We start from the raw sequence: 126064 nt of genomic DNA on the forward strand, positions 1-126064 counted from the left end.
CTTGTCATTACTGAAAAATATATATTCACGTGGTGCTTTAAAGTTTGCAAAAAGATTTTTATTGATGTCAATTTATTTGATCTTTACAACTACCTCTACCCCGGAAGGCATCCTATGGCGATTTTTACTGGTGAGGTTACTGGAACTCAGAAAAGATTACATTTGCTTAAAACAACATGACTGGCAAAAGATAGAGCTAGTAAGTGAACTCAACTCTTCCAGGTCAAACTTCCAAGTTCAAATCTTTGGCTTTTTCAGCCATACCACAGCTACTCTAACAGTATATTTGATAAAACTTGGTAGTTTACAAAGTACTTCCACATAACCTATCTCATTTAATCCTCCGTGGTTGACAAGGCTGGTAAAATTCCTTCCCTGAAGAACTTATGTAGTGTCTTTAAGAAAATGATATACATGTGGGGTGCCTGGGTGGCTCAGTCGTTAAGCGTCTGCCTTCGGCTCAGGTCATGATCGCAGGACCCTGGGATCGAGCCCCGCATCGGGCTCCCTGCTCAGCGGGAAGCCTGCTTCTCCCTCTCGCACTCCCCCTGCTTGTGTTCCTTCTCTCACTGTGTCTCTCTCTCTGTGTCAAATAAATAAAATTAAAAAAAAAAAAAAGAAAATGATATACATGCAAAACTTAAGACATTGGTATAGGGTAATATAAAGACATGGAAATTAATTATGATGTCATGACAGATGCCAAGGAGATTGTGTATTGTATATAGATGAGTGCTGACAGGATTTGAGGGAGAGGAAGAAATCAGATTCACGGGGTCAGAAAACAAGAGGGATCCAAGCCTTCCATAGAGAGGCAATGAGCTATTGTATGCAAAGATATGCACGTAGACACAATGTTGTGTGGGCAACGTGGCAAGCAAATTATCTGGACAATAATAAGTGGTCCCATCCAGAAACCATGAAAGCTGAGGATGCTAAGGTGAGGAGGACTCCAAGTTGTTAGAAGACGTTAGATGTCAAGGAGAACTTGGATTTTATTTGACAGATATTGAGCAGCTGGCAAAAGCTCAGATGAAAACAAAGCTTGATGACTCTTCTGGAAGCTATGTGTAGCATGAATTGCAGCAGGGGAAACTGAGTGAAGGCCAGCACAGTAGTCCTGGCATGAGGCGACAAGAGTCAGAGACTGTAGAGGTGGCTGAGGAAATGGGAAGGAAAAGTGGACCTTGCGGAGAAAGGCTCATTGGGACTGAATGGTGGCTTAGAGAAGCAGGGAAAGAATGAGAAGCCACTAGGAGGTTTCTGCCTGCCACCTAGGCTGATGGTGGTGCGATTGATAGGTTATTTCTGAAGGGAAGCCTTTTGGCTGAGGCCAAGAGTAGGCAAGAGAGGATAAAGAAGGGATGAGCCAAGTTTGGAAATGCAAAGTTGAAGGCGGTGCAAGGAAGTGTAGCTGAAGGCCTATAGACAGTTGGAGCAACAAGCCTGGAAAGAAGACGAGAAGTCAGGATGTATGTTGTGTTATTTTTGCTAACCCCTGTCCGTTTCCCAAACTGTACCCTGGCTGCCTACTCCTACAGCCTCCAGGGCTCTTTTCTTGGCAACTTTGAGAAGAGTTCACATTTATAGACTGGAATATTCCTTTGTGAACTTTCCCTATGGGTGTCGTAAGAAAAGAAAAGGAAAAGGAAAGGACTTTAAAAATGCATTAAGACTTTTTACCCTGGAATGATTATTTAGAAGTTACTTTGGTTTTTAAAACTTAATGTTCATTACTTTCAAATTGAAAATTTGTGCTTAAGCTTTTACATTAAATATACCCATTTATTATTCAATTTATAAAGCTAGTAAATTGATGTCTGCTTCACTTGGTTAATCATTTTAAACTGTGTTTATTAATTTAATAATTCGAATATTTTTTCCCAAACACATCAATTTTCTGATTAACAAAGCCTCCCAAATTCTTAAGTAATTCTCATAAAACTAATAAACACATGCGGTAAGTGGTAAGTTTTCTTAAAAGTTCCAATATAGTGTATAAACTTTAAAAGGATTTTTAACTTAAAATCAAAAGTCTTAATAACTAGTCAGTTACACGCTTTAAATCTGCATTGCAAGGTTAATTTTCAGATACTTTATTAGACATCAAGAATGTTTCTATTAAATATTATTAAATATGAGGAGTATTTAAAACATCACACATTAGAGACATTTAAAATACCAAATATGTAGATTCTTTAATACAAAAATATAACACCATGAGGTTTGATTTCCTTCATTATATCTCTATTTAATTCTAAATCTTCCCAGGATTGAGAGATGCATATTCATTACGAAAACAGTTATGTCATCCCAAGCAAATCTAGGAACACCTTCCCAAGAAATGTCTGGGTTTACCTTCTTAGCTAGGAGGTTTCTGTGTGATCAATCAGAGTGTCTCTTGGCCTCTGGGTCTTCAATTCTTGCCTTCTCTCTCTAGTGGCACCCAAAAGGCAAGGTTCAGCTTTCTCTCTGGGAGGGTAACCAGCCAGATTCCAGTTCTATATACTTTCTTCTTGCCACCTGCTTCAAAGCTGGTGCTTTCCCTCTCTCAGGATTCCCGTGTACTCAGGGAGCCTCTGGAGGCCCTAATCTGCCTATAGGCCTGGCCCAGGCCAGGTATCCTTGATAAAACCCACTGTGGTCTGAACCTCTTTGATCCTTCATCGCCCTGCAGTGGGAAGAAAAAATACATAGTTAAGGTTAAAGGCAGTCAACAGAACTTCTTTTAGGAGAAAAAACTGCCTCTAGCTAAAGACCTGGACTTAGCACAGCACTTTCTCAGGCCATTTTGATTGTCAAAAGGTAGTCCTTAGGGCATGGCAAGAATGAGTTAGGAGTCAAATGGCTTGACGTGACTGACGAAGAATAAACTTTGAGTTCCAGAGGGCAGCCTGAGAGGGAAGGGGAGAAAAATCAAGGCAAACGGGGAGAGAGGGGAGCTGAGCTCAAGGGTAAGGACAAGGTGGGCTGGTGGACCCCGTGGAGAGGGGCCTGTGAAAACTCCCTGTTGTTGGGAGTGGTGCCTGGACCAGTGAAACAGGGCGACGTGATGTTCTCAGCAGTTCGTCCTGCGGTGTTCCCCTCTCTGTCAGGACTGTAGTGCTGTCCTAGGAAAATTAACCCGAGCTGTGGTTGGATCAGAGCTAGGGGAGACTGAGGTAGAGAAGAGTTGGGAGCCAATCCCAACTGCCCAGGAACTGAGATGTTAAACACGAGTGAGGTGTTGACTGGATGCAAGGTGCAACAGATGGAAGAGAGACTCAGGGGCATCAGTAAGAGTAGGAGTGGGAGCCAAAGTAAGAGAGACTGGTGAGACCCTTCACAGACAGAACGAGGTCAGACAATTGGGGGTGGGCTGGGCGGGAAGGAATGAAGGGGCTAGAGAGGGTAAGGTGGTCCTGCTGAGTATGGATGCCGGAGCCTTGGGGGGGAGGCTGCAGCCGGAGGGGATAGCACAGCGGTGGTGTGTGAAATGGTGTGAATGCTTCCGAGGGACTGAACCCAGAGAGGAAACAACAGCCTGCGGCACAGGCCTTTGAGAGCTCTGCACATCGTAGTTAGCGAAATGGGGAGGGGAGAAGGAACCTCTGCGGAAACCAGACAGAAACAGCGTGAAAGAGAGATCTGGGATAGTGCCTAATCGCAGAGACCTAAGAATAAATGAAATGATCCTAACATATCGGATCCAGTTTATGCAATTCAGTTCAGTTCATCAGCCATGTGTTACACGTCCTTGGTGTGCTAGAACCACAGAATACAGACAGCCGGAGGCTGCGCCAGCCTCTCGGTCCCCTTAGCCTGCCTCCCGTGCCAGGCCCTGGGCCACTGCCTCTCACGATGACAGATAAAGGTTCCCAGTTTCTATGTGGCTGCTACAGAGAGGCCTCCCTCAAGGGCCTGGAAATAAGGTCGAGTCCTTAAACTCTGAAATCCACACTTAAGGGATCAACGCAAAAGCTGAAAGGATGGCCTTTGCTAACAGGCCTCTTCAGTCACTCACTTCATTAAAAGAACAATGAGAGGGAGCACCCAGAGCAGGAGGCAGGGGAAGAGGGGATGTTGGTCAGCCAGGGAAGGCAAAAGGGGACGACAGAGGCTAGCTTGGGCAGTGACTACCCCAGCTTCGGCCCGGGGAGAGGGGACATTAATGAACAGATTTCCATTGGCAAGCCCATTCCCAACATGGGGGTAGAGGTATCACAGTTTTTTAGCCTGATTCCATGAATTGCTTGATTTATCTAGCTGCCGTCATTCTGATTCTTATTCACCTCCAGGGGTAGGTCTCTTTGCAGGGAAAGAACACACTGGCCTCTCATACTCTGGGGAAACCAGTCCTTAGGAAAGTTCTAGTTCTTATGTAGTTAATCTGTTGATATTTTGACTTTATTCGTTTTTCAAGGACGTTAATTTAATTCGAGTTAGCCACTAAGAGATGGCTCTGTTCTCAACATGCTGATGAAATCAGGTTTTGGGATCTGCCAGGTTGAGTACTCCTACCAGAGCTGGGACTGGTACCTTCACTAGGGGGACATCCCCAGAGACTGCTAGTCTTTCCCATTATTTCCCAGGACACATGGTAACAGGGTATGATGATAGGGAGCCACAGCCTACCCTGAGGGTCCAGGGGAGGGTACTCAGAGATGATAACCTCTGAGTTATATCTTAAAAGGCTGAGTAAGGTTTTGCAGATAAACAGAGATGTGCAGAGCATTCCCAGCATAATCCAGAACACAGAGAAGAGAATTAGCATGGTGAGTTGTGGGAATAACAAATTTAAGTTGTGGGATGGCTGGAGAAATAGATAAGGGTCACATCAAGGAGAGTCTTGAATCTCCTGGGTAAAAGGGAGTCATCTGAGTTTTTAAAGCAAGAGAATGACAGGGCAAATTTGGTTTTGCCACTCCAGCTCTAGGGTTCAATATGATTTCAAGAAGGAGCTAAGCCAGAGGCAGTTAGGAGGCTACAGTCCAAAAGAAAAGATAGTTGTGAATTACTGTAGTGCAAAAGAAACGTTTCAGAAGCAAATACCAGCAGGATTTAATGTTTGGACACACAATGTCAAAAGGAAGCTTCGATAAGGGAGATAGAAGGCTAGAGGGACACCCAGGTTCTGGTTTGGGTATCCAAGTAGATGGCAGTGCCATGAATTCACATATGAGACAGAGGGGAGGTGGATCCCAGGTTTTGTTTTCTAGAAACTAAGGGGTGTGGGATTACATAGAGTGAAAATAATGTTAGTTTTGAAAATGCTAATTTTAATGTGTGTGTGAGATTTCCAAGCAGAGATGTTCAGCATTCAGTTTTATATAGTTTCTGGGTTCTCAAGAAGAAAAGTCAGTGCTAGACTTAAAGATTTGTAAGTTCTCCCCATAGATGTGGTCGTTAAAGTCTGAGACTAGATGAGCTTGCCCGGGCAAGACAGAGGACAGTGGTCCAAGGAAAAATTTCTAGGCAGCAACTTTTAGTGGGGAGGCAGAGGAAGAATCCATGAAGAGGAATAAAAGTCCTGAAACCAGAAGAGGAGAAGCAGAATGGAAGAGCTTCAGGAGTCAAGGGAACAGTTTCAAGGAGAGGGGGCAACTCCTAAGAGAGCTCTAGGAAATGAGGACTTGAAAGTGTCCATCGGATTCTGCACAAAGGGAGTCTTCAGTAACCCTGGGCACGATGGTCCTCCGGGTGTGCAGGAGTGAAGAAATGAGGAGGAGGTGAAGACGGAGTGTGGATCATTCTGTCACATGGCTTGCTGACCTTCTCCAGCCTGAGATGCTGGTGTAGACCACAGTCATTTCAGGGGGGTGCCTTTTCTTCCTGCCTTCCCTCTTGCCTGGGAGCCAAGTGATTGAAAGCAAGAACCCTAAAGTAGACTGGAGAGCCCCTAAGACAGATACTGGTAGAGGATTCAGGGGTGTTCCTTTCCCCAATGTCACCCCACTTTCACTAGACACTTCTAACCCTCTGCATCTTTTTGCTTCCCTCCACTTGTGGATGATAGATTCTAGTCTCTCATTTCAACAGAGATCCCTTCCCATGGGGGAAGCAACAACCCAGGGGGCTCCACAGAAATGATTATAGCATTCACTGAGCCAATCTGGCTGGGGAACAAGAGCGAGACCATCTGTCAACCCTCCGAATCAGCATGCTTTCCTGAGCCCCATCCCCCTTTAGGTAGTGCCCCTGTTCTGATTTCCTCATACTTTGCCTAGCCCCCCAATTTCTGGGGTCTAGAGAGTCATAATGTTATTAAATATGAGATTCCCCATTATTCCCATGGGGCCCAGGCTTGTTCCTGCTGCACCCCCACTGGACAATGGGGGGGTTTTCTGGAAGAGAGACAGAGGATGTGACTTTGGACCCATCTAAAATGCAGTCCTCTAACTTCAGGGTGAAGGGGGGCCCAAGATGTCCTCCTCTCCTGGGTCAAATTTGAACTCAATTAAAATGGTGTGTAGAATTATTCTACAGGAAGGCTGGTCTTTCATCTCAAATCTCCCTGGGCTCTTAAAAGCAGGGAAAAATGAAGAAGTGGGTCCCTTCCCTTCATCACTGTTGGGTCCTCCCCACCTTGCTCCAGGCCTCAGCTGGGATCCACAGTCTTCCCCATTTACCACCAACATGGAAGGAAAAGGGAGGTCTACTTAGCCTATAGCTTTGAGCAGATTCTGGAAGTTCTGGTCCAGCCCACAGGGTGTGACCTCTTACCTAGGCTCTTTAAGTTTGTTAGAAGGCAAAAGAGCAGGAGGTGGTAGAGCACACAAGATTCACTGATGGACCTTTTGTTTTTGGTATGAAAGACTTGAACAAGCCTGGAAGCAAAGAGCCAATGGACTAGAGAGACTTCAGATACAGGGGAGAAAAAGTTAATGATGGAAGGGGGTCCTGGAGGAGCTAGGAGGGGTAGGTGATGGGATCACTCACAAAGGGGCTGGCTCCAAACAGGAAGAGAGACTCATTCTTGGAGAAACCAGCGATGCTGATGTCACAGAGCTGGGTGGGCCCAAGCTCATAAGACATTCTCGGGGGAGGTCATCTGAGTTTTATTTATTTTTTTATTTTTTATTTTTTTAAAAGATTTTATTTATTTATCAAAGAGAGAGAGAATGAGAGAGAGAGAACACAAGAGGAGAGAGGGTCAGAGGCAGAAGCAGACTCCCCACTGAGCAGGGAGCCCGATGTGGGACTTGATCCTGGGACTCCAGGATCATGACCTGAGCCGAATGCAGTCGCTTAACCAACTGAGCCACCCAGGCACCCCAGTCATCTGAGTTTTAAATGGATCCTCAGTTCTTTAACAAACTAGGGAATGTTTACTCAGTGAGAGCCATTCACACATATTATTACATTTAACCCTTACAACAACCCTATGAGGTAGATATTGTTTTGACTTCATACTGGAGGAAGAAGCCTCAGAGAAGTTAAGCAACATGTCCAAGGGCACACAGTTTCACATAGACCTGGGCTTTAAATCCAGGCCTGTTTAGCACATGCTCTTTATATGGCCCTATGATACCCCACAGCACCTTAGAGCAAAGTAGAGGGAGTCATGCCTGTTGTAGAAAGCCCATGTGGGTCGTATTAGGCTACAGTGAATCTTTTAATCTCTGAAATCATTAGAGCGGGGTTATCTGCCTAGGTGTAGAGCTTATTCTGGAACCTAGTTCTAGATTCTGTTCTGGATTCTGGTTTATCTAGAAATTTGTCCAACTGCAGCAAACAGCACAGGCCCATGAAGGGCTTCAAAGAGTCAGGCAAGTGCCTGGTTAGAATTTGAATTAAACATTGGCAAACGGGGCGCCTGGGTGACTCCATTGGTTAAGTGTCTGACTTTGGCTCAGGTTGTGATGCCAGGGTTCTGGGATCGAGTCCCGCATCAGGCTCCTTGCTCAGCGGGAGTCTGCTTCTCTCTGTCCCTTTGCCCATCCCGAGCTTGTACTCTCTCTCTCTCTCTCAAATAAATAAATAAAATCTTTAAAAAATATCAGGAAACGATCTCTAGATTTTGTATCTTATATTCATTACAGAGAGTCTTTGTGATGGTCAAAAATGTGGGAAGGGTAGAGAAAATATTTGCAGTCCTGGAGATTCTTAAACAGTAACCATAACTAAATCCCATGAATTAAATGATCATCTCTCAAAATGGTAATAGTGGCTGTGTCTAGGAAAAAGGACCTAGGGGATCATCCAGGGTTTAATGGTCTATGTACATATATTATTGCATCGAATACATTTAAAATTGCATGTCTACCTGATGGCACAGACTTAGTTATTAAATGCAAAGTCCTCAGGGAACACCACCAAAAGGCAGGACTTTCACCTGCCATGGTTCTCCTTACACACAGGCTCTAGAAAAACAGACACCAACAACCCGAAGTGTAACAATCTTTGCACTGCTGCTCAGGGATGCCCACCATTGCCTCCGTGGAGCAGTGGGGAAAGGTGGTGCAGGGAAGGCTCCGTTTTCTTTTGGAACCATGAGTGTTCCAGGACTGAGTGCTGGGAAGGGAAGGGGGTTTATGGGCTTCCACGGCTGTTATATAGTCTGCTCCTGAAGTTTGACCAGAGATCAAGAGATTAAAGGGTTGATGATGCGAATGCAGGAATTCAGTGATAAGAGAGTAAGGATACTCGGGGAAAGGTTTTAAAGAAAGTGTCTGGAAATATTGGACAAGATGGCTAAAAGGGTAGGTTGGAGCCAGTTTGTGGGAATTGTGTACCTACCTTTTCCACGAAGTCACTCAGAAACGTCAAGAAAGAATTTTGCTTTCCTTTGCCTTGATGAGCCCAGACTTGGAATTCCATTAGCCACCCCTTCCCACCTCTGATTTATTCTAAAATATTGGCTTTTATTCTAAAAGCCCTGTGTGTTGGGCTCTGTTCTAGGTTCTTAGGAATATAGGGGTGAATAAGAAGGAGGAGGCCATTCCTCTTTGCTTTCTGATGTAAGCAGCTAGAAAATAGAAAATATCAGCTATTACAAAAAAATGAAATCAAAACCAGAGTGACGAGTTAGAACGTGCAGGCTACTTTAGATTAAAGATGGTCAGCAAAGGCCTCCGTGAGGAGGTATTGTTTCAGCGAAGACCTGACTGAGGAGAAGGAAGTGGCATTTGGAGGTCTGTGGGATGAGCACTCGAAGGCAGAGGGAATAGCAAATGCAAGCTCTTCCTAAGCTGGGAAAACAAGTGGGACAATGGCTGGAGAGAAGTGAGCAAGGGGAAGGAGGGCTGGGGGAGGAGGCTGGAGAGATGGGCTCCGACTGGCGTGAGGAGTCTGGATTTTACTGTAAGGGCAATTGTGAGGCACTGAAGGTTCTAGACAGAAGACAGACATGACCCTTTAATGGGTCAATAGCTCTCTTTGGCTATGATGTGGAGAAGAGATTGTAGAGGGCAGAGAACGGAATCAAAGACATCAGGAGGTTATTGCAGTAAAATTCAGGTGCTGGGCTTGCGCCAGGCGGAGCTAGAGGTGGAAGGGGAGAGATGGTGAGATTCTGGGTCTGTTTGGGGGACAGAGCTAAGCAGCTTGATGATAAGTTAGGTGCAGGGGGTAAAAGAGAAAGGAATCAGGGATCATTTTGAGGTTTAGAACTGGGCAACATGAACTTTCCTTATTTGCAGCTGCTGTTATATACTTCAAGAAAACTTAAAATTTTAGGGGCTCAGTTGGTTAAGCATCTGCCTTCAGCTCAGGTCATGAGCTCAGGGTCCTGGGATAGAGCCCCGCATCGTCATTGGCCGGCTCCCTGCTCAGCAGGGAGTCTGCTTCTTGCTCTCCCTCTGCCCTTCCACCTGCTTGCACACACACTCTCTCAAATAAAATCTTTTTTTTAAAGAAAACTTAAAATTTTAAATTATAAAAGCAATATGTATTCATATAGAACATCTAGAACATACAAAAAGTAAAATAAAGAAATATAAAATATTCGTGACCCCATAATTCACACTTACTACTAATCTTTTGGTACATTCATTTATTTCTAACCTTTTTATTTTTGAGGAAAACATTTTCCCATGTAATAAAATAATACATATTAATTAGGAAAAAATACAGAAAAAATAAACATGAAACTTAAAATCACTCAAGTATAACCAGAATTAATATTTTTGTGAACGATATATACATATGTAGTCAACTTATTGTGAACATTCTTAATATCTGGCTTTGTATTTGGTTTCTTAAAATTTTTCTTTGCCATGAACTTTATCTCATTATCACCAAAATTATTTTTTAAGTATTATTTTATTGGTTTGTAGGCACTTATTCTTGATCTCTATGAAACTGTCACACAAGCCACACCTTACTAAAGGTCCCCAGGTTGATGAATTTTAGGAAGTTTGCCTTCACATTAACCTTCTTCCTCTCCCATCCCTACTTAGAAATAACTGACTCGAATCTTGCACTTGCTCAGAGAAACTGAAGCATTACACGGGGTCTTCTCATCTCGGCCCCCTTGAGCCACCCCTCTGCTGTCACTACCACCCCCCCACCACCACCAAGGAGTAGGGCAAGGCTGGCAGAGCCCTCGGGGGTGGCTTGCCTGCCATCATCATTTGCAATACAAAAGGAAAACATACCTGAATGTGTTTCAGGTGAATCGCTGCATGAGCTCTCAAATAGAGCCTTTTTTCTGAATGAGTTCCATCCAAGTGACTAGCTTTAAGGCACAGGCCCTCCCAACATTCCTGGAACCATCTGCTGATGGCACAGGCGGGGTCATGCCCACTCACCGTGTAAAGGCACTCGGAACACTCCACCTCATGCCCCAGGCCCCTCCTCAAGAGGGACACGGGTGCCTTCCTCCTGGTCTCCAGCCTCGTTCCTCCGCTCTCACATCGACCCTACTTCTGACCTCACCTGCCTCCAGCCAGCTCCCCACCTTCCAGCGGGCATGAGCTAAGGCTGATTGCTATTACTCGCTCAGTTCAGGGAGGTCGATGAGAAAGCCCAGCACCACCTGCTGAGAGGTGCTTGGTGCCTGCTTCATGATTAATCGACTGATGGATGGATGAAAGATACACTCTTCATTTGCATCATTATAATTACGTTTCCCATAGGCAGAGAGTGCCACAGTTGGTAGCCCAAAGAGAATTTGGTTTATTTATAAACTACAGATGAGTCTGAGTTTGTATAATCATCAGAGCCCGAGCCACTGCCACAGCAAACATGCTTCAGCTGTATGAGTCTGAGCAGCGGCAGAGTAGAAAGCTGATGGATAATAATACTTTATATTTGTGCCGCAGGATACGTTTCCGTGCTCGCTCTCCCAAATTATCACATTTTCTCCTGACAACAACTTGTTGAGACGGGCAGAGTTGATATTTTTATTTCCAGTTGATGGGCTTAGTTCATCATTTCTTGATCCCTTTTTATATACCTGGCCCGATGCAGGGCACGGAGGATCTCGTGGGGAGGGTTGTACAGTTTCTACCCTCAAATTGCTCACAGCCTAGTGGGAGACACGGATACAGCAGCTCACTAAAGGATGATGTGGTGAGCAGTGTGCAAGTGGCAGGAGCAAAATGTTACAGACACCCAGAGGGAGGAGTAGAGCGGGCAGGGAGAAGGAAATGTCACTGAGGGTCTCGAAGTGCCAGGTCCTGGGCTAGGGCCTTGCTACTCCACGTGTGGTCTGAAGACCCCCAGCTCTTATGGTACCGGGGAGCTTGGTAGAAATGCAGAATCTCAGGCCCCGTCCCAGACCCACTGATTCAGAATCTGCGTTTTCACAAGACATTTGGGATACCACTGTGTCCATTAAAGGTTGAGGAGCACGAGGCTAGGTGATTCACAGATTTTATTTCCTTCACAACCCAGTGAAGTAGATATTATTCACCCCATATTATAGGTAGGAGATGGACTTACGTAATTCTGCCCATGTCGCACAGCTCTGTCATGGAGCTGGGATTTGAACTCAGGCCCCAAGGACTCCAGGCTGCATTCACTACTCTGTACCGTTTGTGACTCTCCGGGAGTCTCAGAGAGGCTCCACAGAGGAGGTGATGTCTGCGCTCAACTTGGGAGGACCTTCTTCAGAGGAGGGAGGGCATTCCAGTCAAAATACCACTCGAATGAATGCTCAGTGGGACGCTGGAACAGAGCCTGTCATGGGGTGTGGTGCCAAGTAAGGTGAGCAAAGATGATTGGAATCAAATTATAAAGGGCTTTGAATGCCACCCTAAGGAACCCGAATGCACCTGTGAGCAGATTTGGCAGCCTGCTGTGGAACTGGGCGGGTTGCTTGTGTCCAAAGCGTAACTCTACCACTTGCTGGCTACACAGCTTCGGGCAGGTTGCAGGCTGAGTTCTCTGGAAGCAGACCCCTAGACAGAATCTGGAATGCAAGATGGAATCAATGCCTAGGAGGGGAAGAAGGAGGAAGCAGGGTTGGCCAGAGGAAGGTGTCCAAGAGCCACCCCACAGAGTCTCAGGGAAGCTCTGGAGTGAGGATGGCCTGTCCCAGCTGTTCTGTTTCAAGCTGAAATGGCCAGGCCTGCATCTCCACCATGCCCAGTCACCAGACGCCCAGGCAGGACATGACCCTGGGTGATGTGGGTCTCTGCAGCCGGGCAGACCCTGAGAGAGGACGCTGCCTGGTGATAGGGGCATGGCAGGTCCTTACCTCTGTGTCTTCCCTTACATCTGCAGTTCTGTCCCTTTGCTGGCAAAATGGAAATATTAGTCACAGATCCCTCATGGGGTAACTGGGGGATTATATGCCTGGCATATAGCTCAGGATACTAGCTATTACTACCTGCCCTGATGAGATATTCACTGTATACTTTCTCCTTTGGGAGGACTCAGATTTTGAAAATCTGAGGAATATAAGAGGATGTCATGCCCAATTCCCAGCTTGCCACTGAGAATTCTCACCCTTTTCCCCCAGTGTTCCGGGTCCCATCATTTCTCAGGGCATCCTGGTTGAGTGAAGTTGTGCTAGGCAAAAGGAAAGATTTGGGGAATTTAAAGCAGGGGAATACCATGTCAGACTTGTGGCTTGAAAAGATCTTGTGAGTTGAATCATGAAGGATGGACTAGAGGGTGTATTATCTGGGTGTACACTATGTTTCTGTGACACAGACACTCAAAATAAGACACAAACAAGAGAGTTTTGTTCTTTCTGAAAGTGTGTGGTCCAAAAGTGTCAAAAAGTGAGTGGTCAAGGGCCACAGAGTTGGCACTACTCTCTGAGGCCACTCAGGGACCCAGGTTCCTTTTAATGTTATTGATCTACTATTCCCTAGGACAGTGGTTCTCAGCAGCATCAGTATCACCAGGGAATTCATTAGAAATGAACATGGATGGGATCCAGCAACCTGTTTTAATAAGCACTTCAGGTGATTCTGATGAGCACTCCAGCGTGAGAAACACTCACCTAGGACCATGTCCCCATCAATCAGGTCAAAACTGTGCGACCAGCCTATGGGAAGGGGGAAAGAAAGTCAGAAGAGGGCAAACCATTTCCTTTTCAAAAAAATGCCTATGAGTTGAATGCATCACTTCTGCTGACCTTCAGTTGGCCTGAAGATAGTCATGTGGCCACATGGCTTACCCAGCTGTAGGGAAACTTGGGAAATGTAGTCTCTAACTGGGCAGCTTATATCCAGCTAAAACTAGAGGTTCTCTACTAAAGAAAAATCAAGGAATGAATTCCGGCAGAGAATTAATAGCCTTTGTCATTGTTGTGTTGGGACAGGCAAAAAAGTGAGGGGCAGAGCTAAAGCAATGGGTTATATTTTGGAGAGAAAGGAATGTAGGATTTGAGAAATAGATTCTCTTTTGGTGACTGTTTTGATCTTATGGTGAGAGAGGAAGTAGAAGTGGACAGCTCCTAGGTTTCTCGGTAAGTAGACGCTGATCACATTAATGGGGCAGAGATTCTAGGGGAAGCAAAACGAGAGGAGGAGAATACAGCCTTGATACTCAACATGATGAATTTGAGATGACTGAAGAATATCCAGGTAGACATCCAATCCTGTAGGCAGTTGGAAATACTTGTCCAAGCACCCTGGGGAGGGTTGGTGCTAGAGACAGAGACTTGGCCAATTCCATGGCAGTCAGAGCTTGGGTAGGAATAGGACTGCCCCGTGTGACATGAAAAGAGGGATCAGAGGCGAGCACTGGAAGAGAAACAAATAAAGATTGGTCAGAGTGATAGGAGGGGCAGAGACCAGGAGATTAGAGAGGTCAAGGAAGAAGGAAGGAGCCTTTAGGTCAGGGCAGATGCTGGTGCCAAATGCTGTAGCAGTAACACATAGGACCAGTGCTCAGAAGCGATCATTGGTGACAAATGAGAAAAACTGAGACTCAGCTTAAAGGATATGCCCAGGGTTCCACAGCTGGTGGCAGAGCCAGGACTAGCCGTGCCATTCTGGGTCTCATCTTCCCATTAGAAGGGGCCCCGGAGGCCACTGTTGCTCTCTTCCCAAGACTACGCCTACACAGAAAGCCTCAGCATTCTCCCTGACACCAGGCTGGGCTATAAAAATTGTCCTCTGGATTGTGGCCCTCTGTCCATCTGTAGGACTAGTTTCCAAAATTATCAAGGTTCTCTCTGCCTCCTGTTTGCTTGAGCTGAGCCATCCGGAGTCTAATTGTGACACACCAGCTTGGTTTATGGGCTTTTTTTTTCTTCCCAAGCATTCCAAAGTCCTGTCGCCTTTGTCCTTGTGGCGTACCTTACCCTGCATCCCAGCTTCAGAGCCATGCAAAATGGTTGTCACACCCTTCTACCCACATGTCTGTCAGCCCGCTGCTGGGAAGAGGAGCCTGACTAAGATGACTAGAAAGACTAACTCAAGTGCAAATCCATGGCACAGCTGATCTTACCTGCCACAAATTTTTAAAGTGTAGGCAGCTTGATTTGCTAAAGGTGGTGGACACCTGGGTCCAGGACAAAGCCCACCAAAGTGATCTTATGCTCTAGGCTGCCTGTTGGTTTTGAGGTTGATCTTGGAGTTGGCACCATACAAAGTCGCTTATTGCCAAAACGCTCAATTTGATTTTTATTATTTTATATTCCTAAACCTTTGACAACAGTGCCTCAGGGGGCTTTAAAGTTAGCAGAATTCTATGGCAGCTTCCAGCATCCTGCTCCTGGTGAATATTTTTGCCTGTTGGAAGGACTCTGCACCTACAGGCAGAGTCTACCATCTACCATCTACCATCTACCAATGGGTTCATTGTCAATCCTGAGTCATGTGCTGATGGTAAAGTGGCCCCAGGTTTTTGTATATCTTGTGAGCTCCCCATGGGAACACAGTCATTACAATACAGCAGTTTCTGTCTTGAGTACTGTCGATAGTTTTAGTTTTTATGATTTTATTTCCTATTAATATGAAATACTCTTGATAACCCAAAACAAACATATTCACCCATTCCACGTTCCTTGTTTCATATAAGAGCATAACTTCAAAATCTAGATCAAATAGACTGAGATATGTTATGCAGCTGTGCACACTTGTAACAGGTGAAGTAGACAGGACTCTGTCAATTTCAACAAGTTGGATGACCTTGAGAATTTAGTGATTTCCTACGACATAGAACAAAGGTCAGTAGTTGTCAGCAGAAACCAGGCAGAAATACCACTAGTAAATACTACTACTGATTCTAAAATATATACTGAATCAGCTCACACTTCACTTTCTGCTGCTACCACCAAAGTCCAAGCCATCATGACACTCTCACTGACATGGACTATTTGACCCCCTCCACCCATTTTCTACATTGAAGCTGGAGTTGTCTTATAAGTAAATTGGATCATGTCTTTCATCTGCTTAAAACTTATTTGTGTTCCTTCTTATCTCAGAAGAAAATCCAAGCTCATCCCCATGGTCTGTGAGGACGTATGCGATCCGGCCCCTGTCTGACTGTCTGACTGTCCCATCTCACGTTAGACAGCTCTCCTCTCCCTTGTAATAATCTGCCTGCCCTAGCTCTCTTCCACCTTGTAATGATCTAACCATACTGACTTTTCTGTTTCTTAAACACAGGGCCACCATGTGCAGATGTGCGGGTTGTGCACTGTGGAACTCCAAGAGGGGCATTCAGTAGGTTGCAGGGTAAATGATGCCCCCCAGAAATGTGCAGTATGGCACCCCAGCTTATACACACTGAGCTCTTTCCCACTGCAAGGTCTTGGTACTTGCTGGTCCTTCTGCCTGGCATATCCATCTGCACGGCTGGCTCCTTCTTGTCATCCACAGAACAAATATTCCACAAAGCACTACTCCATGCCAAGCAGAACTGGCTACATAATTTGCAGAGCCCAATGCAAAATGAAAATAAGCTCAATCTCAGCTTCAATGTCACTTTTCCAGAGGGGTCCTTCCTAACCACCCAAGCCAAAGGAACCTTCTGATCAGTGTGTGAAGGCAAGCTAAGGACCCCCTTTTCTTTCCAGGTAAAAACATAGGATTTTAAATTACAGTTGAAACAAGGATCCTTGGTTCCATTAGCACTGTGATTTTAAGCTGAACATCCAATCAACATAAAAGGTTTTGTGTTTCTCTTTAATGAGATTTTGGGCAGGTTCTCATTTTTCTATAAATTGGTCTTGAAGGCAATGACAGGCCTCATAAGCTGAGGAGAACTTTGATATGCAAAATCAAAAAGGCCCCATTACAATATTATAAATTGAAAAATGATACTATGGTTGGATTTTTTTCTAATAAAAAACAACAATGCACATTTTATGGAGATAAAGATTTCATATATAATAACGAACTCAATTATATTTTAAAGTTTAGTAGGAATTGCACAGTTACTAATTAGCTAGCACGTATTTCCCTCTGCCTTTGGAAGTTCAAGTTTTTGCTTTGATGAATTAAATCAAAATTATTTAAGTATAATTTTATCCTTGAAAAGTCATAATTTGGTTGCTTGTAACACTGTGAACTTTCTTATTTAAAATACAGTTAGTTCAATATAGATTTATTGCTTTCATTCATAAGACATTTATTAATGTTGGATGATAAAGTTCCAAGTATGATACTTGACTCAGAAAAAAGGATGCAGAGAACAGCTTCTTTAAATATAAGATCTTCTCACCTTGTTATGAGTTTCTCTTCTACTCCCAGGAATCTAATACACTCTGCCTGAATAACAGGAGAAGTAAAAAGTTTAAGGATCTGTGACAGAGAGATAAGGCAAGAACATGTAATTTTCAGGGAGCCTGCCATTCCCACCATCATCCTCTGACGAAGCAACACCATATGGGGCCTCAGATACGGTTTTCTGAAGTGAATTACCCTTGGGTTACTGCCAGAAGCAAAATAGTAAAAATGCAACTTCCTAAAAGCACTCGTAACCAAGGGAGAAACAAGTTACTGCCCCAATTTTTGCTAATTTTGTAAAAGCAGCCATTTTAAGAAAAAAGAAAAGAAAAAGAAACAGGCTTAAGAATGATAGGAGTTTATACTTGTGTGATGTAAAGAACGAAAGCAAAAGCTAAACCTGCATATGGTGCCTCACTCAAGACGTCTCATCCTAGGGCGCCTGGGTGGCTCAGTCGTTAAGCGTCTGCCTTCGGCTCAGGTCATGATCCCGGGGTCCTGGGATCGAGCCCCACATCGGGCTCCCTGCTCAGCGGGAAGCCTGCTTCTCCCTCTCCCACTCCCCCTGCTTGTGTTCCCTCTCTCGCTGTGTCTGTCTCTGTCAAATAAATGAATAAAATCTTTAAAAAAAAAAAAAAAAAGACGTCTCATCCTAGACGAAGTTGTGAAGGAAGGAAACCCTGACTTCCCACCTTCTTGTGCCACTTGCTTTCAGAATAGTATCTGATAAACTCATCTACACTAAAGTATAAAGGACTAATCATGATTCATGGATTACCTTCTATAGGAATATTTGCTTTAAAGTAGGGAAATAGATTCTTGGCCAAATAGCTGAAAGTTGAAAGTTTTCGCCGTAGAACTTCCACAGAGCCCCACAGTCATCCACAGACTAACTATTTGGTCTTGAGAGAGATGTCTGTGTTTGCTAGTCCTTGTCATTGCTCGCTCTCCATTTCCTCTCTCTCCTCCACCCCTGCCTCAGCCCTTTAGTTTGGAATAATTTTAGATTTACAGAAAAGTTGCAAAGATAAGACAGAGAGCTCCCCCAAATCTCTTACCCAGTTCCTCCTAATGTCAACATTTTACATTATTATAGTCCTTTGTCAAAACCAAGAAACTAAGGTTGGTCCATTACTATTTGCCACACTCCAGACTTTATACTAGGGTTTCACCAGTTTCTCTAGTAATGTTCCATTTCTGTTTGATCCGATGCATTTAGCCCACTCTCTTTTACACTCAGTCTCCTCAGGCTCTCATGCCCAGAACTCCACAAAAACAGCTCCCATCGAGGTCATCAGTGACCATCATTCAGCCAAAGAAGCCGCATGGCAGCCAGCAAGATGCCAAAGCCTTAATTATCATATGATCTCACGCATATATGGCATTTAAGAAACAAAAGAGAGGATCATAGAGGAAGAGAAGAAAAAAAAGTTAAAAAATAAATAAAACAAGACAAAATCAGAGAGGGAGACAAACGATAAGAGACTCTTAATCACAGGAAACGAACTGAGGCTTGCTGGAGGGGAGGGGGGTAACTGGGTGATGGACAGGAAAGAGGGTACTTGCTGTCATGAGCACTGGGTGTTACATAAGAATGATGGATCACAGACCTCTACTTCTGAAACCAATAATACATGGTATGTTAATTAATTTAATTTAAATTTTTAAAAAAGGGGGGAAAAAAAGAAACCTTAAAACCAATAGTGGGAAAAAAAAAAGATGCTGAAGTCTTTTCTCTGTACTCATTTCAGTGTCTTCATTGGACACGGCGGTTCTCTTCCTCTTTCTGAGAACCCTGTTTCTTGACCTTTCTCTTGGCCATCTTCCCACCCACCGCCCAGTTATTCTTTTTTTTTTTAATTTTTTTATTGTTATGTTAATCACCATATATTACATCATTAGTTTTTGATGCAGTGTTCCATGATTCATTGTTTGTTCATAACACCCAGTGCACCATGCAAAACGTGCCCTCCTCAATACCCATCACCAGGCTAACCCATCCCCCCACCCCCCTCCCCTCTAGAACCCTCAGTTTGTTTTTCAGAGTCCATCATCTCTCATGGTTCGTCTCCCCCTCTGACATACTCCCCTTTTCTTCCTCTCCTGTTATCTTCTTCTTTTCCTTTTTTCTTAAAATATGTTGCGTTATTTGTTTCAGAAGTACAGATCTGTGATTCAACAGTCTTGCACAATTCACAGCGCTCACCGTAGCACATACCCTCCCCAATGTCTATCACCCAGCCATCCCATCCCTCCCACCCCCAACCACTCCAGTAACACTCAGTTTGTTTCCTGAGATTAAGAATTCCTCATATCAGTGAGGTCATGTGATACATGTCTTTCTCTGATTGACTTATTTCACTCAGCATAACACCCTCCAGTTCCATCCACGTCGTTGCAAATGGCAAGATCTCATTCCTTTTGATGGCTGCATAATATTCCATTGTGTATATATACCACTTCTTCTTTATCCATTCATCTGTCGATGGGCATCTTGGCTCTTTCCACAGTTTGGCTATTGTGGACATTGCTGCTATAAACATTGGGGTACATGTACCCCTTCGGGTCCCTACATTTGTATCTTTGCGGTAAATACCCAGTAGTGCAATTGCTGGATCGAACGGTAGCTCTAATTTCAACTGTTTGAGGAACCTCCATACTGTTTTCCAGAGGGGTTGCACCAGCTTGCATTCCCACCAACAGTGTAGGAGGGTTCCCCTTTCTCCACATCCCCGCCAACATCTGTCGTTCCCTGACTTGTTAATTTTAGCCATTCTGACGGGTGTGAGGTGGTATCTCATTGAGGTTTTGATTTGGATTTCCCTGATGCCGAGCGATGTTGAGCACTTTTTCATGTGCCTGTTGGCCATTTGGATGTCTTCTTTGGAGAAATGTCTGTTCATGTCTTCTGCCCATTTCTTGATTGGATTATTTGTTCTTTGGGTGTTGAGTTTGATAAGTTCTTTATAGATTTTGGATACTAGCCCTTTATCTGATATGTCGTTTGCAAATATTTTCTCCCATTCTGTCGGTTGTCTTTTGGTTTTGTGGACCCGCCCAGTTATTCTTGTTTTCCCTTGCTTGTTCCTCCTGTTCTTCCCTCTTGCTAAGCAATGGAGGGACCCCAGGCTCAGCCCTTGGGCCTCCTCTCTTCTCCATCAACACATTCCCCAGGTGTTCTCATGCACTCACATGCTGGTGAAAGTCACCTCTTTGTGATGACTCCGGTTCTTTGTCTCTAACCCGGATCCCTCTGAGGAACCCTCTACTGACCTACCTACAGCTGCCACTCAACCTTCCATTTGCGTGCTAAAAGGAGTCTCAGACTCACACGTCCCACACTGAGCTATTGACTTGTGCCCTCGAACCTACTCCTCCCCCGGTCTTCTCCACACGGCAGCTCCATTCCACCAGGGCTTCAGGCCAAGAATCTTAGAATCACTTTTGACTCCACTTCTTCTTTTATACCCCACATCCAATCCATCGGCCAATCCAGCTCTGCCTTTGAAGCTATCCTGATCCTCACCACTTTTCACTGTGTCCACTTCCATCTTCCTGGTCCAAGTCACCATCTTTCACCCCGGATGACTCTAATAGCCTCCCAACTGTTCATCCTGCTTCTGCCTTATCCCGTTCCTGCGTCCTCACCACTCCAATTTATTATCAATATACGGATCCTTTTTAAATGCAAGTTTGATCATGTTCGTGCTTTACTCAAACCCTCCAGTGGTTTCTGTTCTTAGTCAAGGTAGAATCCAAAGCCATTACTGAGACTACAAGGTACTACGTGACCTGCCTCCTCCCCTCACTCTCTGTCTTAATTACCTACCATGCTCTCTTCCATTTACCCCTCATCAGCCACACTCACCTCCTTGCTCTTTCTTTAATTTACCAAGCATGTTTTGCCTCAAGGCCTTGTACTTGCTATTGCCTCTGCTTGGAATGTTCTGCCCCTAGATGTCTGCCTGACTTGCAGGGCAGGGAGATAAGGTAACAAGGTAGGGGGACCAGCTCCTCCAGGTTTTGCAGGAACTGTACTGATTTTAAAAGTGAAAAGCCTTGGGGCGCCTGGGTGGCTCAGTTGGTTAAGCGTCTGCCTTCGGCTCAGGGCATGATCCCAGGGTCCTGGGATCGAGTCCTACATTGGGCTCTCTTGCTCAGCAGGGAACCTCCTTCTCCCTCTGCCCCTCCCCCTGCTTGTGTGCTCTCTCCGTCTCTGACAAATAAATAAATAAAGTATTTTTAAAATTTTTTAAAAAAGTGAAAAGACTTGTATTCTAGGAACCTCTTCAGTTCCTGGCACACGGGGACAATTGGTCACCTAGCAGGGGTAGGTGTGTATAGGGGGTTGCAAGCATTTAATACGTTGGTCACAGAAGGTCTCGTGGACAAGGAGACATTTGGGCAAAGGCTTGACAGAGGCGAGAGACTGGGTTTACTATTCCTTAATGTTGTATGATTCCTGGGGGCCTGTCTACAAAATCTGTTGAGCACAGATAAAGGAAACCCAAATGGTTATCAAAAATAAATCTTAAAATGTTGTTTTTCCTGATTGAACTCTCAGATTTTATGAGATCTACAAAGAATAGTGGCCAATGAGGCTTTCGAGCCCAGTAAACTTAGAGTCTTGGCTCTACTGCATGACCTTGAGCAGGCTATTTAATTTTTCAAAGCCTGATTTTTCTCATTTGTAGGAGGAGGATTATAAAAACCCCGAGGATTATAAAAACCCCAAGGATTATTGTAAAGATTAAAAGAGTTATTACATATAAAGTATTTGGAGCCATTCTGGCACACTACAAACACTCATTTATAATCCATTATTATTTTTTTTCTCACCATGTTTTTAGTGGGGCATCGATATTACTCAATCTAAGTGCTACTGTGTGCAGGACACAGGGATAATCAAGACCTATGGAAAGGGAGTTATGGGGAAAGAAGGCTATCAAAGGGGGGCATGAAAAATAAGAGTTAATTTAGATACTTATTTTTATTTTATTTATTTATTTACTTTTAAGTAGGCTCCATGCTGGGTATGGAGCTTAATGCAGGGCTAGAATGCACGACCCTGAGATCAAGACCTGAGCTGAAATTAAGAGTTGGATGCTCAACTGACCAAGCCACCCAGGCGCCTCTAGGTACTTGTTTTTAAATGATTTTTGAGATAACTGTACATTTACATTCAGTTATAAACAATAGTAGAGATCCCATATACCTTTTACTCAGTTTCCCTCAATGGTAACTTCTTGCATTACTATAGCACAATGTCCCAACCAGGAAATTAATATTGATACAGTTTATAGTAGGTACTCATCATTTTGTTACTGAAACTAAGACTGTATTTTCATGGGATTGAATGACCAGTGCTTCCACCTTTGGAGTTGGGGAGGCGCGGGCCAAAGGCCAATAGATCAAAAGTCCCTTCCATGCTGGACTATTGCAGTGGGGGCCTCATCTGGCTCCCCCTGCCCAATCCATTGCCTCAGACTCTGCTTCTGATGTGATCATTTCTTAGCAATGTTTTCTTTTTTCTTGAGCATAATCAAAGCTACCACTTACCCATTGTTTACTATGACCACAGGCTCTGTGCTAAATACTTTTCATGCATTATCTCAATCTCTACAAAAGCCCTATGAGGTAGGTGATAATACTGTCTCCATTTTATAGATGATGAAACAGAGGTCTAGTAAGGTGAAGCGGTCATGTATCTAAAAGTAGGAGAGCTGGGATTCAAATGCAGGACTGCCTGATTCCAAGGCTGTTCTTACCCAGCCACAGACCCCGCTCACACTCATGGCAGGACATAGTGGAAAGAGACTGGATTAACTGTGGCCTGTGACAGGCATTGTCTTTCCTCCCTCCACGAATTCACAGTTGAGTTGGGGAGCCAGAATATGAAGACGTACATGACCGTAGGAGGCAGTACATGGAAAGCACCAATCCAGGTGCTCCAGGAACCCAGGGAGCGGAGCAGCTGGGAGAGGCTTTCTGTGGGGGGATGGGCTGGGCCTTGAAGGTGGGCCCGGACTTACACATGTGAAAAGCCCATGTGGGACAGAGCTCACACTCTGATGGCACTCATGTCTGGTTTCACCCTACCTTCCCACACCTCCCTCCTCCACCGTAACCACACAGATATTATGGGTAGACTTTCTTCAGAGTACGTAATAACCCTAATAGCCAACACATGCAGAGTGCTCATAGCGTTTTACATTTCACAACTCATTCGGTGCTCATAACAACCTGTAGCACAAGGACTGCTCTTAGCCCCATTTTGCAGATGAGGATGTTGAGGCACAGAGAGGTTAAGTTACTTACCCAAGGTCACCCAGCTGGTAAGTGAGAGCCAGGATCTGAGCCCATGCAGTTTGGGGCTGGACTCCCTGCTTCTGACCTTGGTGTCAGAAGTCCAGGGTAATTTTTGCTTTCTGGCCTGCAAGCCTTTGCAGAGCTCCTGTCCTCTACTTGGCAAGTCCTTTTTACACATCCCTATTTAGAAAACCTCAGCTGGTCAAAACTCAAGTTAAAGAGCACAACAGCAGTCACCGTGTGGGGAGCCAGCCCTGAACAACATGTTTCTGTGACTGGCCAGAGCCCAGTGAGCCATATTTCATTTTCACAATGACCCTGTGAGGTTTTTATAAATGAGGAAACTGAGCCTCAGAGATATTAAGTAACTTGCTCAAAGGTTGAGGTTCCCACCAAAACCCAAGTCTGCCTCTCTGTAGCTCATGTCTCAAATCCTTCCCTTCGCGGAAGCCCCCTCCCCAGCCCCCCGCAACAGTCAGCTTGTCCCTCCTCTGCACTGGCCACATGCATTCTGCACCTATTTAGAAATCCGCACACATGGCCTTGATGATCTTCTCAGTCACATGCTTCTCCAGCCAAGGTGGCTCCAAATGTCTGGGGCCACAGGGCACACTTCATAGGACTTATAAACTCTTAAGATTCTAGAGCTGGGAAGCACCCAGAGATAATCAGACCCACTACTCACCCCAGGCAGAGTCTCTTACAATGACCCCTGATCATTCATTCATTCAGCGATGAATGCCTGCTATGGGCCAAGCATGTCCTAAATCATGGGGATGTAGCAGCAATGAAGAGAATGGGCCAAATACCTCATCTCCAAAAGGTTCCATTCTAGTTTGAGAAGATTGACAGTAAACAAGGGGAAACAAAGAATGGCGTGTGTGCGCACGCGAGAGAGACAGAGACAGACCGACAGAGAGATCTTAGGTTGGCCAGTGGTAGCCTCTCTGAAAAGGATTTTCTCCCTTAAAGTCTGTCATCCACCATTTGCTTGTATATGTCTAGCTACAGAAAGGTCGTTCCCTTTTAAGGTATTCATTCCATTTTTAGCAAGCTCTGATTGTTCTGAAGTTTAGTGAATCTTCTCCCATGGCTTCTACCCTTTGCCCTGAGTTCTGCTTTCAGTACTCGGCAAGCCTAACCCACCTCCTAGGACAGACAGCCCCTCACCTGCTCTAGGACAGCTGTGCTTCCTTCCAGTACTTTCCCCAAAAACCTCACATCCTCAGTTCCTTCATCTGCTTCCTGAATGACATAGTTTCAATACCTACCCCCCAGGTGGCTGTCCTCCTTTCAATGCACGGCCCTTTATCTAAGAAAGGAATGTGGGTTGAATCAGTGCAGAATATTCCAGAGTATTACTCCCTGAATATGGACTCAGTACTACGTAAAAACAAAACAAAACATGTTTCTAAGCTCTATCCTAGTTAGAGCTCCGTCCTCACTGGGGAGAGCCAGTCTAGCATCTTCAGAACCTGGAAGCTAAGGGGAAGTCCTGGGGCCAGGGGAGGGGCAAGCCTTTCCTTCCTCAATGGGCTTACATTCAGTAGGGGTTCCTAGAAGGAGGCAAGAGAGGGAGTCCAGGGGCGCCTGGGTGGCTCAGTTCGTTAAGCGACTGCCTTCGGCTCAGGTCATGATCCTGGAGTCCCGGGATCGAGTCCTGCATCAGGCTCCCTGCTCAGCAGGGAGTCTGCTTCTCCCTCTGACTCTCCTCCCCCTCATGCTGTCTCTCCTTCTCTCTCTCTCAAATAAATAAATAAAATCTTTAAAAAAAAAAAAAAAAAGAGAGGGAGTCCAAGGTGAAGAGCAGCAGGGTGAGGAAGAACCTGAACCTACCCTTGTTAGTGGGCAGAGGTCCCAGCAAGTGGGTATAACACATTGTTGGAGGAAGGGAGCAGAAGCCAAATAGCTTGTTGGAGTTTTTATTTATCTACTTAATTTCTTTTCTTATGATTTTAAGCATCTTTTTATGTGTATAAGAGCAATTTATATTTCTTTTAAATATCCTTTGCAAAACTTCCAATTAGTCTAAGGGTGTTTTCCTTGTTGGTTTCTAGAAGATCTTTATATTTTAAGGAAATTAACCCTTTCTGTTATATGGTACAACTGCTTTTTTTCCAGGTGGTCATTCGGCTGTCTACTGGGTTTATGGTATATTTTTCTACATAGAACGTTTTGGTGTTTGAGTAGTCAAAGGTATCCATCTTCTCATTTTGGGCTTTTTTTCTTCTCTTTCTCCTCCTTCTTCACATATATCATATTTAGAAAAGCCTTCTCCATTCTCACATAAAAACAATCTCCCATATCATCTTCAGCTATTTTTATTATTTCATTTTTTACATTTAAATCTTTGATCCATCTGAAATTCATTCTGGTACACCATTTATTGTTCATTCACTGTATGTGTCAGGCATGGTGTTCAGCATTTTATATACATTATCATATTTAATAGTGATAATCATTATCATACCAATGGAGTACTATACCAACAGGAATGTTGAAGCTTAGCAAGGTGAGCTTGGCCAAGATCATACATCTAGTAAGTGTCAGAATAGAACCCAACTCAGCCTGAGTTCAATATATATGCTCTTCACTAGAATATTTATAAAAGAGGCATCCTGTTGTCTGGAAATCCCCAACTTCATCACCACACATTCTAGGAAAGATTGTTGTCGAGTATGTGATGACTACTGCCCGTTCCATGAGGTGTAAAGGACTGGGAAGACACATTGAGGTGGGCTACTGATTGTCAGTTAGCCAAAGTCACTCTCCAGCTGCCTAACTCATGCCCCTGCCTAGAAAGCCGAGGATTCACATTCTTCTCTTAGCAAAATTATGGGTTATTAGATTAAGTTACACCAGACAAGACAGAACTGTGACTATTAAATCCGTGAATGTAAGAGTCCCTTGAACTTCCCTTGTCATGGGACAGCACAGATCCCAAAGTTTGAATGGGGTCCAACCTGCAGGTAACGCATAATTACAGAAATATATTGATCCCTAGATACACATCTTTTCACATTTAACATCTCTGAAATTAAGATTCATCTTCTGAACAATGGTATCTTATAATTGCTGCTGGCCAGGCAACAGACAAGATGTAGCAGTGGCTGCCTGCCCATGTACCAACCTGCTTGAGGTTTCTAACTGCACAAACGGACAACAGCAACTCATCAACTTTTCATTCAATAGACAATTTAAGGACCATTTCAGGAAGTAGAAAAATCCTGGTTGTTTTCTGAAATCCTCTGTTGACACCTTCTAAAAAGACCAAGAAAGGACCTGTATTAAAACTTGGGGTAGAGAGTGGAGTCATTGGCTTGGAAGAAAATCCTTGGAAGTACTGTTTAAATAAACCCTGCATAAGGGCGCCTGCGTGGTTCAGCAAGTTAAGCATCTGACTTTGGCTCAGGTCATGATCTCAGGGTCCTGGGATTGAGCCCCTCATTGGGCTCCCTGCTCAGCAGGGAGTCTGCTTCTCCCTCTCCCACTCTCTCTCTGCCCCTCCCCCCATTCATGTGTGCACTCTCTCTCTCAAATAGATAAAATCATTAAAAAATTTTTTAAAATTTGCATAACTGACACTCCTGGTGGCACAGAGGACAATTGTGCTTGGAAAAACAAGACATACATACATACATACATACCCAACTTTGAAGTGAAATGCGTTTCAGAAGATTGGACTCCAAGTGAGACATCTGGGGGAATACTTTAACCTATTTGTTTCTCTTACATATTCCTTCTGTACTATGCACAATTGATGTGATAGGATCTGTCGAAGTTTTTTTTTAGTAACTCATAATCAATTAATTTAAAAAGCTAATTTAAGCATCAGCAATAGTGACTCCAACCTGCACTCCTGGCTCGATACTGATGGAAATAATCTGCTGAACAATCTTGGAAGAAATGGCCAAATCCATGATTGCCTGTGGATTCTCATCTGGAAATAATCCCAAGCCCTAGAACATGCCCCATGAAAGATTTTTCTTGTAGTGATTCTAAGAATCTTGGTGGAAGACTAAGTCCTTTCACTTTGAGGTTCTTTTCCTTTGTGCCTCCAATCAAGTCCACTGACATGGTCTGCAGGGCTTTTCCATTGTGGCTGGTTAGTGTGACTCTAGCGTGGTAAACCCCTCCTCTCTGGCTCCATGGGTTTCTTTCTGGTGTCCTTAAAAACCTCCTTAGAAGCCTGTTCCTGGGCAAGAGCCAACAGCTGCGAGTCAGGATCTGCAACAACCACCACATCTTCCTCAAAGAGCTATTAAAGTTCAAAAAGTTCTTTCAATTATTATAAAATAAAAATGCTAAGTGATATGAAAGTATTGTGTCCTAGTTTTTTTGATGGCATTCCCTCCCTCTTTCTCGGCGGTACTAAGCCCTGGTGCATCTTACAATCAATGGCATCTCAGATTGGATGAAATAGGGTAGCTTCAGCTTTGGAGAGGTATAGGTCAGGGAGCCAGGTGGAGACGTACAGGAGGTCATTTTGCTGTTGTTGCATAATTCTCGTTTTGATCTCAATCTATAGGAGACTGACTATATCAATGGATCCAATGAATCTCCTAGGTTTCTACATTTTGTCTTATGCTCTTAAGCAGGGTGTTCCTAATTGTACTTAATTGTGTAACCAGAGTAATAGGATTTTACCACGGTCCTTATTAAATTTCATCTTCTTGGCTCTGGCCTGTTATTCTCATCTGTCAAAACATTTTTTAAAATTATGTTCTCTTTTTTGGAATTTTAGCTCTCCCCCCCCCCCCCAGCTTTCTGCCATCTGTAAATTTGATAAGCCCAACTTCTATACTTTATCCAAGTTGCTAATGAAAATGTTGAGCAAGTCTGGTGCAATTTTGTAGGCTCATGGCAGGCATTAGTGATTCTCTCGGGTTGGCATGAATCTACAGAAGAGCTCTTTCTGTATAGGCATTTTACCCAGCTGTGAGTCCATCGTTCTGAAATATAGTGCAGTTTTTAGGCACCCAAGCTTTGATCTCAGAGTAGACCCCTCCAACCCTAGCTATATGACCCTGGGCAAATTACCTGATGAATCTCTGCTTAGTTTCCTCATCTGTAAAATGGGACACTTGATTTTACTTTATAGGGATGGGTTGAGGATTAAATGAATTAATACTCACAAAATGCTTAACATAGTTCCTGACATATAGTAAGCTCTCAATAAATAATAATAGTTCTATCAGTTTTTTCAGATTTCTCCATTTTGCCCAATGCATATCATGAGACACTTTGTCAAATGCCTAGGAAAAACTCAACATAAATTAACTTTATCATTCCACTGTTCTAGCAGAATTATCCAAAAAAAAAGAAAGAAAAAATGAGGCCAATTTAGTATGTATAGTTTTTTTTTTTTATAATTTATAACTTGACTATTTTCAACAAGGAGTTGATGCAGCTAAAAAGAAAAGACACATATAGATTTGTTTGTAGTAACTCCAGGCTGGCTCTTAATGATCAACACTGCATTTTTAAGTGCTTACAAACACTTCGTTAACTCTTTCCAAAGTTTTGATGGGAATCCATACAAACCCAACAATTTTACATTTTCTTAAATCCCCCTTTTTGCCATGTAATGGTAACAAATATTTGCCTGTCTCCAAGCTTCCGGTGATCATGCCATTTCCAGGACCGCTTAAAGATAGATGTTGGTGTTTGTATGATCACATCTGCAATTTATTTTATTGTCTTAGATGTATTTCAAAAGATTTGCAGAATTAAACTCATTTGAGGCAGCTGGTACTCTCTTATCATCTCCTCATTTATCTTGGACTTCATTTCCTTATAACTGTTGTTGTTTTGTCCTTAAGCGTAGTGGTTTAAATCTTTAGAGCACATCACAATCACTTGGAGGAAGCAGAGCCTGTTAGAAATACACATTCACAGCCTGCTCTCAGAGATTTAGGATTAGTACATCTGAGATACGAGCTGGGAATATACATTTTAACAAAAGCATTCTGATGTACCACCTTTTAGAGACACCTTACATAGTGGAAAATTATGGAAAGTTATTTGGTAATTATGATTTTTCTTATAATGTTCTTATGTTCCTATACATGTTAGCATTAAGTATCTCTCCCAAGAATTGATCAAAGTCTTACCTGGCTGGTTGTTTTAGTCTAAACATAGATTGTAAAATCCTTTTTGCTTAGCATTTTTCATAAACCTCATATTACTGTGGATTTTGATCTTCCTGGCACTACTCACAAAGCTGGTGTCTTTTAAAAATAATTCTCTTGTGAATGGATAAAGGAGGTGTGTGTGTGTGTGTGTGTGTGTGTGTGTGTGTGTGTGTGTGATGAAATATTACTCAACCATAAAAAGGAATGAGATGTTGCCATTTGCAACAACACGGAGGGACCCACAAGGTATTGTTATGTCAAGTGCCAGAGAAAGACAACTCCCATATGATTTTACCTATATGTGGAATCAAAAAGCAAAACAAAACAAACAAGTGAACAAAAGACCCTTAAATACAGAGAAGAGGGTGCCGGGTTGGCTCAGTCAGTTGAGTGTCTGGTTCTTGGTTTAGGCCCAGGTTGTGATCTCGGGGTCATGGGATCGAACGCTGTGTTGGGCTCCACGCTCAGTGCAGAGTCTGCTTGGGATTCTTTCTCCTCCCTCTCCCTCCCCCCTGCTCCTCCCCCTGCTCTCTTTCTCAAATAAATAAGTAAAATCTTAAAAAAAAAAATACAGAGAACAAACTGGGGTTGTCAGAGGGGAGGTGGGTAGAGGGATGGGCGAAAGAGGTAAAGGGGAGTAAGAGGTACAAACTTCCAGGTATAAAATAAAGAAGTCACAGAGGTGAAAAGTACAGCACAGGGAACATAGTCAATACTATTGTAATAACATTGTATGGTGACAGATGGTGATGACACATTGCAGTGAGCAATGTATAGAATCATTGAATCAATATGTTGTACACCTGAAACTAATATAACACTGTATGTTAATTATACTTCAATAAAAAATTAAAAATAATAAAGTTAATTGTTCTTGGCTATGGGTCACTCCTGTCATTGTTAGCATGTGTACTTTAACAGCCTGAGCCCATTGGGGTGCTCTCTGTGCAGTTCTACCTTGACTCGTCCAGATGCCCATAGGGCAGTAGTCTATACCCTTGTGGCCTTCAACCAGCATTCACTGATAAGGACATGAAGGCTGTGGATGACCGAGAGAAGAGCTATAGAGCTACTTAGCAGAATGCCTATAGGAAACCTGCCTAGAAAGGGGCGCTATACTGGTGTTCTGCCCTTTGGAAGTGGCTGAGGTGAGAAGGGATAGATCCAGACCAAAACTGAGGCCATCCAGGTTTCTGAAATTGCTGACATCTGACCTTCCTTTAGACCTCTCCCCTGATGCCCCCAACTCACTTCTTCCTCTCTCTCCTCTGGATCTCATGTACACTTTCATTATTGCATATTTCACACTGTATTTTGGTTGTTTGTTCATGTGTCTGCCATTCATTATAACTTTGTAAAGTCAGGAACAAGGTCTCCTTTATTGAAAACAAAAAATATCGATATTTGGTAAAGAAAGAAAGAACATGCACTTTACATTCAATGAGTATTTCTTAAATTAAGCGAAGGATAAAAAATTTTTGACAGGCATGCCACACTGCCTGTCCTGGTGTTGGGGCAGACATTGCTAATGGATCTTAGACCTCTTCCTTCTTGGACCTGGAAGCAATTTCAATGTTCTTCAAAACATGGCTTTGCATTAAATCGACCAGAATTGGCTTACAAAATGAAACCTATTTGCCAATGCTGAACAAAATGCAAGTTCCTTTCTCCTGCAGTTCAGTTGTTAACTCCCTTCGTGAAATAAAAAAAAAGAAAAAAAAGAAAAGAAAACTCAGAAATATAAATTAAGTACTTAAAAAGTCAAGGTGATATGACAAATACTAAGGGAAAACACAGAGAATGACATTGGAAGGATATGAGTAGCCAGCATCTCACAAAAAGCAGGTGTCTGGGTTTTCCAGCTTCTGAGACTCTAGAATGATACCCATGATACAATAATGAGAATGATACTAAACTCAGACTCTCATCTCATGGGATCAGCCAAGTTTGAAACCTTTTAAGTCATGATTCTAACATACCTCAGAAATAGGGATTTCAGTTGGATCCAAAATCAATGTGTAAGTGGAGAGCCCTGCCTTCAGCATTAGGAGGCAAGGGCAGCAATCTTTGTGCTAAAAGGGGGATAAACAAAAGCAAGACCATCTGGGAGCATTTTCTTCCTCTGACTCCCTTCACTTCCCCTTCCTTCTATAAGCACCTGTGAACCCCGATTATTATCTGTCACTTACCAATCTTGAAATTTCCATTTTGTTCTGATAAAGTCCTCTTTTGTGTATCTCCATAAGCTGCCCAAAGTGGAGCTGCTCTGAAGTAGAGCCAGACACTCCCTATCTCTTTCTCTCAAACATGACCACTACGCTTGTTTTCTCTGAAGTTCCTATTTTAGAACTCAATGATACGGAGAAAAATACCCCTTCTCTTAACTCCTAGATTGAAGGCTAAAGGACTGAAAGGTACCTTTAGGGTGTTAATCAGCTCTGAATTTTCTGGAGTCAGTCTCAGAGGGAAGTTAGATTTTAAGAGGCTATAATATGGAAATACATATTTATCAGACACTGTTAGTGTCTCCAAATCAGAAAAAAAAATTTTACCATAAAGGTAATTTTTAACTTTAATTCCTTATAAGTATAGAAAATGTATTAAAGAATCCTATCCCTCTCTGCTTTCAGAAACAGCTTCACTGGTTTGATGCTGCCACAGGATCAGCACCAAGGGCATCGATGTTGTTTCACAAAGCCGTGAAGAAGTGCAATGAGCATCCCATGAGCTGTTGTTGTATGTTGGGCTAAATGTCTCCACTGTGCCTCTTCTTGAGTTTTTGGACATATTTTTATTGTCCTGTCTATTCTCCACTCATGGAGCTGTCAGACGCCATTCCTGGCTCTTATAAAGAACCCACCTTTCAAAATGCATGTTTTCTTTCAAGTTATTGCTCTAAGGGTTTATGGGCTAGAAAACCAGAGGATGAGGTTTCTTTGAACTGTGTATGAAATAAAAGTTAGTCAACACTGAATGAAGCCTTGAGGACTTTCTGATGAATAAAGTACAGTAAATAAAGTAATGAACTTGTTGCCATCTAACTGGACTATGTAGTCATTTTATATTTAGTCATGGATTCTTGGGTGGTTGAGTTTGCTGGAAAAGTAATTTTGGGTAAAGTGTTGCAATTTTAAAATAATTTAATAGTCGTTAGAAAATTTAATTTTTTTGGAAAACATTTCTTAGAAAATTTTAAATATGTCCCTGAAGAGTTTTATGTAATTCAGTTTTTACAGTCTATTTAAGGGAATCTTGCAATGATTCTTTTCCTGAAGTATAGAAGAATTAAAAAACATATGGCTGCTTTTCCATATGTTAACTTAGAGCAGGTCATGTTGGTTTTTTAGTTTCTAAGTGTGCAGTTCAACCAAGCCTAGGAAGATCAGGGAAGGACTTCAGTTGCAGGAATAAGACAGGAAAGGGATCCAACCAATCTCCCACCAGAAACAACCAAAACTGCTGACTAAAAAAAAAAAAATTTTTTTTAACTTCTTAAAAACAAGTTAAGATCTGGCATGTAAGTAAGAAACTCAAGTCTAAAACCAAAGGGAAACATGATCTCTGAAAGTTAAGTGGCACCCTAAAGCTATTTTTGAAGTAAGGGCATTTGCCAATGGAGGCAAACTTGAACTTAGGTTCTAAGAGCTTCTCAAGGAGACAGAATTAAAGCTCAGGGCCTGCCCTTCCCCTCACTAATATGGGTCAAACCCTCAGGGTCAGGGTGAAACTAAGAGTAAATGTACCTCTCCCCTCAGGCCCAGGAGATTACAGGACAAGTTGTCCTTATGATGAGCAAAGCAGGACAGCTGATAATGGTAGGAACCTGCTCTGACAAGTTATAACTGCAAGTTTGTACTTTCACAGCTTCCAAGTCCATATCTCTTTGGTGATTAATAAATAAATAGAAACAAAAAAGAATCATAAAACCCTCTCAAGTTGTAAATTTAGTTTAAAATAATTTAGTTTAAAGTGCCCCTGTGTGCCTAGCAGAGGCAAATGAAAGTTTTTTCTGGAGAAAATTTGTGTCATCCTAGGCTTCAAAGAATCCCCCCCGGAAATAAATTTTCAAAGACATGAGCAGCATATACTCAAAGATAGCTGAGCCTACAAGAATAAATCATAAAGAATAAGAACTGGATAAAAAGAGACCTCCAAAGACTTCAGATTTTGAAATTACTAGACAGAATCAATAAAACCAGCTATGCTTACTAAATTAAAAAAAAAAAAAGGAAACTATATGTACAGAAAAGGAAACAACAAAAAGTGACCTAGCAGATTTGAAAAAGAAATAAGTAGAACTCAAAATATAAAATATAATAACCAAAGTTAAAAGCTCAGTAGACATGCTCAAAGAGTTTAGACACAACTGAAGATAGAATTAGAAAACTAAAATATGGATCAGAAGAAATTACTCAGAGGATAGTTCAGAGACACAACAAAGCAAATAAAAAAGAGAGGTTAGGAGACATGGAGAACAGAATGAAAAGATGTAGCACTCATTTAATCAGACCCCTAAAAGGAGAGGAGAGGAGGGCTTAGGAAAAGATAACATTAAAGAGATAATGGCTCAGGGCTTTTCAGAACTGATCAAAGATATCAATCCACAGATACAAGAATTATGAGCATAAAAAATAAAATGAAATCTACACCTAGATTCATCATGAAACTTAAAAAAAAACAAAGACAAACAAGATCCTAAAATCAACCAGAGAAAAAGATAATCTTCAAAGTAGTGGCAACTAGACAATAATTGAATTCTTAATTGTCACAAAGGAAGTAACAAAGGAAGCCAGAAGTGAGTGGAATGAAATCATCAATGTATGTAAATAACTGCCAATCTAGAATTCTATACCCAGTAAAATATCTTAGAAATAAGGTCAAAATAAAGTCATTTTTAGACAGATCAAAGCTGAGAGAGTTTGCCACAAGCACATTTGAATTCACAAACTTTCCTTTAGGTAGAATGAATAGAGTGAAGGTGATCTCACAAGGAAGACTTGAAATAGAAGAAGAAGGAAAGAGCAAAGAAAATGGTAAACCTACAGATAATAATGTCCGGAAGGACAAAACTTACAACAATAAAAACAAGAGAGAATTAAAATATCTGAGAACAATAACATGTCAGGGAGGGTAAATGGAATTAAAATGTTTTATGGTCTTTAAATTATGTGGGAGAAGGGTAAAGGTATTGATTATTTTCAGACTTTAAGTTAAGGATATATATTAATTTCTTGGATAATCACCAAAGGTATATAATTTTCAAACTAGTAGAAGGAAAAGAATGGAATAATTTTTAGGGTTTTGTTGTTGTTGTTGTTTTTGTTTTTTTACCAATCCAAGAACACAAGGAAGAAAAGACAACACATAATAAATGGGACAAATATAAATGAGATGGCAGTTTTAAATCCCAATATATAAATAATTACATTAAATATAAATGGATTACTGAACAAAAGAGTATATACCATATGAGTCCATACATATAAAGTTAAAAAAAGACATAACTGAAGGAAATTATATAAAAGGGCCGCTTGTGACAAGCGGAATAATGGCCCCCAAAGATATCCATATCCTAATCCCTGGAACCTAAAAACATGTTAACTTACATGGCAAGAGGAACTTCGCAAATGTGACTAAGTTAAGAATCTTCAGATTATTCTGGATTATCCAGTTGAGCCCAGTGCAATCACAGGGGTCCTTTTTACGAGGGAGATAGGAGAGTCAGAGTCGTAGAGAGAAGAGAAGCAGAGGGCAGAGAGGAGACAAGATGCCTTGCTGCTGACTTTGAGGATGGAGGAAGGGGCCACAAGTCAAGGAATGCAGGCAAACTCTAGAAGCAAGAAAAGGCAAGATAACAGATTCTCCTCTAGAGCCTCTAGAAGGAACACAGTCCTGCAGACCCCTAAACCTCTGACTCCTAGAACTGTAAGATGATTTTAAGCTACTAAATTTGTAGTAATTTGTTATGGCAGCAATAGGAAACTACTGAAAGATATACTACATATCTATATCTAATCTATATTTATCAATGTGACAAAGCAACAAATAAAAGCAAGGAAATGATTATCACAGAAGTCAGGATGGTGGCTCCTCCAGTGGTCAGGAAGAGAGACAAGAGGGGCCAGGCCAATTCTACTTCTGGACATGGGTGGAAGTTACACGTCATAATTATTCTGAAAGCATACATGTTTTCGCACTCTTTCTGTAATAGCAAATATTTCATCACAATAAAAAAATGTAAAAAGCAAAAAAATAAAGGGGCGCCTGGGTGGCTCAGATGGTTAAGCATCTGCCTTCAGCTCAAGTCATGATCCTGGGGTCCTGGGATCAAGCCCCGCATTGGGCTCCTGGCTCAGCAGGGAGCTTGCTTCTCCCTCTCCCTCTGCCTCTCCCCCTGCTCATGCTCTCTCTCTCTCTGTATCGCTGCGTCTCAAATGAATAAAAAAAAAAAAAAAAAAAAAAAGCAAAAAAATAAAAACCGGGAAGCCTGGGGTTAAATATTTACAGAACATTTAATTAGTAATGAGTTTCTAAGAATTGAGAAACAGATTACCCAGCCTGTAGAATATCCCTACTCCTTATAGTGCCTCTTAAGGCTTCTTGACATTTGACCTCTCCTCTGCTCATTAATACCCCCACATAGTTGAGAATGGAAAGATTCTGGAGGGACAAAAGCCATGTGTGGACTATATCACTTATTAACTATGTGGACTTGGCAAGTAACTTAAATTCTTGGTTTCTTAATCTATAAAACGGAGGTAATAGTAGTATCTTTCTCCACAGAGTTGTTACAGGAAAGAAATGAGATAAAGCACTTAGGACATTACCTATCTAAAAATGCCACTTCCTTTTTTATTTCATTTATCCATCCCCCACCCCCCAAAATAATGTTTATGGAGCACTTGCCTCATACTGGGCCTTTTGCTAGATTTTAGGGATGCAAAGCCAAATAAACCCAGGCCCCATCTTCAAAGGGTTCTTAGTTTAGCAGAGGAAGCAGATGAAAAGTAGCTAATTGTAATGCAAAGAGTTAGCAGTACAATTAAGGTATAAACAATGTGCTGAGGCCTCATAGGGGGAGGAGTCATTAACAGGACCTGTGGTGGAGTAAGGAGGGGGACTAGGCTGAGAAGCCTGCCCAGAGGTAACGCTTGAACAATGTCAAGAAGGATGGGTAGGCATTTGCCTAGGAGAAGATGAGGTTGGAATATTTCCATAAAGGGATGAGTATAGGCAAGCGAGGAAGAAGATACGGGTCTGGGGAAATGATGCACTGCTGGGTGTTAGAGATGTGAGGAAGGAGATGAAGTTGGAGTAGTCAGCTGTGGTCAGAAGTCAAAAGGCCACATTTGCCACGTGAGAGTTGGGATGGTCTTCTCCAAGCAGTGGACAGCTGTCATGGGCAGGGCCACATGAGGACAGGATGGTTGGAGCCATATGTGAGAACTACCACTCTGCCCCTGTGCAGATGGGTGGGAAAGACTCTGAGGACGACCACCCGCAGCAGTCTGGATGAGAGGGCTTGAACTAGACCATAGCCTTGGAACGGATCTAGGGGCCAGAGATTCCAGAGACATCGAGAAGACAGAATTGAGTGGACTGGTACCCTATTGCCTCAGGGTGGAGGTAATTACCAGATTTCTAGCTAATTGTGCTAACAACCACAGTGGATAACAATACCACTAACCAAGTTTGAGGATATCTACAGAGCAGGTGGTGGGGTGAATAGGAATTTATTTTGGATTTACTGAGTTTGAGGTGCCTGTGGAACATCTAGGTGGAGATTTCTAGCAGGGTGTTGGAAATTTAGTTCTGAAACTTAGGAGAAATGTGGACATGGAGATTTGGAAGCTATAAACATACAAATGGAGGGGGAAGCCAGAGGAGTGTGTGGGATGGACCATGTGATCAATATGTTTGTTGAATCTGCTTGGGAAGAATGAATCATAGGCTCACCTAAGTGCCTTTTTCCTTAGCATGTATTTTGGGCCTACATTAAGAATGTTTCCATTAGGGGCGCCTGGGTGGCTCAGTTGGTTAAGTGTCTGCCTTCAGCACAGGTCATGATCTCAGGGTCCTGGGATGGAACCCCACAAGGGTTTCCTGCTCAGTGGGAGTCTGCTTCTCCCTCTCCCTCTGCCCCTCCCCCTGCTCGTGTTCTCTCTCTCTCTCTCAAATAAATAAATAAAATCTTTAAAAAAAATGTTTCCATTATATATCTTTCTTCTAACAAGATCATATTGATCTCTCCTTGTAGTAACTACTAATGACTTGAGTCCATGTTTAAAGCTTCGATTTAGATTGTTGGGTTTTACCAAAATCACTTAAGAACATGAGACATGTGGAAAATTCTATTAAGAGTATTCTGACAGGCAAATCTTGTTCCTGAATACCAATTAAGTAAAAAGTTTGCACAAAATATTTAATGGAATGGCAAGAGTTCTGAGGATGTCAAGATTTGTATTCTTCTCAGATGGATATTTGATAAGCAACTTATTAAAAATTTTCAGCATAAATAAAAACTTCCTGATGTTTAAGAATGTTTCCATCTATGCTTGTGATTTCAGTAACATACTTCGGCAGTTTCAGACCTTCTGAAGCTAGAGTCATAAGATTTTGAGCCCTAGAAGGGACTTTAGAGGTCATTGAAATGAACCCTTTAAGGTTTGGCTTGCCTGGGTAACTGACCAGGTCTCTTGATCCCTAGATCACTCTTTCCTCTTCACACCGTCTTCCTTCTCAATGGATTCCAATCTTGCTGAAGTTTCATGATAAAAATGAACTAAACCTCAGCCGTCCAAATGAAAGGTTTTAATTTATTTATGAATTTAAGGCAGATCTGTGACACTTGGAGCTAGATAAGAACAAAAAGCCAAGTGTGATTAAGATCCTTCCTTTGCCTCATTCTGTCTCAGGCTTCTTGGCAGAATGAGAATTATCAGAGTCCCACAAGGACAGACCTAGAGGAGAGGACAATGACGAGAGTCTGGTCTCAAGTAGGGTTGCCAGATTTAGCAAATATAAGTAAGAGGATGCCTAGCTAAATTTGAATTTCAGATAAATAATTAATAATTTTTTAGCGTAAGTATGTCCCACGCAGTATCTGGGACATACTTACACTAAAAAAGGATTCATTGTTTATCTGCAATTGGAATTTTTAACTGGGAGTTGTGTATTTTACCTGGCAACTCTCATCTTGAAGTCAAGGCTTTCAGGAGACGACTGAGGCAGGTTGAGTGAGCCCAGCTAAAGGTAGTGTGTCTTTGAAAACAGCACGTTTCAAATAGTTCTGGAATCTGCTACTCTTTGTGCAAAAGTGAAAGAGGTGTCATGCTGTGCCACTGCCATCCCACTCCCCCAGACTGTAGTACAGTGTGGGACCGATCTTTCATGAGATTAACAGGGAGGGTGGAGGGGTGGAAGGCTCGAACGCAGAGTCCCATGTCTGCGTGTTCTAAAGCAGCTGTAGTGTCTCCTGTGTCTTTAACAGGGCAGACGGATTTTGCAGGCACAGAATCAGAATTCATTATATAATCAGTGATTACAAAACCAAAGCTAAAATGTGGAACAATACAATTTTCCACCACAGAAAACCATAAAACAACTATTCTGCAAGACAGTGCCTCACCCTGGCGTCCAAGGCCAGGACCCTGCACCGTAAGCCTCATTTCACAAAAAGGCTGAGCGTTAAAGTCTCACCTGGTCAGAAAACAGGGCTGAGTGATAAGAGCAATGGAATGCCAGCTGGGCGTCAGCGTATTAGCAGAGGCTGGCCACACGCTCCTCGGCAGGAAGATGTCAGGACACTAACTCTAGGCGTGATTTTCAAGTTCAGCTGTGATGGCCACATGAGCAATGCCAAATCTAGTGAGAGTCCAGGTATGAAACTATCTCCCAGGGTGGTTCAGGTGTCTGTGGTTGGAAGGGGTGACAGTGCTCGTGGCAGTGGAGGTGGGGAGAGGGTTAGAAGTGATTGGGCAAATCTGAGAAGGAACTCGATTTAAGCAAGCAATAGGCTTGCAGTATAGCTGCAAACATATTGGTAAAGTTGCACAAACGGCCGTGGCCACGTGTCCTCCTAGCAGCACTGTGAGGCCCATAGTCAATTTCCTTTTACTTTTTATTGTAGACAGAAATGTTCTTATAGGACATTCAAACTTACTATTTAAAAAAAAAAATTCCTCATGCAGTCTTAATGTTGCCTAGAGTAAAAAATAAATGTTGAAAACCAGGCCATCGTGGAGTGAAGAATGTGGTTAATTGTAAAAATCATATGTGGCCGCCATGGTAAAAAAATCACATTGAGAGGCGTGTGGGTGGTACAGTCAGTTGAGTGTCCAACTCTTGACTTGGGCTTAGCTGGTGATCTCAGGGTCATGGGCTCGAGCCCCACGTGGGGCTCCGCACTCAGTGGGGACTCTGCTTGAGATTCTCTCTCTCCCTCTGCCCTTCCCCCCACTCACGTGTGCTCACTCTCTCTCTCTTTCTCTAAAATAAATAAATCTATAAAGAAAAATCCATTGAACAACTATGTAATAGTTCTATTTTTTTAAAACTTCAGTGAGGGAGGAAGCAAACAGTATATGAGTGCCCGCCATGGGCCAGGGCTTTCTGGAAGCTTTTTATCATCTCAGCTAATTCTTTTAATTAAAAAAATTTTTTTGTAGGGATGCCTGGGTAGCTCAGTCAGTTAAGCATCTGCCTTCGGTTCAGGTCATGATCCCAGGATCCTGGGATCGAGTCCCGCATCGGCCTCCTTGCTCAGCAGGGAGCCTGCTTCTCCCTCTGCTGTTCTTCCTGCTTGTGCTCTCTCTTGCTATGTCAAATAAATAAATAAAATCTTTAAAAAAAATTTTTTTTGTATTGTGTAAGATAACACAAAAATCACCACTGTAACCATTTCTCAGTGTACAATTCAGTTGAAGTAAATACATTCATCATGTTGTAGGACCCTCACAGCTACTCATCTCCAGAACTTCACCATCCCAAGAGAAACTCTGTATCCACTAAGCAAGGAGTCCTCATTTCTCCCTTCCCCCAGGCCCTGTTAATAACCCCTATTCTTTTCTGCCACTATGAATTTGCCTCCTTTAGGTACCTCATACAAGTAGAATCATACAATACTTATCCTTTTGTGTCTGGTTTATTTCACTTCCTATAATGTTTTCAAGATCCACCTATGTTGTACCACAGACTATCTCATCTAATTATTACAGCCTGCAAAACAGGTTCTCTTATTACTCTAAGGAAATGACCCTGCCCCCAAGCATGCATGCTCTGTCTCTGGAATTCAGGTTGAACGGTCTATTCTGGTGGGATTGCCCTAGTGACACCATAAAGTATGGCCACACCCTGGGAGGTCAGGGGCCCAAGCCCTGAGAACCGCCCTGGAAGAGGGTGTGGTGATGCGGTAGCAGGTGTTTCTAGGTTCTTTTGGTCTCCAAGGCGGGAAAACATGGGTTTGGGTGAGGAACAGAACTGCCTGGTGACCTTCCAGGGACAAAGTCAATTTGCCCCAGAGCAGTACTTCCAGTCCCTGAGCCCAGAAATGGGCCTAGTGCCTCATCTTTCCTCCCCCACCCCCAATATAGAATTCACAGTAGAAATAATACCAAACCATTCAACAATGCCAGGAGGCCCTACAACAGTCCCATTACTTCATACTTAAAAAACACTTTTTTGACACAATTTTAGACTTAGAGAAAAGTTGCACAAATAATACAGAGTGTTCCCCTACTTGCTTCCCCCAGCTTCCCTGAACGCTCAGATCTAGCAATAATCACGGTCCAATGATCAAAATTCAGAAATTAAAACAAGCGCAATATTAATGCAACTACTGACTTTGTTCAGATCTCACCAGTTTTTCCACAAGTGCCCCTTTCCTGTTCCACTCCCCAGTCCAGATAATCCCATGCTGCATCTAGTCACCAGGGGTAGTGGGAGCCGATCTATGATAGCCCCTCTCTCTTTCTTTGCCTATTATGACCTTGACAGTTTGGAAGCACTGATCAGTTACTTTGCTGAACGTCGCTTAATTTGAAGTGGTTCAATGTTTTCTCATGGTTGAGCTGAAATTATGCATTTTTGGCAAGCCTACCTTTCTCGGTGCAAAATAATCAGGGGTACGTGCGTCGATGTGTCTTAATACTGATGATGGGAACCTTGATCACTTGGATAGGGTGGTGTCTGCTGGGTTTCCTCACTGTGAAGTTATTCTTTTTCTCTTCGTAATTAATAATTATGATGAGAAAACTACTTTGAGACAATGCAAATATCCTGTTTCTCCTCAAATGTTTGCCTGCTAATTTTAGCCTCCATCAGTGGATTCCCTGCAGCAATTATTACCGTGGTGATTTTTTTGTTTTCTTCATTCTTTCCACATGTATTAAGTGGAATTCTTTTATAAGGAAGACCTGTCCTTTCTCCTACATGTATTTATTTTTTCAGTCATTTATTTGTACCAGTATGGACTCATGGATATTTATTTTACACTTCGATGCTTTAAGAAGTTAATCAAATGTCAAATTATTTCTGGAAAATTCCCTTTTCTCTCTCTTGTGTTCATTTTCCATCCCTTCGTCTGTTGCCCCAGCCTTGTTGGTCATGCCATTGGTCTGCCTGTTGCACCATCTTGCTCTCACATGTTGGGAGTGATTTCAGGGAGAGGCGCCATTCAAAGGATGGTTTGGGAAGCCTCTTCATGCTGGGGTGGGGGACAGGCTCTGCGAAGGTGTGTTCTCAATAGTGCTGTGACTCACCTGGAATGAGGAACTGAGCCCCTGAGGTCCATAGGAGGGTGGGAAAGGGGAAGATCCCCCCCTCCAGTCAAAATGGGCAGAAAGTAGAAAGTAATTGTGCTTAGGAAAGTCACGAGGTTGAGAATGTCTCACACCTGACATTTCTCAAGTCCCATGGCTCAGGTCTGAAGAAAATGTGATTACGTAGGTCAAAGTCTCTAACTATAGAAAACCAGCCGTTGGCTATGGATAATCTCAAGGCCACCCTCTGTAATAAATATGTTTACTTTTCGTGTGCTGTTGCGGACATATGAGGACAAGGTGATAATTTGGGTGAATGGTCTCCTTCATGAAAAGATTCACTTTGACAGAAAAAAACCCCTTTTCCCCCAAGTACACTTTATAATTATTCCTTTTATAAGTCAAACTGGAACTTAGTAATCCAGCCAAAACCTGGATTCAGGGTGTGAATGAGCTTTATTGACTATCTGTGTGTCCACAAATCACCTTGTAATCCCCAACCTGAGGTGGTGCATTCCTGTCCTATTGAATCAGGGGTCTGCAAGAGAGGCCCCGTGACCATCTTGTCGGTAGTGAAGAACCCAGGCCCAGTGCCCTCCACCGTGGGCTTAGAACTCTTCAAGGACCTAGAGCCCCTCTGCTTGACCCTCTTTGCCCACTTTCACAGCTTGGATAAGGCTTTAACCTTTCCTCGGGGGCACCCTGGCCAATTTAGGGCAGACAAAACTGTATTTGGCCGCCACCTCGGTTTTCTTTGTCACTCAAGTATCCATGGTGGGTGCAGGTGTCTGTCTGCCTGTCATTTGCTGAGCATCTTCTCTGTACCAGGCTCCACACGGAGTGCTTTACCACCATGACGAAATCTCCAGGTATGTATTGTTTGCCCATTTTACACACAAAGAAACTGAGACCCAGTAATTCCCACCACCTTCTTTCATTCCCTACTCTTGTAATGCTCGGATGTTGTGCATTTGGAACTTTTTCCCTTGGCTTTAGGCTCTTGGTGTCAATGCCACAGCACCAACCAGAACATGGTGCATAAGCTTCCCACCAGAGAGGTACGTTCCTCACCAAATGTGGGTTCCTCATGACAGGGCCAATGAAGGGGAGTCAGAACATTAGTCTCATGTTTCCCCTGGGGGTGAATTCCAGAGAGCCAACAAGAGCAGAATCGCTCCTTCTTTGCGTGTTTTTTTAATAATACTGTCCAGTTTGTATTTCCTGAGCATTTACAAAGTGCCAGGCAATGTGACAAGCACCTCACACACATTATGTCCAGATTCTATCCAGGTCTCTGGTATGCTTCAGAATTCAGAATTGTTCAGATTTCTGACAGGCAAATCCACATATTCCACATTTTTCATAATACCCCCTAGTAAGGTCTGGAGGAGCATCCATCAACAAAAAATTAATATTTCTGCAGTGAAAATACAGATAATCATGTTTAATGGGATAACTAAAACCATATAAGGTGTCACGTCAGTTCAGATCAGGTTTTGCCGGCAAGTGAATTTCCTGTAAGCTTTTTAAAAAATCTGTTTTTCAGAGGTTTTGGGGTTTCAGAATTGCTGATACAGGATTATGGGTCTAGAATATTTCACTATTCCCACTGTACAGATGAGAAGACTGAGGCTTGAAATATTAAGCGCCTATCCAAAGTCATCCCATAAGCGGTTATAGGACCAGGATTTGGACCCCATTTGATTGTGCTCATGCCATCGCACATTTTCACCTCTGCTTTAACTTCAAAAGTCCACATGGCAGGAGATAAAAGTACTCAGACCCGACATACTTCACTTCCACATGAGAAACCACTTATTGCTGACATTCAAATACATTTTCGGTGGGAATGATGAATAGATTTTCTTACGAACGGATAGACCAGAGAGCATTTCCATATTGGGACACCTTCTCCAAGAGCTTAACAAAGCAAAGCACAAGTCACACCGGGGAGGGGAGGAAAAGGGTGTGTGGCTTTTCCATTCTAAAAAAATACTTTGTTCTTTTCTATTCTTTCCAACTCCGTGTGCTTTCTTCTTTGGTTCCACTCTGCTCTGACTCATGGGCTAATGGCCTGGGCCCTCTGTTCGCACAGGCTGCAGAGCGGCTGGCCTTTCCCACCAACCCTGGTTGCCACTGCCATTCTTGAAGGGTCTTCCTCTGTCCTTGGGTCGGGTCTCTCTTTCCCAGGTCCTCGGCCCCATGGCTCCAGGTTCTCACCAATCTGTCATCCCCTGTGAGCCCAGTCATAATAGCCACTTGCTAACTAACTAGCAGAGAGCTAGGATCATTTCACGTAAACATCCTCAGCGGCATTCTAGAACTTAAAGGCTTGTCATTCCAACCGAAGTAAACAAGTCTGTTTCAGGGAATTGGAGAGGACCAAAATGAGCGTGTGTGTGTGTGTGTGTGTGTGTGTATGTGTGTGTGTGTGTGTATGTTATTGCTGCGCTGCCAAATCTGCCTCCTCCAAGTCACCAAGAATGTGAATACCTGCCCAGCCACTCAGCAAGACATCAGACTCCAGGGAGCAGAAGAGAAAGCAGGGAGAGATTTACTTTTTGGCCCTTGAATCTCTGCATTTTAGTGAGGCTGGGTTTTGACTAACTCATTATCCTTGGGCACCCGCTCTGGATAATGAGGTCTGAGACGGTGATGAATTGACTCACACTTGGTTGATTCTGTCTTTATATATATTTTCAATTCAGTATATTGTCCTTCTTTGGATATGTGTGAGGCACATCCACAGTTTGGTGGGGCCAAGCAACTCCTGGCGTTTTTTGGCTTCTTTGGTGCGGTCTGAGCACAGGGAAAGAAAAACTGAACAGAAATGGATCTGTCCCTTTTTAAAATTTTGTTTTTCCACAGTGATTTCTCTTCTTGTGAAATTCTGTTTACCATTGATGATCTTATGAAAGATCCTCTTTTGTTCTTCGAGTCATGAGAAAACAAACCATGGAAAGTTAACAGGAACACCACTGATTTTCATTAAGGGCTGATGAATACTTGGGTCAAATCTCTTCATTAGAGAGATCAAAGGAGAATAATGTATTTTAATTCAAAGTTCTTTTTTTCTTCAAAAAAGAGAGAGAGAGAGACCTCAGTGAAAACAAGGATTTCCTAACCCAATTAAGAAATCTGCAACAGTCTGTTCTACCAGCTAATTTACTTAGAGTTGTGTGTTTGTTCAAATTACACATGGTGTGGTGGGTTTTGCCCTCTCTGTATTTTTACAGCTCAAGCCAGTTAAATACCAGCAAGGATTTTCATGGGCATGATTTCTTCCAACTACGAAGCAGCCCCTCTTTTCTTCCTTGTTTGTGTTCTGCCCTAACGATGTATTCCCAGAGCCACAGTCCCCTCAGAGCCTCATGAGCCTTTGCCTCCAGCTCATGTTTTCTGCCCTTGACATTGCAGTTGGGGACTCATGGTTTTATCCTGAGCTTCTTTACTTTCTTACTCTATGCCCTGTCCCTCTGTGATTATCCACTGCTTGAACTTGATGGCTCATGTAGGAGCTGGAGACTCTGATGTGTATCCAGCTCTGTTGACCTCCAGAGCTAAGAACTCAACTGCCTCTACTTGAACTTCTCTATTGGGATATTCCACAGGCACCTCAAACTCAACGTGTCCCCAAATATGTTTGTTATCCATAGCCGCCCTTTCCCCACCATCACTGCTACCCTTTCCTTCTCTTCCTCAAATTTATTCTTTCTCTTAGATTTCAAGATCAATTGATGGTCCCCCCATTTGCCCACATTCTAAGTTGGAGTCATCCTCAGGTTATCCTCCATGACTCCTTCATTCCTCAAATCCATCAGGCATGCTGTTCTGTCAACTCTGCTTCCCAACCAGCTTCAGAAGCCATTCCTCATCTCCATCCCACTGCCATTGTCTTAGTGTAGATCTTCCTCCTCCCTCACCTGCACTACAAGACCACCCAGCGCTAACTCCTACAGCCCTGGGTTAACCTCCCTCCCACCCATCCTAACCCTCACCCCAAACCAGCCTTCACACTGTGCTCTTTCTCAGACACAAATCTCATTCCTTTCACTTTCTTAAAACTCTCCAGTGATCCCCTTTATTTACAAATAAAGTCCTGCCTCCTTAGCACAATACTGAAGGCCCTCCATGTTCTGGTCCCATTATTTGCTTCTTCTCTTGTCACATCTTGCCTTGCATGTTTAAATAATCTGATCCTTCTCACTGATCTTGAACATAACATGTGGCTTCAAATCTTTGGGCCTCTGTACATGAAATTCCATCTATCTAGAATGTTCTTTTCCTTTTCTCTACCTAGAAAACACTTACATGGTCATTCACGTCAAATATTTATCAAGCAAGGGTCTACTGGGTGCCTTAAGATTGTGCTAGGCGGTGGAGACAAAAATACAAAGCCTGTTATTTTTTTCCTAAACATCCAGTTTAGGAAAATGGAAAATGATATTAGTGAAATATCACTTCTTGAAGTTTCTCTCAAATATTCCCACACCAATCTCACCACCTATGCATAGTAAACCATTTTTTTCTTCCTACTTTGTGTACAGGTCTTTCATTGCACTTACATGATATGATTTTTTTGGTTTGTCTTCCTAGGCCCAGAACCCATGCCCATAACTTTGAAGCAAGGAATTAAGTAGTTTAAAGAATATGTGGGCACTGACATCTGTGTAGGAGGCAGAATTCTAAGATGGTCTTCCAAGATTCCTGCCCCTTGGTGTACATGCCTTCCCCGTGAATGTGGGCAGGACTTGTGAATATGATGGGATTTTACTAGAATGAATAAGTCAGGTTATATAGCAAAGGTGAAGAAGTTCTGCAAATATAATTAAGATTGTCTTAGAGTTTCCTAGAAACATATAATCTACCTAAACTAATTAGGAAGAAACAGAAAATTTGAGCAGACCAATTGCCACAATGAAATTGAATCAGTAATCAAAAAACTCCTCCCCCTCAAAAAAAAAAAAAAGTCCAGGACCAGGTGGCTACACAGGTGAATTCCATCAAACACTTAAAGAAGAGTTAATACCCATTCCTCTCTAACTATTCCAAAAAATAGAACAGGAAAGAAAACTTCCAAATTTATTCTATGAGGCCAGTATCACCCTGATACCAAAACCAGATAAAGACACCACAAAAAAAAGAGTACAGGCCAATGTCTCTCATGAATATGATATAAAAATCCTCAGCAAAATATTAGCAAACTGAATGCAACAATACATTAAAAATCATACACCACGATCAAATGGGATCAAAACAAGTGACATATGTCACATCAACAAGAGAAAGGATAAAAACCATACGATCATTTCAATAGACACAGAAAAAGCATTTGACAAAGTACATCCATTCATGATAAAAATCCTCTGCAAAGTAGGTCTAGAGAAAACATACCACGACATAAAAAAGACCTTATATGAAAAACCCACAGCCATCATACTCACACTCAATGGGGAAAAACTCTTAGTTTTTCCCCTAAGGTCAAAAACAAGACAAGGAGGTCCACTCTCAGCACTTTTATTCAACATAGTACTGGAAGTCCTAGCCACAACAATTGGACAACAAAAAGAAATAAAAGGCATTCAAATAGGTAAGGAAGAAGTAAAATTCTCACTATTTGCGACAAGATGAACCCTAAAGACCCCTCCAAAAAATGACTAGAACTGATAAATGAACTCAATAAAGTCACAGGAGACAAAATCAAGGTACAGAAATCTGTTCCATTCCTATACACTAATAATGAAGGAGTAGGAAGTGAAATTAAGAAAACAACCCTATTTACAAATGCACCAAAACCAATGAAATATCTAGGAATAAACTTAACCAAAGAGGTGAAAGACCTGTACTCTGAAAACTATAAAACACTGATGAAAGAAATTCAGGATGACTCAAAGAAATGGAAAGACATTCCATGCTTATGGGTTGGAAGAACACATATTGTTAAAATGTCTATACTACCCAAAGCAACCTAAGGATTTAACGAAATCTCTAACAAAACATCAGCAGCATTTTTCACAGAACTAAAACAATCCTAAAGTTTGCATGGAACCACAAAAGACCCTGACTAGCCAAAGTAATCTTGAAAAAGAAAAACAAAACTGGAGGTATCACAATTCCGGACTTCAAGTTATATTACAAAGTGGTAGTAATTAAAACAGTATGGTACTGGCATAAAAATAGACACATAGGTCAGTGGAACAGAATAGAAAATCCAGAAATAAACCCAGAACTATATGGTCAATTGATCTTCAACAAAGAAGGAATGAATATGGTATTGGGAAAACTGGACAGCTACATGCAAAAGAATGAAACTGGACCACTTTCTTTCACCATACACAAAAATAAACTCAAAATGGACTAAAGACCTAAATGTGAGACCTGAAACCATAAAAATTCTTGAAGAGATCACAGGCAGTTATTTCTCTGACATTGGCCATAGCAGCTTCTTTCTAGATATGTCTCCTGAGGCGAGGGAAACAAAAGGATAAATAAACTATTGAGACTACATCAAAATAAAAACCTTCTGCACAGCAAAGGAAACAATCAACAAAACTAAAAGGCAACCCACTGAATGGGAGAAGATATTTGCAAATGATATACCTGGTAAAGGGCTACTATCCAAAATATATAAAGAACTGATACAACTCAATACCCAAAACCCAAATAATCTGGTTTAAAAAATGGGCAGAAGACAGGAACAGACATTTCTCCAAAGAAGATATACAGATGGCCAACAGACACATGAAAAGATGCTCTTCAGGGAAATGCAAATCTGAACTACAGGGAGATACCACCTCATACCTGTCAGAATGGCTAAAATCAACAACACAAGAAACAATAGGTGCTAGCAAGGATGTGGAGAAAAAGGAACACTCCTGCTCTGTTGGTGGGAGTGCAAAATGGTGCACCACTCTGGAAGACAGTATGGAGGTGCCTCAAAAAATCATAAACAGATCTACCCTATGATCTAGTAATTACACTACTGGGCATTTACCTCAAAAACACAAAAACACTAATTCAAAGGGAGGCATGCACCCCTGTGTATATAGTAGCATTGCCAACGATAGCTAAACTATGGAAGCAGCCCAAGCGTCCGCTGATAGATGAATGGACAAAGAAAATGTGTAGACATAGACATAGATATAGCTATAGATATAGCCATAGACATATAGACATAGATATAGATATAGGCATAGACATAGATATATAGACATAGATATAGATATAGACATAGGTATAGATATAGACATAGGTATAGATATAGACATAGATATAGATATAGATACAGATATATAGACATAGACATAGATATAGACATAGATATAGACATAGATATAGATATAGACATAGATATAGACATAGATATAGACAAAGACATAGACATAGACATAGACATAGATATAGACAAAGACATAGACATAGACATAGATATAGACATAGATATAGACATAGACATAGATATAGATGTAGACATAGACATAGATATAGACATAGACATAAATATAGATGTAGACATAGACATAGACATAGATATAGACAAAGACATAGACATAGACATAGATATAGACATAGATATAGATATAGACGTAGACATAGATATATAGATATAGATATAGACATAGATGTAGATATAGACATAGACATAGACATAGGTATAGATATAGACATAAACATAGATATAGACAAAGACATAGACATAGACACAGATATAGATATAGACATAGACATAGATCTAGATATAGACATAGACATAGTATAGACATAGATATATAGATATAGACATAGACATAGACACAGACACAGACATAGATATAGATATAGACATAGATAATGGAATACTACTCAGCCATTGAAAAGAATGAAATCCTGCCATTTGCAACAACATGGATGGAACTAGAGAGTACAATGCTAAGTGAAATAAGTCAGAGAAAGACAAATACCATATGATCTCAGGCATATGTGGAATTTAAGAAACAAAACCAATGAGCAAAGGAAAAAAAGAGACAGATAAACCAAGGAACAGACTCTTAACTAGTAAGACAAACTGATGGTTCCCAAAGGGGAGGTGGGTGGGGGATGGGTGAAATAGGTGATGGAGATTAAAGAGGACACTTATCATGATGAAAAAAATTAATAAAATAAAAAATTTAAAAAAGATTGACTTGGAGTTAACTGAGAAATATTATCCTGAGTGGGCCTGACTTAATCAGGTGAACACCTCAAAAGAAAATCCAGGCCTTCTCTGGAGGGAGAGATGTGAAGCAACACTGATGCTCCCCTGTTGGCCATGAAGAAGTAATGCGGTGTGGTGTGTCGTGAAGGGGATCACAAGGCAGAAAGTGGTCGACAGCCCCTAGGACCTGAGGGCCTCGGTTCTACACCCAGAATGCACTGAATGCTGCCAACCACGGAGCCTGGATGAGGGCTCCAGGCCTCCTCTGAGATTGCAGCCCTGGCTGCCATCTTGATTTCAGCCTCATAAGACCCTGAGCAGAGAACGGAGTGAAACCAGGCCCAAACTTCTGACCTATAGAAACTGCGAGGTAATAAATGGGTATTGTTTTAAGCCGCGAAGTTTGTGGTAATTCATTATGTAGCCAAGAAAAAACTAATACAATCTGCTAGGCACATGTTGAACTCCTGCTTTCTTGTTACTATCCATATGATCTTGGACTTAACCTCTCTGAGCCTCAGTTTTCCCATCTAGAAAATGGGGATGGTAATACCTACCTTATAGTATATCTCAGTTCCTTGAAAGCAGGGACCATGTCTTTCTCTAGCATCTTGGATGCCTAGCACTGTGTCTACACATAGAAGGTGCTCAATGCATTTTAGCTGAACGAATAAACAGTGCTCAGAGTGTCTTTAAAAACAAGTATAAACCCAAGCCTCTTCTTGAATTTTTTTTTCTAATTTAGTGCTGATACAAATCTAGTTCACTCATATGTGAAATTAGGAACCATCTAGATGACCTCTCAGGTGCCATCCAGTTGTAAATTCTGTGATGTTGATGAATCTTGAAATAAGGTCCTAGAATAACAATCTTAAAGTTGCAAAAATGTTAGTATTCTTAGAGAGTACTTCAAAGGAGTATTTGTTAGTAAGATGCTTTCTTCTCCCAAGCCTCTCTCCTGAGCCAGCTACTCTCCCCGACCACAATCCAGTATTAATATTCAGATGCCTGTGTTGAGTGTTTGTAGTATTAGTGCAGTGTTTTGCCAGCTATGAATGCAAAATATTTTTGATCAAATGATAAAGATAAATTTGGGTTTCTTACTTTGGATGTTAATATATAGTTGAATCATCTTCAAATTCCTAGTAATAGGAGAAACAGTATCACCTAAAAGTAGAAATAAAGAAGTACTTAGACTTAACAGGTGGTGTAATTTTGTTTTATTTGCGTTTTATTCTGCAATGGTATAGGAGAATCAGTCACTGACACCACAGGAAGGCAACAAAGAATCCCCCTATAACTGTTGTGGCTGGGGTTTGCACAAGTGGAAACACACACACATTTAATTATAAACATGATCATAAATATTGACTTACCATTGAGATATTTGGCAACTGTCTTTGGATTAAGATCCCAGAGGGATGCTTGATTACTACCTAATAGATCTAATAGAATCTAATGGGGATCTAATAGAATGTTTGTCCTCAGAGCTACTTTTCAACACCAAGGGATGTCCCTGGCTGATCCTACCTCTTAACAAGGGGAAATAGGAAAATGCTTTCTCAAAAGGGCAAGCCTTGTGGGGAGGGCCGTGAGAGATCCGTATTGTACACAGCACTATCTCTATCCTGAGCCATACGTCATGTGTTAAACTTCTCTGTTCAGAGCAGAAGGCTTTGTTGCCCAAGAAGCTCCTGATGACCAGACTATCTGAGCAACAGTTTGTGGAGAATAAGGTCCAGGGGGATGACTAGTAAATGTGTGTGTGTGTGTGTGTGTGTGTGTGTGTGTGTGTGTGTGTGTGGTGTTTCCATGCCTCTTGGGGGGGTCGGGGGGAGGAATGTAGTTTAAGGGGTTAGCCAATTCTTACTAATCCACCGCTGCTCCCAGGGGAGAGGAGGCACAACAGAGGGTCTTGTCATGATTAGTAGAGAAAAAGACCCTCTGTCACTCAAAATGGCACCACCTTGCCCTCTAAGGGTGGAGAGGGACCGGTAGGCCTGTACAGGAAGTGGAGAGAGAGGTATCCAGGGTCATCCAGGGACAGCAAGGACAGATTGAGTGTGCTTATGTCTCTAAAGATGTAGGGACTTAAAACAGCCTGCCAATCCCACACCTCTGCAGGGGTGACCCCAGCCAGAAGAGCCCAGAACGGTGTAGCTCTTCCATTGCTATGGTTTCAACCGCTGCAGTCAGAAATCAGACCTAGATGGAATCCCAGCTCCTGGAATATCCTTGATTTATGAAGGGCACTCCCTTCCCCTTCAGGGTGCAGCGTGGAGTAGCAAAGGCCCACATCCTGGGCTCTGGGACCTGAGTCACTTGCAGGGTGTGTTGCAGTTACAGAGCACCTTCTTCCTATACCTGTGCTCATGGAGTTAGCACAACAGCCCAAGACACACATATTGTTATTCTTACGGTGATTATTGTGCTGGAGGAGGAGGAAACGGAGTCTCAGTGAGATTAAGGGGTTTTCCCAGGATGACAGAGCCCGCAAGTGGGAAAGATGACTCCTACCTCAGGCCTCGGAGCTTGACCTTGTAACCCTGCGCTCTGTCTTTCCGACGTTCTGGGGTCGGAAAGAGAAGCAGGGATCTTGTCCATCCCCAGGCAGAGACTGCTTCACCTCCTCATCGCCACGCTCGCCTGGGCATGCTGCGAGTCAGTTTGGGAAGCAGCCCTTGAGCCTGTCCTCTGCCTGGTTGGATAATCTAGCTGGTTCTGTGGGGTCCTGGCTGGAGTCTGGGGGCAGCCTGCTTGGTGAGAGAAGGCATGTGGGGGCCTTAAGAGCCGGTGCATAGCAGTGGATGTGAGGCACTTAGTGGGAACAACATGGGGAGGCCAGCCAACCCCAGGCAGGCGTGGGAAGGACACCCCTCCCATCCTCTGGTCAGGAGGCCCGCGCAGGTCTGGAACATGAACCGTGCAGCCTGACAGACCTGGGCTGAGCCCTACCTTGACAAATACCCGTTCTGTGACCTTGAGCACCTTACTTACTTTTTCTAAGTCTCTGATTCCTCCACAGTAAGAGTGGGAAAAATAATTGCACCTCCCTGCCATTGTTAAGAGGATTACGTGAGATAAGGAATGCGAAGCACTTAGCATAGTGCCAGGCCCAGGGAAAGAATTCCTTAGTGATATATAATGCATGCCATGGAAGAATCCTTCACTCATTTATTTGGCAAGAATTTATTAAATGCCCAGTCCCTGTCTAACAGTATGCTAAAAACTCAATACCTGGGGCTTTACCAAGACAGATATCTTTAGCATAAAGGGTCCTTTATCCATAAATATTATAGTCTGAGCTGGTTTTATAAACATGGAAAATGGGTTTTGATGCATACATTATTTCTGCCCTTGACTCTTCCTTCATTTTCAGCATGAGGACATAGCTGGATGCACATGGGATGTGGAGTGAGCGAGAATGTGTGCTTAGTTATATGAACACTGGGCCACCTGCCTCCTTCCTCCAGATCTTGACTTCTCAGCTGCAAAATGGGGAGAACCAGGCCTTCCCTATAGGGTTGTTGAAAGGAATAAAGGGAAAATGGATTAGGGAGAGCATCTGACTTAGGGCAGGTGCTCAATATGTATTAGTTGCCTTTACATTTCAAAACATTTGGGTGGCACTTCTGGAGTCTGCTCTAGCATATAAGAAGCTGAGAAGTCACCACTCCATCCTAGCAACCAGGAAAACGCTGAACAGACTGAAAAATTAGCAATTCTTTTTAGATCCATAAGAGAAGTGAGGTCACAGCACAAACCGCTGCCCCCCAAATTGGACAGAGTGGCAAGTGAATACAGCGAGTCACAATTAACTGCAGCAGAAACCTCTCATGGGAACCATGGGGACCAGTGACAAGGGAGGCAAACCCAAACCATGACTGAGAAATTGCTGGAAGCTCAGTGTGCACAACTCTGAGAGTTAAAAACTCAAGGGGAACCAGTGACCAGGGACTCCCACACTCTTGTGATCTTACTTCCTGGAGCTCTCCCAGATTCTCACCGTGAAAATTAGAGAAAAAAATGCCTCATGCTCCGGCAGGAGAAGAGGAAAAGGAACCATTTTGAAATATCGCAGAGCATTCTGTTCTCCAAGACAAACTGTTTAACCAGAACCTCACCTGCTGGGGTGTCAGACCCTGACTGACATGGGGAAAGAAAGACCCACCTCTAGCGCCCTCCAGCCATCCTGTCCTACCTAAAGTAGAGGGAGCCCTGAGAAGCACTTGTGAAGTTCCCAGTTCCCAGGCACAGGCTCACTAGAAGACCAAGACCTAATCGCAGAACTATAGAGTGCTCCCCCTCCCGACACACCCACCACCCCACATTAGGGATAATGCCTATTTACAGCAGTTCCTTTCAGCCAGTACATCGTGTCTGGCTACCAAGAAAAATATACAGGGCATAGTAGAAGATAAAAACACAGTTTGAAGAGACAGATCAAGCATCAGAACCAGACTCAGTTATGGCAGAGATGTTGGAATTATCAGCCTGGGAATTTAAAGCAACTATCATGAATATGCTGAGACTTCTAATGGATATAGTAGTCAGTATTGCAAGAATAGATGGGCAATGTAAGCAGAGAGATGGAAATTCTAAGAAAGATTTTTTTAAGTGTTAGAGATCTAAAACACTAACAGGCAATGAAACAAAACAAAAACACTTAACAGAAATGAAGAACTTCTTTGATGAGTTTATTAGATTGGACATGCTAAGGAAAGAATATCTCAGCTGGGGGATATCCCAATAGAAACCTCCCAAACTCAAAGGCAAACAGAAAAAAAGACTAGAAAAAAAGACCCAGAACAGGATATTTGAGAACTCTGGGACAACTACAAGATATAACATATGCATAATGGAAAAACCAGAAGGAAAAGAAAAAGAGAAAGGAACAGAAGAAATATTGGAAACCATAATACTTGAGAATTTCCCCCAAATTAATGTTAAACACCAAACCACAGATCTATAAAGCTCAGAGAACACCAAGAAGAATAAATAGCAAAAACAAACAAACAAACAAACAAACAAACAAAAAACTACCTAGGCATATCATTTTCTAACCAGAGAAAAATCAAAGATTAAAAAAAAAAAAATCCTGAAAAAAGCCAGAGTGGGGTGGGAAATCTATAGAGGAGCAAAAATAAGAATTATATATGACATCTCTTCAGAAACAATGCAAAGAAGGGAATAAAGTAAAATATTTAAAGTGTTGAAAGAAAAAACAAACCAACCTACTATTCTGTACCCTGTGAAATTATTCCTCGAAAGTGAAGGAGAAATGCTTTCTCAGACATACAAAAATGGAGGGAATTTGTTGCCAGTAAACCTGCCTGGCAAGAAATGTTAAAAGAAGTTTTTCAGAGAAGGAAAACCACACTGGTCAGAAACTTGGATCTACATAAAGTAAGAATGTAGGAAAAGGAAAAAGTGAAGATAAAACAAGTCCCTGGTCACTGGTTCCCCTTGAGTTTTTAACTCTCAGAGTTGTGCACACTGAGCTTCCAGCAATTTCTCAGTCATGGTTTGGGTTTGCCTCCCTTGTCACTGGTCCCCATGGTTCCCATGAGAGGTTTCTGCTGCAGTTAATTGTGACTCGCTGTATTCGCTTGCCACTCTGTCCAATTTGGGGGGCAGCGGTTTGCGCTGTGACCTCACTTCTCTTATGGATCTAAAAAGAATTGCTAATTTCCTTTATCTGATTCTTGATATAACAGCTAACAAGCTCCGTATGACCTCACTCCGCTGTCTGGAAAGTTCTCTTGGGACTTACCAGGGATTTGGGGGTTCCTGCACATCCTCACACTGTAATTCCTGTCTGACACTGAGCTTCCAGGGCCCCCGCTATTCCAGGGAGGTATGGACAGACTTGGGCAACCCAGCCTTGGGCCTTCCAGGGCGTCAGAGCGCAGAATCATTTCCCACGAAGATAACGCAACATTCATTTCCCACAGGGTTCAAGGCTCTTGGCAAGGGAGGCAGCCATGCAGCGGGGCCCAGATGAAGGATGACCAGGAAGGAGAGGGATCGCCACTCTGCAGTCTCTCCCCACTGCCATGCTCCTACCTCAACATCCTTCACCAGGCTACTCCACAGTGTATTTCTGAAAATTAAAATGCTTGTCTTCATTCATTCACTGAACATCAGTTGAACAACTACTCTGTACCAGGTGCCTAAAATAATAAAATCAATCGCCTAGACCAACAAGAATAACAACGGAAGGGGTTTGAGAGCAGTGGGGAGAGAGGAGGAGGAAGAGAGCGAGTTCCAACAAGTCTCTTGTGCTTACGTCAATAATGAAATCTTTTCTTTAGAAGTGTCTTCCTGTCCCTTAATTCTGTGTTCCAGATGAAAGGAGAATAGAAATCTCACCCTCGCAGCTCAGTAAAGCTGAACATTTGGCTATCCCATACATCAGTAAGTCCCACATGTGTCCACCTAAGTGTCCTGTGAGAACCGACAATGGTCACACACCGCATTTTCGCATTTATCCCTGAACCAGGCCCCAGCCGGCTCTTACTGGTTGGCGGGAAAGCCTGCCCCTGTCAACATTTTGGCTCCCAAGCCTCCCCAATAGTAGTGTGATTCCCTGACCCATCCTGGCAGAATATGCCACAGTCCCCATGGCTTTTCGTCTGTGACAGCTAAAGGCTAAGGAACCCTTGTTCACCTTTCTGCTGGCCATCACCACTGGATTTAAAACACACAGACACATGCATCCTAGAACTGACTTAACGGGGGATGGCTTAGGCTATATTTTGACGCTTGCTTTTTGTATTTTTATTCTATTCATTTATTTTAAAGATTTTATTTTTAAGTAATCGCTATACCCAATATAGGGCTTGAACCCACAAGCCGGAGATCAAGAGTAGCATAAGCCCCTGACTGGGCCAGCCAGGCGCCCCTACGTTCTGTATTTTTATTTTTTTAATAGATTTTATTTATTTATTTGAGAGAGCAAGAATGAGAGACAGAGAGCTTGAGAGGGAGGAGGGGCAGAGGGAGAAGCAGACTCCCCGCTGAGCAGGGAGCCCGATGTGGGACTCGATCCCAGGACTCCAGGATCATGACCTGAGCCGAAGGCAGTCGCTTAACCAACTGAGCCACCCAGGCGCCCCTGCTTTCTGTATTTTTTTTAAAGGCATATTCTGAGTTGGCAAGAAAGTGCCCGCGTGTGCACACACACACATGTGCGCCCACACGCATGTGCATACACGTGTGGCCATGCCACTTCAGTATAAATTATATTTTGGGCCAGTCTCTGAGATGCCCCAGAACATGTCCTAATCTACAGCTGCCCCCGGCAGGTCACACTGAGGAGCAGGTTCCAGAATGAAGGACAGTCTTGGCCAGAGGCGCACGCAAAGGCTCTCTGGTCCTCAAGAAGGCTGAGTCTCAGCTCTCTTGAACACGTGTCCAGAGAATTCTGACAAGCTTTTCCCTGGACCATTCAAGGCCCCATTTATTGTTGTAAACAGGTAGATGACATTACAATCCTATTCCAGACCCTATTTATAGCAACCTCATACCTAATAGCTAAGGGATAATTATTCTCCCTTGCCCATTTGAAGAACCTTTCACCAAAGATTTCAGAGAATTTTACCAAACGATCTCACCCCTCCCTCTCCCATTGGACAGGTGGAGGAGCTGAGGCATAGTGAAGTCAGAAGAGCCCAGTCAAAACGTGAGTCAGAAGTGAAGCAGGGCTGTACCTAGTTATACCTGCTTCCTCACCTGTGGCTTTACCCCTGCCGTAGGCGACTTCCTGGAAAGGTGTAGCTTCTGTTTGGCTTATCTGTTGAGTAAACACTGCTATGAGCGTTCAGATGTTTCCCCAGGTCTGAGATGCTTATGTCTCTGAGAAGGAAGTAAGAGGGCCTCTTGGTCAACTCGGGTTTTCCTGTGTGGCCTTACTTGCTGTCCTCAGAATCCAGCCTCCTCCCCTCCTGATCCGATGCAACCCCTTTCGGTGGCTCATCAGTGAGGTTCCTGCCCAGGCAGCCCCACAATGTCACATCCCTTTCCCCACCCTTCTCCTACCCCGGTTTGTAGCGGCAACACTTTTTGGGGTGGTGGGACCATCTGTTTCACCTTTGGTTCCCATGAAGGTAAGTGTTAGTAAACCTCCAGCCCCCTGCCCCGCTGCCCACTCACCCCCAGCCCTAGGCTGGATTCTCTTTCCCAGGGAGGCTCCTTATTCTGCCCTCGTCCGAAGGGACAATTGGGAGTGCCAACACTTCTCCCCCTGTGGAGAATCAGACCGACTTGTCAAGATCTCACAGAATTCAGGGTCTTATAGAGTGAGGACCAAAGGAGAAAGGCTCCCAAGGATAAGAAAACAGAGGGACCTCTGATTCCATCCGAGCAACCATGACAGTAGACTCCAGGACAGCGACTTCTGTTGCCAGCTAGCCATCATGCCTGTCCTTTTTCATAGTAAGCAACTGTATGAATATACTTTTAAAAAAAGTAGGTGTGAGTGAGAGCAGGTTTGGTTTCCATTTTTCCTTTGGTAGATAATAAGCTATGAATGCTTTCTTTAAGAATATTTGTAAATGTGCCCAGAGGTTAGTGAAAAATTAGAACATTTGATACAGCACATAATACCAGCTTTGTGTATTCTCCTGGAAGTTTCCTAAGCTTGAATCCTAAGCTGGAATAATTTTCTCCAATATCCTACAAGGCTACATACAATGAAGGGCAAGGAACTCTGGTATAACCTAGGAAGTGGTGTTTACAAGCAAATAAAGTCACTCATCAATTATCTGTAGATAAATGGACTTTGGGGGAAAAAATCATATTAAAAAAAAAAAACAAAAAACCTCTGAGGAGCTCAAATAGTTGACAAAACCTAAGCATATAAGCAAGTCCTAAGAGAGAGGACCTTTGATCATTCTTCGTGACTTACTGATGTTCAGTTTGCACACATTTCTACCCGACAGAGCCATCTGACTTTTCAGACCTCAGCCAGTGGAAAATGGAACTTTTGAAAAAAGGTAGCCTGGAGCAAACAAGGACCAGGTAACAGAAGTGACAGCTAGGAGTGACAGCTAGAGAAGAAACAAAAATGACTTTGTCAAAGCATAATTTAAGAATTGTTAGCCATAACCCTAAGTATGATTCATTAAGAAAAAGTTAGGCCATGTTCATCATCCTTCATATGTAAATCCCTTTTAAGTCTTCTGTCAAAAGGTGGTTAGGAGGGTGAGCTGCAAGCACGTGAAACATTCCCTAAGGTGGAATGTGACATGTGACATGGGACACGTGACTCCGCCCTTCCACTGTCATGCTAATAGGTTGGGTGAGGCGCAGGCTTCCGGCCTGATTCACAATTTTATAGGCAGCCGCTGGCTTCTCAGGCCGCTTCCCCTCCAGTAAAAAGGGGGAAGAAGCTCAGAGTATTTGGTAGGGAGCCTGGGAGACCTTTGATGGCAGGTTCGGAAACAAGGCCCGCCTTTATAATAGGGCAATTATGCTTTAGGCTGATTGGCTCAGAGACGCGGTAAGGGCACGTTTTTGGAAAGAGGCAAAACAGCACGAGGGTGTTTATGTTTGGGGGTAATGCGACAACACCTAGAGGCACAGGAAGGCCGCAAGAACCCTGGGGATGGGCCTGCAAGACCGTGCCCACGCAGCACGCCGCACCAGTCCTAGCTAAGGTCAGCGCTCCCAGGAGGAGGCGCAGCATCTGGTTGAGCCCTTGCTAGCCGCTGTGTCCGTCTACACCCCCTCTGGAGGGCCGGCTCAGCCCGGCAGCCTGCCACACGCCCTGGTCACGCGGGGCCAAGCAGTCAGAGGACAGGGTCAGGGCCAAGTTCCCGGGTGCCCTACCCCTGCCGCTCAGCCGCCGCCCCCTCCTCCCCCGTCCACCTGCCTCCGGCCGCCATCCTGTCTTCCTGGCTGTGTGGGAGGGAGCTTCCGGAGATAGCACCGTGAGGGTGGAAGGCGACTTTTTAAAAATGCCAGTGGAGGATCCCCACCCCCACCCCCCCGCCAGTTTCCTTGATCCCATCCGTGCTGTCCAAGAGGAAGCCACCTGTCTGAGGTGGCTGCTGAACACGGCTGCAGCCAACCTAGGTGCTGGGACCACGCTTCTTTCTCCTGTCACCCCCTGAAGGACATAGTGGTTGCAAGTTTTGGCAATTGTGAATAAAACTGCTGTAAACGTCGTGTGCAGGTTTTTGTGTGAAAATAAGTTTTGAGCTCCTTTGGGTAAATCCCAAGGAACGTGATTGCTAGACCACAAGGTTAGGAGTATGTTCACTTTTATAAGAAACCATCAAACTGCCTTCTAAAGTGGCTTGTCCCACCTTCTATTCCCATCAGCAACGAAGGAGGGTGCCTGTGACTCCATCCTTGCCAGCCTTTGGTGGTGTCAGTGTTCTGGACTCCCGTCATTCTAATAGGGGTGTAGTGGCATCTCAATGTTTTAATTTGCATTTCCCTGATGATTCATGACACGGAGCATCTTTTCACGTGCTTCTGTGCTGTCCCCGTATTTTCTCTAGTGAGGGGTTGGTTAAGGTCTTTGGCCCCCTTTGGCATCAGGCTGTTTGTTTCCATGTTGTTGAGTTTTAAGCGTTCTTTGTATATTTTGGATCACAGTCCTTTGTGAGATATTCTTTTGCAAGTATTTTCTCCCAGTCCGTGGCTTGTCCCATTGTTCTCTTGACAGTGTCTCTCACTGAGCAGAAGTGTTAAATTCTAATGATACCCCGCTTATCAGTTCTTTCTTTCTAGAGTGTGCCTTTGGTGTTGGACCTAAAAAGTCGTCACCTAGCCCAGGCTCATCTAGGTTCTCTCCTATGTTCTCTTCTATGAATTTTGTAGTTTTGTGTTTTACATTTAGGTCTGTGATTCACTCTGAGTTAATTTTTGTGAAGGGTGTAATCTCTGTGTCTAGATTCATTTTTTTTTTTTACATGTGCATGTCCAGTTGTTCCAACGCCATTTGCTGAAGAGGACCATTTATTTTTTTAAAATTTGTTTCATTGATCTGTAAATTCATTTCATTTATTTCTATTTTTCAACTTGTGCCTCTGAGTGTAATTTCTCCTTGGAGATTTTTACTAACGCGCCAACCCAGGGAGTCTACCCTTTAAGCTTTAACCAACATTTAGGTTTTCTTGTTATAATTAAAGTTAAAAATGTGTTGTTTAATCTGCCTTGCAGAGAAGCAGGAACCCCACTGGAATTCTTAAAACGTTTTGTAATAATCTAGTGAGCTTGATATTAGAATTTTCCCTTGTGTTTATAATTTAGATTTTTCCCCTTAACTTTATTTCATTATGTCTGATTATATCTGTTATACAGCACTACTTAATTTCTCAGTCTTGCTTTGTATTTTGAATACGTGTTCAACTGCTGTATAATTATTCTGCATCTCTCCGACTGTATTAGACTGCCCCTGCTTTCCTAGATCTCCTACTTCAGAGACAGCAGGGGTGTCTGTGGGGCAAAGCTCTGGTCTCTCATATGACATAACAAGCCCTCGGCCTTCCCTAGTGGGAAGTGGAGCCTGTCCCCCACCAGCGTGCCTACTGTGGACATGTCCCCAAACACAGACGGGGGTTAAAATGGCTCCTGATCTCCACCTGCCAAAGTGTGACTGTCCCTTATGGTTAGGAAAGCCTTGAAGAGATACATAACACCTTTATGATAGGAAAATGAGGGGCAGATGCGTGATCTGTGGCCTTTCTTTTCTACCTCTACCTGCCACTTCTGGGAAAGGAAGAAATGTACCGTGAGCAGAGTGAACCTAATTGTTTTATGGAAAAGATCTGGAAGTGGTACTTTTAACTGCTGCTCATAGGCTCATGGGAGGAACCTAGTCACATGACCACTTAGTTGCAAGGAAAATGTCATCTCTGGATGGCCATGTACTCAGTTAAACCCTGTCACTGTGGAAAGAAGGGGCGAATGGACAGAAGGACAACCAGCAGTCAGCCGTAGGTATCAAGACCCATTCCCAAGGAGAACTCAAAACCCAAAGTCCAGGCAAAGGGAACCCAAGGAGTTAGACAAGTCCTCTGAACATCTGCTGCTTCCTCCACCTGGCCTAGTGTCATCTGAAAAACACTGGGTGGCCTCTGACACCGTGGCCACTGGAGGGTTATTTTTAGGAGTCCACAACGGCCAACAGACATGCTCCCCACCAAGATTTGTTGAGGATTTATTTCTTTGACACATCTTAGGCTTTCTGGCACACGTGATGAATTTTAGCTGGTCTTCCTCTGCCTATGGTGACCTTTTTTTTAGGAAAATAAAGCACATGCGCAGTGACACGTGGTTTGACAATGGAACAGAACAGGACTTTTCCAGACTTTGAACAGTCCTGGAAGAACTGGTACGTATAGTCACCCTGCCCGTGCTCATATATTATGTTACTCCTATAAACAGCCCGCTGAGGGGCCTTTGGGAATCATTTCTTTCCCAATGGCATTGTTAGCCCCGTAACTCCACACTCCTCCTTGGCAAGCCACGCTTATGCAAAAACACATGGCATGAAAGCATGAAAGAAATAATAGTTGCCTAAAATAGACTGCTATCCAATTAAAATGTTTAAAAGTCAATATAGAATATGCATCTTTTCTAATACGAAGAGAAAAGGAGAGATTTTGCAACCACAATCGTCACTAAATAGTGCTGTCTAGAATAAGGACAGAAACATTCAGTCAGGGAGGGCAGAGAAGAGACTCAGACAACTAACAGAAGATAAAGTCTTATCACCAGACTGGTCACAGTAAGATTTTCAAAGGTGGTAAAAATATTGATCAAACCTTCATCGTTCCTCAGCCTTCCTTGGCTAAAAATCCTTAGCCTGGCGTTCAAGGGCCTTCAAACTTAACGTCCTAATCTCATGATGCAAAATACTAAACTAAGTACTTAGTATTTTAGATGCAAAAATACTAAATTAAAAATTTTTTAAGAAAATGCATTATGGCAAAGTAAGTTCAATTTTAGGGATGCAAAATGGTTCAACAGCGGGAACCCTAGTCCTATAATTCCATCTGTTAAGAGATAAAGGAGGAAAGCCATTTGAGTATCTCAGTAGATACTGAAAAGCTTTTGATTAAAACCAATACCTACTGCTATTAGAAACTGGTAACTTAGCTACTAGGAACACACAGCAAACGTGATACTCAGTGGTGTGAAGGAATATTCCCACAAAGACAGGGAAAAGGTGGTACCATCTTCGGTAGATGCTACTCTTCACTGGTGTCTACTAGAAGTCTTACTAGATCAGTACAACTGTACAAGAAAAGTAGTATAATGATCGAAGAAAAGGATTCGACTGTCAGTGTTTGTAAACAATATCATTGTCTAGATACAAAATGCAAGATAATCAAGTGAGAAATTATTAGACAAATAAGAAAGATACAAAGTCCACACACCAAAGTTCCATTCGTTATTGCCAGACACAAAAAAATACTAATCTACTTCGGCATAATTATCAGAAATATGCAAGATATGAATAAAATTGTGAGAGTTTATCGAGGACGTAAAGACCCAAAGAAGTGGAAACACATTGTAGCTGCTGAATAAAATTTGTTACTGTATCAATGTCAATTTTCCCTCACATTGATCTATAAACTCAGTTCAGTTCTAATCAAAATGTTAATTGAATTTTTTGATAGCACTTGATAAACTTATTTTAAAGTTCATACAAATGGACTATTTCTAGAAAGGCAGATAAGAAACTGATAACATCAGCTGCCTCTTGAGGGAGAATGGAATGATAAAACATAGGGGAGGAAGATTTGTTTACTTACTGTTTACTCTCCTGTCTTTTGTATATAGTACCATGTGTTTTTATTCTCTAGACAACAAGTCAAATAAAATGAAAATGTAGGGGGAAATCTATTAAAAAAATACTAAGATATTTGGGGGGAAAAAAGTGAAATGACATCAAATAGGAAAAGATACAATAAACAAAGACCTTGGTATCGAGACATAAATAGCTGAACACATCAATGGAGCAGAATAAAGAGTTAAAAACAGAGCAGTTCACTTCGTGATAAAAGAAACATTTTAAATCAACAGGTTAAAGAATGGACTGTTACATAAATACTGAACTTTTTCAGTTCCTTCTCTGTGAATGCAGATAGTGCCTTAATGAGTTTCCTGGGAGGATTAATTGGGATGATATAGAAAGTACTAGGCAAAGTGCCCAACTTAACGAATGCCACTAGTAGTGGTAGTTAAGAGTAATACCGTGATTGGAACTAGTAACAAAAGACAGGATGCTGTAAAAGCCAAACCATGTGATATATATTATTTACATTTCTACTTGTAGACTTTTGGAAGGCTGCAACAAGCCCCAGAAGTTTAATGTGGCCTTGCATTTCTGCAGTGACTTTTGCTTTTTTTTGAGGCACTTTTCTTATGTCATCTCATTTAATCCTCTCAATACCTGATCGACAGTTTCTCGGGTTTTTGTTTTTTAATCCCTCCAAGTACCATAAACAGGGCATGGGTGGCAAATGCTCAGGCTTAGCAGAGCATAGATGTCAGGATGGGATCTAGTACAATATTGTGAACCCCTCCCTCATTTTTGCCTAGAGATTTCCCCAGGGAGTCTCTGAAGTTGCCTTTTTTAAAGGCGGAGATGGAATGGAGAAGGGGCTTCCGGGGTCATCATCTTGAGCAGCTTTTGAGCTGTGTCTGCAAAAGATGGATGTGGGTGTTGATGGCAAAAACACTGGTGGGGGTAGGTGGGTGGGCAGCAGGCCAGGCCAGCCCCCTTTCGGCAAGGTTGTGATGGGTCCATTATCATGTGGCACAGGGAAGGAGAACAGAGCAGGTGTTTCTCATGACCGCCCTTTCTGTGACACTCCTTTGTATCATCACCTTCCACCTTTACTTGGTTTTTCCTCTGGACACTGAATGTCTTTGTCAAGGTCTCTAGCAATGAATGAAGAGTCAAAAGCAGGCGTCTTCACAAAGGTCTTGACCTTTCCCCCAGTGTAGGATGGAGTCCATTTCGTACCTCTGACTTCCTTCTCCATGCTAAGTGCCTGCTTCCCCATAGCCTGCCTCCGGCCTGCTAAGCTTTCTCACCCATGGCCAACCCATAGACAAGGACCCCTCAGACCCTGACGTGCCCCCTGCCACTCATCAGAGCAGGGGATGAACTCAGGAGGCTCTCGGGCCATATGTGTCCCAGGGCCCAAGGAACTCTGTGGCCTGCAGGATTTCCATAGAGCTTCATGCTCTGAGTGTCTGAACGCCATCAGCTATACTCAATTTACAGAGGGGTGGGGGGGGTCACAAAATGACTTAAAAAATAATTGCTCTGGCATCTTTTCCTTCACTAAATGACATTCTCAGCTCTCAGCAGAGAGTTGAACTAAACCCAAAGTAGGAAACTGATATTTTAATTTGAATTGAAACTGAACTCAAATAACAATATTGTTCTCTCTTTGAAGTTTGAACTGGATCTGACCTGGACAAAATCCAGAAAATTTCTTACCCTATTCCTTCGCTCCAAAAACAACCCACAAGACAAGCCTAGATCATTCTGAATTCTAAAACTGCTTCATGTTTTGTTATATTTTTCCAACTCAGTAGAGTAATATGTTAACTAATTTTTAAAAAGCTGTTTTATTACCATGATGGAAACATGACTTTCTAAATACAGATTCTATCTTTGCTGCTGAAAGAATAATGTAAGGAGTCGGTAAGCTTCAAGAGTTTCCTTTGGTAACCAGAAAATTGTTAAACATTGATATGGAATTTGAAGTTCCATACTGTTTTCCCAATTTTTGTGTTTCTTTTTTCAAGCGATGAGTTCAAGCAGCTACACAGAAAATTTTTTTAACTTGGTGAACATTGTATCACCATATGTTTGTTGCTAGGTCTTTAAGGAATTTCAGTATGAGAAGGTAAGTTGATAGTAAAAGTAGATTTCTTGAGTCAGTGGTAATATCTTCTCAAGAGCTGGCACAGTATCTACAACACAACTGGAGCTCAGCACCTACTTGTTGAATGAATGAGTTGAGGGAGAGGCCCCTCAGCCTTCTATTCAACAGTGCCCATGAGATTCTGTTATGGTGTAGACCTTTGGTCTTGATTTCAGATGTTTTCTTTGGTTCAGCCTTTTAGTCTTCAAGGCTTGTCTGAGGGTCTCTCAGCACTGTAACCACCTCCTTCATTCCCTGTGAATATCTGTTATTCATTTCCTTCCTGACTTGTTAATTCATCACGAGTGTGTGTGTGTGTGTGTGTGTGTGTGTGTGTGGTTTTTCTAAATACTTGATCTCTAATTTGAGGTTATCGTTTTTGAATAACTCTTTATTAGAAGCTTCAATGTCACTTTCTTATATGGAGTTGTGGGGTTTTTTTCCTTAATCCACAAGAATAAAGGGACTATGTATGATTGAAGAATTTTTTTTAGACACCTGACATAGGCTAGCTCTTACACCGTGCTCAGTTTGACTTCACACTTTTAAAAATTTATTTCTTCCATATTTATCTTTTCTCTATGATTAGCACTATTGCCTTCCCCTGGGCATAGCTAACTGGGGCATTTTTCCCAAATTGTACATGGAAACTCTGAAGAGCAGTGAACAGGAAGAAAGAGAAGTAACTTTCCCCTCTCTCCTCCAAACATACCTTCTGCCTTTAAGTTGCTCTTCCTGTCATTGCCTCCCTCTTCTTTCCACTGACAGTACTTTCTCTCTTTCTAATATTTCCAATCTCAATTCTGATGGCCAGCGCTGCTATAAAATTCACTCTAATGAGAGCCAACAGGGAACGCCGGGGTGAGTAAGTAACACAAGTGTACATCTCTTGCACAGCATCTGTGCTATTTTCCACCGAGACACTGCCCCCATCCACTGCATGCAAGCTTGGTGGGGCGGTCACTCAAGGTGCCCCACACCCAACCAAATGTAAACACCTGATCTGAAGTAAGCAAATGAGAATCTTGCCCCATAGAAATTAGATCTTGAGCCATGTAACACAAGGATCCAAAATGGCAAAACAGGTTCATCTCAAAGGGGCAGGGCTGCCCATTCCTTCTTGTTCCCTGGATCTCTGGAGCTGCCCTATTTCCTGTCTCTGCTGAGGGCTTTTTCTGTGATTCTCTGGGCTGCTGATAGTCTTTCAATATGCTTCTTTTCGTCTTCAGTTATCCAGAGCTCATCTCTGTTGTTTGCAACCTAAGAGCTACAAGTGATACAAGTGTTTGCAATTCTTTAAGAGCTTCCTCTGTTTCTTCATTGTTGTGCTTCATCCAAGACTCTGCTGCTACCACACAGATCAGTGTGGATTCTTCATCCTTGGCTACCAGATTGTTGGTCTCTTAAGTCCATTTTCACCAGCTCCTCTCCAGACGCCTGAGCACCCACCTTTGCTTCTCTTGATCACCATGTTTTTTAGAAGATGTGGAACTATCTTGTTTATATTAAAATCAGCTGTCACTTGGGGATGACAGGGTACATTTCACTGCCATTTGGAGACCAGGTGGAACTCTAGCCCTGTTTATTTACTTAAAGAAAAACCAGCTAAACCAGAATGAAATCAGCCTACTAGACTCCCTCCCACTTCACTTTCCACCTGGGCTCTCTCTGACAACAGGTGACCTTTGGGTGAAGTTGACACAAAGCAGTGAGAGACAGGATTCCCAGTTGGATGACATTTTTAGCACAGAGCAAGGCTTTGTGAGGCAGCACTGCGGAGAGCTGTCACGGGGAATGTCAGGCATCCTGTCTAGGACCCACACGGCCTGCCTCCCCCTCCCTCTTGCCTCTTCCCCTCTCCCAGCCTCTATTTCTGCTTCCCTGTACCTCTGGCCAGCTGAGGTCCCCTCTGCAGGGCAATGCCTCTGGGAAGGACTCAAGGACTCCTCAAAGGCCTCAGATCAGAGTCAACACAGCCCTTCTGTGGGGCTGTTAGCTGGGCCTAGCTGACAGGCTGGGTGGCCCTCAGCAACTATGTGGTGGGTTTTGTTTTCAGCAGTCAGCATGCACCCCGGCAATCTTGAAGCTTTCAGAGCAAAATGCTTTAATATAGCTTCGTGTGAGCTTCTGGAGGGCAGGGTCTGGGGCTGGTTTCTCTCTCTCTCCTGGCTGATAGAATAAACAGGGCAGCAGAGTGCACACGCTGTTTAACTTTAACCCCTGATCAGCACGGAGACACAAAAGTCATCTAAGCAAAGTGGAGAGAAGGAACGTTCCAGGGCCTTCCAGAGGAGGAAGGGCTTCACAGTGAGGGGCTAAGAGCATGAACACTGCACTCCAACAGATCTGAGTATAAGGTCCAGCTCCGCTATTTAGCTGTTAATTTAGGTAAACTACTCATCTTTTCTGAACCTTGTCTCTAACGTGGAGATAATATTAGTACTGATCTCCTAGATTTTTTGTAATGATTAAATGAGATAAAACCTGTATGGAGACTGGTTCATAGCAAGAGCCAAAAATATTAGCGATTGTTATTATTGGTAGTAAAATCATCAGTAACTAGCTTCTAGGGGAGGAGCCATCTATGTGCGTTTGGCCAGCACTGGGGCCTTTCTGGAAGCAAAGGCCTCCCCAGAGAGTTGGGACTAGCGACCACAGTGGGGGGACCCCCATCCTCACCCCTACCCCGCACGTCGCACGTCGCAACAGAGACCAGCATAGGGCACACCCAACCAATAAGAGTTTGTCCTTCACCACCAACATCACGCTATTGCACAAGCCCTGAGGTTTAGAACTCATCCCAGGGAGAAGGAAGAGGCAAGGGTGAATCCTGTAGCTGCAGAAGTTTGTGGGTAGAAGACAGCCCTTGCTACACCTGCAAAGGCCTGTCCTGGCAGAACCGAAACAGCTGCCCAACTATTTGGCCCAGAGGAGGCAGTGGTCCACCCCTCACCTTCTCACGGCCATCTTTTGCCATCATTCTATCCTCAAAGGAAGAACGAAAGTCTCGTCAGAGGAACACAGGGATCCTGCTGCAGGGGTTCCCTGGCATCCCGATAGAAAAGTCTGGACTCGATCCCGTATGTAAAGGCCTCTGTTGCTGGTGGGGATGGACAGGAAGACATGGATTCTGCAGACATTCCTGAGGGAAAACTGTAGGGGATGCGTGGAGGGGAGGAGGTAGAGAGGATTGGGGTTTTGAGCCTGGATGGCTGAGAGACTGACGATGCCAGAAATTGAGACATCAGAAGGGACTGGTTTGAGGGTGAGCGGGACTGAGGAATATGCTCTCAGTCAAGCTGAGTTAAGGTGCTGACAGGATGCCCAAATACAAATATTGGGAACACCATTGAAAAAGTGAGTGTAAGTCCAGAGGAGTGGCTCTCCAACTTTCCGCCTCAGGACTGTTTCATACTCTTAAAAGTTACTGAGGACCTGGGCGCCTGGGTGGCTCAGTTCGTTGGGCGACTGCCTTCGGCTCAGGTCATGATCCTGGAGTCCCGGGATCGAGGCCCGCGTCGGGCTCCCTGCTCGGCGGGGAGTCTGCTCCTCCCTCTGACCCTTCGCCCTCTCATGATCTCTCTCTCTCTCTCAAATAAATAAATAAATAACATATTTAAAAAAATTACTGAGGACCTAAAGAACTTCTGAGTAAGTGGGTTTTACGTATCAATGTTTACTGTATTAGAAATTAGAACCGAGACATATAGGGGCGCCTGGGTGGCTCAGTCATTAAGCGTCTGCCTTCGGCTCAGGTCATGATCCCAGGGTCCCGGGATCGAGTCCCGCGGTGAGCTCCCTGCTCGGCGGGAAGCCTGCTTCTCCCTCTCCTGCTCCCCCTGCTTGTGTTCCCTCTCTCGCTGTGTCTCTCTCTGTCAAATAAATAAAATCTTTAAAAAAAAAAGAACTGAGACTATAAAATATGTAGTGATTTGTTTAAAAGTAACAATAACAAACCCATTACACATTAACATAAATAACAGTACCCTATTTTCCTAGCCAAAAATGGAATAATCTTAGCGACTGCTGTATATTTTTGCAAATCTCTTTAATGTCCAGCTTAATAGAAGACCGCTGGCTTTTCCGATCTGCTTCTACATTTAATTGTGACAAATTGTTTTAGCTGAAGTATCTGAAGAAAATCCAGATTCATGCAGACATTTAGTTGTCAAAAGGGAGGATCTCCTCTCTCCCCGGGGATCCTGGAATCGTACTTTGAGAACTGCTGCTCTAGAGAGCGGTCAGGGCTTTAGATGCTTGTTTTGAAGTTCTCTGCCCAGAGATGAGAGTTGCTGATGTGACGGCAGGAGAGCTCTTGTCGGGACAAGAAAGAGAAACGTGCGTAGAGCCAGGCTCTAAGCTGTGGGTACGTTTGTGCAGTTGGTCCTTAGTATTCACCAAATCCCGTTCTGCAAATTTGCCTACTTGCTGTTTGTGACTCCAAAATCAATACTGTGGCACTTTGGGGTCATTCCCAAACACGGTGCAGATAAGGGAAAATCGGAGTCACCTGATGCCCGTGTGCCCAGTTGAGGTCATACCAGGCCACCCCCTGCTTTCTTGTTTCCGTTCTCATGCTGTCAAGTGTCCTTTCTGCAGCATATTTAGTGCCACTTTCTCCCCACAATTTTGTGCTTTTTGTTGGTGATTTTGCTGCTTAAATGGCCCTCACGTATAGTGCTGAAATGCTGTCTAGCGGTCCTAAGGACAAGAAGATTGCAATGTGCCTTCTGGAGAAAATACTCGTGTTAGATAAGCTGCATTCAGGCATGAGGCATCGTGCTGTTGGCCCTGAGTTCAATGTCAATCAATAAATTGAATATCATACAAATCAGTATATAAAAATAATAGGTCATACAAAAATCAGTATCTTCAATAAGGTCTTTTTATTTTTTTTAAAGGTTTTATTTATTTGTCAGAGAGAGAGAGAGAGAGAGAGAGAGATCACAAGCAGGGGGGAGTGGCAGAGGGAGCCCACTGAGCAGGGAGCCCAACATGGAGCTCGATCCTACGACCCTGGGATCATGACCTGAACCGAAGGCAGACGCTTAACCGAGTGAGCCACCCAGGCATCCCCAATAAGGTCTTTTTAAACGGAAATACACCTAAAACCAGGTTATTTAACAACCAATTGATGAAAATGCTGTGACCAGGGGCTGGCAGAAACCTAAGCTCTCTTTCTGCAGGTGCAATGTTCTGCGTTCATGGCCATGTTAGGGAACATAACTACCAGGCATAATGAGAATCTCTCCTCATTGGAGGGGAAGGGCAATCAGTAAGGATGTGGAGAGCCCAAGTGCAGTTGTTCTAGTGAGAAAAGTGTCCAAAAGGAGGCACTGGTCAACTTGTCAGATAGAGCAGTGGAGGCAAAGTGGCGACGTTCGGCGTGTCCTGTCCCCAGCACCACCTGGAGGAGGCCCATCACCTCCTGCCTGGACAGGTTGCTCCAAGTCTTCCGCCTGCCTCTAGAAACAAGTAAAGCCTTCAGGCTTCCTGCAAGCAGAGGATGCATTCCTTCCTAGGAATGTAATGAGAGGGTAAGGGCTCCCCTTAAAAAACGGGAGGAGAGGAAAATATAAAGTGGCTGAAGACAAAGATGAGAGGACTGAAAAAGGAGGGTTCTGAGGCTTTGGCACTTTTTCCAAGTGCAGGAACCCTTCACTTTCTCAGAGGTGGACAGAAGGTGACATTTTTCAGCCAGAGTGCCCTGGATTACAACACAGACCTTTCTTAGCCAGGAATGGCTAGAAAGGCAAACATCTTTTGATGAACTCCAGGGTGGAAGGGGCTGAAAGGAAAGGGGGTCCTAGCTCTCCCTGGTTTTAGGATGATTTGCTGCAAGGTGAGCTCAGCGGCTCCTTCAGCCGCTCAGACTCCGCGGGCATGGCCCACTTCCACCACCTGGTGACCACATACTTAAATTGCAAGGCCTGCTTTCAGAAGCCGGGGAAAAATCCTCCGGCTGAATGGAGAAAAACCAATGAAATGAGCTTAGAGCAAACAGCTGCTAGTTCTTTTTTACCCAGAAATAATACTTGATAATTCTACACCACCTTACAGTGATCCCTCTCTTCTCTGGATTAGTGTACATTTTTTGGTGTGTTTTTTTCCACCAGTATCTGGTAGACACCGAACCGTTCTTGACTTGACAGTCGAGGTTGAATAAAAGTCAGCTGACGTTCAACAGCAGGGAAGACCTAACAGCATCTTCTCCTCCTGGGTCCCTGAAGACTTTTAAACCAAGACCCCCCAAAGAAGCTAGCACCTGGCTAGCTTCCTCCAAAGACAGGGTTTCGTTTCGTTCCCCTGCTGTGATCTGAAAAGCCAAGGTGCCAAGAGCCCTAAAATCCCTGTATTAGTAACTAATTCTATTTCCTTTCTGAGTGTTCTCTTTGAAAATGTAGACATCCATTGTTGAGGGGGGAGCTGTTAAGTCATTAACACTTTAGTGTGAATAACTGTCTTAGCCATGCTCTTAGTGGGTCCTGGGAGGGGGGAAAGGGCTCAAAATGGGGAGATGAGGCCTTCAAATAAGGTCTCCCTGATTATCCTGGGGCCAACAGGGTCAAGGAGGGCCCCTGGCGAGAACCTGCTTCACTCCGGCTTTCAGGAATGCTGACAAAACCCGAGTGGCTGACCACAGGAAGCAGTGTGTGGTCTGACCAGGGAGGACACTGGGGGAAATGCTAAGGAAGACTGACAGCCTTAGGATCCCAAAAAGGGAGTTGAATCTTCTAGCTGGGGCGTCACTTTTGTTTCTCTAAAGCAGAGTGTGCAAGGCTTGTGGGCCCAATCCTCTACCCTAATAGGATCTGCTTAATACTCAATATTTAAAATTGGGGGATTTCAAATAAAAGTCTTGATTTCCAGCTTTTCCTGAAACAAGGATGAGAATGAGGATGATGAGGAGGAGACTGGCATTTTGCTCTGACAGGAACTTGCTGGAAGCGCATGGGGGCTGCTCCACCGGGAAGGGTAGGCATACTCCATTTCGCCACAGTCCCCATGCAGCTCAATTGCCTCATTCAACTTTCTGGGCCAGCTCCTAAAAACCATGTGGGGTGGCAACTCTGCTTTCAAATGCTGATGATAATTAAAACAATGATAAGAATAATGAACACATCAGAGGCGCCTGGGTGCCTCAGTCCTTAAGCGTCTGCCTCCGGCTCAGGTCATGATCCTGGGGTCCTGGGATCGAGCCCCGCATCGGGCTCCCTGCTCAGCGGGAAGCCTGCTTCTCCCTCTCCCACTCCCCCCTGCTTGTGTTCCCTCTCTCGCTGTGCCTCTGTCAAATAAATAAATAAAATCTTTAAAAAAAAAAGAATAATGAACATATCAGTAATGACTAGTTTAATGCTACTAAAAGCCAGACGTTGCGCTAGTAATATCATCCACAAATCATCTCTAATTCTCACAGAAACAATGGTGTTTTTATTCCCGTATTAGAGAGAAGGAAACCAAGGGAGAAAGAAGAGTTTTATACTCACATTCTCCTTTTCATTTATGTATTAGATTATTGCCACTTTACAGTTTGCTGGCTCTCTATCACATATTTTGTATATTAGAGACTCAGGTAAAAATGAATAGTGCCACATTCCCTTTTAACACAAGCAACAATCCGGCTCTGTGTGCAGCACCTAAATTGCAACCCAACTGCCCGTCCTGCTCACCTCCCCTCTGCTACAGTTCAAGATTCTGAGCAAGATCCTTCCAGCCTTCCCATTCTGCCCAGGAGATAAAGGGATTTCTGTTTAGCTACCAAGACTTGTTTTCTAAACTACAAATACGCATGGCTTTCCATTGTTTTGCTAATTCATTAACACTATGCTGTATTTCAAATGATCAAGGGCATCTGTGCCAATGGAGAGGGAAAAAGAGGTGTTTCCATACGTGCCCACTTATTTTTTTTTTAAGATTTTATTTATTTATTTGACAGAGAGATAGAGAGCACAAGTAGGCAGAGCGGCAGGCAGAGGGAGAGGGAGAAGCAGACTCCCCGCTGAGCAGGGAGCCCGATGCGGGGCTCGATCCTGGGATCATGACCTGAGCCGAAGGCAGACGCTTAACGACTGAGCCACCCAGGCGCCCCCAGGTGTGCCCACTTATTACCAGTGGAAATCCATTTAAGTTGCTGGTTCTCTGACTGTGAAGGGTGATACCCAGGGAGGCCTCAGAGAGCGCCTCAGGGGGCAGCAAATAAGGCTTTCCTTTGAATATGAAAATAATCCTACTCCATTATTTGGAGCCCCCACCCCTTCCCATAATAGAGAGAGATCTTTGTGGACTCAGTGCACCATCCTGGTGCTCCAGGTAACTAAAGGCATGCATTTCCTCTAACTCTATGCTTTTCTTTCCAGGGAAAAAAGCAATGTAGGAGAAAATTAGCCTATTTTTCTCATCTCATTAAACAAGCTTGGCCAGGAGCACCGGGCTGGCTCAGTCAGAGGAGTGTGGGACTCTTGATCTCAGGGTTGTAGGTTCAAGCCCCATGTTGGATGTAGAGATTACTTTAAAAAAAAATCTTAAATAAATAAGTTTGGCCAGAAAGTTAGTTTGATCATGTATTGGGAGTTTAATTAAAATAATAAAAATCTTTGGTATTCTACAAACTTGGTAACTTCCTTTCCTTCCTTCCCTTTTTATTTGTTTCAACCCCAGTGATTTTCTTTTTATCAGTTTTAATTCCTATCAAAGTTATCTATGATCCTAAAGAGTCAGATACAAGGCTTGTTGTTACAAAAAACAGCAGATCCCTCTCACTCCATTTCCTGATCCCTTTTTCAAATCTCCAAATACCAGTCCTGTACTATATGCTATGATTTTTTTTTCAGTTTTAGATCTTATTTATCCACTTCCTACTATGGAAGACAAGGACTTAGCTCTTTTCTCTCTGTGTCTCCATCACTCTATGTCTCTGTCTCTGCCTCTCTCTCTCTCTCTCTCTCTCTCTCTCACACACACACACACACACACACTTTCTAACGCCCCCTCCTTCCAAAACAATTGCATCAATTTTGGTTAGATAAGCATTCAGTGCTGAATTCATCAAGTCCAGGAGACAGAAACCATACTGTAATCTGTAGAGGGAATGTATAATATAAAAATATAATAAAAGAAAGTATAATATAAGAATTATTAATACAACATAAGGTTATCTTACAGGCGAAAGAGAACTCTAAAGAAAACCCTAGAGATGAACAAGACTATTCAAGGAAGGAACACCCCTCCCTGAGGTTGGGCTGGCAGAGAAGGGTGCTGAGTTGCTCCAGGCCAGAGCCGGTCAACAGTCGCTGGACAAGCAAGAAGATACTGCTCCAGGGTGCAAGTAGGCAGAAAACCATGACCAGAACTGACAAGCAGAAAACACCTCTCTGGAGGGCTGGCAGGCCAAGGCGGAGAAGCAGGATTCTCTGGGAATCCACTCACAGGAGGGCTGTGCAAACTCGATGGGAGGCTATCCATGAGGGACTGCTGAAACTTACTGGAGGCCAAGGCCACTGGATGTCTCCCCCAACCCACCCACTGCTGGCAACCAAACAGCAGGAACAACAAGAAGGAAAACAGAAGACACAAGAACTGGGAAAAGAAGCCCCTTCCTCCTGCACCATCCCTCCAGCGACCTCCTACTGACAAAGCTCTAACATCATGCCAACTGCAAAGGAGAAATAGTTAAAGGACCCAGAACAATTTTCATAGGTCAGGCAACGAAGTTTGAATTTGGAGCCAAAAGGCAATAAATTGCCAACTGGCACAAGGGCTTATCTTTGATGATTGTAAAAATCTTACTGACAGCTGAGCCGTGGTGTATATGGTAATCACTTCTCCTTCCCTACTTGACTTTCTGGCTTCTCTTGAATGAATAATTGACTTGGTGGCTTTTGTCTCTTTAATTATCATTAATCCCCAAACTCTCCCCCTAGTCATTTAAATCTCCCCTCCCACTGGGAGCAATAATCTTAGTCCTAATTCTGGCAACCTTTTGGTGCCAGGACCACAGCTGGGGGAGGGAGACATGGCAGCAGAGACCAGTGTTATTATTTGAGGAAGTTAATGCATCTTCAGCAGGATTCCCCACAATGGCCTTGGGGCCAGTTCCAGAGGCCATTGACTCTTCTCTACCAGTTCCTTTCTTCTCCCCAAAGGTAGTCTCACAAATGCTGTCCGCTCTTCTTCATCAACCCACTGCTCTCCTGGTTTCTTGGCATTACATTTATTAATTAAACACAGCCATAAATATAGCTGATAAGCATGAACAGTGGGGCAACACACTGTCTTAGAGACAAGGAGAGGAACAAATGTGACAAATTCAGACCCATACATCAACCTCTGGCTTCTTGAAAAGGTCCCCAACCTTCCTGGAATTTCTACAACAGGCCTTTTCTTTATACTAAACTCTTAGCTCCCTTAAGAACTACGATTTGAGATAAATATGCCATGTCTTATTCAGCTGTACTGCTTTTCTCTTTTAACCACTAGTACGTATCTGAAAGGTATTTCTCACAACAAATGTGTACAATTTCAGATACCTCTCATAGAAAGAGAACACATGTAATTTTAACCAAACCAAAAAACCCCCACAGCTAGGCTGGCTCTGATCACTACTTAGAATCTTATTTTTATAGTGACATGATTCCTGAGTATTGAACAACTGATTTAAAAACCAATCTTTCAAATTCAACACATTTGTGGATCGGAAACTGCTCATTTTCAAGGTTTGATCATGAAATAGTAAAATTGCTTTTACAGTATTAATTAAAAGGTATCATGTAATATCACACCATATATACAACACATAAATTTATGTATTAACTCAACAAATTTGTACTATGTCTCAAGTTACTTGCATCACAAATATTCATTTTGTTGCCCTGCACACTTTTTAGTCTCCCTTAACACAGGACAAAGGTGCACAGTGGGGCATATGAAAGACTTGGGATTAAATGGAAATTTTAATCCAGTTGAATATTTAATCATTAAGATCATTTTACACTGTACTTGTTATTATATTATTACATACAGAGTTATTGTTTTATAATCATTATTAATGTGTAACATACTAGTATTGTGTGTAGCTATTAATCATTGAGTCTGTGTCACAACGTTTAGAATTCACCCTTATGTGGGCGGGAGCTTTGCCCCTGCTCTTCACTCCCAAGCGAAGACATTTCATGCCAGCCTTGTGCAGGACACTAAGTGACCCTAACCGATGAAACCCAAGTGTTTTAAAGTCCAAATATCTAAATAGGTTTCATCCACAGTTAGGTTTTTTCCCACTGGTTTCAAAGATCAAATAACTGGGATTCAAAGGAATGTGAAAGCCGTAAGTACACATTCAGATGAGCTGACCGTAAATCACTATACACGGAATGCTGGTCAAGCCTGAAATATTAAGGAAATGCATTGTTTCCTTTAAAAAAAGTTGGCTTTCATTGTTGGTCTTTTACTGAATGAATGGATTTTCCAGAGAGACAAAAAATAGTTTTCTACGACTAGCACAGAAAGGGGAGGAGGAACACGAGTTTCAACAGGCCAATATTTAGATGATGGCAAAACCAGAACCCCAGTCCCTGCTTAAAGGCTTATGTGCTTAGAGACGATTTTGAAGCTGTATTTAAAGGATAAAATGTTAACCAAAGTACTTTAAGTGGGCAAAAAACAGAGTCAGACCTTACCCCAAATTAGATTACAGAATGATCAAAGTTTGAATGTAAAATAAGGCAGATCTATAAAAGTTTAAGAAGAAAGTGTGTGTAACATGCTAATGAACCTCTGGTGAGAGAGGTCTTGCTGAGCTAAACACATCACTGAAGCCAAAAAGCATTGAGAATATGATGAATAGATGTGACCATAGGAAAATCCAAAATCCTCCTGCTACAGACTGAATGTTCGTATCCCCACAAAAGTCACGTATTGAAGCCCTAACTCTCACTGTGACTGTATTTGGAGGTGGGGCTTTGGGGAGGTAGTTAGGTTGGATGAGGTCATGATGGAAATAGTCCCTTATAAGAAGAAATGCCAGAGTGACCCCTGGGTGGCTCAGTCGGTGAGGCAGATGCATCTGGCTCAGGTCGTGATCCCAGGGTCCTGGGATCGAGTCCCTCATAAGGCTCCCTGCTTAACAGGCAGCCTGCTTCTCCCTCTGCCTGCCACTCTCCCTGCTTGTGCTCTCTCTCTCTTTCTCTGGCAAATAGGTAAATAAAATCTTTTTTAAAAAAAAAAAGAAGGAGGAGGAGGAGAAGGAGAAGAGGAAACAATACCAGAGAGCTTGTTCTCTCCCTGCTGTGTGAGGAAACAGCAACAAAGTAGTTGTCTGCAAGCCAGGAAGAAAGCTGTCACAGGATCTGACCATCCTGGCACCTGATCTTGGACTTCTGACCTCCAAAACTATAAGAAAATAGATTTCTCTTTTTTAAGGCACACAGTCTATGTCTCCCATTATGGCAGCCTGAGCAGACTCAGACACAGCCTAAGGAAAGTTTAAAAACCACAGAAATGTGGGGGGGGGGGAGGGGAATTGCAACATATGTAATAGGAAACATGTTTATACTCTAAAATGTATAATTTTTTTTACAAATCAGCTAGAAAAGTACAAATATCCTAATAGCAAAAGGAGCAAAGGACTCAGAGACAATTTATGAAAGAACTATATACATTGTCAACAAAAGAAAATGTGCTCTGTATCATCACTGTGACACACAGAACAGCCCTCAAGAAGATGTCACGTCCTAATCCCCAGCACCTGTGAGTATGTCACCTTAAATAGCAAAAGGGATTTTGCAGAAGTGATTACATTAAGGATTTTGAGATGGGGAGATTATCCTGGGTTATGTGGGTGGGCCCAAAGTCATTGCAAGGGTCCTTGTAAGTGAAAGAGGGATGGCTTCGGAGATGGAGGAAGGGGCCACAAGCCAAGGAATGCAAGTGGCTTCTAGAAGTTGGATAAGGCAAGGAAATAGATTCTCTGCTGGAGCTCCCAGAAAGGAAGGCAGCCCTGCAGCACGTTGATTTTAGCCCAGTGAGATCCGTGTGGAACTTCTGGGTTCCAGACTTGTAAGATAATAAATCTGTGTTCTTTTAAGCTAACAAGTTTGTGGAAATTGGTTACAGCAGCAATAAGAAAGGAATACAACTACTAATTAAAGAAACAGAAATTGAAAGAGTGATATTTTTGCCTTTAGATCAGTATAAATGAAAAGTGTCAGTGTGGGGGAATACAGGCACACATATGCTTTTCGCAGGAATGTGTCAGTGTGCCCTTTCAGGGGAGAAGTCATTTGGCAGGATGTATCAGATCTTTAAACATGCATACTCTTTGACCGAACAATTTTATGTTTCTCTGACTATATCCTGAAGCGCTGGGTTTCCAGCGGCATTTAGCAGTGGATCTCTTTGTTCACAGCAAATAGAGCAGGGATAAATGAACCTGTGATTGCTGAAGCAGGGTTAGAGGCGGCAGCCCCGACGCTTGGCCTTTACCTCACCCCTGCAGGAACCCCTCAGGCATTCCCCTGGGCTCTGTAGAACACATTTTGAGAACCACTGTGCTGGGGGAATAACTATACAAGCAAACCAAAGACCCCAACACACAACGATGTTTATCACAACATTGTTTATAATTGCAAAAAATTAGGAACCACCTACATGACCCTCAAAAAAGGTACTAACTTATTAGAGTTTATTAATAGTATATAATACTATGCACCTGTTTAAAATGATGAGCCATACCCATAATGAAATGTAAAGAGTTATGCAATGTATTGAGTGAGCTACAAAATATTTTTGCATGCTAAGATTCATCTCTTAAATACATATACAGACATGTATAGGAAAGATGTATAAAGGACATAAAAAGATGTTCAACATGACTAATCATTAGGGAAATGCAAATCAAAACCACAAAGAGATCACTTTACACCTGTCAGAATGGCTAAAATAAAAACCACAAGAAACAACAAGTGCTGGTGAGGATGTAGAGAAAAAGGAACCTTCCTGCACTGTTGGTGGGAATGCAAACTGGTGCAGCCACTGTGGAAAATAGTATGGAGGTTCTGCAAGAAATTAAAAATAGATCTCCCATATGATCCAGGAATACACTACTGGGTATTTACCCAAAGAATATAAAATCACTACTTCAAAAAGATATTTGTATCCTTGTGTTTTCTGCAGCATTATTTACAATAGCCAACTAATGGAAGCAACCCAAATGTCCATCGACTGATGAATGGATAAAGATGATAATGATGATGATGATGATGATGATGATGATGATGATGTGTGTGTGTGTGTGTGTGTGTAATGGAATATTACCCAGCCATAAAAAAGGATGAAATCTTGCCATTTGCAACAACGTGGATGTATGTAGAGAGTATTATGCTAAATGAAATCAGTCAGAGAAAGATAAATACCATATGATTTCACTTCTGTGAATTTAAGAAACAAATGGACAAAGAGCCTCTTAACTACAGAGATATTGTGATGAGCAGTGAGTAATATTGTTGAATCACTACGTTGTACACCTGAAACTAGTATAACACTACACATTAATTATACTGGAATTTTTAAAAAATTAAAAATAATTTTTTTAAAAAGTAGAAATGATAATAAAAACCAAGTGACCATAAAAAAAGAAAGAAAAGAAAAAATATAAAAGGATATAGATCAAAGCATTAACAGTGGCCATCTCTGTGTGGTGCAATTAAACAAGTTTTACTTTCTTCTTTATACCTTTATGTATTTTTAAAAAATGAGTATTTTATAATCAGAAAAAAATCTGATTATATATTGAATAACAGTGAGCAACAAATGAATGAATGGCTAGAATGTGTGTGTGTGAGAGAGAGAGAGAGAGAGAGAGAGAAAGAGGAGGGGAGAGGGAGATAGTGGGGGGAGATGGGGTAAGATACAGATATTTTATGTGACGAGGTTTGAATGAACCCACTAATGTTGGGTGCCTTCCATTTGCCCCACTAACTCCACTTTCTCCCTTTTCCTTTCCGCTCTGTGTCTGGGGAGGCTGACCCATGTGGACGCCATTGGTGATGACTTCCTTGCCTCTTGGCCTCGACTGGGGTTTTCCAAATGGAGGCTCACTGGCAAAGATTAGAGTGGGAGCATGAGATCGGGGTATATTCCCCAAGCTCCTTCCCTGTATCAATGCCAAGGGTATGCTGCAGGCTGCAGACTGCATCCTTCTAGCAAATTCCACAGCTCCTGTTTGGAGGCCCTGTCCGTGCAGCCACCATCCCCTCTGTGTCCCCGCCATGGACACCCCTATCGAGTGTAGTGGTGGTAAAGTTTCCCACTTTGGTTAGCCCCAGGGTACTGCATGATCCCTGATTCGTTTCTATGGAATTCTACCCATAACTTCGTAAATTACTCATTTTGAGTGGACCATCTGTTTCCAGCGGGGATCCTGACGTGTGTGTGTGTGTGTGTGTGTGTGTGTGTGTGTTTAAGCTACTATGAAGAGAAACAGTTTTCTTCCAAATATCCTACAGTCATATCTAAAAGTCCTCTTTTGTTCTATAAATATGCAGCCAGTATGTAACATACATCTCGGTCCACAAATACAGGTACAAAAATAATAATACTTTTGTCATTTTCTATAGCTCAATTTAATCTCTATTGTGCATCTCCATTCCACTGGGGTGGCAAAACACAGGGCTACCCAGCATGGGACTAACTCCTCCACCTACTCTCCCCAGTTTCGTATCTTAGTAATGGGGAGCTTTCCTGGTGTTGAGGCACTGGTGGGGGGATGTCATCTGGCCTCACGGGCAACTGCCGGGACACCCCATGCCCCGCTCTCTTCTTGGGCAGCAATTCATGGGGTATGGTGAACCCTTCTACTTCTGTGCTATCCACACACTTGCACGCTGTTTGTGATTCTGGGGGTGTAGGAGACTCTGGGGGGCTGCCTAAGCCCCATCCGTTGGGTCATGTGTACAGCCACTTTTTCTCTAGTCTTGCCATCTCCTCAGGGCTCCGCGGAGAAGCATGACACAAGTCCCATTGCTGCAGTCACCCCAACATTCCACAGTGTAGCTCAGAGTCTCCCCGGGTCTCCGCCTGCGGTCTCTCTGAGACCCACCAATGCCCACACTGAAATGGTTTCCCTTGCAGGGCTATTTCCCCTCCAGCCAGGGAAACTTATTTTCTAGTCTCTATTGTGGGGAAGCGTTCTCATTATGTATTCTCCTAAATACTTGGTTTAATGGTTGTTCCAGCTATGTATGTTCACCTGTGAAGCTAATTTGATAACAATGATGAAGCTGGTACAAAACCTAATCACTTCAAAAAAGCCCAGCATTGTGACAGGCGAACGTGTCGAGGATGTGAGAGTCATTCTATCCTAATTTTCTCTCTTACCCACTCTACACAATCATGTGCATTTAACACTTTGGGAAGAACAGGCTTCAAGTAGGCATATGGTACGTTTTATGGAAGACAGTCCTGTACTCTTGCAAGGGAAAATTCTGTACATTCCTTTTCTTTCAAAGTCGTTTCGTGCTAGGTCTTCCAATTTGGGTACATACAAAAGTCTCACAAATTAGGACTTAAGTTACTCACTTGGAGAGAATCGGCTAGGCCTGCAGATATAATTTTCCGCCACTAGATGTCTCTGGATCTTAAAGTAGCACAGCAATGAGGTTTGTATCTATTTATACACACACATCACCTACCTCCCAGTTACAGAGTTTCATAATCCTCTTATGTAATGCTGGGTCGTCAGCTATAGTTATCATCAGTTGGGAAATGGGGGTGGGGTGGTCCCAAGGGCTCTCTGACCCCAAGACAGGGCCGGAAATGTTGAGAGAAGGGTCTGCTCCCGTGTGACCACACACAACCCCCAATTCCAAAATTTGCCCACGCACCAGGCAGTGAACGCATGGGCAGGGAAAACAAAGAGCTGCTTGTGGCATGTGATCAGCTGGATGCAGAGACCAAATCATCCTCTTTCTTACAGTTTGGAACCAGCAGAGGAGCTAGTGGGCTGGGTAATGGCTCAGCCTACATTTCTCCCCTGGCTGCAGGCACCCCTCGAAACCCTCACGCCCGCCACACCTGCCCCCACCACCACCCCGCTCCCCACCAGGGAACGCGGCAGCCAGCAAATGCCATAGGATTCTCCCCCAGACTCCTACACACGTCGTCAGGGCATCTCATCCGTCTGTTTTCTATGGCGCTTTCCTGTACGCATCTGCCTGCAGCCTAGACAGGCAGTCCCGGAGGGCACAGAGCACCCTGTTCATCTTTGCAGCCCCTACGGCACTGTGCCCAGTGCTTTCTACGGTAGGCATACAGTGAATGTCTGCTGCAGCCAATGTGTGGTCATGGGAGGTGTGAGAAGGCTGATGAAATTATTCATCACTGATGAGATTTTGAATCTTAAAAAAAAAAAATAAAAATAGCTCAAATCCTCCAATAACACAAATCACCTTTAACCAATTCCCCCCCCCCCCCCCATGGTTATTTGGAGGTTGATTTAGGCAGCTCCTTAAAGCCTATCATTTCAGTGCAAGAGTTAGGTGTGTGCACTCTAAAGTAAGACTGTCGGGGGTAAACCTGAGCCCCAATCTTTATGAGTTTTGTGATTTTGTGGCAAAAGACGGGCGATCTCTAGCTCAGTTATGGACAATCACAGTATTCATTTCAGAGATTTGTTGTGAAAATTCAGTAAGTTAGTTCTCATCACTTGCTTAGCACACAGCTCCTGGCACACAGCAGTTGCTCAATAGTGGTTAAAAGCTGGGGACCAAAGTGAGAATGCCTCCAGTTCAAACCCTTCTCTGTCTCACTTAGACAAGTTACATAAACCCTCCAGGCCTCAGTTTCCTAGTCTGTAAAGTGGGGATAATGCTACTTAGTTCATAGGGGAATATGTGACACAGGAGGCTAGCAACCCACATTAGTTCGTATCATCATCACACTTCAGCTCTCCCAACATGAGGTAAACAGCCTGTGGACGGAGCTGCCAAGAGATCGGGCATCAGTCACTACACTACATTCACAATATTCACAACTCCTCGCTTTTCTTTTGTACCTTAGTCTTGGATAATTTTGTAAAGCCTGTTTATATTTATTATTTTACTTGGAGCCTAAAACCCTTCCAGCTCATTTTAATCCAGAGGATGCTGGTGATTCATGAAATACATGGTTCCAGGCTGGTCACACATCAGATGACAAGGGAAAGCCAAGAATGAAGATAGTTGGGCAGAGGGAAGGAGGCGAGGAAGGAGATGTGGGGAGTTGTGAGCTTTATCTTCGCCAGTGATTCCTACCCTGTTCTGGTTGGTGGGGTTGTTCGTGGCTCTTTCGAAAATGCAGAAGCTGTGAATACTCACCAGAAAATTGTATGCAAATGCAACATTTTCAGAGCATTTGCACGGGGTCAGACTGAGAGATCTGTTGCAAGTGATAATTTAGGATCCCTTCCAAATTAATTTTTTAATAAACACTTGTTTAATATTCATTACTAGTGGCAGGGGAAAACTAATTTTATATTCATAAAACTCATGTTCCTCTTTGTGTTTGCAATTAGAATTTATCACATACACGCCGTTTTCTCAACTTCTTGAACCCATTTAAAAGTTAAGTAAATGAATAATTTCTGGTAGTTAGCACAACCCCCTGAAATATTCCATTGACTGCGAGCATCGAGCGCTGTCCACTGGCCGGGCATGATGCAGAAATACTCAACAGAAAGGACCCCAGTGAGGGACATTCCCTTTGTTTGCTTGAGGCCGAGAGCAAGGGCAGTTCAAGTGTTTCCACTCAGGTGCCATCTTTCTGACTTATTCTCCTGCGGTTTGGGGGGCACTTGGTAGACGGAGACCTCAGCACCTGCTGACCTACCTATCCTTTAATCCATACTTGGGTCCAGGGCCCAGGGGAAGACCCCACGGGCTAGACAGTCAGGTTTAAACACCAAGGAGGTGATTAGGAGCTCTTCCTATATGCAAATGTCTCACTCCTCCCCTCAAGTTCATGGTGATGGGAAAAGGGGCTGGGGAGGGGAGCGGACAAAAGGAAAACTGTGACGCTCCCTGCAAGCCAAGGAGAGAAGATTCATTATGCCTCCACGGAGGCTTTGAGAAGGGGACTCGAGTCAAGCGGGGCTGCCCTCGTGCACCCACACATGGTCTGCAGTGCTCACACCCCTGACCGCAGGCACGTGCCTCCGGTTCAAGTACCAGGTCTGGGGCAAGCTGTGCAGGGCCGAGGGCGAACATGCTCGGGGTGCTGAGAGCGCACTTAGTCATGCGTCTGCTGCGCACGCGCAGCAGCCGGCGGACGTCCGGCCAGGCGGGGGAGGCCCGCTGAGGGGTCGGTTGGCTGAGAGGGCAGGGGGAGTTGTTCCCATCAGCTTTCAGAGCCAGGAATCCACGGGTCCAACGTTATGAAGATTTGGTTCATCCCCCAAACACAGGGTGGTGCTTGTCAGCAAGTTCACGCCACAGTGAACGCTTTGTGCAGCCAGCAGGATCCACAGGCAGAGGGCTGGGGCCCCCAGGGCTGCCGGGTGCGGGCGTCCAGGTGGTTTTGCTGATGCTGACCAACTCGGTGATGGGGCAGGCAGAAAAGACGGCCTCCGGGTTGCTCCCCGGCCGGGCAGGCAGCCGCGATTTGTCAGTATTGGGACGGTGACACGCCTCAGTGGAGAAGGCAATGCTCAGTAAAGCAGTGGCTCTCAAAGTGGGGCCCTCGTGGCAGCTAGCTGCATCGTCTGGGAACTCGTAAGGGAAGCACCTTCTCGGGCCCACCCAGGTGCAGTGAATCAGAAGCTCTGGGGGTTACGGGGTAGGGTACCGATCCTTCCAGAGGATTCTGATGCATGCCCAAGTTTGAGAATCACCGAGATGGGCCCCACAGTCATGTCCTAGCCTGCCTTCTCCATGTGCCATGAGGGCTCCTGGGGGCAGGCAAGGATCTAGTTGTGCAAGATTCCCCCAAAATCACATACCCACCCCAGGTTTCACTCTTGGGGATCAGTGCAGGCCAAAGGCTTGTCTGTTAACCCTGCACTGCCCACAGCAGCCGGCGGGTGGGACCCAGGAGTGCAGGTGGAAAGGCTGTGTGCCTGAGGAATGCGCTGCTTCTGGCTTCTGGAAGGAGCTGAGGAGGGTGGCCCCACACTCACCCCGGTCCTCGGGGAAGACATGGCTGAAGGGCTTCTGAGGAGGAGGGCGGGGTTACAGATCCTGGGGGATAAACCTACTTCCCTCATCCTCTCTGGTGACCCACTTACTCCAAGGCTAAAGCAACAGGGAAGGTGGCCTGACATTTCTGTGACATCCTAGTAGCTGAGGCAGGATAAATGTTCATTGCTAAAGACCCCAGGCTTTGCCTAGACATGGAGGCACCCTGTGCTTTCGCCTATGAGCCAGGGGACCAGTACTGGGGGCAAAGGAGGCTTTTTAAGCTCATGTTTGTAAGGTACAGGTGGAGGCACTCTCTCAGACTACACCCAGCCGAGGGGACTCAGCCCCTGGGAGTGCAGAGCCTGCAGAGACAGGAGGAGCACAGAGGTGGCACCCACACCTCCTCCGGAGGGCCCACCTCATCCCTCTCAGGGCACGACCTGCACTCAGAATGCTACAGCATAGGAATCAAATGAGTGCAGAATGCACATTCTCTGAGCTATTTGTCTTCATCTTTAGCCTCTATTTACTGGAACAGATTCCTTAGCAGCATTTCCGTTGGGAGAGTCCAAAATAAAAACACAACCAAATAAACAATTCCCAAAATAAAGTCCTACCGCTCACCAGTTTTCACTTTTAAACATCTATTTGGCTGGAGGGCCATACTGTCTTTGCATAATGGAATGGTGGGGCATATAAGCTCTGGAGTCAGCCCATTTGGGTTTAAAGCCCAATTCTGCCTTTTACCAGCTGTGTGGCTTTAGGCAGTTTACTTAACCTCTCTGTTCTCAGTTTCTCCCTCTGTCAAATAGGGTTATTAATATCAGCTACCTCCCAGGGGCATTATAAAAATGAAATGAGTAAATATTCATAAGATGCTTAGAAAAGTAGTTGGAGCATAGCTACATGTGTTGTATGAGTGTCATGTATACCACAGGAGTTTTAAATAAGGTTTCAAAGGATGTTGTGGTGGCCTTCTAATGCATCCACATGGCTAGGCTAAACTACATTTCCCAGAATTTCCTTCACTGTGTATTTTGGTTATAGTAGGCCACAAGAGAGATTCTTAAGCCAAGACCTGGAGGGTGGAAGCGAATCGGCAACCAATTTGCAGCTCGAATTATCTGCTGGTTCCTCTCCTGGTGTGAGCAGCCACCAGAGATGCACCTGCTCGGCCTTCCCCTGCATCCTCCTTCAGCTGCTTGGACTCCCAGGGTGGAGGGGGGCGGGGGGAGGGAGGGTGTGTGTGTGTGTGTGTGTGTGTGTGTGTGTGTGTGTGTCCGTCTGTCCCCACGACCACAGGCAGACCTACACACCACACCACTGAGGGCAGAGGCAGGAACCCGCACAGCTTCCACTCCGTCCCCGTGGGGCCCGGCTCGTGCTGTGGCTCCCCATGCCCTCGCTTTTCCTGACGGCCCGCCCTCTGGGCTTCAGGCTGATCAGTAAGAGGTCCAAAAACAGCACGGAAAATAGGGTAGAAAGTGATCAAATGAATAGAAAGTAATTTTCTCAAGCTGAAGAGCATAAATCCTCATGGTGAAATGTTTATACTATGCCAAGGACCCTTGCTAATGGATAAGGACAAAGGGGGGGAAGGGGGACAACTCAGAGAAGGGCAGTTCTCAAAGCGACAAACATCCAAGAGGGTACACAAACTCAGCCGAGAAGTGCAAATTAAACTAACTTTATACCTACCAGCCTGGAAAAGATGAAGACCCCCCGCCCCAACCTGTGGATGCCTGAAACCACGGCAAGTATGGAACCCCATCTCTACCATGTCTTTCCTATAGGTTCGTACCTAGGATACAGCTTGATTTGTGAGTTAGGCACAGTAAGAGATCCACAGCAATCAACAACGGTGACAACGTACGGGAATACAAGGTACGTGAATGTGGTCTCTCAAAATACCCCAACCTTCCGTACTCACCCTTCTTGGGACGTGAGATGGTAAAATGCCTACGTGACGAGATGAAGCGGCGTGAGTGACCTGGGTGCCGGGACGTAGCTTTAGGCCACTACTGACCTTCTGACCTCCCGTCCCAAGAAGTACCATCTGCCTTCAGGGGGCGGTGACCTCAGGGACCCGGGGAAGGGAAAGCGCGGACAGCAGAACGGCGGATAAGGGGGGGGGGGGGGGGGGGGGGGGGGGGGGGGGGGGCAGTGCGGCTGGAGCGTGTTTGTTGGCTGCGTTGCTGAGCAAAGGGAGCTCTCCTGCATCGTTGCCGGAACTGCGAATGGTTCCGGGCATTTGGGCATTTGGGCATTTGGGAAAGCGATGTGACAACAGCTATTACGATGACAGATTTGAAGTTTTGACTCAGCGATTCCACTCCTGGGATTCTGCCCCACAGAAGTGAAAGCACCCAAGGCTCACGTACAAGGATGTTTATAGTCTCCTTGCTGGCGATGGCAGTGGCCGGGGGCAGGGAGGGGGTAGGCAGGATCACTCAGGGTGAGGCAGGGCGACACTTCATCATCGGGCTGTGGGCGGAGGACACCCGCCACCTGGCTGGGCAGCCCATTCTGCGCCTCACAGCCTCCGCTTGGACACAGGCTTCTGTCTAGACGTCGGCAGTGGAAATGCGAGCTGCTTACCTTTACTGCGCTTCCCAGGCAGACGTTTGTTTTTAAATAGATTGTTCCTTTCAGAGCAAGGCTTGGATCTCACTGTTCGGTCATTTTATTCCAGAGTGGATACAACAGTTTACCTTAACTCACCCCGGGGACTGTGGGTGCTGAGCCCTCCTCCCGGAGAACTGTCAGCCGAGCCACAATGCCCACCGACTGCACAGACCCTCTGCTTTGTAGGAAGACTGAGAAGTAAATACAAATCCTGCTGGGAGCCAGCCTTTAGTCATCTGATCTCACCCAGACTCGTCACTCTATCACCCGAGTCAAAATAAAGCACTTCTAGTTCAACTCACTGCTCAGGAAGAGAGATGCTTATTTGATCCCAAAATGAAACCCGTGAATCCACCAAGAGCGGACTCTGCTTCAGGAGTGTTTCCAGAATCCCTGGGCTTCGTTCTACTTGGTATTAGGCAACCCGTTTCTCTCTCTCCTCCCTGGGAAGACACCCTAGGATCCAGGCCCAAGTGTTCAAGATGTGGTGGTGTGCAGTTTTAAGGCAGAGTGACAGGACGGCAGAGTCACCCGGAGGAAAGGGACGGGCTAGCCTGGAGCCTGCTGCGGCTTCTTTGGCCGAAAACACTCTCTGTGCACTGGCTGTGGCCTCCCCTCCCCGCCACCCCCCTAGGCCTCTGGTCCAAGCCGCCTAGGTATTGCCCACTGATAAAGCTCCTCTTCTAAGATCCCTCCATAGGAAGGGAAACTCGTGGAGGGAGGGGGCTCTTCATGGAGCACACACCAAACCGCAGGCCCTGCAGAGCCAACGTCTGCACAGACCCTTATAGGCTGATGGGAGAATCTGGACACCTGAGGGTCTGGTCTCTGGTTATGTGTTGTTCTCTGCAGCTGCACCTTCCTCTGATGAAGCGCATTCCTTTTCAATGCCATGTGAATTGTGCCATTCACCCCAATCCCTGGTGCAGGCACGGCGGGGCGGTGAGGAAGGATACACCTTGCTGGGCAGGGCACGGGGTCTGCCGTCCTGACGGCGGTCCTGCTAGCAGGCCACGGCTTCTTGGGCTCACACAGTGATGTCGGTGACACACAGGGGCACCTGGGCACGCGGCGGACAACCCTGCAGGTTTCTCCTTACACACCTGCTACCCACCGAATTCGGTCTGAAGGCAGCTCTCATGAACCCTGACTTATACAGGGGCAGCCTGACGTACAGGAAGGTAAGTGACTTATCCCAGGTCACTGGGCCGGAAAGTGATAAAGACTGGAATTTAAATCCAAAGTTATCTGACTGGACAGCCCGACGGCTTTGCTTTATTCCCCTGGGCTGCTTTCCTGAACAAATGGGACTGGAGAACGACCAAGGACAAGCAACAGCTTTTAAGGACTTAAGGGCTGTGAGGAAGGGGAAAAAAAAAAAAAAAAAGCAGCAGCAGCAGCAGCAAAAGGCATTTCTTCTGAGAAGGCTGGGAGGAATATGTGCTCTGGAACCAGAAGATGAATGTGTGAGTGGATGAATGAATGTATTCCCTAGATACAAACTGAGCCATCCTCTGCGGCTTCCTTGTCCATTTTTCTCTTCTCTCCTACCCCGTGATCCCCTCTGCCACCCCCGGGGGGCTGCCACTTCTCCCTTCCTGGAGCAGCACGGTGAGGGCGCCGCAGGAGGGACGAGAAGCCTGCACGTTGAATCCCAAGACAAGCGGCTCATACTCTCAGAGCTTTGGGTGCCTCCTCTAAGGGGGGTGAGAAGCACACCTCCAGAAGCTTTTGGAAATCCACAGGACCCCTTTCTCCCTCCAGCCCTAGTCCTTGCATTTTAAAGTCAAGGCTTTTAAGGTTATCGCTTCTCTACTGGGATTTAAGAATGCCTCCTTAAAAATCAGAGGACAAGAATCTGACATCCTGTTCTTTAAGTGTCTGCCCTCTCTCCCCTGAATTCTGCTACCTGAGTGGTGGCCTCAGGGTCCCTGGTATAAGGATGCATGCCAGGAGATAACAATTCCTGGTCCCTCAAAACTTATATAGCTGTGGTTCTCAAAGGGTGGTGTGCAGACCAGCAGCATCAGCATCCCCTGGAGTCTCGTGAGAAATGCAAATTATTTCATTCCCAACACACACCTACCGGTCAGAAACTGGGTGGGGCGGGCGATCGGTGTTTTTCCATTCCCTCCAGGAGATCCTGATGCACCGTAAGGTTTGAGAACCTCTGTATCCTACACCTTGTTGTTTTCTTGCCTTTATAAATTTGTTCATGCTATCTCCTCCTCCCAAATGCTTCTCATGGGTCTCTGCCACCCTCCTTCAAACCATTCTACCTCTAAAACTCATCAAGTATTGTGTAGTACCTGTGATCTGTCACAAAGTATCTTCCTTGTTATTTACTTCTTCTCCTTTAAACTTTTTGCATGTTAATGCTTTGCCTCTGTAATGGACCAAGAAGCATCTTGCGAATAAGAATCGTATTTTAAACATCTCTGCAGCTCCCACACCACCTAGGAAACTTTCTGTCTCTGGTCAGTCTCCTGGAAGGTATTTTGAGAAGGGATCTCAGAGCCTGTGATTTTTTTTTTTATTTTTATTTTTTTGAGGCAGTGCCCTAAGGGAAGGCACTGGGGGAGGGCAGGACAGAGAAGGAAAACGTGCTAAGCAAGGATGCAGCTCAGGTCAAGGCTAGCCATGATTTTGAGGAGCATAAACCACACCCCATTTGAGTCAACGGGTTGGCATCTTGTACTTCCAACAGTCAGTCATGGGCTGTGGGCCACCCTGAGCGTGCCACTTCATGGGTGATGAGGTACTTGTTGGCTGAGGACACTTCTCCAGAGAGGGTGGCCGCTGTGAGCCATCTGCAGCCACCGTGCAGAGCCGCTATGGGATGTGCGCCCTCGCCCCAGGCAAGGGGATGTGGGCAGGACTGTAATACTAGCTCTGTCTTATGCAAAACAAATGTTCAATAAATATTTGTGACGGATTGACTCCTTCTATTCCCATCTATGAAAGAGAATACTACTGTAAAAGATATCACTGTGGGAGTTCTCTCCCTAGTCCTCACAAAGCATTTTACAGACATTCATTGTTGAAGGAACACCAGACTCACTTTGTAAACTGGGACAAGAATGGCTTAGAGAGTCCTTGCCTTATGCCTCCCTACACACAGCAGTGAGTATGGACATGGGGGTGCAGAAAGAGAAAATGGACCATCTGGAACCACTGAGAAACAGGAGGAAAAGTTACAGCCCAAGTACCACAACCCTTCTTGAGTGCAATTTTTGCGTTTCATCTGGGGTATGAGTCATTTCCCACTTTCTTCCCCTCAGCCTCCCCAAAGTCCAAGTTAACCAAAAAGGATCTCCAGATGGCTCACCCACGATCAGGTCTCCTCTGATTGTTCCGGGAGGATTAATTAGTCACCACCATGAGTACCAAGACCAAATCAAGAGGCAATATGGCAGAGAGAGAGAGAGAGAGGGAGGGAGTACTCGCCTGCCGATGAGGGGACCGCAGAAGGGCATGTGGCGGACACAGATGGTGTGCCATTCAGGAACTCTTCTGAAAAATGCCAACGTAGGTTGGACCAGGTGTGCCACTCAGTCCAGCCTGATGATTCATGGTCCTGGCCGCACCAGAACCACCTGGGGAGCCTTAAACATACTGATGCCCAGGCCCTGCTGAGATACTGATGTGAGTGGTGCATCAGAGCCTGATTTCCACATTTCTTTTTTTAAAGCTCCCTGGATGATTTCAGTGTGCACTTAGTGTTGAAGAATGCTGTTGTAGTGTCTATTTATTCAAGCTGCAGTCAAGATTGATGGCTTCCCCCCCCCCCCAAGTATTTCTTATCTATCTGCCCAGTCCTGCATTAGACACAACAGAGAAACCAAAGAAATGTGAAACTGGAAGGAACTTCGGTCTGGGAAGTCAAATGGTTTGGGTCCAACTCTGCCACTTCCCAGCTGTGTGACTTTGGGGGAGTCATTTAAATTCCTTGGCTCTCAGTTTCCACACCCCGAAATAGCTCAGGAAAGGGCCCAGAGAAACGAAAATGAGAAAACCTGAGGTGTACCCCTTCCTCAGCTCTTAAGCCATCTGAGTCCTCATCAAGAGCAACGAACTATTTCTAGAATCTTCCTTCCTGTTGGAGCAGTGACATGCATTTCTAAAGCTTCTCCTAATACTTCAGTGATTTACTAGGATTTACTCCCAATAACTCCAGGTCTTCCTCTGCCTCTTTGCTCATGTTCTGATCCCCTCCTCATGGAACATCCCCCCTCCCAACCACCACCTATCCCTGAAATTCCAAGGCAAGTCCCTCCTCCCCTTGAAACGCTGTTGGAGATTAGTTCTGATCCCACATACTACTCCCTCATCTTAGCAGCTCATTGTCCCCTCACTGCAACATGTGTTATTTTCTCCTCTACTCTGATTCCTTAAGGGTCATAAAATAAGTGTTCTCACCCTTCTATTATGCTCTCTACTAATTATGGAGCATGTACAATGTGCTGGGCACTGGCTAGGTGCTTCACTTCTGTCGTTTCTAATCCTCAAAGCAACCTGTAACAGAAGCTGCCCACATTGCACAGAGGAAGAAATGGAGGCTCTGAAAGACAACATAAGCTTATCTGAGGTCCTGGTGTAGGAGTCAGAGCTCAGCCCTGGATCTGTCTGGCTCCCCAATCCATGCTCCTTCCATCACCTAACGCTGCCTCTGCAGCAGGACGTTTGTCAAATGACGGATTTAAATATCCATGAGGACATATAAGTAATATACATATAAATGACAACTTGAGGGAAAAGCAGGGAAATCTCTTTGGTATCTCCTCTGAACAGGAAATTGACACACTGACCCAGCCCCAGCCTGAACATCTGCTTGAGCTATTTGTCAATAAAGCTTGCAGATTATGTCCATGCTTACATAGCCACTAAACTGACATAGCGATTATAAATTCCTTAAGGGGGTGGCATTATGAAGCAGAAAGAGAACAGGACTAAAATTAAGGGTCCTGGGTTCTAATCCCATCTACCTTTGCTATGAAATTGTTGTGTGACCTTGAATAAGTCATACAACCTCTCTGGGCTTCCATTTTTCTGAGGACAAAAGGAAGGGGTGAACTATATTAGCACTTTCAGACCCGGTTTTGAGAGGCAGAACCTTTGTGGTGGAGGCGTTTTGGTTGAAGAACAGGATGACAAGGAGACCCATATCTGTAGGGACCCGCACTTATCCTTCCAGGAAATCCCAGAGGTAACCCCAGGGACCCGTTTGAAATCCACTGGGCTAGAAGATGTCCTAGAAAGGCCTGTGATCCTATCTCTCACTTGCTTGGGACAACCCCTCCAAGCAGTATTTTCTGCACTTAGGTGCTTACTGAATACTTTCAGTTGCTCAGTGGGAACTGTTCCTGGATAATGTCCACCAGGCACATTCTCCTAAGTGCACTGCTACTCCCTCCTCCCTGACTTCTCCTGGCATCCTGTCATTGATTAGTTCTACTTGGCAACTTCGCTTTAACTTCCAATCCTCTCTGCCAAGTGCTTCTTTCCTCATACGATGAGCTGGCCTTGAGGGTAATGATGCATATGTCCACTGGGGATTCTAAAAAGAAGGGACTTCCCAAAGTATGCATTTCTGTGATTTCCATGACCCTACTCTACCAGAAGCCCTTGGGCCACCTCACTCAGGCCTAAAATGGAAGAGTAATATTTACTCCATCAGTTAAGCCTGCTCCAGACCCCATTAAGGAGGAGGAGACAGGGTGTTTCCTCATTGATGAATCCTTTATTAAATTTTTATACCTCACAAGCTGTGACAGGACCTAAATCAAAACCAGGAGGTTATGGCTACAGGGAGAAATAAAGAGTTGTTTCCAACTCTTCTGTGTCAGTTTGAGTCTTCTCAGAGGCAGATACCAAAATGGGATTAGGGGCACCTGGGCAGCTCAGTCGATTTAGCGTCTGCCTTTGGCTCGGGTCATGATCCCGGGGTCCTGGGATCAAGTCCTGCATCAGGCTCCCTGCTCCACGGGGAGTCTGCTTCTCTCTCTGCCTCTCCCTGCTGCTCATGTTCTCTAATAAACAAAATCTTTAAAACAAACAAACAAAATGGGATTAGCTGCGCCAGCATGTTACAGGAAACACCTGTAAAGGATAAAGGGGAGAGATCAGGAGTAAGCAGGGAGGGGCTTCAGGCCACAGTGCAGGTCTGCCACCTGAGAAAGCACAGCAGGAGGGAGGAACACTAGACACAACCTCAGACTGCAGTGTAGTCTTGGCCAGGCGATGAGAAGCTCCCCAGCAAAGATGACCCACCGGGCAGCATGCCCAACTCCAGAATCTCTGTCATGCTGGTCGCTGGCTGGGAGCAGCCCTGTCAAAGTGTAGTCTTGGAGTGAATGCCATGGTGGAGACAGAAGGGGACAGCTGGAGGCTGTCAGTGACCTAAGCACCCCGCAGTTCTCTTGAAAGCCAAAGAGAGAGGAGCACCCTTGGTTGCCACATCCACACTCTTGATTCAACTGATTTCACCCAAATGACCCCCCCCCCATTACACAGCACCCTTGTCACACGTGATACAGACTCTATTGGAAAGTGGCCCATTTGCTGGCTCCGGGCATAGTCAGAGATGATTAGGTGGCAGCCTTTGAGGACCTGGAAGTGCCCAATTCTCTCAAAACATCCCCACCTTCACCCTTAACACACTCAACAAATGTTTACTGAGCACCTATTATGTTTCGAGCACTAAGAATACAGCTATGTCTCTGCCTTCAGGGAGCTTGCACTGTTGTTGGGAGAGAGAGGCGATATACATATAAACGGATTCCTTTCCGACAGGTACGGGATGAAGAAAACAGAGCAACAGGACTGAAGGGACTGAGAGAGGAGAGACGTGCCCCATCAAGGGGCACTGGGGGAGGCTTCTCAGAGAGAAGAGTGCTGTCGATGGGGAGGGCCAAGCCCTGTGGCAGGAACAGGCTGCCCTGGGGCTGGTAAAGGGAGAGTGTGGAGACCGCGGGAACAGAGGCAGGAGATAGGCCAGAGAATTACTGGGGCTTCATAGGTCCTGGTGAGTTTGGTTTTTATTCTAATTTCAATGGGAGCCAATCTATGAGAGATGCTAAAACAGAGGGTAAATCCTGCGAGCTGTCATATTTTCAATAAGTTTCTGCACTGGGGGTGAGGATCCATCATCTAGGGTGCCTCCAAGTACAAAGATGATCACTAACTTGTTAGGAGGTGAATCACTTCACCCAGGGGATCTGTTCCTGGGGAGAAGGGAAGAAAGGAAGAGCAATACCACTGTCCTTCCTCACTCTCTAACCTTGCCCTGCGTAGTGCTCAGGCTTTCTCTCAAAATCATGCTTCTTAACCTTGGCTCTCATGGGAATCATCTGGAGCATTTAAACACACACACACACACACACACACACACACACACACACACACACACACACACACACACCCAGTCCAACCTTATATGACAACAGAACTCTGACCCACACCATCTGCAGTAACCAGCCCAGGAAACCAAACCACAACCTTTGTAGCAATTGGCCCCAAACACTCAGAACTTAATATCTGCCAGCTCTCTTAATTTTAGCCCCTGCTTCTGACTTAGAAGCAACCAGGGAAAGTCAAATATGCATCCCTAACCAATCACACTGGATGCCCCACTTCTAGTTAGCCTACTTCCAGCTTCCGCATTTCAAGAACCCCAATGAGGGCAAATCTGAAAGCCTTCCTTTTTCTCCACTCCTCTGCCTGCCTTTGAGTCTCTACCAAATACAAGTGATGGTGGTGTTTGATTCTCTTGTAGTGCAAGCTCTGAATAAATAGCCTTTGACCTTATTTGATTGCTCTTCACTTATTTCCACAAGATGCAGCTCAGGAATTGGTGTTTTCATTTAAAAGTTCTCCGAGTGGTTCTAATGTACAGCCAAGGTTGTGAACCATGGCTCTAAATAAGTGATTCTTTAAAAAAAGAAAAAAAAAGATTTATTTATTTGAGAGAGAGAGAGAATGTGAGCAGGGGGGAGGGGTAGAGGAAGAGGGAGGGGAGAGAGAATCCTCAAGCAAACTCCCTGGTGAGCACAGAGCCCAGTGTAGGGCTTGATTCCAGGACCCTGAGATCATGACCTGAGCTGAAATCGAGAGTCAGACACTCATCCGACTGAACCACCCAGGTACCCCTCTAAAGAAAGTGGTTCTTAAAGTTTAGTCCTCAGACTAGCAAATCAGCATCACCTGATAACTTGTTACAAATGCAAATCCTATATGGCTTTTATTTTCAGGCAATTTTCTTCTATTCTCAGTTTGTTGGGACTTTTTATCATGAAAGGACATTGAATTCAAATACTTTTTCTGCATCTACTGAGATGATCATATGATTTTTATCCTTCATTCTGTTGATGTGAAGTATATTAATTGATTTTCATATATTAAACCATCCTTGCGTCCCAGGAATAAATCCCATTTAATCATGGTGCATGATCTTTTTCATGTGCTGTTAAATTCACTTTGCTGGTACTGTATTGAGCATTTTTGCATATATATTCATCAGAGCTAATATCACACTCAATAGTGAAAAACAGTTATTTCTCTAAAATCAGGAAACAAAGATGCTTGCTGATTCTTGCTACTTCTATTCAATATAGTACTAGAATTTTCAGACAGAGCAGTTTGGCAAGAAAAAGAAATAAAAGATATCCAAATAGGAAATAGGAAAGGAAAATGTCTGTTTGCAGATGACATGATATTATATATAGAAAGCCCTAAAGACTACACACATACACTCATACATGTTAGAATTAATAAATGAATTCAGTAAAGTTGCAGGACGTAAAATCAACATACAAAAATCAGTTGCACTTCTGTACACTAATAATGAACTATCTGAAAAGGATATTAGTAAAAACAATCCCATTTATGATAGCACTAAAAAGAATAAAATACTTAGGAATAAACTTCACTAAGGAGGTAAAAGATTTCTAGACTGAAAACTACAAAACATTGATGAAAGAAATTGAAGAAGACACAAATAAAAGAAAGACATCCTCTTTTCATGAACTGGAAGACTTAGTATTGTTAAAACTCCCATACCATCCAAAACAATCTACAGATTCAATGCAATTCCTATCAAAATCCCAATGGCATTTTTTACAGAAATGAAAAAAATACTAAAACTCATATGGAGCCACAAAAGACCAAGAACAGCCAAAACCATCTTGAGCAAGAAGAACAAAGCTGAAAGTATCACACTTCCTGGTTTCAAAATATGTCACAACGCTACAGTAATCAAAAAAGTATGGACTGGCATAAAGACAAACATATAGATCAATGGCACAGAATAGAGAAGCCAGAAATCACACATATATAGTACATATCCACACACATACAGTCAACTATCTTTGACAAGGGTGCCAAGAATAGCCAATGGGGAAATGATAATTTCTTCAACAAAAGCATCAGGGACATGCAAATAAACCCACAATGGGATATCAGCTTGCACCTGTTCGGATTCCTACTAGGAAAATAAATACATAAATACATAAATAAATAAAGGTGGCAACAAGTGTTGCCAACAAGAAATTGGAACTCCTTACACTGCTGGCGGAATGCAAAATGGTGCAGCCACTATGGAAGACAGCATGGGGAGTCCTCAAAAAATTAAAAATAGAACTACCATATGACCCAGCAAGCCCACTTGAAGCATTTATCCAAAAGAACTGAAATCAGAATCTCAAAAAGATATTAATTCGTACTCCAATGTTCATTGCAGCACTATCCACAATAGACAAGATGTAGAAATCATCTAAATGTCCACTGATGGAGGAATGGATAAAGAATATGCAGTATATATGTACAATGAGATATCATTCAGCCTTAAAAAAAAAAGGAAATCCTGCAATTTGTGACAACATGGATGAACCTTGAGGACCTTAGGCTAACTGAAATCAGCAGTCATAGGAAGACAAATATTGCATGACTGCACTTCTATGAGGCATGTAAAATAGTCACATTCATAGAGCCAGAGAGTAGAATTGTGGTCAGCAGGGGCAGGGAAGAAGGAGAAATGGGGAGTTGCTAATCAATGGGCATAAGGGCTCCATACACAAGATGGGTAAGTTCCAGAGATCTCCTATACAACACCGTGCCTATAATTAACATATAATACTATATTGTACTATGATAATAATAATACTGTGTTGTACACTTAAAAGTTTAAGAGGGTAGATCTCATCTCATGTTGTGTTCTTACAACAATAAAATAACTAGAAATTTAAAAATAAAATAAAAAATACAAATCCTTAAGCAGTATAGGACCTCCTGCATCAGACACTCTGGGGGAGGCCCAGCTGTTTTTAAAGCCCTCCAGATGATTCTGGTGCATGCTACAGGCTGCAAAAACACTGCCCAAATAAAGTTCAAACAGATATTAAATAATATTGGTTTGAAAGGTCACCAAACCATTAGCTTCCTTAGGATGCTCGTGTGCCTTCATGTTGGAAGAATGTTCCCTTTACCATGAATAATAACTTAATGAGCACCTACTGTATGCTTGGTGCTATTCTAAGTGCCTCACATGCATTAAATTTTATAACACTCCTGTGAGGTAGAAACCATTATTATTCCTATTCCTAGCAGGATCTGAGCCTAGAGAGCCTGGCATACAATGTCCCCTGTTCTGGCACAACCTCTCAGGGAACATTTAGCTCACTGCCTGGCACAGTGTGTAATAAATTCTCATTAATTCAGAAAGTAAAATGTCAAGGATGTGGGTCCTGAAAGAGAATTCTGATGGGGTGGCATGACTGGGGGCAGGGGAACTTCACGGGTGGGCGTGGGAGGTAGCGGTAGGTGGGAAAGGAGAGAAGAGGAAAGGAAGGGGTAGCCAGGAGGCAAGTGGGCCGATCAGGTGCCTGGGAGAGGATACCGAAAGGAGGAAGAGAAATAGCAATGTCAAATGTCACTCCCTGCCAAGTTTTGGGGGTACCCAAGGTCAGCCATGGGGTCGTGATATTTTTGGGCTGTGTCGAGTTCCTGACCAGAAAGGAAGCAAGGTCAAGCCAGAGCCTCTGGGGTGCTTTGAGGGAAGTCCAGAATGAGGGGGTACAGGTTTGATTCCTCGAGGCCCTCTTATCTTTCCCCTTCCATAACAGTCCCATATTGGGGCTACTTCTGAAGGCATCTCTACCCCAATCCATGTACCATGTCTAGGCAGGGAATGCATAGTTGAGATAACCACCCAAGAACGTTGAGCCACAGACCTTCCTTTTACCAACATATTCAAGAAATTGTACAAATTGAGCTACAGACAATAGAGTTGAGGAAATGGGGAAGACTGTGCCCTGCCCACAGGGAGCTCACAGTCTCATGGGGAGCCAGACACGTAAACAAACACGAAGTCAAGAGGGCAAGTTCCAGAATGGGGCATGCACGGAGCTTTGAGACCATAGGAAGGACTAATGAAAAGCTTCAGAAGAGAAGTAACGTATGAACAGAGCCTTAAAGGGCAAGTAAGAGTGTCAGAGACCAAAAAGCTATGGAAGGGGATTGCAGGCAGAAGGAACAGCATGACCTAAGGCACAGAGTGATGAGAGTGGGGCAAACCGTAGGGAAATGAGTGCTTTCTTGGCTGATGCAAAAGCTGAATGCACAAAAAGAACAGAGGGAAGGTGGGAGAGCTGGTAGGAGAGACGGGGAGGAAGGATGGGGTCAGATTAGCTGGGTCTTGGATAGCATGTAAACACCCACTGGAGTTGGCTTAAGCTACAGAGAAAAATGTACGATAAAGCAACAGGAAATCTCTCAGAACCCAAAGGCGGGGACACACTGGAGGGTGCCAGGAAGAACAAAAACTTGAAGTAGAAGGTCAGGATGAGTCAGCCAGGGTTCACTCTCCATCTTTTCCTCGGCTTCTCTGGGCAGACAGGAATCGGTGTCCTTCCCTCTCCCTCCAGACACCATCCGGTACAGATCGCAGAATACCAGTCCTGCTCAGCGCTCTGTAGTGTGTATGTGCTACAGACTCAGGCCCAGAGAAAGTGTCCCGATTCCAGTTCTCGGGGAGAGAACTCTTGACTGGTACAGCTCCAGCCATGGGACCTCCCCTGGTCCAATCTACTAGCGCTAAGGGGTGAGGTCACGTTTTGCAAATTTGTACCTGGTAGCCCAACTCATGGAGGCGGGGACAGTGCCCAGAGAAAGGGGAATCTGTGGCTCATTTCTGGGTGACTATCCCAGAAATTCTAGACCATGGCCTTGTAAGCCACAACGAGGAGTTCAGGCTTTATCCTGTAGGCAACTGGAGGGACTAAAAGGAATGATAAGACCGAACTTGTCTTCAGCAGTTTGCAGACAGCACGAAGGATGGATCACAGGGGGAGAGGCCGAAGGCTAGGAGTCCGCTGGGGAAGTGTTGAGATATCCAGGCCACAAAAGGATGAGACCCAGACTAGGGCAAATGTGGTAAGCATGGAGAGGTCTTTTGAGGACTGAAATATGAAGACTTGGAGGGTGCCTGGCTGGCTCGGTCAGTAGAGGATCCAACTCTCAATCTCAGGGTCGTGAGTTCAAGCCCCACACTGGGTGTGGAGCCTACTTAAAAAAAAAAAAAAAAGTAACAAAGAAAAAGAAATCTGAGGATTTGGTAACTGCTTGAAAATGGAGGCTGATGGTGAAGGAGCCAAGAGACTCCCCGGTTTCCTGCCTGCTGTGATGATGCTAAGTGGGACAGGGGCTGCAGAAGAGGAAGAACCAGAGAGGGGCGCATCGAATATGGAGCGTGAGGAAGTGAGGCTAGTTGAGAGCACACTGAATCTGAGAAGTGATGAAGAAATTGATGGTTCTCCTTTCTCTTCCTTCCCCAGATCCCTTGAAATAAGCTGTATTGCTAACAAGGGAAAATTGGGTGGCATCATAAACTGATTCTCATCTCAGTTAGTAATTGTGAAATCAGGAAGAAGCTGAGTCTAAAAGACAGAGTGTGGGCTTTGGAGTCAGTCAGTGTGTGTGCCAGTCAGCTGTGTGACCTTAAGAAAATGACTCAACCTCTCTGATTCTCAATTTTCTCATATGTGAAATGGTATACCCAGCTGACCTTACAGAATTATTGTGAAGAAGAAGGGTGATAATATCTGTAGAGTTCTTACAATATAGATGGCCCTCAGGAAGTAGGTCATGTGGATCATACTGTTTTTCTCCTTCACATGAGCTGGGACTTTGCCCTGTGCCGGGCAGAAATGCTATACCCACAGCCTCGGACTGAAGCTGGGTTTCTCTGAAAAACAAGCCCATCCACTCCCTGCCATAAATGTCCCCTGAAATCAAATTAATCAAACCTACTTACTATTTAATTGAACTCTTCTCTACATAGCTATGGAATCCTAAATGGATTCAAAATTTGGGTCTGTACTAGCAATCAACTGACTGAAGGAACTGATGAATTCGACTATGTAGATCAAACTGATGCTGACCACAATAATAATAACCATCTATGTTGGCTGCTCACTGCATGTTGAGCACTGTTCTGGGGCTTTACAGAGTATAAACTCATTAAATCCTCACAAACAACTCCATGCAGTCAGTACTATCATCATCATCCCCATTTTACAGATGAGGAAACTGAGCTCACAGGCCACAAACACTGCGAAATTCACACTCTTGTCTTTCACTATTTTTCCAGAGTACATCTTGCTGTTCAACTGAGCCTTTCTTCCCAAGCCTGTCTCAGCCCAGTGCGAGGTATGTTGAGCATAACTTTTTTGGGATTGAGTCCTTCTTTAAAACAAATGAGAGCAGTTAGATCCTTCACCGGCCCTCACGTGCATTCGAATATTCTCTTAGGAGGAGGAAAGTGAGTCCTACTAAGGGAGCAGAGGTGGTTATGGCACTTTTGAGCCATCCTGGTGCCCTACTTCCTGTCACACTTTGGGGTGGAGGCTTGCCTCAGGAGACGCAGTCTCAGAACTATGTAACTCGATCAAGATTCTTAACCTTGAGGGGTCAAGGACCCCCTTGAGAATCCAGGGAAAGCTGCTGTCTCTGTCCTCATTAAAATGCACATTAAAATACAGGACTTTACATAAAATCGCATGTAGTTTGGGAAGGGCATGGATCCCCTGAAGCCCCTCCCTGAGCCCCAAGTTAAGAAGTTCTGCCACAGAAGACAGACCAACCAGGTACTTTAATCATCCCTCCAAATTCAGTCTCAGCCTATTAATTTGTAATGTAACTCCCTGGAAATCTCTCTGTAATACTGAAATTCATATGCTGATTGTGCTCTGCCCTTGAGACACTTATGAAATTAGCTGCAGAGAATGATTTGGAAGGGCAGGCACCATTTCTCACCCGACATGGCATTATATCAGGAGTTATGCCCTGCCTTGCCAGCCTGGGGTACAGACTAATGTATCTCTTTGAAAATTCAAGTTCGATGACTCTAAGCCCTCATCTTGATTGTAATGGAAACTTCTTCTTATTAAAAGATTGCCCTATCCAAAATAATTTCTGAAACCCCTGAGAAATGGTTGCACAGTCTACAGTCAATCCTTCTAACTGCTTCTGAAGCCCACCCCACCTTCTGGGACAGCTGTCGTGCTGGTCAATATATGAAATACTCCATGCACCTGAGCAAGTCCGCAGTTCAATAAGGAGTTCTCTTCAAACTCCTTAATTTGAAGAGTCACTGATACTATCCCACCCTGTGGTCACGGCAGCAGCGATGGATGGGGATCTTAATCTTGTTTCCACTGACTAGTTCTTCCAGCTAACTCACTGCTTCACGTATTACTCGAGTGGTAGATAGTAAAGACATTCCACTGAATCAGGATCTACAGAATGGGGTTGCTCATAAGCTCACTATTCAGGAACAGAAGTCTATAAATACAACGTGTTTACATATGCATTAAACCATTCAAGTGATAAATGATCTGTAATGATTTCAAGGCAGCACACATTACATCCATTTCCTCCAGCTCTTCCCAGCAGGACAAGTGCAGTCCACAGATTAAGTAGGCAGAAGTCAGGGGTCAGGATAAGAAGGGCTTGGTCCAAAGACATCTCCCTTCTATGCTTCCCCAGGGCCTGAGTTTAATAACTGCAGTACACACGTACCCTAGGGGAGGGTACCTACCTAGCTGGCTAATCGTTTCACTCTCCCTTGTGAATGTGTTTGACTAGACAGCTATACCTCCAGGGGCTCACAGGTCATTCACAGCTGAGAGACCAGAAAGATTAATTGGAGGATTGAAAGGAAGACCTAAGCAAAACTGGAAAACCATAGCACGATGTTCAGGGCAGCCAGAGAGCAGTGAGTTTCTGGGGGCTGAGGCTCCCAGATGGAGAAAGGAGAGAGACAGAATATCAAAGACAAACTTCACCTCATTCATAATTAGGCCCAAGGCCAGTACTTCTCTTTCCAGACTCACCCAAGAAGTGCCTAAACTAATAAATGCCTATTTCTACAAGGGTCAGGTGAAACTTCTTTCCCCAGAGCTTGATGTCATTTAGGTCCTGCCTGACTTTTTCACATTGGACCTGTGAGAAATGCTCATTTGAAAAGTCATTCTATAATCCCTTGCAAAATAAACCACCCAAACATAGCAGTTAAAACAACCACCATAGCTATCTTGAGTAACTTTCAAGCCAAGTATTTGAACCATCTATCCTGAAGCTAGAGACAAAAATTATTTGTAAACATTGAACTCAAGTCAGTAGTTTCATTTTGCTTTTTTTTTCCCTGCAGAGGTACGGGCTAACTATTTTGAAACTAGTCTCTGTATGTTCTAGGATTAAGAAAATAAAACAGGGGCACCTGGGTGGCTCAGTCGTTGAGCGTCTGCCTTTGGTTCAGGTCATGATCCCAGAGTCCTGGGATCGAGGCCTGCATCAGGCTCCCTGCTCGGCAGGAAGCCTGCTTCTCCCTCTCCCATGCCCCCTGCTTGTGTTCCCTCTCTCGCTGTGTCTCTCTCTGTCAAATAAATAAATAAAATATTAAAAAAAAAAGACTCTCCCTCTCCCTTTAAAAAAAAAAAAGAAAAGAAAACAGTATATCATGGATGATAGGAGCCAGGTTTTTCACTGTTGGAAAAGGAAGTCATAAATATGGAAAGGGAGAGAGTTAAAATGAAGTTCTGTGATGTTAGGTTGGAATTAGAGATATCAGTATAAACTTATGGTTTGAACTAATGGTTTTTAATTGCAGACAGATAGATATAAAACAAAGTGTGGGTGTATGTGTATGTATGTGTGTGTACGTGTGTATACAGACATATACTTCCTAGGTCTGCCCAGTAAGAAAGCTAAAACGCAATGGCACTCCAATAGCAATGGGCTTCCCTGGCCCCCAGATCTTGGTATCTAAATACCTTCCCCACTAAAAAGAAAGAGGGCACCTTAGGAAAATGGTTGTTTCCAAGGCTGGGGCAGGGCAGTAAAGCATAAGAGCCCCCAAAGGCCAAACCTGGGACAATTTAAGCATCAGAATAATTCATGATAGTAATAGATTATTGACTCAAATAAGAATAATTAGTTAAAACTGATTTAAATAAGTAAATGGGGGGAAAGGAAAGCTCTTTCTTACAGTAGAATATTAATAAATGCAGAAGGAAGGATGAAAATTAGAAAGTCAACATTTGGCGGTCATCATGGTAAATAACTGGTTCATCAACTGAATCATCCAATCATCCATGAATACTAAAGCTAGTGGACCAAAGTGTCATGAGAAACAGGATATTCACAGGGTCTCAACACACCACTCTGGGAGATACTTATTAATGAGAAAGAAAACTATAGTAACTTTGTATGGACAAAACCGTCAGACACCATCATAATCCCGCTCAAATTTAACATCACCTGATCCCTTCTCTCATATTTCTGCCAAAAATGTATAGCCTGAAGGTAATGAGGAAACACCACATAAACCCAAATTGAGAGACATTCTACAAGCCCCTGCCCTACTCTGCCTCCTCCTATACCACCCACACCCAAGGACTGGGCAGTAAGAACGCGTGTTCGGATGAACAGCCTTGGGCACCGTCCCATTCGTTTGTCTGTAATAAACTTGTGGATTCATTTCTTCAGCCGAGAGGGAGCTTGCCAGGTGCCGGGCCTCATGAGAGGCCCTGGGGTTACCACACCAAGCAACACCCGACTCGGGCCTTGCGTCCCGGACTGCTAAGGACAAGTCAGCCGTCAGTGGTTGCGTTACTGTCTGCATAGTCCCTGTACTAAGGCAGGGAACGTACACATTTTCTGGTGAACTTTTTGCTAAAAGAGTTAAATTCCTTTCTAAATCTCACTTACCCATAAAAGCCAACTACTCGGAAGATCTCTGCTCCCAGCCTGCCCCCACCTGGCCCCTGCCGCCAGCCCCAAGCGCGCCAGGCAGCGCTGACGCACTGGGGGGGGGGGGGGTCTGCCCCGCCTCTCCGCCTCACTCTGATTGGCTAATGGTCCCTCCCCTTCTTAGTATTGCTTTCACCTGTTGGGCTTGTTGGGCTCCCAGCCCTCTTCCTGTCTCTGGTTACAAAAAGGTAATTAACAGAGATTAAGAGAAAACAAGTGGTTGGCTAATGATTAAGTAGCCTTTCCCAAGAGCACTGAAGACACTTAAAAAAAAAAAAATTGTACATGGCTCTCTCCCCATTAGGTCACGCAGGCCTGTAAACTAGTGAGGGGTTTTAAATCTCTCCAAAGGGAGCAAGAGTGGAAAATGTACAATTTTTAAACCGAAACAACCCTTCTTGCGCCCTAAGAGCGTGATGGGGTTGGAATGTGCCTTCATCCCCAACGACATCCTTTCTAGGGAAAATCGAAGCGAGGTGGAGAGCCACAGCAGAGGCACTAAACACACGGCCAAGGCTTTTATGAGTGTCTCTGGCCTTACATATTAGAGAACAGTGCTCTCTTTGGGTTATTGTTGTCCTGGGGGTTACAGCTGGAAGGGGATGAAAACATAGGGAAGCAAAGCAGACATTGGAATACACTCTGTGAGTTGTTTGAAATCCTTATGTCTATTCATTTCACACAAATAGAATTTTTGTGTTTTTAAATTTAATACTTAAGAGTCTCGACTCCTTAAAAAACAAACATGAGCTGTGGTCTCAACGTCTGTGTCACTGCAAAATTCCTGTGTTGAAATCCTAACCCCCAAGGTGATGGCATTCGGAGGTGGAGCCACAGGAAGTAACTGGTTGGAGAGGGTGGAGCCCTCATGCGCGGGATCAGGGTCCTTATGAAAGAGAGCAGAGAGCTTGCTTGCTCCTTCCGCCTTGAGAAGCCGCGGTGAGAAGACCACCGTGAGAAGACCACCAAGGAAACCAACCCTCAACAGACACCAAATCTGTTGGTGATCTCGGACTTCCAGCTTCCGGAACAGTGAGAAATAAAATTCCGTTGCTTGTTGGCCCCCTAGTCCATGGCATTTTGTTACAGCATCCCGAATGGACCAAGACAACCCAGGAACTCCAAAATGTGCAGTAACTGTGAGGACTCACCAGTTAAAGTTGTCTTCCTAAGGCTGGAGGGCAGGAGTTAGTCGCTGAGTGTTGAGTGGCGCTAACCAGCCTCCTAGAAGTCCCCTCTCAGTGTGGCTGTGTGGGTCCCAGTGATGACTTGATTTCCGTCGATCCTCATGAGCATCACCCTCTGGAGGAACGAAGTGACGTCACCACTGCTCCCCAATATGCCAGGTTCACCTGTCTTTCTGGCAGGGAGGATTGTGCTTCGTTGCCCCCTTGAAATAAGGTTTGGCCATTTAACTTGCTTTGGCCAATGAAATGTGAGTGAAAGGGACACATTTCGCTTTTGCATGGGAGCATGCAAACTCTGTCTTCTCTTCCAACAGTGATCTTGGAAGCACGTGTTGATATAGAGGTGCCTTAAGACCAAAGCGCCCTGGAAAAATGAATGAACCCATGGAGAACAGCTGCCCTGGAAGATGACTATATCCAGAATAGACTTTTTTGCATGAGTAAGAAATAAACTTCAGTGGCATTAAGCAACTGAGATTTGGGAGGCCTTGTTACTGCAACATAAAATAAACTTGGATCACTATGACATAAAATAAACTTGGATCACTATGACATGGTGGAAATGACCCAAATGCCAGTTCTTTTTTTTTTTTTTAAAGTTTTATTTATTTATTTGAGAGAGAGAATGAGAGACAGAGAGTACAAGAGGGAAGAGGGTCAGAGGGAGAAGCAGACTCCCTGCTGAGCAGGGAGCCCGATGTGGGACTCGATCCCGGGACTCCAGGATCATGACCTGAGCCGAAGGCAGTCGCTTAACCAACTGAGCCACCCAGGCGCCCCCAAATGCCAGTTCTTGTGACAACTCTTGGATGGTCTGGCCTTTTCCACCTCCTGTCTCTTGGAAGCTAGCCGCCATGTAAGAAATGCAGCCTCCCCGAGACCACCATGCCATGGGAATGTCAGCTACGTGCACAGGCCCTGGAGGACGAGATATTGCCTGAGAAGAGAGGGGCCACGAAGCACTAGATGTGCCAGACATTCGAGCAAAAGGCCCTTTTGGTAGTGGATTCCCCAGTTGCTCCAAATGACACCATGTAGAGCAGAGATAAACCATTCAGCCAAGCCCTCCACAGATTCCTCACCTACAAAATCAGGAGCAAAATAAATGGTTGTTTTAAACCATTCAGTGTCAGGACATTTTGTTTCCTAGCTGTACGCCACCAGAATACTGAATAATAAATATTTTACAGTGACCAACAGCTATTCTGTGAATTGCCCTGTATTTAGCATCTAAGTCATGCTGCAGGCTTCTATAGGCTATGAGTTCCAAATCAGATCAACATCAATGTCAAAGTACAGTAGCTCTGAGCCCCCAGCCCCTTGACTGAAGCCCCATAGACCCTGCCATCATCCTTTCTCTGTTCAGTTCTCCCAGTTACTTCAAGGAGGCCCCTCTGTGCCCTCAAACCAGTGTGTATTAGTCGCCATGGGGTATTCAGTGTTAATTCTCCTGTGCTCCAAATACCACTCACTCCTGTCTACTGCCCGACATGCCACCAAAAACTGTCTCACCACCGCTGCTGCCCACTGGTCTTGTCGCAGGTGCTGTCCCTGGGTGTCGTCTCTCCAGTGGCCGCTACACAATGAACAGCCCCCCACCCGCTCCTCTCCTCTACCACGCACAAAACCAGCAGCTCCAGGGCAACTAGTGGGTGCAAAGGAGCCATCAGAAGGAATGCTGCGATCCTTCTCCCAGCTGCCTCGCCAAGAGGCCCTGTTTGAACAATTCACAAGCATCTTGAAAAAAAAATAAGCAACAAACAAACAAAACCTCTATGTGTTGCTACACACAAACCCTTTTTAAGCAAGGTGGAGAGCTAAAAGAATTCTTAAATACACCTTTCATCTTAGACTTTAGCATCTCAGCCTGTGCTGGACAGCAAGATAGAGATGCGGGAAACTGTAAAATCTGGAAGGTATCCATGCCCGATGACAGGAAGCAGCCTCGGAGAAAAGAGGAGAAAAAGAAAATGAACACCGAAGGCAGAGGGGCAGGGAGAAGGAGTGAATGGGGAAGGCATCCAGCCTGGAGCAGGATTCTCCGGCACTCAGGGGCAAGGCTGTAAGTACCCGCTAAATAATGAATGGAACCAGTCAGCTCCCCAAGGAATCCCTGGAGCCTCTATTTCTGAGATCGTTGAATTATTGATGGAAAATATGCGATGTTCTGGCCCGAGCTGACAGCTGGAAGACAAGCCGCCACAATTTAAATTGATTCTGCCCCCAATAAAATGGAGGCCACTTTCTGATTTTCAGAGATGCTCAAAATCCCCATGGGCAGAGAGGCTGAAGGGGTCCAGGTTTTCCAAGGGTCCGTGACTCTCCCTTAGGTCTGGAAGCAGCAGGAGACCTTGGCCAGAACGATGGGCTTATCCAGTATCCAAAGTTTCTTACGTACGTGTGAGTCCCTGGGGGCCCCTGATACTTCCTTCACGTCTCTGAGCATTTCTCAACAGTTCCATGCCCTGCTCAGATCTGCTGCATCTGGCTGACTTCTGGTTGCAGCTGGGGCTTGGGTAACAAAGCACCACAACCTGGATGGCTCAAACAACAGAACTTTATTGTCTCAATTCGGGAGGCTGGAAATCTGAGACTGAGGTGTTAGTAGGGTTGGTTCCCTCTGAGGGAGGTTCTGTTCCAGGCCTTTCACCTTCACAATAACAGTTTGTTGGCAATCTTTGTATTTCTTGATATGTACATACATCGTCCCAATCTGCACCTTCATCTTCACATGGCACTCTCCCTGAGTGTGGGTCTATCTCCATGTCCAAATTTCCCCTTCTTGTAAGAACACGGTCATGTTGGACTAGGGCCCACTCCGGGATCATCACACACTTGACCAAGTTATCCTTATCCAAATAAGGGTCCAGAAGATTCTATTCATTTTGCAGTCGATATCAAATCAACACACTGTACACCTTAACTTTACACAATGTTGTATGCCAATTATATCTCAATAAAGCTGGGGGGGGAAGAGGAAGAAAAAAAAGACCCTATTACCAAATAAGGTCACATTTGCAGGTCCTGGGGGTTAGGACTTCAACATCTTTTGTGGGGGACACAATTCAGCCTATAACCAAGCCCTTTATACCAGACCACGCTTCCTTTTCTCTGCCCTGCCTCCTCGCCCCCATCGATGTAGAAGACTCTGCACTCTACCTATCTCTGGAACTTTCTTCCCTCACCTAGAAAACACACGCCCTGAACTAGGGATCTCTAAGCTCTTCAGCACTAAGAATCAGGACAGGCAGGCAGAAGTCAGGCAGGAAGTATGTGCTATGTAGGGTGATACCTATTTTCCCATGAGGCAGGTTCTTGCGTATAAACTTAGCACACTGCCTAGAGTATGAAAGGTGCTCAGCAGATATTTGCCAACTAAATGGAAGGATCAATGGATTACTGAATGTCATGGAAATGCAACGTTTTCATAAGTTCCATTGTCTTTACCTGATGCGAGACAAGCTTGAGGAGTAGGGTTTCCTACAGGGTGGTTGACTAGATGGACACAGCTGCAGCCCTGGGGGGCCTGAGAGCAGGGACCCCGGCAAGGAGACCACCGCTGAAGGCTCTTCTCAAACAAGCTCTGTCTTCCCGCTTCTCAGATGCTCTTTTCCCAGCTACTGCTCACTGGTTCTCGTGTGGACACACCCACTCTCTCTGGCATTGACTCAGCACGGGAAACTCTAGCATGTAGCCATGGCCCCATCCCAGGAAGATCTCCCAACAAAGGGGAAAAACACGGGAAGTGAGGGAAAAGCCGGGGCATGGCATCACTGTGCCTGTTTGCAGAGGGCAGAATTCAAGAGAATGAAAAAGAAATCCCTCAATGATGAAAAAAAAAAAGTGAGATTTTCTTTTTCCCTCTACAACTTCTCCTGGTTGTCCTCCCACCTTCTAGAAGTAGCGCCCCCTTGCCCCTGCCCAGGGATAGAGAAGGGAGAAGGTGGAATACCCACTGGGAAGATAGAGGCAGAGGGAAAGGAATGGCCCAGAGAATGATTAACAGAGTTCTGGGGAGCTTTTCCTCTTTACCAGAAAAGGGAGGAAATTATGTTGTACTGGCATTTCCGCAAAAGAGAACTGGAACATTCTAGGCTCTCCCTGCCCCGCAAAGCCCTTGCACAACTGCCTTTCGGACCCTTTGCCTTTCAGAATGGCTTTGCCCTGGGTCCCAGGACCTCCCTCCTGGTCGGATAAGTGCCTCGGGAGCTGGCCGGGGATAGGGTACAGCTTCATTCGGGGAGCAGGTATTGAGGTCACGGGGCAGTGCGGTGCTGGGTATTAGGGAGGCCAAGATGGGAAAGCAGGGTCTCTGCCTGCTGGCGCAGGCTGTAACACAGGAGCTGAGACTTGGAGGATAAAGAGGGGTTCGCCAAGGAAAAAAACAAGGAGGACCTTCCACCAAAGGGAACGGCATGTGCAAAGGAGCCCTGAATGTTCTGTCAGCCAGAAGCAGTTAAGTATTGCTGGACTGCTCAGCTCAAGGTGGGAAGGGGCAGGAAATGAGCCCAGGCTGAGAGCTTTAGACTGTTGAGGATACAGAAAAGGGAGTCGGTGAGGTTTGTAATCCACGGAGAGCACTCCTCAAGATGATGCAACCGGGAAGAGAAGGAGTCCTTAGAGTTTGAATGTTTGTGTCTCCCCCACCCCACCCCACCCACAAATTCATATGTTGAATCCTCATGCTCAATGTGATGGTATTAGGAGGTCCTTAGGGAATGAGGGTGGAGCCCTCATGAACGGGATTACTGCAAAAGAGACCCCACAGAGCTCTCTCGTTCCTTCCACCAAATAAAGATACATGGAGAAGTCTACAGCCTGGAAGAGGGCCCTCACCTGATCATGCTGGCACCTTGATCTAGGACTTCCAGCTTCCAGAACCGTGAGAAATAAATTCTGCTGTTTATAAGTGACCCCGCGTATGGTATTTTATCATAGCAACCCATTTGGACTAAGACAGGAGCCAAGAAGAGACTGCAGATCTAGAAGCAGCGAGGTGCGGTGAAGGTCGGGGGTTGGCAGTACCTGGCCACTGGACAAGTTCCTTAATCTCTCTGGGTCTCTCCTTTGAAATGGGCATAATGGCATCTACACTTCATGGTGTTGTGATGATGAGAAATCGTGCAGGTGCCTGGCTGGGAGGAGGCCCTCCGTGCCCAGAAGCCATGAGCAGCTGTGCAGCCGAGACCTACTTAGTCACGCTGAGGTCGTGCAAATTCAACTATCTGTGCTCCGCATCCCTGCCCCCACCAAAAAAAAAGTGCAAGAGGAAAAAAGGATTTCATTTTACTTATTGTGGTGTTGTAAGGATGGCCACCAACTCTCTGACACTCCTCCCATAGGTAGATGGGTTCTGGGTCCCCTCCCCGCAGTTCAGGCAGGCTCTGTATAGCCACACAATGGAACAGTATTCAGGCTCAAAGGGGTGAAGCACTGACAGATGCTCCCTGTGGATAAACCTTGAAAATCCCATGCGAAGTGAGAGAAGCCAGACATAAAGGGTCTCATGTTCTCTGATTCTACGGATGTGTAATATCCAAAATAGGCAAATCCACAAAGATAGAAAAGCGGGCTGGTGGCTGCCAGGGGCTGGAGGGAGAGGGAAATGGAGAAAACTGCTTGATGGATCCGGACTTCCTTTTGGGGTGATGAAAATGTTGTGGACCTCCACAGAGGTGGTATCGTACATCACTGTAAATATACTAAAAGCCACTGAGGTGTTCACTGTAAACACAGAACTGTTCATCTAAAAATAATTAATTTTATCTTATGTGAATTTCACGTCAATAGAAAAAATAAATGTAGTTGCTTTTGTGGAGTATGACAAAGTATTTATCACAATCTGGGGATCTTTTCCCCCCCCTCATACAGGGCTTCCAAAAACACTTGGCATTTGTCAAAAATGACACATGACGCATGACTGAGTGCAGAATATGAGAATAAGCCATTTTGACAAATTCAGTAGCTTTCTAAGTTTTACCAAAATGCTAAAATGATTTTTATCATATTAATTATTGGGATGTACCCAGAATATTGGGATGTACTTTTATACATTGTATATGTATATGTATATGTATATGTATATGTATATGTATATGTATATGTATATGTACATTGGGATGTACCCAGAATATTGGAATGTACACAGAATATTGTAAGTACTTTTAAGTATCCTATATGTAGAAAAAAATCCCCTAAATGTGAACACTTGAAATTTGGGGATTCCACCTAAAATCCTGCAGAGAACTGTTCTCTTATTAGGAGCATATGGATTAAAGGAGAACATTTTGAGGAATAGACATCCCACACGCTAACACTCTTGCGGGGAAAGTGGTGAATGCAAGCAGGGAAGGAGTGAAGTTTGCTCCTGGAGCTTGCGTGTTGCATTCAGCATTCTCAGCAGTGCGAAGAAATGATGCATCGCGCGGGAGTCACCGGGAACGCTTTGGCAATGAGCTGGGTGAGTTGAGGGCAATTCGGGGAATGGGAACACCGTGGAGTTCTGAGGCCTGACTCTCATGGTTTTGTGAGGGGTTACAGGCCCAGGAGAGCACCAGGGAGACAAGTGCTGGTGCAAAGCTTTGAGAGGACAGGGCTGCCCTAATTCTAGAGAGCCGATGTCCTTTAAAACCTTGCCCTAGATTCACTGATCAGTCCCTAGAGCATAGGTTAGGGCTCTCAGAGGTGGGACTAAAAGCTTTCTTTGAGGATTGCCTTGGTATTTTGGGGATCACACAACCTATTTCATAAAGGTGGAGGTAAATGCAAGGATACAGGCTATGGGTACAGGAATACCCCAATTCAGGATCAGGGGACCTGACTTACAGTTCTAGTTACGTCACCAACTGTGCAGTGTCAGGCAAGTCACTGAACTTCTCTGCTGACCACTTCCGTCAAGCAAGGGACAGCCACAGAAGTCTTCACCAGCCACCAGTGTCACATCTGTGTCGTTCTAAGAAACACACAGTGAGGTTGTTCAGGTCATCTATAAGCTAGAAGCCTGGGGATGAGTATGTTTTATAAACTATAAAGAGTATGCAAAGATAAGGAATTTTTATTGGAGCTTGAAAACACAGGTACATTTAGTTCTCTCAGTCAACAATCAGGCATGAGGCACCAGATCTTCAGCGAGCTCCATGCTGGGTGCTGAGGATAGAAAGAAATGGGGATAAACCCCTCCTTGGAGGAGTCTGGAACTGAGAAAGCGTGACAGCCAAGTGCCGAGACAGCCAAGTGCCGCGACAGCTGGGGGCCATGTTGGGGTTGCAGTGTGCAGAGCTGGGGGTGGGGGGTGGTCATTCAGTCTGAGTCTCAAAGGAAAATATTCCAGCCAAGGCTCTTTTGGCTTCAAGCAATAGACATCTCTTCAAACTAGTTAAAGTGAAAAAGAAGCTTTTACAGCAAGGATTGAGGAACGTCACGGAACCCTAGCTCAGGAAATGAGTTACATAGCCCTGGGTTATTGAACTGGAACAGGACACTGGAAAGACTAGAGGCCCAGTGGCTCCCCAACCCCCTCTCTCCCCTCCTTCCCCTCCTCTCTCTCTCTCTCATTTCTCATTCCCTCTGTGTCTCTTCCTTTTTCTCTGTAGATCAGCTTCTTCTGCCTGCTCATCAGCTTGGAAATGACCCCAAAATGGCTGTCACAGGCTTCAAGCCTAGAATCCAGATACACTTCCAATACCATTTTTTGTTGTTGTTGTTCTTTTGCTTTGTCTTTGGGTGTTTTATCACTGCCTGGCCACAACTTACACAGAATTAGTTCAAACGCTAGAAAGAAACAGCAATCTGATTGACCCAGCCGAATTCTTGCATCCAGGACACTGAAGTCAGGAGCCAGCCGGTGGTTAGCTGTTCGGGGCTCAGGGGACCACCTCTAGTCCCATCGGCGGAGCGATACAGCCTTTGGGACTCCCTCTTCCAAGGGCCATGGGCCAGGCAAGTCCCCCGGGAGTGTTGGGTTGGTTTGCTGTGGGATCTGGCGGAGGAGAGACAAGAAGAGAAGTGGAAAGGGAAGGAGGGCATACCTGGCCGGGAAGCAGCACGTGGGAAAGCCCGGAGGTGGGACGTTCCTGGCGGCTGGAGGCTCCCGGAGGGGCTCAGTGAGGGCCGCCTTCGTCCCCAGCTGCTGTCTGCACTAACCACACTTAGTGGCCCGGGGGCACCAGCCAGTCAGAACGGGCGACAGCTGTGAACAGCGGGGACAGCAAGAAATGCCTGGAGGTCAAGCCTGCCTTGATGAGAAAACCTCCCCATGTGTGCATGTGGACGGAAGGCTGTGGCCCCCTCCTAGCCTGGCGGGGCCTCACTTCCTCCGCTACCAGACGCACTGCCCCGAGAGGGGGGCGCAGCGTTGGCTCGGTGGGGCTCGGCCAGGGCTGGGTGTCACCCCCGGGTCACCTGTGGAACGCGCAGGGCAGCCGCCCCTTCCGGGGGCTTCCTGGGTCTTACTTGGGGCGCTCGGTCTGCCTGAGGAAGTTCAGAAGCCGCTCTTCCCTTTCTCAGGCTTTCGGAGAAGTAAGAGGAGGAAGCTGAGAGTCGGAGGCCGGCTGGAGGCTGCGGAGGGTTCTGCGCGAGTAAGTACTACAAGCGTGGGAAGTTTCTTGAAAAGGCTTCTCAGCCTCTAGCCCGGGCTGGGGCGAGTCCCTGCCATTCTGTGCGTACAGATGACTCATCGGGGCTCCTCTCTGCCTCCGTGGGGGAAGCCAGCTTATCTGCGGCTGTGTGGACGGGGGTGGGGGCGAGGGGACTGGCGGCTGGTACTGACCGAGCATTTCCTCTGTTGCAGACACTGCGAGCTGCCGCCGAGACATCGTCGTATTCAATCATCCCAAATTCCCGGTGACGGCTCTTTCCCGACGCTCGGGCTCCGCAGCCCGCATTCGGACCCACTTACCCATTCCTAACATCCCCAGAGCCCACCTAATGCATAGGAAGATCTGGGGACTGTCAGAAAAAAACATCCAACGCTTGGAAATAAGGCAGACGAGGTGGACGCCTGCCTTTCAATCCTTTCAGTATAAGAGCAGGTCAAAGACCAGCTGAGGATTGTCTAGAAGTGTGCTGTCTGACACCATAGCCATTAGCCAGGGGTGGCCATGGTGCTCCTAAAATGTGGCTGGTCTGAATTAAGATGTGCTGTTTAGTTAAAAATCTACATCGGATTTCAAAGACTTAGTTAGAAAAAAAATGTAACATATTTGATAATCTTATGTTGATTATATGTGGAAGTGATAATATTTTGAAGGTACTGGGTGAAATAAGATACATTATTAAAATTCATTTCACCTCTTTCTTTTTTAGTTCTCTTTTAAAACGTGGCTACTAGAAAATTTAAAGTTACAGTGTGGTTTGCATTATATCTCTATTGGAAACATTGGTCCAGTGCAATGTAGTGCATCTCATTGTTTCCTATTGATCAGAAGTCCCAGACTTAGTGTGAGGTCACTTGCTAATTTGTATATTTTTGTCCAGTAGAGATGCAGGTAATTTCTGTTGACTAGAACAGAAAGCCCCTAAGATTTATGGCCTGTTGGACATTAACCAGTTTTATATCTAACCAAGCAAATGCATCCTAATATTTTATTGTTAATTTGTCTATAAATAGCTTAGCTTTTCGTATGTCCTTTGTGCTGGTCATAATACCTTATTAGTTCCTTCATTATTAATGAGCCTTCAGAGATTTTTTTTTTTTAAAGATTTTTTATTTATTTATTTGACAGAGAGAGACACAGCGAGAGAGGGAACACAAGCAGGGGGAGTGGGAGAGGGAGAAGCAGGCTTCCCGTCGAGCAGGGAGCCCGATGCGGGGCTCGATCCCAGGACCCTGGGATCAGGACCTGAGCTGAAGGCAGACATTTAATGACTGAGCCACCCAGGCGCCCCCCCAAATTCTTGATACATGTTCATTTCATATTTGTCTGAGATTTGTGATTATCTTTTAGAACACACTAATAGAAACAGAATGCAAACTACATGTGTAATTTAGAATTTTCTAGCAGTTATATTAAAAAGTAAAATTAATCTTAAAAGTGTGTGTTATCTAACTCGATATGCCCCAAAGATGATCATTTCTACATGTAATCAAGATTAAAACATGATCAATGAAATACTTTATGTTCTTTTTCCATCCTTCAAAAATCTAGCATGTCTCAGTTCGGACCAGCTACATTTCAAGTTCTTAGTAGTCGCACGTGGTGAGCGGCTGCTACCGTACTAAACAGGGTGAGTTGTGACTCTCCTTAGAAGTAAAAGAAATGGCCAACAAACGAAGGCAGCTCTGGACATCTAGGGTTCGTGTGTGAGCTGGAAGGCAGCTGTCTCTGCAAAGACAACATAGGTCGAGGGGGAGCGAGAATGTACCTGGAACTATATTCCAGTCCTCAGGAAATCCTTATCTCACCTTCGGATACTTTCTTCCGTTCTGCCCCCCAACTGCCTGGCCTTGAGCCAGTCACCTCCATTCTCTGGTTCTGTTTACTCATTTGTAAAATGAAGATCCCTGAGGTCCCTTCTGCTTCCTTGTGAACATTCTCTGAATGTGCTTGGGTAGCACGTTCTGGGGAAGGACGCTCTTGGAAGTTTTCAGGTACTTTTGAGACTCTTCTTCCTGTTCTTGGGTTTGTGTTCCACAGTCTCTACAATACGTGGCACTGAGAGGCTGGAAACCGGATCGGGAGCCGCCTGCTCAACCAAGAAGGGGCTGCTCCCTTTGGGCAGGTCGGGAGATAAGAGTTACGACATGTAGGACTGGAGGCCTGCAAGCCGCCGATGATCTTCCTCTGTGGCCTAAAAGTGTATTTTGTGGGTCGGGGTGGGGGGGTGGATCCCTTGCTTCCTGGAGTTCTATAGTTAATCTTAAGCAATAGAAGATAAAGGAAGTTAATTCCCTTCTGAGGATCCCCAAGAGAGTGTGCAGGAAATTAGAAGCGAGGGTATACCAAAGAAGAGAGAGAAACTGCATACTGATTGCTCCTTTAAGGAGGTGTAACTAAGTCTTGACTTCTGTAGGTAAAAGTCACTGGAGCAGGTTAAGACAAGGGATTAGTCTGTGGATGTTCCTTTTAAATAAATTGACGAGGGGAAACCAAACTGGATATGCCTTCCCCAGCCTAACAAAATGTATGTCCCGCGGGGACCCCCCAGTGAAATGACAGAGAGGGCTTCCCGGGGGTACCGTGAGACTGGCCCCGCACACGAGCGCACGGACGGGAGAAAGACGCAGAAGACAGAGGCCGGCCACACCAGATTGGGAGGTGGCAGGTCTAATAAGCGAGGGAACTTACCTAACAAGGCTTGTCTTGGGTGGCAGCAAGATGAGTAGATCTCCGCGCCAGCCGGCCAAATCGTAAACAAGAGGCCTTAACTGGGTTGAGTCCAGGATATCTGTGGGTGTTCTCATCATCACAGCACTATCTCCAGGCTATGTCCATACAGCAGCCTCTGGGAGTGGGAAAGGCAAGAGGAGACCACATTGCAAGGGCACGGGAGGGGGTGAGGAGTCTCTCATGGCTGGGGTCCCACCCCTGGGTCAGCCAGAGGCTGGGTCCTCTCCAAGACCCCTCACAAGAACAAGGGCAGTAGAAAATCAGTGGCATGATTTGTGAGATGCTAGGGAGGTCTCCCCCCACTGCCTGAAATCCCACCATCGGGGGTGCATTCAGAACTCCTTTGTGTCTGGAAGGTTAGTCTAATTTTAGGAGCTATCACAGTGCATGTAAATCTGGGGGCGTGGGCATCCCTCGGGCTTCTCAGTTTGTGCATGGAAGCCGCGGTCAGCAGAAGCAGCTCACGCCTCATGGCCCAGTAGGAAGGAACCCCAGCAAGCAGTGCCTGAAATACACGCTGTCCTTCTCCCCCGACACTCCACAACAAGCTCCCTGGAGCTGGAGGATATTCGTCATCCCATTGGAAAATCCAGAGCCCTATGCATCTTCTGGGGCTCCCACCTGCCTCTCCATGCCTACTGCTTGCCCTTGGCTTCCATGCATGAACCTTGGTTTCCACAGACATGCCTCCTACATTCCCCTCCCCAATTGTCCCTTCTTGCGTTCCCTTTCCCCTGGCCTGCTCTCCCCCTCCAAACCCAGGCTCCAGCTCTGCTTGGCCAGCCAGGACGTCGGATTCGGAGCAAGCCGGTTAATTCATCTAAACAGTTTTTTCACTGTCAAGACAGGGAAACTATTATCAGCCCCATTAACCTCGTAAGGTGGTAATGAGAATTTCCCTATTGTAAAAATGGTTTAAGATTTTAAAATGCCACACAAGTGTAAAGGATTACCGTAATACTGATGTTAAACGGCCAGCAAACAGGCACGTAAGGTAATCCTGAATTTTTAAAGTCTGTTGTGATGTCTTAGAAGGAATTTGATTTGTGGGATTGCTAACTGTGAAAGTGTGCCTTTGTAAAAGGTGTCACATCACTTTCTCATGAGGCAGGTGTGTTAAACGTGAGAAGGAGAGAAGAGCCTTTTGTACTTTTTCCCTGTTCCGTTTTTATCATGAAAATCTAATAATAGTTCCTCTGGACTTTGGCAGATAAATCCACAGTAGATCGTTTTTTTCTTTCTTCCAGGCTAGGAGTCTTTGATGTGGAAAACATTGTATTTTGCAGTTCTAGAGACATGACATGAATAAGAAATGACTTTTTTTTCTCTCTTTTTATTTGTCTTCAGCTTGTACACCTGAAGGACAACAGTGGCTGAAAACAGGCCCCCCCCAACCATACCTGTGGAATCCCAGCTTCTTACAAATCCCCTTCCTCTTCTGGGAGGATGTCTGATTCCAAAGCCCATGGTTAGAATCCTTTTAACAGATGAGGAAACTGAGCTCATTAGCAAGAAAGTTGTCATTTGGGCAAACTCACAAGCAAGCAGTGGAAGGTGGGCTGAGGCCTGATCTCCCCAGTGGACCAGAACGAATGCTCAACACCAGATAATAGATTCTTTTCAAAGACTGTTTTATTCACTTATAATTTATACACATGGGAGCTTAAAAGAATGATACCTGGTTCCTACCCCAGATACGGATAAGTAGAAGGTCTTGAGTAATACTGGGGTGATTCTATTGGGCAGCCAAGTTTAGGAACCACCGTTCTAGAGTTTTTATTCCTTACAACTCTAAGACTCATTGTCAGTGTGGGAACAGATGGATATTTCTTCTCCCTACACCTGAGACTGCTTTTCCCAAATCAGGGCTGGCAAATTTCCACTGGGTCTACTATCTTCTTCCCTCTGTCACACACACACACACACACACACACACACACGCCCTAGAAGTTTCATTTGTATCAATGCTGTCACCAGGTAAATGTGGCTCTGGTCCCAGCCTGACTAGGTCACACCTAGAGATGAGCTCTACATTCTCAAAGAAGACTAAGTCACAACAGAATCCTGAGATCACAAATAAGCATCAGAACTATGGCAAGTACGTGAAGGTAGATACAACATGCTGGTTGTAAGTGAAAAGGAGCAAAACAGATCCTAGTGGAGGTCAGGGAGCAGAAAAGGCCACAATTCCATGCCTCCAAGTGAAGAAGAGCAGGCCCACCAATCCCGAGGATGGTCATTTACGATAAAACTGACCTTGGACTAGAAGCCAAGGACATTTATCTCTAAAGTCCTTTCCAAATCAACCAAGAACTCAAAGGGATACTACTGTTATCAATATCCCTATGACATTTTTTTAAATATTAAAAACCAAGTAGCTGTTAAAATACAAAACAAACTTGATTCTGGAAATAAGGTCTTGGGAATTGGATCTTCAGTTGCTTGTAATTGCTATGTCTCCTTAGTCTCCTTAATCTGGAACAATTTCTCAGTTTTGACTTTCATGACCAATTGATTTGTAGAATGTCTCCCTGTTTTGTTTTGTTTTATCCTGATGTCTTCCCATTGGTTTCAGGTTATGCACTTTTTCCAGGAATCCTACTGAAGTGATGTCAGGTCCTTAGGGCATTGCAAAAGGAGGCACATGATATCGCTTTGTCCCATTACTGATGCTACTAAAGAAAAATAGCTTCTCAAGAAAATGGAGGACACATTATCTATTCAACATTTTCATTGGTTTAAAACCAACCCGAGTTGCATTCTGCACTGCATAAATTTCTAGTCTTGCCCCTCGCCGACTGGAAACATGTCCACATTCTCTGCCTTCACAAACCTTGAGAGAGCAGGCCATTCCTAATGCAGTTACTTCTCCCCACTTTGCCGTTGGCAAAGCCAGCTAGACACCATCTTTTGACTGGAGAATGTCCAATGAGCCTAACTAGTGTCACTATGTGCCACATGGATTAGATTCTGGAACAGTCTGTGAAGTAGCCCCATTGGAACACCGTCCCCTCCTTCAGTGAGCAGTCAGGTGATGGTGCAGAGGAATGCCCAGCACTCCAAAGCTTTCTCCAAATTCTTTCATTTCCAAATTTTTTGGCTCAACTTTGACCCCTTATAAAGTTCTCCAAGAATGGACTAAGGTCTCTAAAAAGACTTTCTGGGAAAGAAAGAAAGACAAATCCTGGGAAAGAAAAAAAAAATAACCAACAACCATATTTATATTTTATCTAGTACTATTTAAGGATTATAGATTCTGTACTTTCAACTCTCGTCAGTAGACTTTTCCTACAGAAACCAGTTAAACTCTTGAAGAATCCCAGAGGAATATGAGAAAAAATAGTGAAAAGCTTGCCTTGCCTATTCATGAGGTGTGACAGATGCCTCAGGGATTCAGGACTGAATGCAGTGCATTTCCTCTAAAGGTTGAGAAGTACGGAACCTTTAGATAGTCTGAATCCGCTTAAGTGGTATGGCTGGTAGGACAAAAATTCTTAAGGCCTGACAGAGATAGGCTATGTGCTACCAAAAGTTCTTACAGACTTCCCTGCTCCTTCATTTTGGAGACCTGGAGTTTGCACTAGTTTCAGTGTTTCCTCATAAAGGCTTCCCAGCTGTCCTTCCTCTGACTAAATCTCCAGTTCTTGCTCCTTGCTCCTCCAGAGTCAAACAGAAAGGACAGTAGGACAATTTTAGGGTGTAACGACTAGGACAGCAATTAACCATCTTGTGTGCTGTTTCATCAAACTTGGTGATTACTTTTCATATTTTCTCTGCTAATCTTATTACCATCAAGCAAGCCTTTGACTACTGAATTTACTGGCCCACTGTACCCCTTTAGTTCTTTTCCTTTGTGACTTTCTAGTGCCTAGAGCTGGATTAAACATAATCCTTTTATCTCTATTCTTGAATGGATTGCTTTCTAATGAGTATTTGTGAACTCACCATCCCATTCCCACGATGGTCACATTACCTAATAACTTACATTTTACCGATGTCCTTCTGCCCTAGTCTGTCTCCCTGCTTCTCCATAGGTAACCTCTATTCTAAATTTTGTCTCAGGAGTATCCATCGTAGAGGAAAGAGAAAGTTTTATCATGTATATGTATGCTTAAGCAAAGGCATTCTGTTCATCTTTATAAGGATATCATACTGTATTGTTTTTCACTAAATATTGTTATTAAAATCATGTTACCAACTAACTGGGCTGTAGTTGTTTCATTTTCACTAATGAAGATTATGTTGTTGGGTAAAATAACTCTATCCGTTCTTTCAATGGACATTTGGATGGTCTCATTTTTTTTGCTTTAATAGTGCAGCTGTGAATTTCCTGGTGTACAATGCAAGTGTTCCAGGAGATACACCCAGGAGAGAATTGCTCAACTATAGGGATGTGAATGTCAACCTTGAGATAATGCCAAATTATTTTCCAAAGGGATGTAGTAATTAAACTCCCATCAGTACTGGGAGGTCTCAAACCACATCATCTCCAACATTTGGTATGACCAGACTTCCAAATTACATTATGTGGGGGTAAAAGGGTGATATCTAACTGTGGTCCTGGTTTGCATTCCCCTGGTTAAACCTCTCTTCATATATCTACTGGTCATATATTTCCTCCTCCACAAAAATGCCTGTTCAAAACCTTTGCCCACTTCCCTATTGTTTATATATGTATACCAATTTTTTACATTATATGTGTCTAACACTTTTCACTTCCAGTTATCTAAATTTTTATGTAGTTGATTTATATTAAGGTTCATATACTGAGTCCGAGTTTACATATAATTTTCCTAGTTAGGCCTTCTGTGTCCATTTTGAGATGTTTCCTCAAACTTCGTATCACCTACATCTTATGAACATCAGAGTTTAACTCTTCCATTCTTCTGTATTTGATTTTTGTGGATGGCATGATTTAAAAGTGCAAATGGCATTTTCTTAAAATACTAAAAATCGTTACTTTTCTCTTGACACAGTTGAAGTTCTAATATAGTACAGTACCTGCTCCCAAACTAAATCAGTCATTAATGTGGAGAACCTGTTGACAGGTAAACTTTACCCTTAATTTCCTTGCTTTGGGAATCATCTGCCAAGGAGATCCACAAACTTGTTTTGCAGACCATAGTTGTTTTAGAAATAGCCTTTTTTGACTCAAAATGTAATCTTACACACCTTTGTTTTGCCAAATATTATGTGTTCCCCATACCCCTACAGACTTCAGCAGCATGGACACTCAATCATTACAGCACATGGGAGCCTGTTTCTTCTTTCTAGAGTCCCTCACTTGTGAGTGCATGGAAGTCTTTCAAGTTCTCATAACTTGAAGCCTTTGCACATGCTGCAACCTCCATCTGGACCCCATTCATTCTGCAAAGTCTTGACTCAAAACATAAATTTGAGAAGCCCTTCTTAAACATTCAGAAAAGTGGCTGGCCCAAACCAACATCCAGTAACAAAAAATGTCAAGCACCTACTTAAAATACCGATGGCTTCTAAGAAAATGGGAATTAATACTTAAGTCTTTTGAGAACATTTGACTGGTTAAGTTTGGGCTTTCAGAAATTTCATAGAATGAGCTCAAATACGGAAAAAAGGTACTCATTATCAACTGAGTCTCTGGCATTACCTAGGGTCGGTAATAGCTGTGCCCAAATATATCCACTTTCAACTTGGTTTCTATATCCAAGACACATATGCTTGCTTGTCCAAGATGAGAGTCATTCTTATAAACTAATTATGGTAATGATACAGGGCAGGTACAGATGTCTTCCCAAAGTTAGCATATCAAGTCTTGCTACTTCAGTAACTTCCAAGTTCTGAAACACTTGGGGGCTGACAATCATATATAAAATAGACTTCAAAGAATCCAGGTTGAGTAGCATGATCAGATTTTGATGTACTCAGCATTTTTATGCTTTTCAAGTTTTTAAAGCACATCTACTGTGATGAGATCTTGAGTACCATTATTTTGTCATTTCAAGAGTACCATTTTCCGTAAGAGGCCTGTCGTGAAGTTTCTTGAAAGTACCTATACAGATCCAGCAGTATCTTTAATTTTAGGCCTTTAGTCTAAAGGAGAGCTAGAATTAACCAGTAACACTGTGACTGCTGTACACAACACTGAAAAGCATGGGAGTACTTTATCGACAGTAATTTCACATTTAGAAAAAGACCCACGTCTAGCCATCTTCCAAGTGCCGAGTTTCGGAGACCCCCCCCCCCCTTAAAACTGTAGATGTTTCTGGGGCACCTGGGTGGCTCAGTCATTAAGTGTCTGCCTTCAGCTCAGGTCATGGTCCCAGGGTCCTGGGATCGAGCCACATGTCGGGTTCCCTGCTCAGCGGGAAGCCTGCTTCTCCCTCTCCCATTCCCCCTGCTTGTGTTCCCTCTCTCGCTGTGTATGTCAAATAAATAAAATCTTAAAAAAAACTGTAGTTGTTTCAATTCCACCACTTATTTTCCTACATACAACAAAATAAAGTAATTTATGGTTCCTTGACCTTTCTCTGCAGGAATGTATAGGAAGACTATCTTCTCAGTACACAGCACCAGTTAGGAAGTTCCTAACACACTGTAGACTCTCATGCAGTGACTATGATGTAGTTGCATCCAAATGAAGTGCCATTCTCCCCTAATGTAGATATGAAACTGTTTCAATGATACTGCCACTGCTGGAAAGTCTCCAAAATTCTTGGATTTGCACCCAGAGGCTTTTCACTGTTGGTAAGAGTTCCTCAATTATTCAATCAAGGTTTCACTCTCAAATTCAGGTTTAACCACACATAATCTAAGACTGCAGATTCCAAACTGGCCATTATTAGGTTTAAATATGTTTTGGGCCATGGGAGCATTGGTGACTATTTTGTAGGGAAGACAGGAAGGAAAAAAACTGAGGCCCTATAGTTAAACTACTTGGCATTCTTCTTAATTCTCTTATACTCCCCCCTCACCCCCCACCATTTCTATGATCTTTAGAGCATGACATAACAGCAGAACTATTAAATGGAAAAGCTAGGACCATAGGTCAGAGCTGTAGCCAAGTCCATCCTTTCAACTGATCTCAATGCTGGCTCCTCTCTCAAAAGGACAACTGTGAAGCAGACTTTTTTTTTTTTTTTTTAACAATCCCAATACTCCACACACAGAAAAT

General features: G+C 44.3%; 2 long non-coding RNA genes across 4 annotated transcripts; both read right to left on the reverse strand.

Moving 5' to 3' along the window:
* Positions 1–26456: 26456 nt before the first annotated feature.
* LOC141372823 (uncharacterized) lies at positions 26457–108110 on the reverse strand. 2 transcript variants are annotated; one of them, XR_012378283.1, is made up of 3 exons: positions 107552–108110; positions 51533–51595; positions 26457–26624 (listed from the first exon to the last, which is right to left on the reverse strand). It is a non-coding gene; the product is annotated as an uncharacterized lncRNA (long non-coding RNA). The 2 variants fall into 2 exon arrangements; XR_012378284.1 differs by lacking the exon at positions 107552–108110 and adding an exon at positions 88402–88506 and having other exon boundaries at positions 26615–26624.
* A 261-nt stretch (positions 108111–108371) lies between these two features.
* On the reverse strand, positions 108372–116211 carry LOC112823284 (uncharacterized). Of its 2 annotated transcripts, XR_012378278.1 has the most exons (6): positions 116039–116211; positions 115615–115775; positions 114413–114539; positions 112613–112827; positions 111035–111366; positions 108372–110549 (listed from the first exon to the last, which is right to left on the reverse strand). It is a non-coding gene; the product is annotated as an uncharacterized lncRNA (long non-coding RNA). The 2 variants fall into 2 exon arrangements; XR_003207980.2 differs by lacking the exon at positions 116039–116211 and having other exon boundaries at positions 115615–116026.
* Positions 116212–126064: the final 9853 nt, after the last annotated feature.

This window comes from Callorhinus ursinus, unplaced genomic scaffold, assembly GCF_003265705.2.
Source record: "Callorhinus ursinus isolate GAN/ISIS: 27379988/994484 unplaced genomic scaffold, GSC_fseal_2.0 scaffold5, whole genome shotgun sequence".
Taxonomy (NCBI): Eukaryota; Metazoa; Chordata; class Mammalia; order Carnivora; family Otariidae; genus Callorhinus; species Callorhinus ursinus.